General features: G+C 55.7%; 1 protein-coding gene, 1 long non-coding RNA gene and 2 other non-coding genes across 6 annotated transcripts; 2 read left to right on the top strand and 2 right to left on the bottom strand.

Moving 5' to 3' along the window:
- Nucleotides 1-13128: 13128 nt before the first annotated feature.
- On the bottom strand, nucleotides 13129-72828 carry ELOVL6 (ELOVL fatty acid elongase 6). 2 transcript variants are annotated; one of them, XM_055142515.1, is made up of 5 exons: nucleotides 72571-72828; nucleotides 72347-72467; nucleotides 19845-19976; nucleotides 16751-16902; nucleotides 13129-15261 (listed from the first exon to the last, which is right to left on the bottom strand). In XM_055142515.1, exons 2-5 carry the CDS (start codon nucleotides 72433-72435, stop codon nucleotides 14837-14839), a joined length of 798 nt encoding a protein of 265 aa, XP_054998490.1. In that variant the 5' UTR covers nucleotides 72436-72467; nucleotides 72571-72828; the 3' UTR covers nucleotides 13129-14836. The 2 variants fall into 2 exon arrangements, with proteins under 2 accessions (XP_054998490.1, XP_054998491.1); XM_055142516.1 differs by lacking the exon at nucleotides 72571-72828 and having other exon boundaries at nucleotides 72347-72555.
- Nucleotides 71635-76683, top strand: LOC129405652 (uncharacterized). 2 transcript variants are annotated; one of them, XR_008630722.1, is made up of 3 exons: nucleotides 71635-72068; nucleotides 73369-74013; nucleotides 76437-76683. It is a non-coding gene; the product is annotated as an uncharacterized LOC129405652 (long non-coding RNA). The 2 variants fall into 2 exon arrangements; XR_008630723.1 differs by having other exon boundaries at nucleotides 76490-76683.
- A 24788-nt stretch (nucleotides 76684-101471) lies between these two features.
- Nucleotides 101472-101575, top strand: LOC129406388 (small nucleolar RNA U13). The gene has a single exon (XR_008630983.1). It is a non-coding gene; the product is annotated as a small nucleolar RNA U13 (small nucleolar RNA).
- Nucleotides 101576-123144: 21569 nt separating this feature from the next.
- Nucleotides 123145-123251, bottom strand: LOC129406182 (U6 spliceosomal RNA). Its single transcript, XR_008630845.1, has one exon. It is a non-coding gene; the product is annotated as a U6 spliceosomal RNA (small nuclear RNA).
- Nucleotides 123252-140790: the final 17539 nt, after the last annotated feature.

Below are 140790 nucleotides of genomic sequence, written 5' to 3' on the forward strand. Positions count from 1 at the left end.
GCAGTGCTCGGGGGACCATATGGGGTGCCAGGGGTCGAACCCAGGTTGGCCCCATGCAAGGCAAATGCTCTCCCTGCTGTACTATGGTGTCAGCCCCTGATTTTTCAGTAATTAAAAAAATATGAGGGAACTGGCAGAAGAACCCAGGTGTGTGAGACTTGAGATCTCCAAGTCTGCTTGGATCAGGACTGGATCTCCTCCACCCAGACCCCCCATTTTCCGGTAGCTAGGCAGCCACACCCACAAACTGCCCCTGGTGCCCTGTAATCCCATCAAGGGCCAAGATCCAGAGACTGTGAAACAACGCTCCTCTTACAGCCTAGTTCTCCCTCTCAGAGAACCTAGCAAGGTACCGAGAGCATCCTGCCCGCACAGCAGAGCCTGGCAAGCTCTCCGTGGCGTATTTGATATGCCAAATACAGTAACAGTGATGGGTCTCATTCCCCTGACCCTGAAAGAGCCTCCAATGCAGCATTGCTGGGAAGGACGAGTAAAGAGAGGCTGCTAAAATCTCAGGGCTAGGACAAATGAGATGTTACTGGTGCCCACTCGCTCGAGAAAACTGATGATCAACAGGATAACAGTGACAGTGATAGTGAAAGACAAAAACAACTGATACACTGCATTCACTGGAGGAGAGGAAGGTGGGGGGGGCGGAGGAGAAGGGAGAGCGTGCTTTGCTTGCAGGAGGTCCGGGGTTGAGCCCTAGTCTCTGGAGCACTTGTGGGTGTGTTCCCAAGCCCACACACCCCAAAAGGGAGGGGAGGGGATGGGAGGGGAGGGGAGGGGATGGGAGGGGAGGGGAGAGGAGAGGACAGGAGGGGAGGGGAGGGGAGGGGAGAAGAGGGGAGAGGACAGGAGGGGAGGGGAGAGGAGAGGAGGGGAGGGGAGGGGAGGGGAGAGGACAGGAGAGGAGAGGAGGGGAGAGGAGAGGAGAGGAGAGGAGAGGAGAGGAGAGGAGAGGAGAGGAGAGGAGAGGAGAGGAGAGGAGAGGAGAGGAGAGGAGAGGAGAGGAGAGGAGAGGAGAGGAGAGGAGAGGAGAGGAGAGGAGAGGAGAGGAGAGGAGAGGAGAGGAGAGGAGAGGAGAGGAGAGGAGAGGAGAGGAGAGGAGAGGAGAGGAGAGGAGAGGAGAGGAGAGGAGGGGAGGGGAGGGGGCGAGGGGAGGGGAGGGGGCGAGGGGAGGGGAGGGGAGGGGAGGGGAGGAGAGGCACTTCCTGCCGTCTGTGTGGGGCATGGAACAGGGCTGGGGGTGGACGGCCCAGGGCAGAACCCTGAGCAAGAGGCTGGAATCCGTGTGGACCCGAGGGGTCAGGGCAGACTCCCCTGACCAGGAAACTCAGACAAGAGCAAGGAGGGGCGTCCAGGGTGAGGGGTGTGCAGAGAGGAAGGGCGTGGCTGCTGCCCCGGGCCTCACCCCCCTGGCACCAGGCAGGGAGGGAGCCAGCACAGAGGGCTCCTGTCTCGTGGATGAGCAGGTGGAGCACCCAGAAAACTGCAGGGGGGCCGCAGGGGTGCGGGGATGTGGGCGGAGCAGGGCAGGGGGCTCTGCCTCGGGAGTTGCCTGGTGCTTGGCGTGTGCAGGTTCTTTTGAATTTATTTTGTAGCTTTAATCTTTGTGGATACAAGTGGGGGCTGCGGGTGGACATGTGGCTCAGTGTGGGATTCAAAGTCGGCATGGGAGAGGCCCCGGGTTCGAGTCCCAGCACTAAGTCGGCATGGGAGAGGCCCCGGGTTCGAGTCCCAGCACTGCTTTTCAAAACAAAATGAAAGTGAGGCAGAGGAATTGACGAGGCAGAAAGTGAGAGATCAAGGGGCAGAGAACTGAAAAGGAACTGAGCTTTACTGGGTTCCATGATGGCATGGTAGGCGTGTTCTCTCTCTCTCTCTCTCTCTCTCCCCTCTCTCTCTCCCACAATTTACTCTTTGTTGGTTAAAAATGGGGGCTCTTTCAGTGTCAGGCGAATGAGGCCCATTGTTGTTACTGCTGTTGGCATATCGAATATGCCACGGGGAGCTTGCCAGGCTCTGCCTCAGAGAACTGGGCCCCCGCAAACAGGATGAGAACGTTATTCGTTATTTGGGTATCCCAAAGAGGAATCGAAAGAGCGATGCTTAGAGTATCATGTTTCACTCAAGTGAGAGAAGGAATCAGGAGTTCCAACCTCCATCGATGGTCAAGAATCAGGGACGCTGTCTCATTTGCCAAGGCGTCAAAAATCAGATGGGTTGGACACGTAATGCAATTCAGAGATGACCCCTGGACTAGAGCTGTTGCCGACTGTATTCCAAGGACGTCAAAAGACCGCGTGGCCGCCCACCAATGAGATGGTCAGAATTCTTCGTCAAGACCCTGAATGAACGACTTGAGGCTCTTCCTGTTCCTGGAGCGAGCAGATATCATTGGGCTACACTAGCACACGACAGGGACAAATAAAGACATTACTGGTGCCTGCTTGAGCAAATCGAGGATCAACAGGATGACAAGTGACAAGTGGTTAAAAATGAGAGAAACATGCAGGAAAATATAAAGTTCAACGAATAAAGGAGAAAAAAGTCAAAGTTTCCATCTTCCGTAATCTAGCATAAGCCGTGAGGAGGAATGTTCCTTTATCGGTACCCCGTGATTCTACTGTCCAGATTACTCCCCATGATCCTACTGTCAGGTTATTCAACAGCACCCGTTGGCTCTAGGATTTGGTTGAAAACTTAAGCAAAAACCCGACAAAGCTATCATTGATGTAGAAAGCCCGTGTTCCAAAGAGCGTGGCACGTGACCCTGTGCTAGATTGTCCCTCTCCCAGGCATGAGGGCCCTGAGCACCTGGGGACAGACGTCTGTCCTGAAGGGCCGCCCTGGAGGGGCCGGAGCTTCTCACCAGCTCACAGGCTGCCCACATGGGTCGTTTCTCTTTCTCACTTCATGGACCACTGTGCAATCTCTCTCTCTTGTTCGTATGTTTGTTCTGCTTTAATCAGACTTCCTCTTCCTCCTTCCCTCCCTCCCTCCCTCCCTCCCTCCCTCCCTCCTTTCCTCCTTCCTCTTCCTCCTTCTCTCTCTCCCTCCTTTCTTCCCTCCCTCCCTTCCTCCCTCCCTCCTTCTCTCCCTCCCTCCCTTCTTCCCTCCCTCCCTCCCTCCCTCCTTCCTCTTCCTCCTTCTCTCCCTCCCTCCTTTCTTCCCTCCCTCCCTCCCTCCTTCCCTCCCTCCTTCCCTCCTTCCTTCCCCTCCCTCCCTCCTTCTTCCTTCCTTCCTCTCCCTCCCTCCCTCCTTTCTTCTTCTCTCCTTTCTTTCTTCCTTTCCTCCCTCCCTTCCCCCTTCTTTCTTTCCTCCCTCCCTCCCTCCCTTCCTTCCTTCCTTCCTTCCTTCCTTCCTTCCTTCCTTCCTTCCTTCCTTTCTTCCTTCCTTCCTTTCTTCCCCTCCCTCCCTCCCTCCCTCCCTCCCTCCCTCCCTCCCTCCCTCCCTCCCTCCTTTCTTCTTCTCTTCTTTCTTCCTTTCCTCCCTTCCTTCCCTTCCTTCCTCCCTTCTTTCTTTCCTTCCTTCTTTCCTCCCTTCCTTCTTTCCTTCCCTCTTTACTCCTTCCCTCCCTCCCCACAAGTGTGAGTCAAGTCCTGGCTCTCTCAGTGGCATCTGAAGCCCCCGCTAAGCTGCGGCGGGAGGCAGGGAGCAGGGAGGTGGCGCAGGCTGCCCGGGTCACCTGCACCGTGTCCGAGCAGGCCCGGCCAGCCCCTTCCTGCTGCTTTGCTGAAGCACTGCCTCACTTTCCCTTCCACAAGAGGTGATGTTTCCCTTCCACTAGTCCCTGTGGAAAAGCCGTTTAATTTGCAAAGCAAAGAGCCGGGAACCTTCCCTGGGCAGAGGCTGACCGGGATCCAGGGGCTCTCTCTGCGCCCCAGACACACTCCCACACACTCCCACAAGGGCTCTGGGCCTCAGAGGAAAGAACCGTGTTTCCTTTTATTTTACTTTGTCGGGGAGGGGCGCGGGGCGGGGCGGGGGCGCCAGTGAGCAGTAACCCAGCCAAGGCTTCCAAATCAGGGAATTAATCCTCGGCCCCGTTTCCAGGCACCCGAGGGTGACGCGTCCCTCATAGCTCCAGGGCGGCAGGCGCCTGCCCTCGCCGGCCCTCTCCGTCTCCTGCGTCAAGGAAGCCTTTATTTATTAATTTTGTCTCCAGCATTTCATGCAGCACCTGAGAGATGATTTTCCTCCGGAAGCTGCCGGCATCTCCCGGAGACTTCTCTGGGGCCGCCGCGCGAATCTCTGTGTATTCTGCAAACAAGCCCGCGCAGACGACTCAGGAAGAACCGAGGCGGGGGGAGGCGGGGGCCCTGCCCGAGCCAACGGCCATGTCCACACTGCCCTTTGGGAACGCCGGCCCCCTGCGTCACGGGCAGCGAGTGTCTGGTCTTCGTGGCTTCTGAGCAGTGGCCGCCACTACAGTCGAGGCCCGGGGGGCACCGTGAGCGCGACTCCGGGTGGGGGGATGCGCCCCTCCGGCTTCCCGCTGGGCTGCCTCAAGGGGGCGCGTCGTGCCCGGGGCCCAGAGCCCCCTGGGCTGCGCTGGTCCCAGAGAGCGGTCAGGGTTCGATGGTCGGGTGGCCAGACAAGGACGCCTTCTAGAAGCTTCTCCGGGTGGGCTTTGCCTCAGGCGGGGGCTGCCTGGATAAAGCCGGGTGTCACGCGGGTGTCCTGGGTGAGGAGGGCGGGGCGGGTGAGGTGCTGGCAGGCCCCCGGTCTCCTGGGGGGTGCGGTGTGGAGGCTGGCGGCCTATGTGGACGGAGGGCGTGCCCCAGCCCTCCTCAGGCGGCAGGTGTCACCCCGCCCCGCTGCCTGCAGGGGGCGCCACGCAGCCACACGCAGCCACCAGGCACCCAGGCCCGGGGAGTGGCCTGTTCCCCTCCCAGCCAGGAGAGGCCCCTGCGAGCAGCTTCCTGAGGACCTGGCACTTGCGTGGATTTTTGTGTCGTGTGGGACAGGTCAGGTGGACCATGTGGCTTCGAAGGCCTCCGTGGCTGTGTTATAAGAAGCTTGGTTGGGGCTGGAGCGAGAGCACAGCGGGGAGGGCGTTTGCCTTGCACGCGGCCGACCCAGGTTCAATTCCCAGCATCCCATAGGGTCCCCTGAGCACCGCCAGGGGTGATTCCTGAGTGCAGAGCCAGGAGCATTGCCGGGTGTGACCCAAAACGCTTGGTTGTGTGTCTCTGGGGTCATGGCCGTTGGGCAGCTTGACCAGTAGCCAGAGGGACCGTTCCTGGGCGGCGACTCACAAGCGAGACTCGGAACCCAGCAGCTTTTGACAGAAACTGGCCCCGACTTTGCGTTAGGTTACCGGCGTGGGGCCACCCAGTGGGCAAAGGTGTCGTCCCTCCGCCTATCCCCCTGGCAGCTCGGTGGCCACATCTTTTTTTTTTCTCTTTTTTTTTTTTGCTTTTTGGGTCACACCTGGCGATGCACAGGGGTTACTCCTGGCTCTGCACTCAGGAATTGGCCGTGCTCAGGGGACCATATGGGATGCTGGGATTTGAACCCGGGTCGGCCGCGTGCAAGGCAAACGCCCTACCCGCTGTGCTATCTCTCCAGCCCCGGCCACATCTTCCAGAGGCCACTGGACAGCCAGGTACGGGCCAGCAGTGAGGAGACACGCGGGGCCTCACGGGATGAGGGTGGAGCCGGCCCTTATCCTCCCCCCCACAGCGGGACCCTGAGTCACTCCTTAAACGGTCCGCCCGGCTACTGCTCAAGCTGCTTAACGGCCGCGATCCCAGAGACACACAAGCGAGACTCGGAACCCAGCGGCTTTTGGCAGAAATCCCTCCAGATTTTATTATTAAAATTTTAGAATTCCAAAGTCACCTGCTATTCATCAGCAGCGGTAGGAAACAAATTGTCTAAAGTCGCCTTTTCGGCAGGTCTGAGTGTTGGGGGTGATGTAGGCAGGTAGATAGGGAAAGGCCCTTGGCAATGAAAATTGAGATTTAACAGAGTCTCTGGGAAGGGGACTCTTAAGATGTGCAGATTCAAGAAAACAAAAGACCCGGAAGAAACCATCAGCAGACCCTGAGGACAACAGACCCCTCCCCAGGGGGTTCCCCAAAGAAGGCCATCACCACTCCCAACCTCCCTAGTAACCTCCTTAGCAACGGACTTTTACCTGGGAAGAAGCCCCCACGTGGGGGCAGGTTGGAGAAACCCTATAAAGGCCACCTTGAACAAAGGAAGTGCGCGCATATGCTGCCTGAGCCCATGTGCTGCTTGTGCCATGTGGCCGAGCACATGTGTCGCCCGCATCTCCCCCTCTTGAGATGTGTACTTTCATGCTTTCGTGTCCAGTGCTAGGATGTGTGTAGAGCTTCCTCCACTCTTGGAGAAGCCCGTGTTCTCCTTTGAGCGCGTTATTCTTACTATCACTCTCTCACTTATCCCTTCCTCCCTCCCTCAGAAACCTCTGAATAAAATCTGTTACTTCACTGCTTGTCTACTCCTGAAATTCTTTTCCACGAGCGAGACAAGAACCCAGTAACCCTGGGTCCCGGGTGTTTGAGGCGGTTGGAGAGAAAGTGACCGTCTTTCTCCTCCCCGCTTCACGAAAGTCACCCGTGGGGCCCACCGACATCAGGGGGAAAGCCCAAATAATAATGGTGGGTCCGGTGTGGAAATATTGAATGTAGTCAAAGGAGAGAGAGAATAAGGTGGAAATCATCTGCCACACAGGTAGGGGGAGGGGTGGGATGGGGGTATACTGGGGTTTTTGGCGGTGGAAAGGTGCACTGGTGGAGGGACGGGTGTTTCATCATTGTATGACCCAGACTTAGACCCAAAAGCTTAGTAACTGTTCTCACGGTGATTCAATAAATAAATTTGTTTAAAAAAAAAAAAAGCTTGGGGCCAGAGAGATAGTACAATGGGTAGGGCACAGGCCTTGCCCACGGCCAACCCAGCTCTGACTCCCGGCACCCCCTGGGGGCCCCTGAACACCACCAGGAGAGATTCCTGAGTGCAGAGCCAGGAGTCAGCCCTGAGCACGGCCAGGTACCTCCCAACCCTCCACCCCCCAGAAGAAAAAAAAAGATTTAAAAAGAAATCCTCTGCCTTATCAGATTGTTCTGATTCAAAAGGCACCAGCCAAACAGAAGCAAAGGCCAGGGGGCCACCCGGACGGGGCAGCCTGGTGTGGGTGGCTGGTGGGGGTGTGGCGGAGTGGCCAGGAGCTGAAGCCGGCAGGCACCGGGGGCTGCTGACCGGAAGGGGCGTCTCCCTGCAGCCCCCCGGCCCCCCCCCCCCCCCCCCCCCCCGGCAGGCGCCGTCAGAGGACACCTCGAGGGACAGGAGGAGGAAGGGCTGTGACAGGGCGTCTGCTGACCAGCCGGCAGGGGCCTCGCGGGACAGACGCTGGCTCAGGTTCTGGGCGGGGGCGGGGCGCACGCAGGAGGCTGACAACGAGGTGTCAGGAGCTGGCCATGCTGCTGCGATGACAAGCTGGCAGCCAGAGGAGAGTCGCGCAGATTTATGGCTCGAAACCCTAATCCGAAACACAGCGAAGGAAGGAAAAATGAAACAAGGGACTAGCAGCTGCCAAGAGCCGGGACCTCGGGGGGAACCCGGCCAGTTTCTCCTGGCCCGGCCTCAGCTTCCGAAGAGACGGAGGGACCGTGATCGGGACCTGACAGTGGTCAGGGCAGTCGGCTGTGGTTAATGTATGTTCACTGGGGACAAAAAAAAAATCCTCCCATCTCCAGAAATTAATTGAAAACCTCATCGCTCTAAGGGTTAAGTAGTCGAGTCTCTGATTTCTAGGCACAATAAACACTTATTGGCTGGAACAGCAGTGGCGGTTTGCTCCGGCCAAGCCTGGCTGTTCGCAACCAGTGTCCAGTGTCTCCAAGGAATGAAGGCCTAGATGAAAGCACTTACCGGAGCTTCTGAAGCACAATCAGCGAGACCGTCGCCGGTATCATTTGCAGGATTCCTGCTGGACTGTTTGCATAGTTTCTGGAAGTCTCCGCGAGTTTCTTGTTACAAGCCAGAGAACACAATGGACGTCTGTAGATTTGGGCACTTCTGAATTTCCCTCCGCTGAAGTTTCTGCTTTTCTCTTCAGCTCTTCTCGTCAGTCAGGGATTAACTGTCTCGCACCAATTTTTTTTTTTTCTTTTTGGGTCACACCTGGCGACACTCAGGGGTTACTCCTAGCTCTGCACTCAGGAATTACTCCTGGCAGTGCTCAGGGGACCCTATGGGATGCTGGGAATCGAACCTGGGTCGGCCACATCTGCTGTGCTCTCGCTTCAGCCTTGTCTTGTGCCAATGTAATGGGGGCTACCGGGGCATGGGGCATGGGGGAGGGAAGCCCCAAAGTACTTGTGAGTAACTGTAGGGGAGTGTGTGTGTGTGTGTGTGTGTGTGTGCGCGCGCGCGCGCGCGCGTGCGTGATCAGATTACTAAAACGACTTGTCATAATGGGGTACAGCAGTACATAATGGGGCTTTTCATCTAGGACAAATTCAGATGAAAGTTCATATTTCGGAATAGGCAAACTGGGTCCTTGCCCCAAATGAGAGAAATGGAAACTTCCTGGGAGAAACGGTTGATTGTGGGTGCAGGTGACCTGGAGGCCGGAGTCGGGCCCCAGGGATGGAACCCGGGACCCAGAGCCCCACGGAGACCACGCCAGAGGCCCCCAGCCCCGCAAACGGGGCAGCCGTGGATGAGCCCGGGCTAGAATGTGTGGAGATGTGGAGTGGAGGGAAATAAATCCAAGAGTTCAGAGAAACCGAGAGAGCAGGAGAGAGCGAGGCCCCGAGTCTCCGTCCTCACTGGCCGCAAGTGGCCACAGAGCAGCACCTTGGGAGAGTCTGGGGTCCCGCTTGACTGACGTAGCTCCCTGGTGCCCGGCAGCCACCACTCTAAGGGCGGTTCCCTTAGTCAACGCCCCCGGGCTGGGGGCTTGGTCCATTAGAAACTGGGAGTCTGCTGGGAGCGCACGAGGGGTGGGGGGCAGAGTGGGCAGCCATGCCCGTGTCCTGCCAGCGGCACCTGGGCCCCCTGGGGCCTTGCAGGGTGGTCTGGGGTCTGGGGCGGAGCAGCCCCTCGGCCCCGGGCTCTCGTACCCTGCTACCAAGTAGCCCAACCCCCTAGGAGACCCGCCCCTCCCCCCGCAGACAGGGAAAAAAGCAAGAACAAAAGAAACAATGAACAGGGGTGCATGTGTGTGTGTCCTGGATTATTTGGACCGAGATTGTGTGTGTGTGTGTGTGTGTGTGTGTGTGTGTGTGTGTGTGTGTCCGGGCCACACCCGGCGATGCTCAGGGCTCACTCCTGGCTGGGCTCGGGGGCCATGTGGGATGCCGGAGAGCCAACCAGCGCTGGCCCGTGCTGCAGACGCCCCCCCTGCTGTGCTGCTGCTGGGGTCCCCGTGATGATTCTTTTTTTTTTTTTTTTTAATAAAAGCAGGGCCGCGTGTAGCCGTGTTTGCTCTGGGCTAGGAACGTGCATCAGGGGAGCCCAAAGGCGCCACGTTCCACGTGGGTGAACTCTGAGACGCGCAGAGAAGCTCACATCTCGGCAGCTCGGTGCGGAACCCCAGCAAGGAACCGGGCCTGGTTTTCAGCCCAGTGCGGCAGGGACGGCACCCAGGGAGAGACCCAACAGCCACAGAGCTGCCACCACTTATCCCGGAGGGACACGGCAGCGCGGAAGCCGGAGTCCAGATTGGAGGAGCAGGACGTGGGGACTTGGGCGGCTGTGGCCCGCCAGCAGAGGTGTGCACCCCTTCCCCTCCCAGTGTGTCCCCAAACAGATCATCTGCCCGAATCATTGTCCAGCCGTGGCAGGGCGCCCTCATGAGCGCTGAGCGCTGGGGCTTTACTCCTGCCTTGTCCACACCTCCTCACGTCTCCATGACTCGAGCTGAGGGCCGGAGAGATGGTGCAGTGGGCAGGGCGCTTGGGTTGGATCAAACTGGGTTTGATCCTCGGCATCCCACATGGTCCCCCAGCCCCACCAGGAGTAAACCCTGAGCATCGCCGGGTGTGACCCTGACCCTCAAGCCGAGACCGTCCAGACCTCACCCCTCCTGCTTCTCTAACGGGGTTCGGGGAGCAAAGTGTTGAGGTGAGGCTGGGATTCAACTGGCCCCGGGGCGGGGGGGGGGGGGGAGCTGAGATGGTGGCTGACAGGGTGTCACACCATGGCAACACAGGGACGTGTGTGTGACTCAGGACCGGGGCGCTGAAGGACCCGCTTATTGTCAGACTTGGTTCCCAAGCCACATTCCATGGCAGTGGGGTGTCCTGGGCACTGTGGCCAAGCGTGGGATGTCCCTGCCAAGGCCAGAGGGGTCCTCAGTGTCCCCGGCTGTCCTCTCTGCACTGATCATCAGAGATGGAAGAAGCCAGAGACAGGGTCAGAGTTCTACTTCAAAAATTAGGACTTTAGAAAGACTTTAATAGGCAAGAAAAAAAAATATTTCTCCTGGTGTCGTCAAACAAGCACTTGAAAAGAGCGAATTCCAACAGGGCCGTCCCTGGCTCAGCCGGCAGCTTCCTGTCCCCACAGGCGGGCCAGCAGGGCCGTTTCTGCTCAAGGCTGCCGCTGGCGGCTTCCTGACTCCTGTCCGCTGAGTCTCAGGGCCACCAAGTGTTGGGGGAAATGTTGGCGACAGCCGGTCTACGGACACTTGGTCAGGCAGGCAGTGGGGCTCGAGGCTGGCCGGTGACGCTCCTCTGAGTCCCCAGCACTGCTGGGGCTGACGGTGTCCTCCTGGTCTGCATTCCAGTGAGGCGTGACGGACCGTACAACACCCGGCCGCAACGCCACACCTGGGGCCTCTCCAGGGCAGCTCAATTCCAGCCCAGTGCTTTGGTTTGGGTTTGGGGGCACATCTGGCAGTGCTGAGGGGGGTTGTGTGGTGGTACTGGGTCTTGCACCCGAGTCTCCTGTGCGTAGAGTCAGTGCTAACAGCCTGCTCTCTCCACCCTGCATCATGCCTTTATTATTATTTTATTTTGGGCCGCCAGTGGTGAGGCTCAGGGTTACTTCTGAATCTGCCTCAGCAATCGCTCCTGCCAGTGCTTGGGGGGCCCTGTGGGAGGCCAGGGGTCGAACCTGAGCTGGCTGTGTGCCAAGGTGAGCACCCCACCCACTCTCCCCAGCCCCTGCTTCATGCTTGTATTACTTTTGGCATTTTGGGTCACACCCGGTGATGCTCAGGGGTCCCTCCTGTCTCTGCACCCAGGAATTAATCCTGGCGGTGCTCGGGGGACCGTATAGGGTGCCGGGGATGGAACCCAGGTCGGTCCCCGCTGTGCTATCGCTCCGGCTCCAGCTTCATCCTTCCAAGCGGGATCGCTCAGGAGGACATCAGGCATGACCTCCCGCCCCTTCCTCAGCCCTGCCTCTGCGGAGGATGCGGGAGGAGCTGTCTGCAGTGCCCAGCACGGCCCTACAGAGCTCTGGGCACCGCCACGCGGCCGAGGCGGGCTGGGACAGGGCTCCTGGGAAGGAGCCTCACTCGCACTTGCTTAAGGGCCAGTTCTCGGCAGGAGGCTGCCGCCCGGCAGGCCGCACCCATGGGGCCCTGGCCTCAGGGGAGGTCCCAGAGCCAGAGCAGACAGTGACCCCCGCACCCCCACATCAAAGGCTGGGGTTGCAGCAGGAAACGTGCAGGGGCGGCCGCAGCTCCTGCTGCTGCTTCTCATGCCCACTGCCGAGACACCGACTCCCGTTCTCGGAACATGAGCAGCAGCTTCGGCTGTGCAGGTACCACTGCCGGGAGGCTGTTTGCTTGGATCAAGGCGAGAGGAGGCTGAGCACAGGATCCCCCCGTCCCCCGGGGACTGGGACTGAGACCAGACTTCTGCAACATTCCAGCACACTGTCAGACTCCAGCCTCTTCGGTCCTCTGAGGCCGCAGGTGAAACGCCTTCCCTAGGAGCTTCCTGTCCTTGAGCACCCCCCGTCTTAAGACGCGTCTCCATCTCGGCCTCGAGCCGCCCTAGCTCAGAAAGGCCGAGGAACAGAGCAGTCTCCGGCCCCCGAAACATGTGTTTGCGTTTCTACTTCCCCCTCATCTCCGTGGCTGGACTGCGGACAAGAGGGCTGGAGGCCGGGGGCTTGACCCTCTGTTGCTCTGAGCTGCCTTGGTGCCTGAAGAGCACTGATGGGCCGTGCGGACCCCGACCCACCACCCCAGCTCTGGGAACCAAGACTCTCACCGGGACGTGTTCCTCCCGACTCAGGCGTGGGTTGGCGTGCAGCCCTTGTGGATCAGATTATTGGCTCTGCTCACGTGAGGGCCACACCCCACACCCCGCAAGGCGGGGAGCGTCTCTGCCATGCTACGACTGAAACGCAGTGGGGGACTTTGGGCAGAATGAGACTTGATTGTAGTATAGAGTGGCACAGCTATAAATGATTTTTTTTTCCCCTGAACTGTTGGCTGACGGCAGGAGGGCCCTGGCGGGTGGGCACCTGGAAAGATCTAGGGCTCAGCCTGACAGACTCAAACAAAGATGTTGAAAATGTGGTACGGAACCTGTCGAACCAGAATTCCTGTGTTCTCTCCATGTGAAATGCTCGTTTCCCCTCCCATGATACATATCAGAAATGCCTTTAGTTGGAGTTAGCTAGAATTGTTTATTAGACATTGGACCTACAAACAAAGCTTCTAAACTATCTCACAAGTGGACACGGGCAGGAACCTGCACCCAGGCCAAAGTGCTTGGCAGCATCATTTAGCTTCTTTAAGGTCTTCACTCATTCCTTAGTCTCACTTGTGTGAGAGACAGTGATCCATCGATGGATTGCATAATTAAAATCAACCCGATGCGCTTCTAATTGGCCCTTCAATTACACTTGAATGATACTTGCTTTTATGCTCACCTCAACGATCCTGTTCATTGTCTTAAGAAGGAAAAGAAAAAGGTGTATTGCACTGTGTCATGTGTTTTCAAAGCTCAAAAATCACGTGATTGGTGCTCGAGACTCCACCGGCCCGAGGAGGCCTAACTTCCCAGCCCACAAGCGCCTCTGCCCTCGTGACACTCCCCAGCACCCCCTCCTCCCCCCGCACCCCTGCCGGCATCAATCACGACGTGCAGGGCACGAGCCTCGGCTTGGTGTTCAGGCCATCCACACAGAATGGAATACAGCTTTATTCTCTCAGGTTCCACACATGGACGAGATGCAGACAAAGCCTGTGTCATCTCCGGCAGAGAGGCCGAGCGGCCCTGTCTCATGAATGACAGCATCTGAGTAAAGCTAAAATAATATAAAAATAATTTTGAAAAAATCCCTTTTCTGTACACTTTCAAATAAAGCAAATAAGATTTTTTTTTTTTAAACAACAGTATCTTTTTTTCTTTTTTTCTGCTAATCAGAAAATAGGTTTCTATTCACTTGGGCTTTGAAGGTCAGCGTGCCCCATCCACGTGCGTCTGCGGCTATGCATGGATAATCTAGGCGGTGTCGTGAAGCCCCTACAACTTTTCACCTAGTTTGTCTAATCATTAAGCTACGAAACCAATTAGAATACTAGTATATCACATTGAACAACTTGACGTAATTACCTTTTTTTTTTGAAATACTAGGAACATTTACACATTTGGCTTGTAAAGGATTGAAATATCACATGTAATATTATCTAGCTTTTTCTTTTTTTCCTTAAAGAATATGGCTCTTAATAAATTTATCTGAGTTCTAGAGCAAAACAAAATCCCTTTTGAAGCGAGAAGATATGTCTTCTGATTTGGCCCAAAAAAGGAGAAGAAAAAAAAAAAAAAAGGAGGACGAGTGTTTTCTACTGTGGAGAATAGTCGAGGAAGGGGCCCTTTGTCGCCAATTGTCGCAACCCAACTCGCCAAGAGGCGTTTGTCGGAGTATCTCCACTTGGCCAGTAGAGGGCACTTCAGCACCCCTGCCCGCGGCGGGCGCAGGGGGCAGGAAACACAGTGTTCACCCCAGACCAGGAGGGCCCTGCGGGTTTCTTTTGAGATTCACAAAAATATAGAAAATATGGACTGTGCCACAGGCTTCCGCCGGGGGGGGGAGGGGGTGGGTCTGAGCACGTGGGGCCGGGTGGCCTCCCTGCCCGCCTGGACCCAGGCCTGGTCCGCGCTGACCCAGGGCCCGGGCCGCGCGTCCTTCCTTCCCGTGGCCCCGGGACACCGAGAGCGATGCTCACGGGGTGGGGGACGCTCGGGGGGACGGGGCCCACGTGGCCGTGAGAAGGCTTGCGTTCCGGTGAGAGCGTGATCCGTCTACACCTGCACCCTGTCCCCACTTCCGTGTCGCATCTTGGCTCCTGGCTCCGGTTTCGTGTCGAAGAGCATCAGAAAGGACTGTGTGTGTGTGCGCGTGTGCATGTCTGTGTGTGAGTGTGTGTGTGTGCGTGCGGGCGTCTGCGTGTGCGTATGTGCTCGCAGTTTTAAGTAAACTTCTTTGATCCTCAGAGAAATAGAACACTTAGTAAATACATTTTTTTTTCCTTTCTTTTCTTTCCATAGAGTGTTCCCGGCTGGGGGGGCCTTCCGGCTCTCTCCGCGTCTGCTCGCTCTGTTCTCTGGTGTCCTAGCGCTGGCGGAGAGGGCGGGGCCCGCGGGGCCGCAGTCTCTGGGGGCGGAGGTGGTCTCCACAGCGAGTCCTCACCCGGACAGGGTCATCAACTTACTGGGCTCAGCCAACCTACCCCCCCTCCCCGCCCCCGCCCCCGGCCCCGGCCGCCTGGGGTTCCGCGTCCACCCCCCGGGCTTCCGTGGTGGGTTCCGTGTGCCGTGTCTCTCGTGCCGGTCGTGTTTCGGGGTGACCCTGAGCTGCGGCGGCGGCCTCGGCGGGGGCCCCCCGCCTACTCCGCCTTGCGGGCCGCCTTCACCTTGCCGATGTAGGCCTCGAAGAAGAAGTGGCAGAAGAGCAGCAGGTAGCTGAGGTACATGAGCGAGGACCAGAAGACGTTCTGGAAGTGCGAGTGGCACTGGTCGCTCTGCATCCAGTGGAAGACCAGGTAGTTGACCACGCAGCCCACGAGCATCTGCAGGATCTGGGAGACCGTGATGAACATGGCGAACTTGCGGGACACGCGGAAGCCCGCGGCGCGCAGCGCGTAGTAGGAGTACATCACGGCGTGCACGCTGTAGTTCATGGTCATGAACCAGCCGCCGCCCGCCACCATGTCCTTGTAGGAGTACCAGGAGTACAGGAGCACAGTGATGTGGTGGTACCAGTGCAGGAAGATCAGCTTCTGCTTCCGCAGGACGATGAAGATGGTGTCGCCTGCAAGACAGGGGCGGCCGGACGCCGTGAGCCCCGCGGCCACGAGCCCGGGGCCCGCCCGGGGCCCGCCGCGTCCAGGCGGGGAGGGGAGGTCGCTGGGACCCGCACCCGGGGGCACACGGGCGGGGCTGGACGGGGAAAGCTAATGTCCAGCTGGTGGTGGGGGGAACCCAGGGCAACTCGGGGACCGTGTAGCTGACCTGGACACGCGGGTCTGGGACCAGGGGGACCGGCTTTCCGCTCGACCGCACCCCCGAGGGCGTGCCGCCCGGAGAGGGGCCGAGCAGCTGGCACAGAGCAGAGGGTGGTCCCTGGCCTCCAGGAGATGGGGACGCCCAGACCCCTCGTGGCTGGCGGCCATGGCAGGCCTGACCCTGGCCCCGCGTGAGCACTGACTCTGGCTGCGCTGGGCCGCGCCGGCTGGGGACAGACACCCCAGGCTGCAGGCCTCTCTCGGCCTTTGGCGGGTCTGCACAGTGGCGTGCGGAGGAACCTGCTGCCACCGGGGGGGGAGGGGGAGAGCCCCCTCCACGGCCGGGAAGCTGCTCTCCCTGGCACACCTGCCCGACCTCGGGGCTCGAGGGGGAAGAACCTCGTCCTCCTGCGACCCCGTCGGCCCCTGGGGACAGGTCCACAGGCCCGAGAGAGCCCGGGGAAGCAGCCCCGGGTGACTGTCCTGCCCGGCGAAGGGGCGTCCTCTACGCCACCAACGCCCCGTAACCCAGGGTGTGACCTCACCCGCCCGCCCGCCACAGGAGACGCGCCGAGGGCCGGCGGGCTCTGCACGGGGAACCCAGGCCTGACCTGGGCACACACGGGCCTCAGGTACAGCCCAGCATCCCTCCCCCGATAGTATGAAGCTTAAAAACTCATCAGGAAAATATATCCGGCAAAACAGACTCCGCCCCTATAAATGAAAGAAATTAAAAAAAAAAAACAAACACCTCATAATTGTGCAACTTGCAGGTAAGTTTTGCACCGATCCCAGTGTAACCAAGAGCCTCCCAGGCCTGCTTCGAAACATTTGTGTCAGTGGGGCTGGAGCGGCAGCACAGCGGGGAGGGCGCTTGCCTTGCATGTGGCCAACCTGGGTTAGACCCCCGGCAACCCATCTGGTCCGCCAGGAGTGACCCCTGAGCATCGCTGGGTGTAACCCAGGAAGCACAGAAAAAAAAATATTCATTTTAGGAGTTTCTCTGCAGATGATGTGGCCGCAGCACGCCCGCCTGGCATGGCAGGGCTCCGCGCCAGGGAACCCGGACACCAGCACTGGGGCCGCGTCTCCACAGGGCAGAGGGAAGGCGGGCTCCTCGCCCCCCAGCCCCAAGGCTCAAGGGTGGGCTGTGAGCACAGGCCGTACCGGGAATGGTTCTTAGCAGGAAGACCCCGGGAAAGGGGCACAGTCGGGGCCGACACTCGCCTCCGCTTGCAGGGCCATGGGTGGGGGTCGCGGGGGAGAGAGGGTGGGCGCGGCCGGGGGCTTACTCACCGAGCTCGGGCGCCTTGCTCAGCACGAAGGCGTACGCCCAGAACTTGCTGACGGGCCCGTAGTAGAAGCTCTGGTCGCACACGGACTGCTTCAGGCCTTTGGTCATCAGGATGTAGAGCATGTAGGCACCAGTTCGAAGAGCACCGAAGATGCTGCGCGCCCAGAGGAGAGAGGAGAGAGCGTCAGGGCGGGCGGGCGCCCGCGGAGCCGAGAAGGGCTGCTCCCAGGGCCGAGCTACCAGGAAAATAAGCGGCCCGAGGGGCGGCGTCTCCGCACAGCTGGGGGCGTCCCCAGGCTTCTCCCGCAGGCCTGGCGGGCTGCGGCTAACCCTGGCCCCCCTGAGTGCCCTGAAGATGCCCCCATGACTCTGACGAGGGGGACGTTCACCTTGGGGCTGGACTGGCCGAGCAGGATGACCAGTGTGCCCCTGCCAAGGCGACTGTGCCCCTCTTAGTGACCCAGCAGGCTTCAGTCGCCCCCACCCCGGCCCCCCACATCCCGCCACCATCAAGGGACAGGCCGTCCCCGCAAGGTGCTGGACTGCGAAGGCGTCTGCCCGGGGCCCAGACACACACAGAGCTCCCGGCCTGCGCTGACCTTTGGGGCCCAGTGAACGCCTGGTGGCCGCCCCCTTCGGGTCCCTGAGCCCCGCCAGGAGGGAGCCCCGAGTGCAGAGCCGGGAGGAAGCCCGGAGCACCCTGGGCCTGGCCCCAGGCAAGGACGGACAGATGACTCCTGCGTCCCGGAGACGGGGGTGAGCAGAGCAGGGGGCCGGCGAGACGGGGGCTGCCGTGTCGGGAAGTCAGACGGTTCGGCCATGTTTGAAACTGCCCTTTTCAGAGCAGGAGCCCCATCTTCCCCCCCTCTCTCCTGCCTCACAGCAGCGCTCCGGACCCTCCCGCCTTGGCCGCCAGCTCCTCTCCCGAGTGCCCCCCGGAGCTCGCTCTGCAGACCCCCACCCCTGCTTCTAAACTGCCCATTTCTCAGCAGGGAACACAGAGGCCACCCTGTCCGCCACTGTGCCACAGGCATGGCAATGAGAGCCAAACGCCTCGCTGTGTCACATCTCGAAGTAAGTGCAGGGCGCACACCCAGCCCTAACCCTAAGCCCCAGGGCGGCCGGGCCAGCACGGCAGGAAAGGACTCCCAAAGGGGACCCGCCTCTCATGGTGCCCCGCGCCCAAGAACCGCTGGTCTCAGGGTAGAAACGGGCCCGCCAGAGATGCAGCTAAAGCAGCGGGGGTGGTTGGGGGATGTAGGGGAGGGGGAGGGGAGCGAAGGTGCAGTTGTCTGGAGTCTGGGTGGGATCGTGCAGAAGAAAGCTCAGTGCCCCCCCTAAAGGGCAGCGGGGGCCGGCATCTCCGTCTGGGGACTGGCCACAGCCTCCTGGCTGACCACCCCCGCCCAGTCTCTCCTGGTCCTGGGCTGCTCCCTTCTGTGTCGTCTCCAGTAAGCTACAACCTAGCCAGGACGCCCGGCACCAGCTGGTGCGCCTGGACGATGCGATCGAGCGAGCTCACAGCGAGCTCGGTCTGGAGACCCCGCTAAGCGCAGGGCTTGGCTTCTGACGCTGCTCAGACCCTGCGTGCTGGTCTCTCAGATGCCTCCGTGAGGGGCGCCCAGCGATTCCTAACTCAGTCTTGGTTCAAAATAACCCTATCAAGTACTCCGGGAGTTGCCAGATCTTAAATTAGCAGGCATCTCCGCAAGAATGCTCCTTACTTTGCTCACCAAGTTTCAGAAAAGCTACAGTGTTCCAGCTACGTACAATTCAGCACCAGGATACAAAGTGTCACATGCCAACAGTTTCAAGTTGTTAAAGGCTGTGATGAGGGCCAGAGTGACAGTAAGGCGGGGAGGGCACTGGACTTCTATCCCTGACGTCCCATATGTTCTCCGATACACCGCCAGGAATAATTCCTGAGTGCAGAGCCAGGAGTAACCCCTGTGCACTGCCGGGTGCGACCCAAAAATAAATAAATAAATAAATGAAAACTTATGAAACCCGAACATTTAAAAATAGGGGAACTATTACTGATTTAGGTGAGTTGATACTGTGGTCAGTTAAAAAAAAAAAAGGTTATTTGGGGGGTCGGGGTGTGCACTGGCAGAAGGAAGGGGACACTGGTGAAAGAATCCGTGTTGAAACATGGAGTGCCCGAAACCCAGTCGTGAATAACTGTGTCACTTCATGGTGACTTCATAAAGGTTATTTCAGAAATACGTTAGTTGATACTATTTCCAAGTAATCTGAAAAGGGACGTGAGTAGAGAGATGCAATGAGATTAACGCAGGGTTAATGATCATTTAAATAAGGCTCATGGGGCCCTGGCCATCAAAAACAAAGCTGACCACAAAGCTCAGGACTCAGGATATGGGAAAATCTGCGAACCGCCGCAAGGTGTCAGAGGACCCGGGTGTGTGCACTCGTCCCACTGCCTGGCTCTGAAGCCCTCTCAGACAGGGCACAGCCTTCTGAGAGGCTGAAACACGGATCCCGAGTCCCGGGGTGCTGCAGCGAGACCAGCAGGACAAAGACGGAGCAAACGGACACTCCAGGCTCAGGAAGTCGCCCAAACCCAACCCTGACCCGGGCGGCCAAGCCGTGCGTGAACCCCCTCCCACAGCCTGCTCACCCTAAATGAGCCATAAGGGGGTGCCAGGGCTTTCCAGCACGCCTTGAAGCCCCCGCGGGGGTCCCCTTAGTGCATGCCATCAAGAGACGCACGTGCTCTGGACACGGGGCACCGCGGTGGGGTCTGTGTCACAGACACACGGGCAGCCCCGGCAGCGGTGTGGATGCCAGCTGCGTGCTCGCCAGACGACACCAGGGACACTCCTGGCAGGTGTGGTCGGGCAGGCGGCCCCGTGGGGACCAGGTGCGAGTCTGCAGCGTGGAGGGGGAGGGGAGCTTCACCCGCATCCGGACAGGAAAGGACACAGCGTGGGGGTGACCGGGCTGATGGCTGCAGGGAACGCTGTCCCTCTCCACAGGGCTTTCTGTCCCCGAGAAACTCCATCATAAGGGAAAAAGGGGATTAAACTACGACCCTTAACTTCCGCTTTCCGCCGAGGGCGGGTCCCGCAGACCTACCTGAAGACCGCGAGGCTGAGTGACCAGAGGACCAAGGGCTTCCTCAGCTCAAACTTGTCCCGCTTGTTCATCAGGTGCCGACCGCCGAAGATGCAGGCAGCGTACAGGGCGGAAAACAGGAACGATTTCTTCCTAGGAACCACAAACGAGACGGGGTCAGGCAAACACCCGCAAGCAGCCGCTCTTTGGGTTGTTTCATGTTTGTGCTGCTGTTCTGTTTTCTGCTCACTGCGGGGGTGCCGGGGACGGTCCTCGGGGGCAGCCCCACCCGCAGAACGATCACTGGACCCCGAGCATCACTATTCAGTTTCCGCAGCGAGACCAGTTCCCTCTCGGGAAACGCTAAGAACAACAGAGGGGGCCTGAGAGACAGCACAGCGGGGAGGTCGTTTGCCCTGCATGCGCTGACCCGGGTTCGATCCCTGGCATCCCATATGGTCCCCTGAGCACCGCCAGGAGTAATTCCTCGGCTGGGGGCCCGGGATCTCGGGGCCGGGCCTTGGGCACCGGGACATAGCCACCGAGCATCCAGACTAACAGGAGGGGCCCAGGGCAGGGCAGGGGCAGAGCGAGCACATGCCCTGCGTGCGGCGGCCCAGGGTCACGTCCCTGAGCACAGCTGGGTGTGGCCCCCACACAAAACCAAGTTAGCCAAAGGGGGACGGGGGTCTTCCTCTCCTTCCCGCTCCACCCATTCCCTTCAGGTTTAGGGGGACTAGGCTGAACACGCATGAGCAATAAGAGAACGTAAAACAGAATCAATGAAACAGAACCACCGACATCACTGCCCCCCACGCCCCCCGCCAAAGGCCAACAGTGCTGATGAAGCTGAAAGAGCAAAATCAAACCCCTGTTTTAAAGACACGGACACCAAGGGTGCTGGACACCCGGGCATACAACGTCTCTCTTAGAATTCCAAACCCCACCCGCCTGACAAGGACCGAGAAAAGCGCCAACTGGGCAGCCGCTTGGGCAGGCCCCGGCACGCCGGCCAGCCTGGTGGCCGATAGGGGTCGTCTCGCTCACGCGGGTGGCAGAGACTTCCCGAGATGCACGTGGCCCACTTGGTGGGCGCCGACCCGGCCGTCGGGACCGAGGGCCACTGCACTGGCGCTGGCGAACTCTCCTCGTGGACACCCAGACCTGGCACGCGCCAATGACCAGACAGCGGCTATGAGCGACCAGTTGCGACCTCCCGGCTGAGAGTTAATAACTGAGAGCAAAATACTCAGGAGAACAGCAGGGCCTGGAGGGAGAGCGCAGCGGGGAGGGCGCCCATCCTGCACGGAGCGGAGCGGGGTGGCCCCGAGACCTCCAGGAGGGACGACCCTGAGCAGAGCCCGGGACAGCCCCCAAGTCCAGAAACAGAAAGGAAAGCAAAACCATTCTTCCTCCTGAAGGAAAGACGCGGACGTCCAAGGGACGGCCACCCCGAACCGCGAGACTGGCGGAGAGAAGCGCCACGCGGTCAGGCCGCACCTCCGAAGGGCCTCTGGGTGGGCAACGGCTGGGCCTGCCGCGGCGTGAGCAAACTAATTATATCCACCCTTGAGAATTTAGTCCCTGCGATTATTTATCAGCCCTTATCATTCGCTCTCAGTTAGACGTGGGTTAGGGCCATATTCCCTACAGTCACTAAGTAAGAGCAGGCTTCTCAAAGGCCTTCCTTGTCATTCCAGGGGGAAATAACGTCTGGCTGAGGGACGAAGGCCAATCCCTGCCGGGCGGGGAGAGAGTGCAGGGGGGAGGGCATTTGCCTTGCACACGCTGTCCCGGGTTAGATTCCCCAGCACCCCATACTCGAGCTCGCCAGGACTGATTCCCAAGCGCAGAGCCAGGAGTAACCCCTGAGCATCTCCAGGTGTGACCCCCAAGCAAGCAACATCGACCACAACAAACTCATCCCCCCTCGCTTCTACCTTCTGTAGTTCCAGGATGGGAATTGGTCCTGATGCTGTGTGAGCTTTGGGGAATGTTCCCCTTGTCCCTTTCCTAAGTATTTCTTTACACGCCTCGGACCAAGCGGATCAGGACGAATGCTCGTAGGGGCCGTCAGTGCAGGCTCGCCGGCTACTGCCAGGAGCTCAGTCGGCGGAGCTCTCGGCCCGTGCTCAGAAGCGGGACCAGGAGGAGCGAGGCTGGGGACAGTGGTGGCCCCAGTCAGGCTCCTCAGTACTTCGGGGCGGCGCCTAGACGGTCACAGGGGACAGAAACCGAGAGTGTCCGTGCCGCGCTACCCTGGCGGCTGCCCTGGGGTGGGCAGGCCCCGGTGCGCGGGGACAGCTGCGACTCCTCTGCGGCAGGGAGTCCTCTCTGACGCACGGACTCCTTGCCTCTTCCACTGAATCATCAAAACCGATCTTTTGGTTGATGACTTCTTCATTTCGCGTAGAAGAAAAGATTTTTTCTCCAGCCTACTGGGCAATTTTTGTGGATGAAAACTGCCTTTGCGTTCTGGCCTCTCCCTGACAAAGATTCTATTATAGTCGCGATGAATAATGGCTCCCTGCTAGCCCACTTACAACTTAATGTGGATAGATGGCGGCCCTGGCGCGGCAGCGATAATGCAGTAATACTTTACGTCCCGGCAGGCCTCCGTGGCTGGGGATTATGGTAACATTGTTTTATTACCAGATAACTAGCAATTTCCAGATGGCCTGGGCTCTTCCTGCTTAATAAATCTTAAGCATCCGTCACAGAGCAGACGCCTCAACTGGAGGTCGCCAGTACGGCTGAGGGTGGGGATCCCGCAGCTCCAATGACAGGGCAGCCAGGCCAAGCAGAAGACCACCCAGATGAGATCCTGGTCTGGTCGGAGCTGGCGTGCTTGCCGTTCTTCTCCTCTCTTCCTTTCCCGCCAGCGTGAACGACAGAACCCAGACCCATACGCATCCGCCCTAGAGATCTGCATCTCCCCAGCACTCCCCCTGTTCCACACGCTTCCCGGGAGACGGCTGCTCCGGCCTTGCCCGGCCGGCTACTCACGGCTTGCGCGTCTCAGAGAGCGCACATCCACCCAAACGCACCGACCCCGGAGCCAGTGCTCGGCTGGCCTCTCCTGGTGCTCTCAAGGCGTGCGCCGGCCGGCGGTACCGGAGCCCGAGTGTATTCGAGGCTGGAGCCACGTCCGTGCAGGCGGCGCGGCCCCCGGGCCTGCTGACACCGCCCAGGCAGTTGGCCCCCGCACGGCTCCCAGGCCTCGAATCCGTCCGGGCTGCGGTTCATCAGGGCTTTTGTCGCTTCTGAATAAGGCACAAGAGCTGCTGAAGAAGGTCACAGCCGGGGTACGGGGAAGGGGCTCGCCCGGCCCGTGGCTATCTGCGTGTGCCCGGGAAGAAAGCTGGTGTTCTGAAGGAGGAACGAAAATGCTCGCTGGTGGCAAAACAGCTTTCAGATTTTCCCTTTTTAGTTCAGATGCTGATTCAGTTTGAAAACAACAAAAGGATCGGAAAGGAACGCAAAGCCGCTTGCGGGCCAAGACCGGAAGGAAGCAGCAGCTGTCTCCACGATTTCACGCGACTCCGAGCGCTTTCCCCAGAGGAATCCTTACGCCGGGCCCCTGGGGCGCTCGCCGGGGATTCCGCCTGTCCTTGAGACAAGATCCCGAGACGCCACAGGTGCTCTTCCACGGCAAGAATAAAGGGGAGGTTCAGCGAGAGAGAGAGAGTGAGAGAGAGAGAGAGAGAGAGAGAGAGAGAGAGAGAGAGAGAGAGAGAGAAGAGGACGGGGGGAGAGAGAGAGGGAGAGAGAAAGGATGAGAGGGGGAGAAAGAACAGAGAAAGAGAGGGAGAGAGGGAGAGAGGGGAGAGAGTGCCTTGCCAGGCTGGAGGGAGGGAAACTGGGGACCCTGGCGTGGGGAGGGCGCACTGGTGGAGGGACGGGTGCTGGAACATTCTGTGCCTGAAACCCGACCATGAATGAAGCTTTGTAAGGGTCTATCTCACGGTGATTCAATAAGAAGAAGAATGGGAGGCCCCGAGCAACAGGAAGTGGCTGGGGCACTTGCCTTACACACAGCCTGCCCAGATTCCATCCCTGGCACCCCACAGGGTCCCCCAGCCCTGCCAGGAGTGATCCCCGGGAGCAGAGTCAGAGGTGAGAGCCCTGAGCAGGCGAGTGTGGCCTCCAAACTGCAAATAAACACAGATAGAGGGAAACTTCCGGCAGATTTTCTCCATGAGTAAATCGTGACAAAGGCTGATCTGTGACTAATGGAAAGTCTCTGTCCCTAAGGTGTCCAGAGTGAGAGAGGCAAGAAAAGGATGTTCTTCTAGCCCGCGGTGGCTGACCCCGGAAGCCAGACACTGAGCTGAGCTCCTGGCAGCTGCAGACACCTCGGATCACAGATTCTCCCTTATTTTTAGGAGAGGTGAGAAAAACCCGCCTTTCGTGCTTCTGCGTCTCTACTGCTGAGGCCAAGTGGAGTCACATTCGGTACAGTGGCTCCAGCCCGCACCCCCTTTCCTGGCCGCTTCCACCTTACAGCGGGATCTTGGGCTGAAAATACGTCCCCGAAGTTAACAGCACTATCCCCTCCCCCCCCAACCCACAAGCCCAGCGTGGGCCAAGGTCATCGTTCCTGACGGAAGCACTCACGAGGCAGCAGACGGCTGTCACACTCCTCTGCCTCCACAGCTCAAGTGCCACTGGATGAGAAAATAATAAATCCTGGGCCAGGGCGATAGCACAGCGGGGAGGGCATTTGCCTTGCGCGTGGCTGACCCGGGTTCAATCCCCGGCATCCAATACGGTCCCCAAGGCACCATCAGGAGTGATTCCTGAGTGCAGAGCCAGGAGTGACCCCTGAGCATCGCTGAGTGTGACCCAAAAAGCAAAAAATAAATAAATAAATAAAAAGTCCCTAATGACTGACTTTGAACTGGGGATTGGGGGTGGCAGGAAAGAAAGAGGGGGAGCGCTCCTAAGAGAGAGGGAAGATTCTCTCTCGGAACCCCGCACTGGGGTAGCTGAAGGCTCTGGTCCCTTCCCACGCGCACGGACACACGAACACTCACTCCCCTGCTCAGAGCACAGTCGGCTTAGTGACAGCATCAAACTGCCGCAGAGATGACGTTTGCCCCGGTGTTCTGGACAGTCGGAGAGTCCATGTGAATTTTAACGGTCAAGTGTTGTGTTTCTGGCAAGCGCGCGGATACAGCTTTTGCCTCAGAGGATAGGGGGTTTCGGGAAATGGGCACCTGCCCGGTTTGGGAATCCAGAGTTTGGGGGCATCCTAACACAGAGAGTCAAGGCCAAGTCTCTGCTGGAGCGAGTCCCTTATCTCCCCGGGAAAGCGTCCAGCTTGTCCAGCTTGTCCAGCGCCCACAACATTCGCCTCAAGGGAGCCGCTGCGGTGTCTGTCAGACAGCCGCCACGTGTGTTCTCTGTCTGTCCGGGGAACCGCGCTATGCTGGGGCTCTGCAACCACCACATCCGTGACTGAGGGTGGGCGCGGTCAAGCCCACGACCCTGGGCTCTTCCAGAAGGACAGTGAGACCTCGCAGGAGAGGCCGCGGGCAGAGGACAATCCCGACCGCGGTGGTGTCACGAGCTGGGCCGTCTCGCCGCGCTGACCCCCGCGGAGAAGCGCCCTTTGTTCCGGGAGACAGGCGCCGTCATCTGAACGGCCCGGGAAGAAACGCTCTCTTGTTCTGACTTACAGCCAGAGCACGGAGACCAGAGGGTCCCGTCACCAGGTTCTCCGGAGCCCCCCCGCCTAACGTCCTCACAAGTGACTCTCCGAGCGCAAGGGAGACGCAAGGGACCCCTCGCCCCACAGGGCAGCTTCTTGGGCTCAAAGCTGCGCGATGCAATTATTACCGTGGATCAAAAGCAAAAGCTTAAAGGGAAAAAGAATCCTGGGTCTGCGGGCGTGGCTTGCCGTGGGTGGGCCTGAGACTTAACCTCAGCACCGCAGAGTTCCCGGGCAGTGTTGGGTGCAAGCTCTGAGCACTGTGCTAAGAGTCTTGTCCCTGTAAACATGGACAGACAAGACAAGGGGGGGGTGGTGATCTCATAGTTCACTCAAAAAATGTCTCAATTCTAGGAGAGCGCTCCAGGCGGGGAGCACATGCCTGGCCCGTGAGACCCCGAGTCTGGCCCCGGCACTGAGCACTACTTGGGAGTCCCCCTGACCTCATTTCTTAGATATGAAAATGGAAGAGGGAAAATCAGAAACCTGGTCTTTCCTCCCAGAGAGGCGCAGGCCGTGTGCAGAGAAGCCCGCGGGCCGCAGAGCAGAGGCCAGAGACGCTACAGAGAGCCTGTGATCACGACGGGACGAAAGCGGGACTTGGGGTCCGAGATCGGGGCCAATTGTGGCCGAGAATCCCCCCGGATTCAAATCAGCATCTGACAGCTGGCGCGAGACGCCAGCACAGACGTACCCCGACCCGCGCGCCGGGGGCCGCCTTCTGAGGGCTCCCGGGGGCAGTCGCGGCCTCCGACGGCGGCGAAGACGTTGAAGACACAAGCCAGCTTCTGCGCGAGCCCTCGGGCGGCATCACCCACCGTGCCACGAGCTCCCCCCGGACAGAGGCGCTGGGAGTGGCAGCTGTCCCCAAACGCTCTCTCTGGGCGGGGCGGGAAGGGCTCCGAAGAGAATGCCACTGTCGGCTTTTCTTGGCTGCGACAGTCGGGCCCCCAGGAGCCGTGGAGGTGGAGGGGGCCTCAGGGAGGGGGATGGTAGGCGTCGGGGGGAGGGGGAGGCACCTCGGGCCCCCGAGGACGCGCTCCTTCCCTCTGCTCTTGAACACGACGACGCGTGTGCCCGCTCGACTCCCTCCTTCAAACTCACGCTCAGTTTGCTCCTTCGAACCCTGAATGCGCGAGTGGGCTCGGAGGCGCCTACACAGGACTGGGGGCCATGCTCGGGTTCCAGCTCGGTGGGCTGAGCCCTGGCGGGTGCTGGGAGCCAGAGGCCCAGGGCTCCTCCCGGAAGCTCCCGGAGACAGTCTATTTCCGGCCTCTCCGTCACCGGGGGCAGGGCGTCCCGCACCCACCGCAGACACACCGAGAACCCTCAGTACCTTCTCCAAGCCAGCCCACAGGAGCCCCCCAACCATGCCCCGACCTGCTGCCGCCCCCCTGGACGGTTCCTGACATGGGGCGGGGGGCGGGGCAGACCACCCACTCCGGGACCCGTCGCGCATTGCTCTGTTAGCGGCTGCCCGGCACGCTCAGCGGGCCTCCGGGCTCTGCACTCGGGAACAGACGCCTGCGGGTGTCCCGGGGACCATCTGGGATGCTGGGGACCAAACCTGGGTGGGTGGCGTGGCGAGGCACTCGCCCACCCCGGCCCGTCACACCCGTGCCCCCTCGGAGCCTCTTCCTGAGCTCTTCGGCTGCTGATCCCATCTGGTTCCAGAGACCAGCCCGCAGGGAAGGGGCTCCCACGTCAAGGACCCACTGCCAGCGAGATTAGAGTGGGCCCAGCCCACATTCCAGAATAATCTCATCTCAGATTCTTTCATCTAATCGGCCCTGCAAGACCTTTCTCTTCCCCTGAGGTTCCTTTTCCCTTGCCGCACACTCGCAAAGCCCGGGAACTAAGCAAGACCCAGACAGCCCGGGAAACAGTGCTCCCTTGACCACACAGACCACGCTGTAGTGCTCAGCTCTGCCTCAGGGCACCCAGCGGGGACACGGTGCGGGGGGATGCCGGCGGGGACCCTGCAGCCCCAGGCCCAGAGTCACATGGCTGGCTGGGTGCTGCGGCCGATGGGCAGGGGGACGCCACCTCAACACTGCTGCTCAGGGCTGGAGCTATGATAGCACAGCGGGGAGGGCGTTTGCCTTGCACGCAGCTGACATGGGTTCAAATCCCAGCATCCCATGTGGTTCCCTGAGCACCGCCAGGAGCCCAGAGGCTCCGAGCAGAGCGCCAGCTATTCCTGCCACCTGCCAGGCAGCCGCGGGCAGGAGGCCAGTCCACAGCGGCCGGAGCTGCCCCACGGGGCGAGGCTGTCGGGCCGGGCCGGCAGGTGCTAGCGCGTGCAAATCCCGGTCTCTTGCCCAACCGCCCCGAGTCACGGGAGCGCAGCCCCGCGATGCTGGGCCTTGCCGAGAGCGTCTCTGACTGGGGGCAGGAACAGCGGCTGCCGCGGGAGGCTCGAGCAGGCCGGGCGGGAGAAGGAACCGAGTCCCCCGGCGTGGCGCCGCTCCCCTGCCCTCTCTGGGCCTGGCCCGGGCGGGAGGCGCCAATGCGGCTGCTGATTGTGGCCGGGGCCGGACGGGTTGAGCAGGAAGCCGGTCCCTCCTGGGGTGTGCGCCGTTGGCCTCCCGGGGAATCAGGGCTGACCCCGCCGGCTCGGGAGGGCCGTATCTCCCATCTGACATTCCTGTTGCTTCCCGGCCCCGCCGCCCACCCCGCCGTCAGCCGCAGATTCAGAGCCTGGAGAAAAAAAAGAAATATGCAGGGGCCAGGCAGGAGGGGTGATGGGGCGGAGGGGTGGGGGGGGATGCACAGCGCTTCCTGGGAGCACCCCAAGCCGGCCGGGACGGAAGCTGGGCCTGGCAGGGGCTCTGCGGGGCGTCGGCAGGTGTCTGCCCGTCCCTCTCCCCCCACCCCACGCCCAGGGCGGCTGACCCCGGGCCTGTGACAGGCCGAGGTGCCCACGCGTGCGCCCCCTTGGGAAACACCCACAGGCAGCCCGGCTGCACGCTGCCCTCCTGCCTCCTCTCCGTCAGGCCTGAGTCAGGCCACCTGGGTGGGGAGGGGCCAGGACTCCTGACCTGGCTGCGTCCCCAGAGAGCTCAGCTCTGGGAGGGCCCGACAGGCACCTCGTCAAGATGCCCCCCGCAGCGACCCCCTTCCTAGTTCCGCTCGAGAGCGCTCGGGCGGGGTTCAGCCCCAGGCCCTGGAGCCCCTCCCCCACACTCCCGGGCAGGGCCCTGAAACACTAAGGCCGGTGGGGGGACACACTCATCCATCCCCGGGCCCGGCTGGCCGGCCCCGAGTGTCCACGCTGGGCCACTCCCGACAAGAGCGTGCTTCCCTTTCTGGCCGAGGAACAGAAGCTTTTATTACTTCATTTTTTAATGAGCTACTGCTACATTCCCAGCATTGCCCTTAGGGTCCCACACGCAGAGACTTCTGTCCTTGCTGGGAAGGAACCGAGGAACAGACCCGTGTGTCCGAGGACCCACAGCGCGGCAGTGAGCGGCCCGAGGGAGCCGGCTCAGCGCCAGGGCCGGGGCTTACTCAAGGTGCTCAGCGCCAACCCAGGGCCGGACACCCGCAGCCTCAGCCGCACCTGCCCCTCCCGAGACAGCACCTGCCTCTCGACGCCCCCGCCGCCTTCCCGACAGTCAGGCCGGGATCCCCCACCCACGGACCCCGTGGTCCCCGGCCGCCCGAGAAAGTGCTCCTTCCCTGCAGTCACAGCCACCCAGGCAGAGGCAGGCCCATCCCCAGCCTCGTCCTCGGCTCGAGAGCCACTCCCCTGCGCCCATTTCTGGGGTCCTGGGCGTGCTGGGTTACCCCGAGTCAGCGCCAATTCCCTGCCTATGCCTTCCCGCCTCGATTTCCTGCTCAGTTCTGGCGCCAACAACCTAGTACTAAAACCACTCGGGACGCCTGCACGAGGCCGCCCGGGGGAACGGCGGGGCCGGACAGAGCGCGAGGCCAGCTCTGGCCCCAGGGACGCCGGCCCAGAGGGGTCGGCTCCGGCGTGCTCTCTCAGGCGAGGTCTGGGAGCTGCGGCAGGCTTCCAGGGGCTTCTCCAGGCCTCGGGGGGTTCTGGCGGCGTCTGCGGAACTCCGTGTGCCCACAGCCCTCCGCCCACCCCACACACCACTTCCATGACCTTGAGTGACCTTCCCACCAGTGCTTCTGTGCGTCTCTGGGAGGACGCTCCCGGCCACCTCTGCAGCTGTCCCTGCACGCTCACAGGTGTCCACGGCCTGGACCCCTGAAGGGGACGGCATTGAGGCTGACGCTCCAAGCCTGGCCTTATCCACACCAGAGCCCGTGACTAACTCGGGCCGGGGAAGGACATACAGAGCTGTTTTTCAAACCGGACATTTTCGAGACACTCTGGGGGGAGGGGGGTGAAGAAACACATAGTACTAGACTAGGAAAACCAGTGCCTGACAGTCATTTACGGGGGCTCTGGAGGTAGTACAGGGGCAGTGCCTGCAGTTGCCCTGCACACAGCCAACCTGGGTTCGATCCCTGAGCACAGAACCAAGACCAAGACCTAAGCACCACCAGGTGCAACCCTGCAAAGTCATTTATAGACCTGCTCCAAACCCACGCAATTCAAAGTTTAACAGAGAGATTTAACTGAGGGAAGATAGCAGATCATTCACCCTCTCTCATGGGGGCGCAAAGACCCCTTCTATTCACTTCTACCACAGGCTGGTCTGCTATGCTGAGAAAATTTGCCAATTAACTGCTTAGTGACTTCTTTGGGGAAACAAATAGGAAAAGGCACTTCTCAGGTTTGCTCTAAATCACCAAAAATACTAGAGCTGACAGTACCTATCACACTGGAGGTGCTCAATACAGGGTGCCTAGTACCACTATGCATTATGTAAAAGGGACTAGTGTGCACCACAAAAGTGCCCTAGAGCCAGGAGCAGCCCGCAGGCACTGCTGGGTATAGCCCTAAAAGCAGAAAAAAAAAAGATATTCTCAGAACAGAGTCAAATGCGAAACTCCGGCCAGCCAAGCGAGGCCTGCTGGGGTTGGCCCGTGGACGTGCCCTGGGTCCCACCCAGACAGCAGTGAATAAAGACAATGACTAGGGGCCCACGGGCCGAGAACAGCTGTAAATTCCATGTTAGCCTTCTGAGTACTTTAACCAAAACAGCAGCATCTGAACTGAGAAGTAGCTAAGAGCTCTCGCTGCACACAGGCTGGGGACACCTCTGCAAACAGTGCTCCAAAGCGTCCATAACGTTCCTAGGCAGGATACAGGATGCAAGTTTCTTAGCGAACACCTGCAGGTCACCAAGCGGAACCCACCTAAAATAAAGCCACGATGTTCCGGTAAGTAACAAAAACATGGATCTGAACGAGCCTTGGATGTTAGCCAGCTCTTAGAGATAACTGAGGGGCCAGACGCCGTGCTTGCCTTTCCCTCGGCCAAGTTCAGCCCCTGGCACCCCGACAGGAGGACCCCGAGTATCACCAGGAGTCACTTCAGAGCGCAGAGCCGGGAGTGAGCCCCGAGCATGGCTGGGTTTGGCCCCAACGGCCTAAGTAAACAAAAGGCAACAAACAGAAGTGCAGGCGGCCAAGCTCCTGCTGGCCCGCTTTCCGTGGAGGAGGCCCAGGGCCCCTCGGAGGGACCTGCCTGCTCAGGGAGCAACAGCGCAAGGCACTGAGTTGCGGCTGACACGGGCTCCGGTAAAGGGCCGCACAACGAACGCCTGCGGCGTCCAGGGCCCGGCTGCCCACTCCAACCCCAAGTGCTGCCCCGACGATCAGGACAGCTGGCGGCAGCCCTGGGAGCCGAGCTGGAGGGCAGAGGCATCGCCGCTGGCCACGGGGTGCAGGCCTGGGCTGGCCGGTGTGCGCCGGCGTCATTTCTCTGACGACAGAGGCAGGTCCGGCGCCTTCTCACCCGCGTGGCTTGGCTCTGGGCAGCCCAGAGAGGCCCTGAGCCCATGTTTATCGGCCAGCGACCCCAGGGCAGCCTCTGCCGGGCAGTGCCCGCATGGACCCGGGGCGCAGCACGTGCCCTGCCCACGCGGGTCCCTCCTGCGGAGCTGGCCGGGTCATCTCAGGTCTACGTCCCACCCTTCGGCCCTGGCCCACTGCCCTTAGGGCTCTGTCCCACATGTGGACGGGAAAGGGACACCAGGGGCTGGAGCGACGGGCTGCTGCTGCCCCGGACGGCCAGAGCTCAGCCTGGTCCTCCAGCCCCCATGGGCGGTGGTCCCCGGACATGCCCAGCCCACGCCAACAGGTCCAGCCTTCTCCCCAGGTGGCCTGGAATGCCACAGATCTATCTGGAAGAGCTCAAGGCCATTTCCCAGCTAGGGCCCTGGCGAGGCGCGGCAGTCGAGAAATCCGCATTAAAGATGCAGAGGGCTGCTCTGGCGGCTCTCTCAGTCTCCGGACCACCCCGCCTCCAGTGGCCAGGACCGCTGGGCCCGGGACCTCTCACACGCAAGGCGTAAGCTCGACCGCTCCATCATACACTCCTGGCGCCTAGAACTCTCGCCCCCATAATAACCGCAACATGCCAGGAGGAAAGGAGGGGATTTATCTTAAGGATACGAATGGGACGTTCTTCCCCGCCCCCCGCTCTGAATGGACTGGGGACCTCAACGGAGTGAACTCGTAGTGTCACTCTACGTTTACGTGGCACACGCTGAAAGAGAAAACCAGCTGCCCGTGCCACCCTGCAGCAGGCATTTTCCACCCCCCGCCTCGCCCCAGCGGCAAGGCCTGCTTAGTCATTCAGGAAGTATCAATCCATCACCCAGCCGTGCGCCCGGCGCCCTTCCCAGGCTCTGAACACACACCAGGGGGCAGAACAGACGCCGGGCCGGGCCCTCGTGAAGCGGGAGAGGCAGCGACCTGGGAAGTCAGAGCGTCACACGCGGATCATGGGGAGGAGAAGCAAACCCACACCGCACACCCAACGCACACGGTCACGGAGGAACGGGCGGGAGGGAGGCCGTGTGAGGACTGACTGGGCCAGAGCTGCCGCGAGGCCCAGGTTAGGAGATTCTGCCCATGTCTCTGGAAAAGTCCATCCACCGGGCTCTGTCCCCTGAGCGTGGGTGACCAGCGTGTAGCTGAGTGATCCTCCAGCTTCCAGTGACGGCTCACCCGTGACCTGCTCTGCCTCGGCAGCTAAAGTCACACTGAGGACAACAAGCAAGCGTGGAAGTCACCCAGCTCTGGCCAAAGGCTTACTAAGGTCTGTGAGTAAACAGAATTCCTGAGGTCAGACGAGCCAGGGACCTTTGAGTGGTATGGCCGGAGACAAGGAAACAAAAGTTGCTTAGGGCTAGGATGATTACAATAATAAATCTGTGTTATCAAGAAATCCAGAACTTACAAATCTCTTACCCCACCTCCTGTGAAAGTGTTTTGTGCTCAGCAGACTGTGAGGCCATCCGGAGGAGGCCAGAATGACGACCGACTGAAGCAGTCTGACACCGGAGATCAATTTATTTAATCTGTCCTCCTAAAAACTGTGTTACCCATTCAGGACTTCCTCATGCAAATCCGAACCTGAGCAGATGACAGCCAAGACAGGTTTGACCAGAAACTGCCAGGACTGCTTCCTCGACCAGAGCCAGAGTTTGATTTTGTCCAAACACAGTAACGCGGCTACTTCTCAGGCGGACCGATGTTGGGAATGGCTTGGGAGGGGGGAAGGAGGAGCTGGGGGGCGGGTGCTGACTCGGCAAGGACAGGGAAGCTTCCAGAGCTCACCCTGAGTGTGAGGCAGGGTGAGGGCCAAGTGCTCCTTCAGTGCAGAATTCTCTAGACGCACATGTTGGGAAGAGTCCTAGCGGCACTGCAGACAGCAGGACATTGTGGGAAGCAAACGGGTAAGACGAAAACATGACTTTTAAGCTAAAAAAGGAACTAAGTGAATTTCTCTTTGCAACTATTTATTTCTACTTAAAGAACAAAAATTAAACCCATTTGTGGCATGTATAAAAACAAACACATGAGTTTGTAACACCCAAGGACAGTAGAAACAAGGGCCAGGCAGACGGGCCCGCAGGGGGAAGCCTGCCTCAAGGCTGGGGGGAGAGGCAGCTGGGACAGAGACCGTCAGAAATGGTCGCTCTGGGTAAGAGCGGAGTCTGGCAGTACGCAAAGGGACACACACGACAACCTCGCAGTACCTGTGTCGCACACCGCCGTGCCCAGAAGGAGAGAGAGAGAGAAGGAAGGAAAGTGCCCGCCGTGGGGGCAGCTGGGGGTGGCGGGAGGGAAGCCGGGGACACTGGCTGTAGGGACGGGTGTTGAACACCGCACGGCTGAAACTCAATCACGAGCAACTCTGCACCTGCGGATCTCACGGTGATCCGGCGAGTCAATAAAAAACAACAGTAACAAAACCCAGGCGAGCAGGAGTGTCACGGGCACGGGGGTTCCGGGCTGGGTCCCCCGCACAGCACCGCACTGCCGGGCGTCCCACTGGGCCAGTCCCCCCGGAGCCTCCATCCCTGCTGAGCGAGATCAGTGCCTCCCAGAGGACGCCCAGCTGTGGGGCACCCAATGACCCTGGGCTGTGACTGGGGCGGGCTTTGGCACCTGAACCTGACCGCCACCTGGGCATCTTCTTCCCGACGGCCGGGCCCCCTCTCTCGCCATCACCGCCCCCCCCCCCCGTCGTCCTTGGCTTCCTGCCACCACAGACAACACGGCAGAACCGGGCAGACCCTCCCGGCCAGAACCTCCCGTACCAAAGACACGCCCCGGCACGCAGCGGCCAGCGGGACCGCCGGAGAGAGGCCAGTCCCAGCCGGCAACGGGACAACCCAGGCAGACGTGTGTGTCCCCCCCCCCGGGGACCGGGCTGCCCCTCCTTCTCTGCGGTGAGACCTGAGCAAGGCCGAAGCCAGCCTGGCAGTGGCGGGCTGTTAGTTGCCAGGGTTCTGCGCGACGGCTCTCGTGTTGCTCCCGAATGCCGCGTTCTGCCCCAGGGTCCTGCTGTCATTCCTCCACGCAGCTTCCCGACGTCACCTTGCCCGGTGCTCACTGTGTGCGAGACGCTAAGGCGAGTCAACAAAACTCCCGTGTCTCCTGCCCCCGGAAGACGTTCAAGACTTTTGGGGGCTCGAGAGGCATCGCAGTGGGCCGGGGTTTGCCGTGTTTGCTGTGCACGTACTACATGGTCCGGAAATGACCCCTGAGCACTGAGCCATGAGTGGCCTCGACGAGTGTGCCATAAACATTCCCCTCTCCCTCCCCAACATGCGCCTTCTCGGGGAAGCTCTTTGGGGAGAACATACAAGGGAACAGAAAGGTCGAACCAGACTCTAAGGGAGCATCTCAGTAGTGATCAGGATGACGCCAGCCCCGAGTTCGTCAGAGAAAGACGGAGCGTGAGAGCAGCGCGGAGAGAGGGCAGAGCCTCGCAAGGACCATGAGGGGGTGGCGTGAGCTTCCGGCCGGGGCGGGGCCTGGAGCGGGCCCGGGGGGAGGCCCCTGGTGTCCCGGCAGCTCACACGGGCTCTGCCCACCGGGCGTTGGGCGAGTGAGGCCGGCGAGGTGCCCGGCGCCAAGGACCGGGTGCAGGACCTGCCAGGGCAGCACCAGGACCGGGCCGGCCCCTCCCACACGCGCCAGCCAGAGTGCAGGGCCGGGCCCGGGGCCGAGAGGCACGCGTCCCGCCCCCCAGAGGGACAGCCTGGAGCCGGAGCGGGCCCAGCGCGCGTGCGGGACGCTGCAGGCCTAGGGACGCTCCCACCGCAAGGAAGAGCCCGTGGCCGCGCGGCCGAGGTGTCTGCTCCGGCCTCCGAGGGAAACGAGCTGTTGAAACTGGTTTATCTTGCTCTGTGTGACAGGTTTATGCCAGGAAATAGTATGTGCAAGTGCAAACATACACACACACACACGCGCGCGCGCACACACACGCACACACACTATTTCAGAGACATGTGGGGAACTTTCCTACAGGTGGTTACTCATGGGGCCAGCCTAGGAACTGGACTACCCGCCGGCCCGTGCCTGCCCGGGGCTGCTTCCTCCCCGCCAGCCGAGGGGACAATGACGCCGTCCCAAGACCCGAGCTCAGACGGCTCCCAGACGACAAGGAGCCGAGAAGGGTGTCTGGTAGACAACGCCGGGCAGGCCGAAGGCTGCACGATGATAAGCCCGGCTCGCCCGGCCGGGGCTGGGGTGGCGCCCCGGAAGCTAACAGCGACGGGGGCGCGAGGTCACGGCGGCCACCCACCCGGCAGGCTCCGGGGCCTTTGCGCCAGCTTCGTGGGCCTCTGAGTGCTTTGACGGTGTCCAAGACAGTGAATTTACACCCGCGCCTGGGTGTGTGCCTCAGTGGGCGTTTAACACACACGGACGGAGCCGGGATTCCGACCTGGGAGACGGAGCCCTCTCCCCCAGGCAGCTCTCCGCTGCACCCCTGCTCTCTCCCCACCTCTGCCTGCTCGCGGGGCTACCCGGGGCCACTCCCGACAGCGCTCAGGGAAGGTGAGGTGCCGGAGGCAGACCCCAGACCCCGGCCCCAGCCCGGGGGCTGTGTCCTGTGCAGACGTGGGCTGCGTGGAGAGCGACGGAGCAACACAGACCATGCGCCCGGCACGCCCCAGCCCCCGTGCTCCGGGGGGCTCCCACAGACGCTCGCTGCCTGGCACCCTGCAGACGATCACTCCGCCCTGCAGGGCAGCGCCGGCCGCCCAGAGCACTGGACCCTTCCCAGAGTCCGAGTCTCTGACGCCGGACGGGGACCCTCGGGAGTAAATGATGGCCAGAGAGTCCGCCTAACCCCTAAGAAAGCCCCCTGAGCTCGGGGGCGGCAGGAAGTGGCCGAGCACCTGTCCCTGGGAGCGCGGGAGCCGGGCCCTACCCCAGAAGGCAGAGAGGAGGCACACAGCTCAGAAGGGACCGTGTCACCTCTGGACGTGTACGGCTTGGGATTATGGGATTAACGGTAGGTCAGGAATGCAAACCCATTTGCTTCCTTAAGAGGCAGGAAAATGAAAGAGTCCATGCGGACCTGACTTGCGTGAATGGCCTCCCGGCACCGGGAGCCAGTGGACTCGAGGCTGGGTCCATTCTCTCTGGCCGAGTCCCAGCGGGAGGAGCAGCTGCTGCCCTGGGTGTTCCCTCCCCGAGGGGGTCACGGCGTGACGACCACGGGCGGGCCGGGCAGGATGGCAACCAACACGCACTCGGGATAAAGGAGACTTCCCCTCGGCAGGGAGCATCAGCCGAGCGACCCCTGGCCCTGCTCCGGCTTCACGGCCAACATCACTTCATCCGTGCCAGTGACACTCCGGCTTCTGTGAAGTCACTCAGGATCAAGACGGCCCAAGCGGGGAGGTAGTACAGGATGGTCCGTCTTCACCCACACGACAGGAGGCCATAAACTCACGATGTCTTTCGTCAGCTACGCAGATGCCCTCTTGCAGCCACTTCAGCTCGCAGGCACACACTCACCTGGGCAATTACGCAGGGCTTAACTGCCTCTGTGTGCCAGGCCGTCACTCATCGGACGGGCAAAGACGGCCTTTCACAGATAAGGCGCGGAGGCCTCAGAGTTCTTAATTAGTCCAAGGACTCGCGGGCAGGATGACTCCCGAGCAGCAGGCCGGGATCAAAGAGTCTGGCTCTCCTCCCCGCCTCCGGCCTGTCTCGCCGGCGGAGGCCCGTAAAGGCCCTTTCTCCCGCAGGGCCCACAGGGGCCAGTGACCCATTTCAGCTTCTGTACGTTACAACCAGTGCAACCACTTCAGGCTTTACTAGAAACTTCAAATCTGGTAGAACGTGATGAGCCCAGACCAAGCGGCGGCTCCTCTTCCTCACCGCCCGGAGCTGTATGGCCGCGAGCCTCACCGAGGGCACCCCAAGGGCCTCTCAGAGCGGGCGCCGGCTGCAGGAGCAGGAGGGTCCCGGGCGGGCAGTGCGCAGGGGAGCACCAGACTTTGGTCTGTGTGAGAAGAGCGCGCCCAGGGCCTGCTCCGGGGGCCCGGCTGGTTCGGATCCCCGTCTGGAGACCGACCAGGGCGCCTGAAGCTGCAAACAGCAGATGCAGGTGCAGACGGGCTCCGCCACAAACACGGCCCTTTCCACGCCAACGTCCCTCACCCTGAATGCTGATGTCACACACCCCTGGTCGGAAGGGCACCTCGGACTGGAGGAAAAAGCAGTATCAAGGCGGGGAGGGTGGCCCCTGCTAAATCTGAAGGGAGAAAACTGAAACTACAGTCATTTTGGGTGGAAAACGTCTATTTTTTTTTTCTTTTTGGGTCACACCCGGCGATGCACAGGGGTTACTCCTGGTTCTACACTCAGGAATTACTCCTGGCGGTGCTCAGGGGACCATATGGGATGCTGGGATTCCAACCCGGGTCGGCCGCGTGCAAGGCAAACGCCCTACCCGCTGTGCTATCACTCCAGCCCCCGTCTATTTTTTTTTTTTTTTGCCTTATGGGTCACACCCGGTGATGCGCAGGGGACCATATCGGATGCTGGGACTCAAACCTGGGTCGCCTGCATGCAAGGCAAATGCCCTCCCCGCTGTGCTATGGCTCCAGCCCCAAGTATCTATTTTTAAATCAGGAGGGAAATGAAAAAAAATGAAGCAAAACCTATTTTTTTTTAACTAAAAAGTCTGGATTATATATTTTTCAGTTGGTTAAAATTTAAGGCGATGATGGGGCTGGAGCGATAGCACAGCAGGTAGGGGTGTCTGCCTTGCACGCGGCTGACCCGAGTTCGATTCCCAGCATCCCATATGGTCCTCTGAGCCCTGCCAGGGGGGATTCCTGAGTACAGAGCCAGGAGTGACTTCTGCATTGCCGGGTGTGACCCAAAAAGGAAAAAAAATAATCGGGCGCTGGAAAGAAATGGAGTCCAAGAACGCTGGCAGGAAGAAGCCCAGGCACCCGGGGTGGGGTGAGTGGGGTCCCTCGTGGGGCTGGGAGCCGGGTCAGCGCCAGCACAGCTGGCTGGTTCCAGGCCAGGCCCCAGCGGACGGCGGCGGCGGGGCCAGGGTGGTGCGAGAAGTCGCCCCGGGGGACACAGGGTGCTGGGACTGAACTGCGGGTCCTGCACTTGCAAAGCGAATGCCCGGGAGCCCCGAGCCGCCCCCAGGCCTCCAGCGCGGGCCAGCCACGGCCGTTGCCTTTGGCCAGACCGAGGACTGACCCTGGCCCTGCGAGCACTGGCACCAGGCCCCAGCACCGGCACGTTGGGAAGGGGCAGCGGACACTCGGGGACGCTGCCCTCGGGGCCGGGCAGGCAGGCTGACCGCCCCGCCCCCCCCCTTATCCCAGCCCCCTGCCCTGCAAGTGCCCCCCACCCCGCCCTCCGGCACCCGCCCCTCCTGGGTCCCACCCGAGGGACCGCGCCGGGCCCGGCCCTCACCTCCCCCGTGTCCTGACGACGTCAAAAGGCACGTGCAGGACTGAATTTTGCTTCAGATCCGAGAACTCTCCCCCAGTTCCCAAGTCCACTTGGCCCAGCATCTGTCCAGGTGAGCAGGTCATCGCTAATGTGACTCACAGGGTCTAAGTTCTCGGATGGCAAAATGTTCAAATCGGAGATCAAAATGTGCCATTTGGTAACAGACGCTGTTGTAACGCGTTTGAGGCAACGCTGTCCTTCCCTTCTGCCTTCCCCGCCTGCCCTTTGCTCCGGCCCTGGCGGGAGGGGGGGGGTGTGCGCTGGCGCCCTGCGTCCTTCTCCCCACCGCTCCGCTTCACAGGGCTTCAGGCTGGACCCGGCCTTCGCGGCACAGTGGACAGAGGCTCCCCCGCCCTTTCCACGAGAAGGAAACCAGTGCTGGGCGCCTGCAACCACAGTGTCAGTGACTCCCTGCACTGCTGGTTTTGTGCTCCAACCCCCAGCACAAATGAGACAGCGGCGGAGACAGAGTCAGAGACGGGAAGGACACACACAGGGGAAGGCCAGGGCCTTGCATGAGGCCGACCCCGGCTCAATCTCCGAACCCCTCAAGGCGTGACCCCGGAGCAGAGAGCCAGAGGTAGGCCCTGAGCACTGCCGGGTGTGACACGCACCAAGTAAATGAGTGATCAAATGCAGGTCAATCTTCATCGCTTACTCTGAGGAAGAGCCAACGTCCACCCGAGAGTCTAGTTCTTTTTACTGGCGTGGGGGGCGTGGATGGGGACGGTCTCTCGTGTGAGCGCTTCTGAAGTGTACAAGAGGAACCGTCTATGAATGTTTTTGGCCATACCCGGCGCTGCTCAGGGCTTACTCCTGCCTCTGTGCTCAGGGGGCCAGACGGGGCGGCCGGGGTGGAACCAGGGCCGGCCGTATGCAAGGCGCGTGGCCTCCCCACTGTGCTGCTGCTCAGGCCCTGTGGATTCTTACAGCAATACTCCAAGCTCTGGGCTGCCATTGTCCTCGTCCCTCGGATGTGACTTGCAATGAAACCTTCACGGCACAGACACAGTGGGTCTCCTTCCGCGCGCCACCCACTGAGCCATCTCTTGGGCCCACAGAGCAGAGCACGGGCAGGCTCCCTGCTGACCCCCACTGCCACACCCAGAGGGATGCCCGGCAAGCACCCTCTGAGCCGGCGGCCAGAGCACAGCGGGCAGGCGCTGGCCCTGCCTGGTGGCTGACCTGGACTCCACCCCCCGCCCCTAGATGTCCCCCCGGGCCCTGCCAGCAGAGATCTCTGAGTGCGGAGACAGGAGTCAGCCCTGTGCATGGCCAGGTGTGGCCAAAAACCAACACAAAGGGACAGAGAGAAAACCTGGGGTGCGAAGGGTGCCCCTGACGCCCTCTGTGGCCTCAGACAGCAAGCTGCCCTCCGCCCAAGTTCTCTGTGCTCCTCACAGAAGGACCAGGGGGCGGTGGTCTCCGCAGGCAGGAACTGCGCAGTGCTCTGGATCCCCGGCCGAAAGGAAGGGCCGGGATGGGCCCCGCACCCAGTGTCTGTGACCGGGGCACCGAGAGCCGTTTCCAGCCCAGGTGGGCACGGCGCAGGCTGAAGGCCACAGCACCGTGGGCGGGAAGGGCAGGGAGGGGCAGCTCGGTCGGCACAAGGGCCCGGTGGCCCCCTGGGCTGCTGCCACGGGCAGCCCGACAGCAGAAGGCTCGACACACCGGAGGAGAGCCGCGTTTCCCCGAGACCCCCCACTCAGGGGACCAGCAGGGCCTTTGCCCCCGCCCTCGGTCGTGAACGGACGGATGGGAACGAAGCGGCTCTCCCCAGCGCTGGGAGCCGCCGACTTGACAGCCGTGAGCCACTCTGGAACCCTGCAGACTGCCGCGGGCCCTCCGCTCGCGCTACTGGCTCTGCTTCGCTTTCCAACTCTGTAAGCTCTGAGCGGGTGGGGAGGCAGTGTCGGGGTCCCTCGGGTCCCAGAAGCGTCCCCGTCTGTCTGTGCCGACCTGCCCTGGGCTGCCCGAGCACTGGTGTGCGTCGCGGGAGTCCCCCGCCCTGCTCCCTTCCCACCCCCGTGTCCCGGCAGCACTGCTGGCGCTTCCGCGGTGGCCGGGGACCGGCTGCCACCCGACAGCAGTCTACCCGCCAGCGTGCGGACCAAGGCCAGTGCCGGGGACCCGGGCAGTCTGCGGGCCCAACGGGAAGGAGGCCGCTCACGCGCGGACCCGCTGCCAGCTGGGGACCCGCAGCTCTGCCCTCGCCTCCCTTGGCGGGGAGAGCGGCCGGGGCGCCTTCGCCCCTGCCACCAGCCAGCGCACGCAGACCCGGGCCCCGGCAGAGGCGTCCACGCCGCAGGGCCGGCTTCTGAAGCCGCCACCAGCGGGACCGAGGAGCAATCATTCAGTTCCTCGTCCCGACTGCTGAGTCCCCGACCCTCGGACCAGACCGGCCGGCCCATTCGTCGAGCGCCTCAGACCCGCCAACGGAAAGCCTACAGCCAGATCTCCGGCCTGTCACCTGTCGCGTCCCGGCCTCTGTGCCAGCGGTTACTGCATCGGCGCACCGCACGTGAGCAAGGATCCCGGGTCTGACGGGGACGGATCCTTCAGAAACAAAAGCCGGCAGGGGGCCGGGGGGCCGGGGGGGCAGGGGAAGGGGCCCAGGGACCAGGCTTCCTCGCTTCCGCCGCTGAAACCCGAAACATCAAACACTCTGTGTGGTAGGATGTGACGCGCCTCGTATGGCAGAAGGGGAATTTCCACACAAAACCGTTGTCCCCAGAGCTGCTTTCAACTATCTTTACAGTAAATCTCGTCTGTGAGTAAGATAGAGTGCGCTATTCTGAATTACTGTGTATTGCACATACACGACTGTCTCTTTGGCGCTACTGTTCGAGGGGGGGGGTGGCAGGGGCGGGGGGCAAGGTGGAGGTTCCCTAAGCAGGGGCCTGGGGGCCTGGGGGCCACTTCCGGTGATACCTGGTCAGTCGGGCCGGTGGGACAGAGGCCAGCACCCGCACGGTGGGGCTGCTGGGGCCTCGGGAATACACCCATGGGTCGGGAGGCCGGGTGTGCGGAAGGTCAGTCTCCAGACCCCGGGGCCACGTCCCCTGATGGGCTCAGTCCCCGTGGGGCGTTCCCCCGTGCCAGGAGGCAATAAGGCAGCGATACTCTCGGGAGTAAACGCAAAGCAGGCTCAGGAGGAAACCGCAAGGGTTAAAGGAGCTAAACCGTCCCAAAGTGCCAGTCGCTTCCCTCGGGGCTGGCGAGAGCGCTCGGACTCCAGGAGAGGCAGGTAGGAACGATGCGACCGGCAAGCTTAGCCCCTCGGAAACAGCCGAGACGCGCTTCCAGAAGGAAGAGCCTGGCCACAGAGTAAGTCCAAGAACTGATCCGGCAGTTTCAAAACAGGACTCCGAGGAAGGCGCGAAGCCGGGTCCCCGGGAGGGCGGGGCGCTGGGCGGGAACGCCCTGTCCACCGCTGTCCTGGCTGAAAGAAGCCGGGAAATTGGGTGAACACCGGGATTCTGATTCTGCCCCACTCCGTGATCCTGCTGTAGGCACCTTTGCGAGAAAGCATCGCCGGGCAGCGGTCTGGATGTTGTAGACGCTGGAAAGGCTTTGTTCCAGTGTAAATCAATACCTGGCACCCTGCCGGCGGCGCGCTTCGGTAATGCAACACCGCGCTGGCTCAGGCGCATTCCCGATTTTCTGCCGGGCGTCTGTAAGAGCAATTCCCAAGCCCCCTCCCCCCACAGATGGGGCCTCCCAAGGGCGTCCAGGGTGCAGGGCGTCAACCGCCCCTCCTCCACCTCGGCACCGCTGCCCGGGCTCCCGGTGCCACCCAGGCTGCAGACGGGGCTCGGCCCAGCGCCAGGGGGACCCCAGCCCACGAGCACACATCCCGCGCGCTCCGGGGACGGTCAGGAAACATCGGATCTTCCTCTTCCCGCACGCTCCCCCGGGCAGCCCCCTGCGACAGCACAGGAGCTGAGGGGGGCTGGCGGAGGGGGGACGGGACTCGGGTGCAGGGCAGGGGGGAGGAGGGCGGGCACAGCCAGGCGGGAACGCTACACCGTGCCATGGGGCCTCTGCCACGCTCGGGCTTCTGGGCGGGCTCCAAGAAGAGCTGAGTCACGGCCCCGGTAGGTGCGCAGGGCCCACTGCCAACAGAAAGGGGACGGGGATGGCACAGGAGGCCGGACCCCACCCAGCTGCGTGCCTCCCTCGCCCCTTCCTTTCTCTCCTGTCCCTCCTGGGGTGTCCCAGACCCAGGGCTGCGCACACACCTCCAGGGCGGGCAGTGCCCCCAGGGCTACACCCTCCGCCCCAGACCCCCAGACCTCGCACTGGCTGGAAACCCCGCCCCCAAAGGCATGTGGGGCGCTTCCAGGCTCGGCCCAGGTAGGTCCCCGGCACCCCGGAGGGGCCCCCCCCCAGCCCCCTCAGGAGTGAGCCTTGAGCACTGCTGGTTATGGCCCCCGAGACCAATGATGATCAAACGATAATTATAGGTGAAAATATGTGGCAAGCACAGGTGTGAAAGTTGCAGCAATTTATAGATGACTGGTGTCACTTTCGAGGCCTTTCTACTCACTTTACACAAAACCTCTGTCTTTAAACCGGAAGGCGCAGAGAGCGCACGCGGCGTATGGGGTTCGCCTTGCACACGGCCAGCCCCGGGGCGGGGCCAGCACCACAGAAGCTCTCCCGAGCATGGTCAGGATCCGAGTGCAGGGCCAGGAGTAAGCCCTGAGCACGGCCAGGCACGGCCCCCTCCACCCCGCCCGCCTGGAGAGCTGCACAGATGGTCAGGTGAAAAGCAGCGGGCCCAGAGCACACGCTACAGCCAACTGTCCCTTAGGATCCCCCGAGTCCTGACACAGTCTGTCCTCCGTGCGAATTTCACGCCGGGAGCAGACACTTTCCGGTGTCTCAGAAAAAACTGAACACTCTTGGACGTGTGCTTCCGTGTCAACAGGGAAGCAAAAAGAATCATTTTACATTTTCAAAGGCGGTTTTACATATTCGAGCAACGCAAACAGATCTCTGCTTAGGCCGGGACCCGCTGCGCTTCCCCGTGCCATTCCTGAAATAACTCGGGACACGGAATAATGGGCTGTTTCTTGCCCGGCTGTTCCTTAATGCAAAGTAAGCAGCTTTGCAGGCTTAGCTCTCGCTGACCCGACAGCATTCTTCACCTCGTTCGCAATGAAGCAGAAATAGTTTTTTCTCTTTCTCCAACCACAATTTCGTGCTAAGCCACTGGCCTTGTCTATTAAAAATGACCAACTCTTCTACTTAGAAGAGTGAAGAAATATGCAAACTACTCAAGCAGCCGTGCCGTCAAAAGATTAATGTCAAGATTAATGTCAAGTTTCACTTCTGACCCACCTTCTTCTCCCCACCATCTCTGCGGCTATCTCTGCCATCAAGCCCCTTCTCCGGGTTCTTATCAGTCGCCGGCTCCTGCCTTCCCACGGCCACTGGACGGAGGACACGGCTGTAGTGCCCGGGTCCCGCAAGCCATTCGGGGGTGGCCGCGACAGAGCACTCTGTTCCGTCAGCCTTGAAGCTCTATCTCTTCGTGACGAACTTGGCAGGGGGCCAGAGAGACAGGACCGCGGGTAGGGTGCTTGCCATGCATAAGGCCCGTCCAGGTTCGATTTCCGGGGTCCCATCCCATACGGTCCCCCGAGCACTGTCAGAGTTAAGCCGTGCACACACAGGAAAAAGCCCTGAGCACAGCCAAGTGTGGCCCAATCACCAAGAATAATAAAAGTGTGATGAACTCGGAGGAGAGCAATGTCATATTAGCGGCTGGAAGGCTTCGAGTGTGCTAGGAAAATGCTGGCGGGAAGAAGAAAACCAAGGCCTGTGGGGGCCTAATCCTAAATCTATTCCTTTGGAAACTGCCCATTTTGGGAAAGCTGGGGTCCTTCCTAATCCGAACCCTGCCCCTTTGAAAACTGCACCTTTTGGGACCTGGGCAGAACTTCCTCACTTGTGAAATGGACCTTGCAGCATCATTAATAAGTCCAATGACTAACACCACAGAGGCGGTTGAGAGTGATGCAATATCTACTGTATTACCCCAATCGTTTTGGGGAACTTTAGGGCATCGCTGATAACTACTTTATAGACGTATAAAATAAGAGCTCGGGGCTCACTCCTGGCTCTGATATCACTGCCGGTGCAGTTCCGGGGAACAGAAGGAGTGCGGGGGACTGAACCCAGGTCAGCCTCAAGCAAGCCAAGTGCCTTCCGCGGACCTGATAAATACTGTCGACTCCATCAAGTTGAGAATTTAGTGTTACTCCTGTCATGAATGACTTCACCGATGAAATCACTGTGGCCTTCTAGTTCACCAGTGTAAAGTGCTTACGAGTGTTACCAGATCATTAGCCGGTTATCTGAAAATACAGGCACCAGAACTGATTTTCTCTGGGGCTAGAGAGTGGAGGAAATAGTCACATAAAACTTGGTCTGAAATAGATAAGGGGTTAAAAAAAAAAAAGACTGCCCCAAATGGTAGCTCTGCAGCCCACCACAGTAGCCAGGGAGATGGCTTAGGGGGGCTCAGACTCGGCACCCGGGAGGCCCCAGGTGTGACTCCTGGCACTGCTCAGTTCCCCGACAAGAAGTGATTTGGTGCATGGTTACAAACTGGACATTTAAAATCAAAGTTTAGAATAGTGCCAGGACTCCATGACGTGGCTGAGTCTACTGTTGGAATGACCCCTTCACTCTGTGCCAGGGTCAACAGCCGCCCAGGGACATCTGCAATAGAAAGCTGCTTGTTCGGGGAACTCAGAGATCACCACGGCCCTGGGTTCCCACAGAACTCTCGTCTCCCGTCTCCCTGTCACCGGGTGGGGCCCGGAGAGCTCCTGTCCCACTGTCACTTGGCTGGGTCCGTAGAACCCTTGTTCACTGTCATGTGGCTGGATCCTGTGGCACGCTGGTTTCTAGCACCTTCCTAAGCTGTGGCTTCTCCTCTGTCTCCTGGCCCCACCCCAAGCATGGGTGGGCGAAACTCCCCAGGTGAGCACGGGAAATGCACTGATGCGAAGGACCACCCTCGACAGCGAGAACCGCTCGCTCTAGGGCAACAGAGGGGCAACAGATAACACAGGCCTGGAGGAAGCCGCGGGGCACTGCCAGGGGAGAGGGCGGGGGGGGGGGGGGCGCTCGGGGTCCCAGCCAGGGTGAGCCGGATGCAAGGAAAGTGCCTCAAACCCTGGACTCTGTCTCCAGCCCATTCTCATTATTTTCTTAAATATTTTAAAAAAGGAACTTGAAACAGGGACTGGGGAAGTACTTCAAGGCTTTGCCATAGAGGAGGTCCAGGTCCAATCCCAGGCACACTCGGCCCCCGAGCACTGCTGGCTAAGGCCCCCCAAGCCCGTGCATGCGTGTGTGTGTGTGTGTGTGTGTGTGTGTGTGTGTGTGTGTGTGTGCACACACATATAGCATGTGTATGTGTGTTTTAAAGGAAGGAAGAGAATCCAGGAGCTAAGACAACTGGAGTTAGTACTAATATTTGGCATCTTACAGCAAATCCCTGTCTGGGAACAGGAAGGATGAAATAAATAGTAATTACTCGATTACTTTATGTATAAACAAAAAGGTAAAACCAAAGTTCAAGGATGTAGCACCAGGAACACGTGTTTCCTAAAGCAGTAAATTAACTCCCACATAGGTTAAGAAATTCCTACTATTTTCTTATACTTAGTTACAATGTGGCCCATCTTGCAACACACGTTACTTCTAAACTCACATTAGCAGTCATTCTTACTTTCCTGCCAGTCACGTATGGGTGGATCTTCCCCTATCACAGAACTAGAAGGAGGGGTTCAGAGAGGACCAAGGTCCACCGTGGGCAGAGATGGGTGGTGACCCTGTTCTGTCAAGGTAGTTATTTTAAACCCAACATGGACGTGAGTTCTTTCGTGCTCCCTATAGGATCATCCTGTGCCTTTCCTTGAACTGTAACTTGCTTGCCGGGACGGGAGAACAGCTCAGACGAACAGCTACAGTCGCCACAGCCTGTCCAGCACCCCGGGAGCACCACCTCGTCCAGAACGAAGACAGACTCGACCAACCGGGGACAGAGAGAGAGTTCAGCACTTGCCTGGGATGCGGCTGACGCAAAACAAGTCAATCCCTGGCACCACAGAGGGTCCTGAGCCCACCAAGAGTGAAAGCTAGGACTTAGCCCAAAGGACCACCAGCAACAAAATCCAACACACACACACACACACACACACACACACACACACACACACACACACACCCAGCTTCCTCTCTGCAGGTAATCCATTCTGAACACTCGCTTTAATCCATTCTGAACTCTCGCTTTACCGAATCTATTCCAAGTACTTCAGATTATGCTGCGGTTTGCACAGATTTACCCTTTTTACCTATAAAATGGAGGAAACAACTGAGGTGGAACAAAGAAGACGGAAATATTGGGCACTTAGAAAAATTACCTTCCTGGGCTGGATCAGCAGTACAGTGGGGAAGGTGCTTGCTTCCCGCATGGCTGGCCCAGGCTCCATCCCTGGGACCCAGGTGGTCCCCCAAGCCCAAAAGGAGCGACCCCTGAGTGCAGAGTGGGGAGTAAGCCCTGAGCTCCGCAGGGCATGGCCCTCCGAGACAAAAGAACCAAGGAAGCAGTGAGGGGCCAGAGAGGTAGCCCAGTGGGGAGGGCCCTGGCCTTGCCCCCGGCTGACCTGGATTCAATCCCCAGCACAGCGTCAGGTCCCTGGGCCCCCTCAGGAGTGATCCCCGGGCACAGCTGGGTGCTCCCGCCCCTCGCCCCCCACACAGGAAACCTGTGAAAGGGTTTGGAGAGGGTGGCGCGCAGTGGGGCTCAACCTCGTGGCTAAGGTCGGGCTTCTAGCGCTTGGCCCGCAGGTGGTGACGCACGGTGACGCCCGGCCTCGTGCCATGGGTCACTCCTGGCAGCGCTCAGGGAACCGCTTGGCGCTGAGGATGGATCCAGGACCCCTGCACGCGCTCTGCGCCTCTGCGCTTTCTCCCGCGCCCCTGGACGCGTCCGCCCGAAGCAGGGAGTGAGGCTAGGAGCCGAGACTGTGACCCCCCCCCAGCAGGGAGCGGGCCGGGGCCACGGGAGGGAGCACGGAGACGAGAGTCCACTGGCAGCTCCGTGACGTGGGAAGCCAAGAGACGGCTCGCCGTCCTAGACTGAAAACGAGCCTTTCTGGACAGCTGGCGGAGGGCTGAGCCCCTGGGGAGTGACCTCACGCCCACCCCGTCTGCAGCGGACTCTGACGGCAGCCCGGCTGGACGGTGCCAGTCTCAGACGTACTAATGGGAGCCCAGGGAGGCCGATGAGGTGCCCAGAGGGCCTCGAGCCCTCAGGAGGCGAAGGGGCCACGTGGGCGCCAGGACCCAGGGCGTGCCAGCCCGTGCTCCTCGGGCGAATCCGGGCAAAAGGTGGCCTGAGCTTCACCGTCACCTGGTCCAGCGCAACAGCTGCCCACAGCGAGGCCGGGAAGACTCAGTCAGAGCGAGAGAACGGAGTGGGGGTGGGGTGGGGGAGGCGGGCACACTACCCGGAGCCCGCGTGTTCCCCTCCCCTGCGGCCACACTCAGGTAAGGGCAGCAGCACGGGGCCCGGAAGCAGGGGGGCATCCTCCCGCCTGCCTGCAAACAGGAGCCTCGCTCCAGACCCCGGCGCCCCCCACCCCTGGGGCCGGCGGGGCCAGCGCTGAGGGCAGGCCAAGAATCCGTGCTAATTCCTCGGTCTTCTAGAACGTTCCGGTTGGCGATGGCTTCAGGTGCACCCTGGACACGGGGCTAAGGAGCCGTCACAGCACGCCGCCACGCGACGGGGAGATTTCCTTCCTGTCTGCCCGCACGTCTCCGGTTGGCTCCCCAGCTGCCAACTGCCCGGGGCTCTCCAGCCCCGAGTGCCAGGACAAGCTGTGCCCGGCAGAGTCAGGCTGGGCCGAGTGCCCACTCAGCCACAAACACGCCCGGGGGAGCAAGCAGGAAAAAAAAACGACCACCAGACACCGCCCCCTCCCGTTAGGGAGGGACCTGGGGGGGGGGAGGGGCGTGGCCAGCGGCCAGTCCCTTCCCACCCAAAAGCACTGGACGGGTCCCTGCTAGGGGGTCAGGAAACAAAAGCATGTGGTGGTTCCCAGGTAACACCTGCTCTGAGCCACCAAACATTCGCGCTGGCGCCCAGGAGAATCCCGGATCAACTGACCAGGACGAAGCCGGCCCCACCGGGCCTGCAGACAGGGCCTCTCCACTAGCCCAACGGCCATAGCAGGGAAAGGGCCATCGGCGCCCACTGCCCGGGACCCTCCGCCGGAAGCAGTGTGGTCCCCGCTGCCAGCCCTCAGATGCTCCCCGCCAGCCCGGCCCCAGCACCCCTCGAGGCCGGGCTGTGTTCGACCGGGGACCTTCATCTCGATGCTTCTCAGCAAAGCAGATGATAAGATTCTTTCCCTTCTCTCTCCCTCTTTTTGGTTTTTAGCACACACCTGGGAGTGTTCAGGGTTTACTCCTGGCTCTGTGCTCATGGTCACTCCTGGTGGGGCTAGGGGCACCACAGGTGGTGGTAGGGATCAAACCCAAGTCATCTGCAGGCAAGGCAAATGCTCAGGATTCGGAGTGGATGTACGTGTGTGTGTGTGTACATGTGCACGCGCACGTGCATGTGCGTAAGAACAAACATTTTGACTAAATTCTTATGGTCTTTGATTTTCTTTAAAAATGTCTTAGTATTACTGGGGCTGGAGCGATAGCACAGCGGGGAGGGCATTTGCCTTGCATGCGGCCGACCAGGGTTCGATTCCCAGCATCCCATATGGTCCCCCAAGTACCACCAGGAGTAATTCCTGAGTGCAGAGCCAGGAGTAACCCCTGAGCATTGCCAGGTGTGACCCAAAAACCAAAAAAAAAAAAAAAAAAAAAAGTCTTAGTATTACAGGGATGGTTCATAGCAGGAATTTGAAAAGACAAGGGGTGTGTCTACAGAGACTCGCCCGCCAGTGCTCCACAAGGGAGAGCTGCCGTGGCCTGCGGCACCGTGAGCAGCTCCTCGCTATCAGGGCAGCCTCCAACGGCCATCGAGGCACGGCCGTGTCTGCTGAGGCTCAACAGGTTGGTGTCTTGCTTTCCTGTTTCAAGCTGGTTTTGTTCTTTTCTTCCCCATGCCCCTTTACCCCCCACTTTTTTTGGTCACACCCGGTGATGCTCAGGGGTTGCTCCTGGCTCTGCACCCAGGAATTACTCCTGGCGGTGCTCGGGGGGCCGTGTGGGATGCCGGGAATTGAATATGGGTCGGCCACGTGCAAGGCAAATGCCCTCCGGGCTGTGCTATCGCTCCGGCCCCACAACCAATGTCCTTTCCCCAGTCCGCTTCGTGCCACCGTTTCTGTGTTCTATGCTGGTCACTGCAATGCTGAAAGGGGTCCCTCCCCCTTTGCCAAAATGCCAGCCTGATACATCTACACGATGGAATACTCTGCAGCTGTTAGGAGAGATGAACTTACAAAATTTGCTTATGGGCATGGAGAGTATCATGCTAAGTGAAATGAGTCGGAAAGAGAGGGACAGACATAAAGAGACTGCATTCATTTATGGAGGATAAAATAACATCACGAGGCTGACACCCAAGGACAGTAGATACAAGGGTCAGGGGTATTGCCCCATAGCTGGAAGACTGCTTCATGAGCGGAGGGGAGAAGGCAGATGGAATAGAGAAGGGATCACTGAGAAAACGATGGTTGGAGGAACCAGTCGGGCTGGGAGATGTGAGCCAAAAGTAGATAATGGACCAAACATGATGGCCTTTCAGTGTCTGTGTTGCAAGCCATGATGCCCGAAAGTAGAGAGTATGGGGAATAATGTCTGCCATGGAGGCAGGGGCAGGGTGGGAAATGGGGGGTATACCTGGATATCGGTGGTGGGGAATATGCACTGGTGGAGGGATGGGTGTTTGATCATTGCGAGATTGTAACCCAAACATGAAAGCTTGTAACTACCTCACGGTGATTCAATAAAATTTGAAAAAAAAAAAAAAAGGCTAGCCCGAGTTTCTATGCTGTGAAGAGTGGCAGGTGTTTGTGGAAACGCCTTCAGTCAGGCAGGGCTGGCTCGGGGGGGAGGCTGAGGCCCGGCCAATGATGTGTGAAAGGACACCTCTGCCTTGTCAGGGTCGACCCCAGGTCTCGGTTACCCGGTGGACCCGACACCTGAGCCTGCAGTAAGGGGTTCAAAGCAGAAGGCCGCAGGAAAGAGCACTGCAGACTGAGTATGGGACAGAGGCAGGGAGCCTGCAGCACACGGCAGCTGACTGAGAACTGGAGCAAGGGTTAGGGCGTGAGCGCCTTCCAGATCAAGGTCCAGGCTGGAGGCAGGCGGCGGGTGGGGCAGGGCCCCTGGGTGGGGCGTCTTCAGGGGAAAGGTCGTCTGGCCTTGACATCAACACTCAAGGCCGTAGAGGCGGCCGCACAGGCCGAAGTACACAGGCCGGGTGGGCAGGGCCTGGCCGAGTTTCTCTCCCAGCTCTCGCACTATTAACAGCCAAGACCCCTGAGCACTGCCTCTGAGTACTGCCCCCAAGCACTGCCAGGGCTAGCCCACAAAACCCAACCCTGAACAGAGTAAACACTCGGAAAAGTAAACACTAAGAAGGAACTGAAAGACAGGACGGGGGTGGGGGTGGGGGTGGGGGTGGGGGTGGGGGTGGGGACTTGCAGGCAGCTACCCAGGTTCGACTGGTCGGCTGGGCCCCGCCAGGAGGGCTCGCTGAGCAGAGCCAGGAGGAAGCCCTGAGCGCAGAGGGCTGCGACTCCCCATCCAGTTAGATGCCCAAATGCACGCAGAGCCGGGCCTCGCCCACGCCAGTCTCCTGCCCGCGCCAGTCTCCTCACTGGGGGTCGCGCCGTGCCCACTCCCTCAGGCTCGCCTCTAGTTCTGTTTTTTAAACCAGAGACGCTGCAAAGGGCCTTTAGTTCTATTAAATGAATAAAAAAGGGCCCTGGAACAGGGAAAGTTTCCACCTAACACAGGCTATGCAGCACAGGAAACACCTGACACACACATCCCCCCACCACACACACACGGTCTACTTCTCACACTCACTCACATGTGTGCACACACACCCATGTGCACATGTACCGTTTCTCACACGTTGCATGCACACTCACTCCCTCTCAGATACACATGCATACACACACGTGTACAGTCTCTCACGTGCACACACACTCCCTGACTCACACGTGTGCACTCTCACATGCGTGCGTGCACATTCACACATACGTGTATATACACACACACACAACCTCAGCCTCTCTCTCAGACGCACGTACACATACACACACACACACACACACACACCTGTCCTCAGCCTCTCACACGCACACGCGTACACACACACACACACACACACACACACACACCTGTCTTCCTTTAGCTCCTAAGGAGCAAAGGCAGAACTCAGAGCCGTGAGCACTGGCGTGCGGGCTCACCTGTGCCCGGGCAGCGGCTCCTGGTCACCTGGGCTGGGAAGGTGCCGCCGAGCCGCAGTGGACGACCCCACCGCCTTCCTTGGCTTATCTGGGCGTCCGGCGGCGCCTCTCCACCAGGACAGCGCAAACTGCTGGGCAGAACTTCTCCGTCAAGAGTGAGAAGAACACCAACAGGAAACGTGCGCTTGGGGCCGGGGGCTGTTCCTGATCAGTGATGTGACCCCGAGAGGCTGAGAGGGAATCTGGGGGCTGAGGCAGGACACGACTAGCTGCCCCGAATCCCACTCATATTCCCAAAGGCACCAGCGCAGCCCCACACTGCCAAAGCCGGCATCGTCTCCCAGAGCTCCTCTCCGCTCAGTCGAGACTCTGACAGTGTCTGTCTACACCTCAGCTCTGCACACATCCCGGCCGAGGGCTGCGGGGCCCTCCCTGGAGGTGACGGCAGCGCAGTATGCCCTGGCACTGTCTGCGTGACGCTCTGCCGAGCCAGCTCCCTCGACTCTAAGGAAGGAAAAGCCTGGTGTAAACGGTCTGCCCTTTGCAAAGTGCTCCTGGTCGAAAACCAAGGTGAAATATTTACCTTTGGTGCAGGCCTCAAAAAACATTTGAGATACCAGGATCTAAAGCTATTCGGCCATTCTAAAATATTTTCACTGAGAGCAGGTAATGGGATGTACATGATAACCTTTCGGTATCTGTGTCGCAAAGCACAATGCCCAGAAGGAGAGGAGAGGAGGGAGGGGGGGAGGGAGGGAGGGAGAGAGGGAGAGAGAGAGAGAGAGAGAAAGGAGAGGGAGGGAGACAGAGAAAAACATCTCTGTAATAATAGAGGCAGGGGTGGAGGGGGGGGACCGGGGACACTGGTGGTGAGAAACGCACGCGGGTGACGGAGCCGGAACACTGTATGACTGAAACCCAATCACAAACAACCTTGTCAATGTGGATCTCACTGTGGTTCAATTTTTTTTTTTCTTTTTGGGTCACACCTGTCAATGCACAAGGGTTACTCCTGGCTCTGCACTCAGGAATCACTCCTGGCGGTGCTTAGGGGACCATATGGGATGCTGGGAATTGAACCCGGGTCGGCCGCGTGCAAGGCAAACGCCCTCCCCGCTGTCCTATTGCTCCAGCCCCTCACTGTGGTTCAATTTTAAAAATAAAAGTTAAAAGGAAAATTATGTTCACAATCAGGAACACTATTAACCTTTGAACATGACCCAAAAGAAAGTATGAAAAACCGCTTGGTTTCTCGAGCCGCGCTGGACTTCCTGAATTTTCTCTGGGCCTGGGCGTCCCTCGGCTGAGTGTGAGAGCCCCTGTACCAACACCCACTCAGACCTGGCCTGCGGTCACCCGAGACACCCGGCACTGGTGCAGAATCCGCAGCGCAGAGCAAGTCCCCGGGGCCCGTGGTGTGCCGTCTCACGTCTCACGCACCGACCTTTCCTCTTTCCCTTCCTGCTCGGGGCTTCCTCCTGGCTCTGAGCTCGGGACCACCCCTGGGGTGCCGGGGGGCTCTCCAGCCCCAACCCGCCCACCCTGGCGCCTGCCCCGAGACCCACTTGGCCGTCTGTGTTCCTTCTCACACCTGACTGACATGGCTTCTCTCGCCTGGACCCGCCGGGAAGCAGCGCAGTGAATGAACATGACTGCTGCTTCGAGTGCGATTAATTGCTCGGGGACCAGCTTCATCCAGTCAGTCCTTCCTTCCTCGCTTTACGCTCTCTACTGTGCGCTCAGTGACCATGAGCTGAAGACAAGTGTGGAGTCCACTGTGCTACGATTTCTGCTTCCCTCTCAAAGGCAACACTCAGGACTGAAGAACCAGAGGAGACAAACAGCGGGAGACACACGGCCGACCCAAGTGTGATCCCTGGCCCCCCCACAGGGTCCCGTGAGCGCACCAGGAGTGACCCCTAAGCATAGTGCCAGGAGGAAGCCCTGAGCACCGCCCAGTGTGGCCCCCCAACAAATGACAAGACAACGAAAACCAATGTTCGACTTATAGTTATGAAACACCTTATACCTAAGACACCTGACTTGCGGAGTCTTGGGAAAATGACCCTTACGGCGGCCTCGAGTCTCTCCCTTCCTCTCAGACCCCAGGCCCCTGCACAAGGCTAGCGGGAGGCGACCGGCCAGCCAACGCACTTTTGTTGACAATGAACGCACCCGCCACACTCAGAGGCAGACCGAGCTCCAGCCAGCTGCCTGCTACGGGTCATGCTGCTGCCTAAGGACAGGCCAATCAGCACAGGCACTCTCGGGCGAGAGGGTGACCCAGCTCGGGCCAATGGGACGGCGCAATCACGGAGACAGATGCAGAGCCTGGACACACAGGCCAAAGGCAGCCGGCGTGCAGCGCCGTCCCTGACCCAGCTCTGGGCTGGACGGACAGTCCAGCAGGCAGGGTGCTGGCCACGTAGCCGGTATGGTTCTCCCGAGCCCACCCCCCTGGAGTGACCCCTGAGTGCAGAGCCAGGGGTGGGCCCCGAGCACCAAGTGTGGGCCCCAAACTAACAAACAAACATAAAGGGACAAACCTGACTCCTCCTCCACATATGGCTTACAGTCTGGGGAAGGAATTATTTGGCCACGTGGAGAGATGTCTGCTCTCCCTTTATTTATAGGAAAGGGGTTAGATCACAGGAACGCACGGTGTGAACACGACTACCTCTGTGCCAACAGCACGGACCTTGCAGGCTGAGCCCTGGGCCTGCGTGGCCCCTGGCACAGAGCAGGGACCAGGGACCCCCTCCCCCCCACACACACACACCCGTGATGGAGAGAAGGAGAATTTTAAAAGATCTGCACATGGCTGAAGCCGCAAGAGAGCAGACAGCCTGTTTATTTACCTTGTATGCGGCCAACCCTGTTCAATCCTCGGCATCCCCTACGGCCCCCTGAGCACTGCCAGGAATAATTCTGGAGCCAGGAGTAACCTCTGAGCTGTCCCTGGGTGTAGCCCCCAAACAAACAAAATAAATAAAAGATTTGCACCCAAACATCAAGGTTGCCGGAGTCACCCAGAGATGCTCAGAGCTCACTGCTGGTGGGAACCAGGGCAGGAGCCGTCACCTGTCCCATCTCTCTGGCCCCACAAGGTTTAAGCAAATGTGTTTTGTTTCTTGAATCTTTTAACTTGCTCCAGGCGTATCCAATGAAAGCAGAAAACTACAAATGACATATCGTGTCCCTATTCAAATGCTTTGTGACAGGGCACGTCTCTGCTTTAGCAGGATGATTTCTAACCCTCCTCTCTGTTCTGTACAATCCGAAGGAGGAAGACCAAGGTTTCCCGTGTCTGCACACTGCTGGGCCTCCCAGCCCTCAGGCCGATGCTCCCGCAAGGCAGGCGGGAATCCGTGCACGCGCACATTCTCCTTCCACCGCCGAAACAGCTTCGGAAACAGAAGCCAGCCAAGCTTTTCAGTTTCACGTGGGGGAAACATTTTTTTTAAGCAACTGGCGGAAGAGAACTCACAAGCTATTGCTGAATGAAAGCGTGATCGTACAGCCACACTGTGACAAAAGGCTACATTCTGCACGTCCGAGACTTCGCACAAAAACAAGCCCAGGGTGAGAGCGATGGCAGATGGGACAGGCCGAGTGTGCGCTGGGCTGCGGGCGGGGACGCCCACGCCCGAGCCTGGCCCTGCGCTGGGCCCCGAGACCCCCGGGCAGGGCGGGAAGACTCAGACCATGCGAAGCAAACGTGTCTCCGGGTCTCCGCCTACCAGCGGGCGAGGGACCTACCTCTCCAGCACAGACCACCCTAGTCCTGGACGGACAGAGACCCCTGCCTGACACCTCCCCGTCTCTTTCCCTCAAGGGCGAGCTCTGGGCAGGTGCCAAGGAACCTCTCCTGAAAAGGAGGTGACAGGCCAGAGAAGCTCAGGATCGTTCACTCTAGACTAGAAAGCACAAATAATTCCTTAGGCTTCCATTTGGGGTAGTGGAGAGGGAAAGAAAGGAAGGGGGAGGGGGAGGGGGAGGGGGAGGAGAGGAGGGGGGAGGAGGGGGAGGAGGAGGAGGACCAAGGAGTAAGGGTGCTCAGCGGGCTAGAGCGAGTTTTCCCCTGAGACCCAGCCCAAGCCCAGCCCTGGCGAGGCCCACCCCCGCCCCAGCAATAGAAATGAGTCTGAAACTCGAACAGTTTCTGGGCAAATGCAGCGGGTGCGACAGCGCCTCTGTCCTGCATGCTTGAGACTGCTCTCTGCTGCGGGACCGGCTAGTACCCTGACACCTCTGAGCACTGAATCAGGGGTGTCCCCTGAGGGCTGCCCAGAGTTGACCCGAACCCTAATAAACATGCTAATAATCGTCAAAACAATGAGAGACCAATGATTTTCGGCAGGGGAGGACTGGGCCCACGCCTGGCACCGCTCAGGGGACCCTCTGCAGAGGCGGCGATCAAACAGGGGTCGGCCACATGCAAGGCAAGTGCTTCCTCCAGACTCTCTCTCCCCTGGACTGAGCGTTCATAAAAAGTAAAATTCTATGACAGGAAAGTGTCCTTTCAGTTATAATTACCTGAGATAAAGTGTCTTTTCTCTAGAACAGAACAAAGTCATAAGTACTGAGATCATATTCCTTCCTTTAAAATTTATCATTTGAGGGGCCGGAGCGATAGCACAGCGGGTAGGGCGTTTGCCTTGCATGCGGCCGACCCGGGTTCGATCCCCGGCATCCCATATGGTCCCCCAAGCACCGCCAGGAGTAATTCCTGAGTGCAAAGCCAGGAGTAACCCCTGAGCATCGCTGGGTGTGACCCAAAAAGAAAAAAAAAATTATCATTTGAGGGAAACTGTCACTGTATCACTGTCATCCCACTGATCGTCAATTTGCTTGAGCCCAATTTGCTTGGGCCCAGTAACGTCTCCATTCGTCCTAGCCCTGATGTTAGCAGCCTCTCTTTACTCGACCTCCCCAACGGTGCTGTATTAGAGGCTCTTTCAGGGTGAGGGGAATGAGACCCATCATTGTTATTGTTTTCGGCATATGAATACGCCACGGGGAACTTGCCAGGCTCTCCCATGCAGGCAGTAAACTCTTGGTAGCTTGCCAGTTTCTCCCAGAGGGAGAACTAGGCTATAAGAGGTCTTGTGGCCGCATTTGCTTCTGGGAGCTTGGTTTTATAGTCTCTGATGTTGGCCGTTGATGGGATTACACGGTGCCAGGGGATGTTTTTGGGTGTGACCGCCTAGCTACTAAAAAATGGGGGAGGGGCTGGAGCGATAGCACAGCGGGTAGGGCATTTGCCTTGCACGCGGCCGACCCGGGTTCGATTCCCAGCATCCCATATGGTCCCCTGAGCACCGCCAGGGGTAATTCCTGAGTGCAAAGCCAGGAGTAACCCCTGTGCATCTCCGGGTGTGACCCAAAAAGCAAAAAAAATAAAAATAAAAAATGGGGGATCTGGGTGGAAGAGGTCCAGGCCTGATCTGAGCAGGCTTGGAGATGTCAGCCCCGGGTTCTGCACACCTGGGTTCCTCTGCCAGTTCCTTCATGCGTGAGACTCATCTGAGCGTGTGGAGAGCGGCCTTGAGCATGGCTGTGGCTGGGTTCCGGAGGTCTTCGGCTGCCAGGGTTCTGCTTGGGGCGGGGAGGGAAACTCAACCCGCCCCCTCGAGTGAAGACAGCCAAGTGAAGACAGCCAGCAGCAGGGTCAAGGGAGGGAGGGGAGGATAAAGGTCTCTTACCCCAGGGCAGAGTCTCAGATTATCAGCAACAGGACCTCAACCCAGAAATTCTCAAAAAAAGAGCAAATGAAAAAGCTTCCCCCAAAATCAGGTACAACAATGAAATAGTAAGCTATGGCTTAAGAAGTAACACAAGGGGCTGGAGTGAGTACAGTGGGAAGGGTGTTTGCCTCGCATGCGTCCAATCTGGGTTTGATTCCCAGCATCCCATATGGTCCCGACCACCGCCAGGAATTAATTCCTGAAGGCAAAGCCAGGAGTAACCCCTGTGCATTGCTGGGTATGACCCAAAAAGGAAAAAAAAAAAAAAACACACCTTGGGGGCTGGAGCAATAGCACAACGGGTAGGGTGTTTGCCTTGCACGTGGCCAACCTGGGTTCCATTTGAAGCATCCCATATGGTCCCCTGAGCACCACCAGGAGTAATTCCTGAGTGCAGAGTCAGGAGGAACCTCTGTGCATTGCCAGGTGTGACCCAAAAAGAAAAACAAAAGTAAGTCCCAATCACATAGATAATTACTTAGAAAAAGAAAATAAACTTTATAGTTATCAGCTTAAGCCTACTCAGCTCTGTAACTTCCGAGATCTATGACAGAGAGCAAGTCTAGAACTGAGGGCAACATTAGAGCAAGTCTGACATATCAAACCACATTCAAGTGCAAATCCAGGACTATCTTCTTTCTTCTGTTTCTTTTCGACTTTCTCAGAGCCAGAAGGAAGAGGTGTCTGCATTGCCCGTGACCTCAGAGCAGAACTGGCTCCAGCCCGAATCCTGAGGGACTGCAGGCCCACCCGGGGTGCTGTGTGGCCCCCAGACCCATCTCCTGGCGCTGGCTCCAGGGGGCTGACGCTCTGGCCTGGCTGCAGCGCCACGTCCTACCTGGGGACACCTGCTGGCTGCAGCGCTACGTCCTACCTGGGGACACCTGCGCAGAGCCACCAGGGCCCGAGGCAATTAGCCTATTCATTTCTCTCTCCAAGGACAGGTTTGTGTTAATCTTTTATCTCTATTAGATTAGATGACTCTGGTACCCAGGGGAACCCTTGCCCTATTAGACACATTCCTGCAGCCAGAGGCAGAGGAAGTCGTGTTCAAGGCAAAGGGACGCCTGTGTCTGCCCTCCTGTGATGGAAGGTAAAGTCACAAGAAAGGGAACCCAACTGTTCCTATTATTGAAAAACAGACGGAAGAAAATTCACAGTGACATCAATCTCCTTTCAGCTGAGGTTATTTATTTTGCTTAAGAATCTGAAGTTCAATGTCCTTACTAAATGGCTTCATGACCCTATTGTTTGTGTCTAGGTTTACTTTAAAATAGTTCGTAATGGGACAGAGAGACAGTTCAAAGTTCCAAGTGCATGTGTGTGCGTGTGAGTTCAACAGCCCGGCAGTCAGCCTACGCCAACTGGGAGGAACCCCTGAGCACTGCAAGGTGAGGTCCAAAAGACAAAACTAGGAGAAAAAAAAAAAACAAAACAGAATTTTCTCATACCAGAAAATTCACCACTGTCCATTGAAACCCTTACCATAGAGACAGCTACGGTACAGTTAAATCTCACCATCTAATCATACCCCGACTGTAATATAATAGTATAAAACAGCAGTGCGGGACCCGGGAGGTGATTTCAGGGGCTGGTGCGCACGTGGGGGGCACAAGGCGCGGGTCCTGTCGTGCAGGCGGGCTTGAGTCACAGAAGCAGCACTGAGACAAGGGGACACACCCAAGAACCGCCAGGCGTGGTTCTCCCCTCCCCCCACACTGGCGTAGAGTAAGCTGGATTACTTTACTGCCTTCTCATCACTGAGCCTTTTTTTTGGGGTGGGGGGGCACACCCGGTGATGCTCAGGGGTCCCTCCTGGCTCTGCACTCAGGAATCACTCCTGGCGGTGCTCCGGGGACCCTACAGGATGCGGTACCACTGTTTCTTCACAGTCACTTGGTATGTCCCTCTCGTGCACGCAAAGGACGTCCACTCCCCCACTCAGTCACGGGGGCACCCTGACAGCTTCCTGACAGCACCGAGGCTCGGAGTGCCTCAGAGAGAAGAACTAACGATCCCAATATCTGCCACGGCTTCAGGAAGAAGATTCAGCCACGCTGCACGGAGCCCTTGGCCTCCTCAAAACAAAATCAGCTGAAGGAAACCATGTGGGTTTTGCCCTGTGCCTGTGGATCCCCTGGGACAAGGGCAAGTCTCGGGAGTAGGGAACCCGGACGCAGCTCTCCAAATCAGGAGAAAAGACGCTGCTACCAAACCAGAAAGGAGCACCCAGGAGGGGGGAGGCGGGAGGGGGGAGGGGGGAGGCGGAGGGAAAGGATTCGGAGATCTGCATGTGAATGGAGGCAGGGCAGCGGCTCGGCAGGTAACCGGAGGAAGGCAATTTCCAGCCAGATTTCTGAATGGCTCCGTGAGGCAAAAGCACTTGGATTTGTCCCTAGACAAAGGGCGCACACCCCTGGGTTTGGCGGATTGGGACAAGATTGGAGGCTGAGAATTCAGGGAGAACAAGAGGGTGGGACAAAGGGCTGGGAGACAGGAACCAGCACTAGGAACCTGCCGCTCTTGGGGGAGGGGAGAGCTGAGGGAGGGGGGGCAGCTGCAAGGGTGAGAAACGGAAGTGGGGGTCCTCAGCCGAGATCTGGTCACAGGGGGTGCTGGGCAGAGACCTGTCCTGGTGCCACTGGACAGGAAGGAGGGAGGCAAGCGACCCCGTGCGCTCTGGCCCGTGCGTGGGGTCCGATGCAGGTCTGGGAAGCGGGGTTCCTGGCACTGCACGTCACTGCCCTCACAGGAACGCGGGGACAGGGGCCGGGAGGTGAGGCGGGCAGCCCGCAGAGCAGGGACAGGCTAGCGACATCCGTGACCTCAGGCCACAGACCGGGCCGGGTGCCAGCGGGGCACTGCCAACCACCCGGAGGGCCGAGCTTCCTCCACCAGCTCCTCACGGCTGCTGCCAGCGGAGAGTGGACTCACTGGGACGAGCCCGAGCACCTTCACCTTCACGACTGTCACAGCGGCCCACAGATACTACCCGTCTCTTCCCAAAGGCGAATGGGAGGACGTCAAGGCAGCACGGGTGGCTCCCGCTAACAGTGCTCCCAATCGCCAGCTTGCGGGGACGCAGCCTTTGGGTGGAATACCCCCTCCTCCTCACAGCCGGTCCAGGGGTGGATGCTTTTGGGGGCCTGTTGTGCTCTAAGACCATGCCCCGAGGCACCTGCAGCCAATCCCTGGGCTGGGTGCTTGGGGGGTCACTCCCAGTAAGGGGGGGGTGATATTTGGACAACTGGTGCAAGACAAGCCCCTTAGCCACTGTGCTATCCCCCCCCCACATCCCAGCAGTGGGGACACTTACTGGGCCACCAACACATTACAACCATCTGCGACTTGCTCAACATTCCTCAATAAGCGATGAGCTCCTGTCCCATCGTGAAATGCTTATTTTAACTCGCCAGAGCTTCGTGTTTCACCTTGGGGTGAAAATGTTTCAAATGAGCAAGAACAGGACACACAGTTTTTTTCACACCTCTTTTAGGAAGAGAGAAGCAAAAAAAAAAGTCCCAACAGCCCTTGACATCCAGACGATGCCCCAGTTCTGACCTGAGCCTCCGGGTGCCCTGCCCCCTCCGCGTGCTCCCAACTCCCGGACACCCAGTGCTCTGCTCCTTTCGGGCCCTTCTCTCAAACGTGTCCATCAGGTCTTGACCTTGTCACGCGAGGTCCCTTCCCACCCGCCGGGGCTGCTCCTGGCTTCTGGTGCTCATCCACCGTGACCTCGGCAATGAGGAGCATTCTCCAACCCAGGCCAGCCAAAGCGGGTAGCAACCCCGGGGTCCCGCCCCTAACTCACCATCACCCCCCGAGTACTGTCTGGTGGGGGCAAAAGGCCCAACGCGGTCAAACCATAAACTCGAGTCATTCACAGTAACAGTCACGCCAGGAGTAAAAGGCCCGAGGCAGAGCCCGAGCCACGCCCAGCGGGCCAAGAGGCCTCGTGCTCAGTACCCGTGTCCGCCACAAAGAGAACAGCTCACGCCGCTCTGCCATGCCAACTCGGACCCAGACCAGAAGTCTGCCCGGGGGCAGGAAGGATAAACACGCGGCCTGGGCCCCTCGTCCCTCGTGATCTCCTCAGGGGCTTCTGTGTTTCAAGCCCTTCCTGACTAACCAGACAGCTCAGTGGGTAGAGCACGAGCCTGATGGTTGGCACGCGACCAGCTCTGGTCTAATCCCCAGGCCCCCCTGAGCACAGAGCTGGGAGTCCCACTGGGTGTGGCCCCAAGACAAAAACAAAACAAAATGTTTCCTCCCCACCAGGCTTACAACTCTGGCCTCGCGGGGAATTCTGCCACGGGATACCTCTCGCTTTAAGCAAGGAACAGCCAGGACTCAGGGACATGAAACACCCTTGAACGAGGACCAAAGGCTTCCTTCCGTGAGGCTGGGCTGCGAGTCCCTGACTTGAAACCCCGTGTCAGGTGCCGTCACGCCCGCATCACACGGGCGCGTCCCCTTCCCGGGCACACTTGGGCTGGATGAATTATTGAGCGTGATAATCTCAGGTGTTTCACTGGCAATGAATTAGTAATCGGTATCAGTTTCCGGGGCCACTGCACCCCACACCTGCCGAGGGCGGTGGGGCTCGCCGGCTGTGCTCGGGCCAGCAGGGGCCGCCTTAGCCCTCTCCTCGCCGGCCGCCAGCCTTTCGCCATCCAGGCCACGCCAGGACCCCCAAAGCCCACCCGAGACGTCTCCACAGTAGAGGCGACACGGCCCGGTTTCTCCCCTCAGCGACTCCACGCGGGCGGGAGCTTCCCTGTCGTCTTCGAGCACGGGCTACGCGGCCACTTGGGGGTACCGGAACGTCAAGACTCCATCAGCTCACACCTCCCCTGCGGACCCCAAAAAGCCTCTGGTGCAGACAACCCCAAAAGCGCAACGGAAACACACGTGCCGACAGGAAGGGCTTCGCCGGCAGCAGCTGCCACGGCACGTGCCGCCCTCCCGACCCCAATGCCACGGTCAGCAGCAACCAGGGTGCAGGGACGGCGAACGGAGGCAGAGTGGCGACCTGCCTGCAAGGTCACTCTGCTCCCCGGGGGAGGAAGAAGAAACCGGGGCTTGAACCCCGTCAGATGGCTCGGGCACACAGGACCCGCAACACGAGCCCAGTCTCCACGCCCCACTCCCCGGGGAGGCTGAGGTCCCAGAGACCCCCCACCTGAACTAAGCGCCCCTCTTCTTCCTCCCCAGGGGCCTTGGTGAGGCGGCAGCGCGTGCGGGGAGGGGCCCCTTTGATGGGGGAGGAGAGACAGAGCACGAGAAGCCGGACAGTTCCCCTGGGTCTCGGGAAAATGGAAACCGCACTCCAGCGCGAGCCTGAGATAGAGCCCACCCCACCAACTCCGTAAGAGCACGGGGGCGGTATATGGATCGCTCTGTCTGTTTCTGTCTGGGGGCCTCACCGGGCACCGCGCAGGGCTGGCTCCTGGCGGGGCTCCCGGGGCCATGCGGGGTGCCGGATGCAAGGCCAGCGTCCTCCCCCTCGCGCCCCCCATAGAGGCCGCTTCTGAAAGGCAGTGCTCAGAAGGAGCCAGGTGTAATGCCTTTAATAAACCACAGGTGTGAGCCAAGCGCTAATGAGACGACTCTGGGGACAGGGGACGACGGGGACAGCTCACTCACGAGGAAATGGGAAAGAAGCACAGATTCATGTTCTGAATTTCGCCAGAAATCAAATAAACTCAAATGAAAGCAACGGGATATCACTTTTTCCATTAACTTATCAAAGATTTTTTTCCCCAACGTGATCGTCGCCAGTGCTCAGAGGTGTGAGAACCTTCCCTCTCTGCGGGAGTGAAAATTGAGTCGCTTCTGCTGGTCTTCAGCTGCCTGTCTGATCCCGAAAAGGTCATTTCCCCACACCTTTCAGTGTCTATGCCCAGAGGAAATGAAGTAGAGCGACGACAGACATACTAAGCTGTCCTGGAGGATTGTTCCTAATACAAAACATTCCAACCTTCCCATTTTCAACAGGAAGAGAATGATTACCTAAGTTAGAGCTCAAGTCAAAAAAAAAAAATTTTTTTTTTTTGCTTTTTTGGGGTCACACCCGGCGATGCTCAGGGGTTACTCCTGGCTCTGCACTCAGGAATTACTTCTGGCGGTGCTCAGGGGACCCTATGGGATGCTGGGAATCGAACCCAGGTCGGCCGCGTGCAAGGCAAACGCCCTACCCGCTGTGCTATCGCTCCAGCCCCTGAAGTTAAAAATTTTAAAAAATGGCAACTGATGGCTAAAATGCAGACTCATGGATGTTCTGGCGACACAAGAAGTATTTCAATGCCGAAAAGGAAGAAAGCAACAGAACAGAGGGAATTCTGCAGCCGAGCAAGGCAGGGCCTCAGGCTGACAGGTGCTGAGGGGTTTCCAACCACGAAACGCTGGGAACCTCACACGACGGTTCCCTCTGGGTACTGGCTAGCGGCATTTCCTCTCTTCAATGTTCATTTTTAGCACTTTTATTTCTCCTTCCCTTAAGTGTGTGCTGGAGTGATAGCACAGCAGGTAGGGCATTTGCCTTGCACGCAGCCAACCCAGGTTCGATTCCTCCGTTCCTCTTGCCAAGCTACCTGTGACGTATTCAATATGCCAAAAACAGTACCAACAAGTCTCACAATGGAGACGTTACTAGTGCCCACTCGAGCACATCGATGAGCAACAGGATGACAGTGATACAGTGACACAGTGACAGTGATTCCCTTAAGAAAAACTCCTAAAATGCAAAAGGACAAACTCTGAAAGGAATAAACGGTGGGGGAGACAGCTCAGGGGGCGAGGGCAGGCTCCAAGCCCCTCGCTGCCTGGTCTGGGCGCCCAAAGCACCCCCCTCCCACCCGGCATGCACCTTAAACTCACACCAAAGCCAAGAATTCTCCGGAGAGCTGTGTGGGCCGAGGCCGGCCCCAGCCCCCCATGGCTTCCGGCCTGCAGGAAGGGGCCACTGGACTCCCCAGCGACCCCTCAGATGTGCGTGGAGGGCCTGGCCGCCCGCGTGCCCCGGCCTCTTACGACAGACACACCAGGACACTCTCGCCAGTGACTCTCTCCAAGCCCACGCGGCCAGAAGGAGCACTGGCAGGAGAGGACCGTCCTTCACGGGCGAGATGATTTCAGCTACCGAGCTGCCAATTCCGCATACCCGGGAAGGACAAGCAACATCTTTCTTTGCAGTTGCTCTGACCCGGTTTCGGGATCTACTTGGTGAAAAACTTATGAGATACTGGAGGCTGCAAGGGGGCGCCTTAAATGTTCGCAGTGTCCCCGGGACTGAATATTTAATCCTATGCAAATCAGGAGATGATTGGCGCCAGCTGGCCGGCCTAGGGGGCCGGCTTTCTCCCCTTTGTAGCCCTCCACGCAATTCCGACTTGTCCAACCTCAGGGGGCCTATTAGTTAAGATCTGAGGAAAGATACTACCTATCAAAGGGCTGGGGAGGCTGTAACAATTAGCACAGGCGACACTCCGAGAGGCCTGCAAATCAGTTAACCTAAGGGCTGGGGAACTTTCCAGATCCCAGCTTTAAAAGGAAGAAAAATGACTCTGCTTTCTAAGTCTTTATCTTCAAAGAGGAGGAAACCTCGGGCCTTCCTACTTCACCCTGCGTCCTGCCCTACCCTTAGGGGAATGAAAGCCTCTGCCACATCAGAGTCAAAGCTTTAAGTCTCACTTCAAAAATAAAGTGGGGCGCGGAGAGACAGCTCAAAGGGCTGAGAGCTGGCTAGGCATGTGGGAGCCCCTTGAGCACTGGGGGGGGGGGAAGAATGAACCCATACACCCCCCACCCCCACCCCCACCCCTCAGCAGAACTGGGAGTAGCCCCTGGGCATGGCCAGACTGGGCCCAAAAACAAATTAATGAAATTAAAATAAAGTATGTCCTGAGAGCACAAACGTTGCACACAGGAGGCCCAGGTAGAATCCTGCGAATAAACCTCTTAACACAAATATTTTAAAAAATTTAAGTGTGCGGCTGGAGCAATAGCACAGCGGGTAGGGCGTTTGACTTGCACGAGGCCGACTCGGGTTCGATTCCCAGCATCCCATAGGGTCCCCTGAGCACCACCAGGAGTGATTCCTGAGTGCCAAGCCAGGAAGAAACCCCTGTGCATCGCCAGGTGTGACCCAAAAAGAAAAAAAAATTAAAATAATAATAATAAAAATCAAGAAAAAAAAAGTTAAACTTAAAAAAAAAATTATTAAGTGAACCTAATTACGCTGCCCCCCCCACCCCCACCCTCCATTCCAGGGGAGAGTGATGGTGGCCCGCAGCACGCTTGCATTACTACACGGGGACTGATCCCCGTCATCCCTTCTGATCTCCCAGCTGGCCAAGAGTGATTTCTGGGCTCAGAGCCAGGAGTAAGCCCTGAGTAGTACCTGCCGGGTGTGGCCCCAAGACAACAACAACAATTACACCACCAATACTCTCCTCACATTACATTGAGAAACTCTCCGATAAACGCTTGAGAAAGAACTGAATTATGAAATCCGAAAAGAACGAACTGGCGAAGTCCGGCGAGGTGGCTTCCCGGCAGCCTTCGCACAGCCTCAGCCCAGAGGCGCCCGCACCTCTCCGTCGGACTTTCTTTTTTTCCTTTTTTTTTATTTTTTGGCAGACAGGCTTAAAGCTACATTTTTGAACGTTCACAGCAGGGGAAATAATGAAATCTGAGCGGGAGCTCGCATGCATCTCTATCTAATCAAGTATCGTGTGTCTTGTGCTTTTAGGAACTACAAAAGGGTTCCTGAAGAGAAAGCGTCCTTTGCGGCCACAGGCTGAAGATGAGCGTTACCGTTCCAGAACCGTGAGAACCGTGCGGCTCCCGCTCAAGCCATTCCTAGGTCCTGTGCTCTCTCTGCCACGGATTTCTTCAGCGCCTTCAACTTATCTTTAACCCAAGGGCATTTGTTTTTACAAAAGGTCAAATGTATCTCTAAACAATCCCTGTAAGTTAAATATAATTCGGAATGCTGTTTTGGGTCCGTGGGTAACTCTGGAGAAACTCGCCAGGGTTGCACGCTTGTCCCTGCCCACAGGCACAGAGTCAGGATTCTGATCAAGGATGACAGTGTAAGGCAAACACTTCGGGAAGATTACTGGGTATTTCCAGATTTCCTAGGGGTACAAATAACTTTCCTAGGGAAATGGGAAAAGGCGGTTTGAGGCAGAAGGTTGGGCAGCAGTGGCAAAGACTGAGTAGATGATAACCACAATCTGCTGAGAGCCGGCCTCAGAAAACACTTGGCTCTGAGATGACCAGAGCACTGTGTCGGATGAACTGTTCCTCTCCTCCACTGGACTCCGCTGGGTGAAGATTAGGGTATTTTATGCCCACCGGGGTCTTCTGCATCTCTAAGCCTTCCCAGTACTGTCCCAACACTGTCCCCACCGACTCCAAAAGAGGCCTTCTTTCAAGAAGTGTATCAAGCAAAGCTAGATCTGAAAGAGTTATTTAACTTTGGAGCTAAGTGCTCACGCTAGTTCGAGATCTTTAGGCTTATTCATGGCTAACAGTAAAAGCAACCTTACCTGGGCCACACAATTTAGCTTTCTATTTAAGGAAACACCTTGTGCAAAAATTCCACCAGCACATTCTTTTGATAACTAATGCAAGTGTAGAGATGAACGATTTAACCTGTGTTTGATTTGTGTCCAGCCTGTTTTCTTATCGGGGAATACTAAAAAATAGGACAAGGGGCCCGGAAGGTGACTGAGGGCTACGGCTCATGCTCTGCACTGGGATACAGGCCGGGGCTCCCCTCTCCCCGCCCCCCACGCCCCAGCAACACCCAGGGGGATTTCCCGGGAAGCCCGAGCTGTGAAGGGTACACCCCAAAACAACAACAAAAATAACCCAGAACTGCATGAACATACACCCTGGCTTTGTTGTGTGGTCTGGGTTTGGGGGGCCACACTCAGCTGTGCTCAGGGGCCACCCTGGTGCGGCTTAGAGGCCCCAAGTGGTACCGAGGATCAAACCCATCCCAGGCGGTCCTGGCTCTGTGATACTTTTTAAAAAGGTCGTGAAACTTTGGACCACATTTCCCGCGGAGCATGCATTTCCGGCTCTCCCACTCCCCACGTGTCGGCCACACCCAGTGGTATTCAGGGCTGCTACTCCTGGCTGAGTGCTCAAGGGACCGAGCACTTCAGGAAGTCACAGGGGCAAGTGCTCCCTCAAGCCACAGCCCGCCCAGTCCCTCTCACTCTTAACCGGGGATACACTAAGCCCCAATCCCAGCATTTTGAATGTTTACTGAATACTAACATGCTATGCGGACTTCAATAAGCTGCAATTCTCTAAACTAAGGGGCAAGCACGGTCACGTGTACAATGGGGAGAAGATATTTTCCTAGAGGTACTAACCACATTCGCATCTGCTGTAGCAACATGGATTAAAGGCCACTCTGACCTTTTCTGTTTCATCTCCTCAGACCACATGACTCTTATATTTTTCTTACAAACACAGGGTTACAAGGAGGATATCAGGAATCAGTGAAAAATAACTGCCACTACAGGGAAAAAACCTGAATTGAACACAGCATTTAGAAAGTCTGAGAGACACCACATGAGTACAGTATATGACCATACTTTGCTGCTTTGGTGAGTATTTAATACTGAAAAACTGGATATGGTGTTACTTTCTAAACCCCACGCAAAACCGTTTAAACGTACAATTCCCTGGAAGGGGCTGGAGTGATAGCATAGCGGGTAGGGCGTTTGCCTTGCACGCTGCGACATGGGTTCGGTTCCCAGCATCCCACATGGTCCCCCGAGCACCGCCAGGAATTATTCCTGAGTGCAGAGCCAGGAGTTAACCCCTATGCATCGCCGGGTGTGACCCAAAATGACAAAAAAAGCAAAAACAACTCCTTGGAAATAGTTTCTTTTCATTTTCCTTAAGGAAAAAACTCAATTTGGGATAAAAGGTTTACTTGGCTAGACGCACTGAGTCTGGAAATCCCTACGCTATCTTACTGACCTCAAGACACAAGTTTCAAAGCAGTCAAATCCCAAAAACTCATCCCAGAGGGAAGCCAGGGGGGAAAGCCTGAACATCCCAAGCCCGGGAAAGCAGGAGAGGCGGGCGCCGGGCGGGGGCGGGGCCCCGGGCGCCGGGCAAGCCCTTCGGTGACGTCACCGCCCATACATAATGTTACAGCAGTCAGCACAGGCCTCCCGCCTTCCGATTGGCGAGCGCCGAGTCAGCAGACATCAGAAGATGATCACCATTGGCCACAGGATTACAACTGGAGCAAGGAGCCTCCACCAGTTTGCAGAGCCCTGGCGGGCAGCTGAGAGGCAGGGCAGAGCCCAGCTGGCCCCACTCAATGGGCTTTCTATGGCCTTACCAACCGGTTGGGGAGGGGGGCAGCTCTGCTCTCTGGCCGGCCTGGTTTGTAAGTGACGCCGGGCCTCAGTGAGAATAACAGGTAAAGGTCAGACATCTCATAAAAGAGCAAAATGCCTCTTTTCCATGTAGTCAAATCACAGGGGCTTTTCAGAGCAAAGCTGGTACCCAAACACGGTACTGTAATAGAAGCAGGCGTTTTCCTTTACCTCATGTCATAAACTCTCTAGTTTACAGGTATCATGTCCCAAAATATTTTTAACTTGGCCTGTATATCTTGAAAATGCAGTTCGAGATGATCAAGGGACGATCTTTACGACTCTGCATTCCGATTGTTTTCCTGATCTATTTATGTGAAACTATTTGCAAGGAAAGTTTAAAAGGTCTGGAGTATTTACCCTGTGTCTACAATGAGTATAAGGTTAATCATTCCTTAAAACAGCAATAAACGTGATAAACTCGCTCAAGTCAAACCCTTCCGTGCTTACACAAACTCCACTGCAAAAATGAGTCTCTGCGACTTAATGTGTTAATTATAGCAAACATGAAGTTTAGAACATGTTGAATCGAATATTCCTACATAAGGTCCTCGGAGATGAAACTAGGCCTTTGGCTGACCACCCTACTGGCCTCTCAATTCTTCAAAAGACAGTAGCTCATTTTGCAGAGAGAAGTTACAATGCTCAAACTCTGCGCTGTTTTTAGTTGGAAAGATTTTTAAGCACAACAGTCAATGGCTTCTCCAAACACAAAGCAGAGACTTCACAGCACGCCTTTCCTCCAGAAGCTACTTCAGATCATGTGAGGTCTGGGAGCTTGCCGGGCAACGCAAGCTCAGTGTGGGGTGACGCAGGCAGCCTTGGTTCCAGACCCACCACACACGGAAAGGGTGGTTTCCTCTCGGTTTCCTAAACTCCATCTAAGCCTCAGTTATCGAGCGCCCTTCTAATAACAAAGAGAAATGAAAAGAAAATGCATGGGGGGGGGGAGAGCAGGGGTGGGTGGGTGGGCTTTGGGGCTTCACCCATCATCTGTGCTAAGGGGACCAGGTGCAAGCAAGACAAGTGACTGAACTTAATCCCTGAACAACCCAGCCCCAAGAAAATGTTTTCTTATACACCTAACTGGAAAAAACAACAACAAAAACTGACCTGTAAGGCTGCAGAACTGGGGCCCGGGGTACCGGGAGCACAAGCACTTAACCCAGCCGTGTCATGGCTCTGGTGGGCAGAGAGCGCCGGCAGGAAAATGGGCACCCATCACCAGGAAAGGCTGCCCGTGCCACCCAAGGTAATCAAGAGGAAGCCAGCAAGAACCGTGCCCTGCGGTGCTCCTGGACGGACGGGCAGGACGCACACACCTGGACGGGAGCTCCCGAGACAAAAGCCTGGCCAGCCGGAGTGTCCCCAGTAGCCAGCCAGGCAGAAACCGTGGGCAGCGGGGAGCCCGAGCCTGGGCCCGTGTTTACTTGTGGAGTGAACGGAGGAAACGGGCGGGAAAAGATACAGACGGGCGAAGAGGCGCTGGCTGGGTGCCCTGCTGGGTGCCCTCCGAGACCAGGCGACAGCCACAAACACGGGGGCGCGCGGCGAGGCCGCGGGGAGGAGCCGGGCGGGCGCTGCGGACCCAGACAGGCAGGTTGGGCGGCAGCGGCAGGGTGGGGGCGGCGGCGCGCCCGGGCAGGGTCGGACAATGGGGGGGCGACCCCCTTGGGCAGCCCCCGCCCCACGTGCTCGGCCGACACCGAGCCTGCCCGCGGGCACACGGTCCCCGCCCTTCGCGGCCCCCGGAGAGTGCCGGGGGGGCTCGGCCACGCGCCGTGCTGGGGGCGGCTCCGCCCCGCCGCTGCAAAAGGCCAGCGGGCCGGGCGCGCCGGGGGCGCGGCGCAGCGCGGGGAGCCGGGGCCCCGGCAAGCCCCGCTCCAAACCCCGCTCTGGGACCCCGGCGGCGCCGCCCCGGCCCGCCCGCGTCTGGGGCCCCGGGTGATGGGAAGGGCGCGGGGCGGGCAGCACAGCCCGGGCCCCCGGCTGGGCGCCCCCCGCCTCGGGGCTGGCACCTGAACGCGAGGGGACCCGGGGCGAGCAGTCTCCCGCGCGCCACCACGCAAGGTGACACGGGGTCGCCTCGCACCCGCGGGCTCGGGGAAGGGAGGGTGGGTAGGAAGATGCTCTACACCCCCCACCCCGTGAGAAGTTTGTCCGCAAAGGGCTCTGCGGCCGAGTTTGGGGGGGCTTTTGTCTGTCTCCGCGGGTCCCCACTCCAACGCGCAGGCTTCCGGGGTCTGGGAGCCGCGGGGGTGCCCAAGAGGCGTTTCCCGGCCGCCGCCGCCGGAGCCGGAGCAGCTCGCTCGGCTTCATTCATTCCCCGTCGCCGGACCTCGGGGTCCCCTCCTGGCTCCCGAAACCGGAAGGGGATCCGCGCCGGGGGGGAAGGGGGTGCAGGCGAGGCGGGATCCGGCCGTGCCGCCGGCGCGCTCGCAAGGAGAAAGGAAGGACACGCGGCGGGCTGGGGCGCGGGAGGCCCGGCCAGTAGCCTCGCGGGGGATGGACGCCGGGAGTCGGCCCAGGTAGGGAGCACCGCGCGCGCGCACACACGCGCACACACACACACAGGCGCGCGCGCACACTCACACACACGCGCACACACACACACAGGAGCGCACACACACACGCGCGCTCACATCCACACACGCGCGCGCGCGCAGCACACACGCGCGTCCGTGCCCCCCGCGTTATATAATCGCCGTGGCAAATACATATAGCCACCAAGTGCACGCGGGGCGGCGGGGTGTCCCCGGCCCCGGCGCCCCCCGCCCCCCGCCCCCCGGCCGCCGCTCCCCCCTACCAGTTCTCCTGCATCCACTGGATGGCTTCATGCTCGTTGAACTGCTTCTCGAACTCGTACTCCTGCAGCGCCAGCACTGACATGTTCATCGGGGCCGCGCTTCGGAGTCGCCGCGTGCGCTCTGCACAAGACACAAGAGGGAGTGAGGGCCGGCCCGCCGCCCGCCCGCGGCCGCCCGCCCCCCGGCCTGCCCCGGCCCCGCCGCGCCCCGGGCCCGCGCCTGCCTGTGCGTGCTGCGCGCGCTCGCCTGCCTGCACCGCGCGGGGCCGAGCCTGGCGGTCTTAGTGCCCGCACGCCGGGCCATCGCCCGCTTTTCACTCGGCTGCGGGGAATCTCCTCCCCCTCGTGCGATCGGGACGCGTTAACCCTTCGCGAGAGCCCGCGAGACCTCCCCGGGCCCCGGGGGGCGGGCTCGGCCCGGGCGGTTATTTATTTATTAATTTGCTCGCTTTGCGACCGCGAGGTGCCCCGGGCGGCGGGGGCGGGGCGCCGGGGCGCGGGGAGGGGCCTGGAGGTCACCCCCCACCCCCACCTCGTGGGCCGAGCCGCCCCGGCCTTTGAATGAAGCGCCGGCCAGATCTCGGCCTGCAGGAGTCCCGGCCCCAGGCCTCGGCCGCCCCCACCCCGGGCCCGGGCTCTCCCTGCACGCCCACCGCCCGCTTCCCTGCTGGCCCGGGATGCTCCGGGAGGAAACCGGTGGAGAGCTGGGGATGACCACCCCCACCCCCCCTAACCCCAGGAGCCCGGAAGAGGGAGCCGGCCGGCTGGGTGGAGGGTTTGGGTGGCAGGAGGGGTCGGGTTAATAAAGTGACACAAAGGTCGCAGGGAGGAGGGGGGGAGGGGGCAGGAAGTCAGGGCACTGGAGAACTGGACCGACGGGTCCAAGGCAAAAAAAAAGGAATTGGTTTAGCATGAGAATTTTCACTTTATTTACTGTGAGAGCTTGTGAAGGGGAATGTTCGCGGGCAGGGCTGAGGCGGCCTGTTGACCCTCACAGGCACCCCTCTTTCTTTTCTCTGCAGAAAAGTATGTTCTACTCTACACCTCCCAAGTCAGGATGAACCGTGAGACGCGGAGGTATCTAGTCATCTGATCCATGGGTACATTTGTGAACTCCGAGAAGAACCACAAGGAAACTACTTCAAACTCGGATGGCCACTAAGGAAGGAAGGATGGAACCTTCCTTCTCTGCCGAGGGTCCCTCCCCTCCCAGCCCAGTCCAGAGGGATTTCATCCACCAAGTGCCGGCAAGGCCACCATGAAGGAAGATATAAACCGAGAACAGATACTGCCAATTTTTTTTTTAATCCAGTGCAAGTTTTTAAAATCCAGTACAATATTCTAGAAATCAAGCCTAGCCTGGTTATTAGCAAATTAGTTCAGAAGGTGGAATCTTCAGAATCCCAAACATTTCCAGAATCCATGTGTCTGCACAGCAGAGTCTTTCCAGAGAATTCTGCTGTCCAGCTCCGAGGAAGGAAAAGGCCAGGCCCGGGAGTTGGCAGCTGGCGCTGGGAGGCGGGAGTGCCTGCTGAGCGTGGCCCTCTCTCTGGACTAAGGGCCATCGGTCAGTCTCTGCACAGGCCAAAGGGAACTGACGAGATGCATGAAAGCTGGACGGGCAGTGAGAAAAGTTCTGGAAAGAAAGCCTAGCAAATGTTTCCCCTGTAGGTATCGAGAATAAGTCTTCATGGCACGTAGGGCATTTGCCCTGCCCTTGGCCAAGCGGGCTCAGTCGCTGGCACCCCACAGGGTTGCCCAAGCACCGCCAGGAGTTTCCCTCTTCCCCCCAGAAGTCCTGCTCTGGAGGGGTTTGGTTTCGGGTGGGCCTGCTGGAGGCACAGGCAGTACCGGGCCTGTACAGAGGACAGTGCGAGCGCCTCGCCCCCTACGCTGTCTGCATCGGCGAAGAACCAGGTTTAAACTCAGTATTCCAGTAGGGCAGGGCGCTTGCCTTGTACATCGTCAACCTGAGTTTGATCTCAGCCCTCCGAAGGGTACCTGAGCCCCACCAGGAGTGATCCCTGAGCAGAGTCAGGAGTCAGCCATGAGCACCACCAGACATGCCCAAAAACCAAAAGGACAAGAATGACTGGCCTTTCATAGTCAGCATTTTTTTAATTGGGCAAAACTTTACTACAAAGATGACACAGTTAATAGAAATATAGATTTGTTCTTAATTATATTGCCATAGACCTTGGTATCCAACGTGAGGTATGAACAGGAACCCTCTCGTCGTCTTCTCTGTGTATGGGGGATGGGGGAATCAGCGTGGCATCAGCTGAAGGTCTCTGGCGGAATGCGTTAAAACAGGCAGAGTCTCCAATCTCCTTGACGCTGATCTGCCTTTCCGTGTCTTCTTTTTTTTTTTTTTTTTTTTTTTTTTTTTTTTTGCTTTTTGGGTCACACCTGGCGATGCACAGGGGTTACTCCTGGCTATGCACTCAGGAATCACCCCTGGCCGTGCTCAGGGGACCATATGGGATGCTGGGATTTGAACCCGGGTCGGCCGCGTGCAAGGCAAACGCCCTACCCGCTGTGCTATCTCTCCAGCCCCTTTTCCGTGTCTTCTTAAACCTTCCCCACTCAGCACCCCTTTTCACCTGAGAAATGTAGCATGGGTAGCCATGGCCAGAAACATCTCGGATTCACGACGCTGTTGATTTTGAATTGATTTGCCATTCTTAAATTCATTTCACGACCCAGTTTAAGAAGTCAGAGTCCAGATCTTGATTTCCTAGGAGAGTCTAGCCAAGATATATCATCTGACATCCTCTGCTCACCTTCAGTCTGCCCATCTTCAAGCCACACAGCACGGCTTCTTGCTCTCATACACGTTTCTCCCCTTTCCTCCCCTTCCCCACTTTTTTTTTTGTTGTTGTTGTTGTTTGCTTTTTGGGTCACACCTGGTGATGCCCAGGGGTTACTCCTGGCTCATGCACTCAGGAATCAGTCCTGGCGGTGCTTGGGGCCGGCATGCTAGGCAGACGCCCTACCCGCTGTGCGATCATTCCAGCCCTCTGCCCCCACTTGTATCTGTCAAACTCGGTCCCTCTTTGGCTTCTCGTAACCTGCTCTCTCCTCGAGACCTTCCATGTTCACAAAGATCACAGCTCTTACCCCCAGTTGGGTTTTTGTGGTGAACAGAACTAGGGCCTCACATACTACATACACATGTGCTCTACTGCCAAAGCACATGGTAGGCCACGCTCATACATTCTTTCTTGTTCGTTTGGTTGGTTCTGGGGCCACGTCCAGTGGTGCTCAGGCTTCACTCCTGACTCAGCTGGGGACCACATGGGATGTCGGGGATCACCCAGGTTGACTCAGGTAAGGTGAGTGCCTTGCCCCCTGTCTTATCGCTCCGGCCCACCTCATACATTCTTAAACCTTTTGTTATCAGATTCTGGCTCTGGGGCCCCAGGAGGAGAGCACAGATGTTCTTAAGGGTAGGAACAATGACTTACTGATTGCATCGGTTTTGGGGCTGATGTAACAATCGAGCACAAACGTGGTGACTTAAAAAACAGAAGGGGGCCTGGATTGGACTTGACAGGACAGAGCAGGCCCTAAATCTAACCCCCAGCAGGGCCAGAAAACAACAATCGTGTGTGTGTGTGTGTGTGTGTGTGTGTGTGTGGTGTGTGTCTGGGGGAGGGGGTGATGCTGGGATGTGTCAGCATGAAACCCAACCGCGAACTGTATTATAAGCCACGGTGCCTAAAATACTCTTTAAAATAAGTCACACATACTCCCCTCCTCATTTGGGAGGCAAGAGCTCAGAAATTAAGATCAGCAGCCCTGACGCCGTCTGGAGTTTCTGAGGGAGAAGTGGCACCTCACCTTTTGTCGAGCTCTGGGCGTTTCCATCTGTGCCGTCTCTGCCACCTCTGACCGCCTATAAAGGCCCTCTCAGGGCCTGGGCCCACAGTAACGCCCTACGGCCCCTCTCAACCCTGACCGTAGTTATGTTTGCAAGGCCCCTGTACTCTAAATACGGTCATGCACGAAGGTCAGGGGGCTCGAGGGGAACAGTCATGAGTTAAGGGGCACCTTGGAACTCACGACGTGGCTTGTGTTTCCCCGGCAGTCGCCGATGTACAGGAAGCTGCTTGCGATCTGGTCTGTCGTTCCCGCTTCCAGGTGAGAAGCTGAAACGCGGAGATGTCCATCTGCCCGCTCAGTCCTTTCGTTCAAGAGTCTGGAGGCAGAGAGAAAGTATAGCAGTTCAACCCAGGCACCTCATTTGGTTTCTCAGCGCCCCTCTCCCCCGGGGTCCCTGAGCACTGCCAGTGTGGCCCCCAAACAAGACAAATAAGGTAGACTCTGAACTCAGACACTCTGGCCCTATACTCTTCATCTTCGCATTTGACAACCTAGCGTAATCTCCCCTCTCCTGGCGCCCGCCTCACCCCTCCAGCCCCGGGGGCAGGGGAAAAGGCTGGTCTGAAGACCACCGAAGCGCATGACCCCAACTGATATAATCTACCCTCTTCCTCCCCTTCTCCTCTTGCCCCAGGAAACATTAACCAACTGCATACTTGTAAACTTATTTTAAAAATCAATTTACAAGGAGGTAGAAAAGAAGTGGCCTTACCCTGACATAGTTTCAACATCTGATTCTAACTCTGGAAACCTGAAGCTCCGAGAAGGCTTAGCAGGTTATGAGAGCTTGCGAGAGCGGGGCCAGCGTGGCAGTCCAGCGACAGTCCAGTGACAGTCGTGCTGGCCTCGCACGCGGCCCACCTGGGCTGGACCCCTGGCGCCCAGCAGGGCCCCCTGAGGCACTCTAAACTTCTTTAGCTTTTGTGTTTGTTCGTTTTGTTTGGGGGCAACACCCAGCTATGCACAGAGGTTACTCCTGGCTCTCAACTCACTCCTGGCAGTGCTCAGGGGATGCCAGGGATTGAACCTGGGTCAGCCACGTGCAGTCAAGTGCTCTCTCTGCTGCTCCGGCCCCGTCTCATGTAATCCTAAACAGCTCGAGGAGAGACACCTGCGACCTTCAGTTTGTGACAGAAACAGACCTTGAGAAGTCTGAGAGGTCCTTTCCTGGCTCGCTAAGTATCCAGGATACACGCGCCCTCCCGCCCCTCCAGCCTCTCCCCTGCAGCCTAAGTTCCAGGACCCTATCTGCAGCGGGTCACACGCCTCAGACAGGCAGAAGGCGAGCGTGCAGACATGTCCATCCATTGCAGAGGACCGAGTCCCTCACAAACCTCGAGAGACCCCTTTACTAAGCCCAAGGGCTCTGGGTACACCAACCCTAGCCTGGGAAGTCAGCATTCCGGGGGGCGCTGGCCTTGCACGCAGCTGGCCTGGGTGGGATCTCTGCCACGTCCTATGATGGTCCCCCAAGCACCCCCAGGAGTGATCCCTGAGAGCAGAACCGAGATTGAGCCCTGAGGAGGGCCAAGAGTGGCCCCCAAACAAATAAGCAAGCAAACACACAGGGCACTGCTGGTTGAGGTGACCAGAGACATGTGTGATCTTTCTTCAGACACCGGAGTTTAAAACCTGTTCTACGTGGTGGCCAAATGGCCAGAGGTGACTTTGACATGGATTCACTTCTCACCTGAGGCTCAGCGGTTTTGTCACGCCTGGAGATTTCTACACCGCATATAATCTCCTTCGCTTCCAGTAGTTTACCAGGTCAGGGAGCCGTCTCACGGGGCTGGAGGACATCCTTCATCTGGAGGAACCCTGGGTCTCTCCCCGGTCCACGTGGCCCCCAAACAAATTCAAACTCACTCAATCTGTATCAGCTCTCTGGGAAACACCAGGAGCCAACTCCGAGTTCCCTCCTGACCCTTCCAGATGGGGCGCTGCGGGAGCAGGAGCCCCCTGTGGAAAGCAGTGCTCGCTCGGTGTGAGCTTGCCGGGAAGCCCACCAGGACCCCCGGTGAGCTGTCCCCCAGCTGTGCGCCCGCGGACAGAGCTCGTTTCCAGAAGCGGGACACACTGTTTCGCAGGAGGACAGCTTCTGAGTCCTCGTGCTGCGGGCGGACACCGCACCTAGCACCGCTCTCGGCTTCTGACCATTGCCTCGCTGGACATACTGAAAACGGAATCGGGGCAATTGTCCTCCCCTCAAAGTTCATGGGCCAGAGGAGCGAGATGGGCTGGAGCACGTGCTCTGCCGGCGGGAGCCGAGATGGAGCCCCAGCCCCCGCCAGGAGGAGCCCCTGAGCACTGGCGTGGCCAGGAGCAAAGGGAGAGAAGCGACGACATGGGAGTCTCCAGCTAGCCAGGCCTCCCCTGAGCAGAGCAAGAGGCCGGCCTCCCCCTCGGACGGCTCCTGCCAGGACAAAGGGCGAGCTGGGCCCGGGTCCTCGGAAGGGCAGGAGCAGGGCGGAGGTGGGGCAATCAGGCGAGTGAGCCTTCACCCCTGCTCGGGCCACGCAGCCACGTTCTGAGGCTCTCGTGGCACTGGGCCCATCTGCTCCACAGTGCGGCCAGCCAGAGGCCTTCCCGAGAGCCCCAGCTGGGGGTGGGGGCAGGGACACTCAGACCCCGCCCCGAGGGATCTCTTCAAACTGATAAACATCCCTTTGGAATCATTAGTTTGGGGTTTTGTTGTTGTTGCTGTTATTTGGGCCACACCTGGCAGTGCTCAGGGCTAACTCCCGGCTCTGTGCTCGGGGATTACTCCGGGCAGGGCTCGGGGGGCCCCTCTGGGGTGTCGGGGTCACCCAGGTCTGTCGAGTGCAACGCCAAGGGCGCTGCGTGCTGTGCCAGTCTCTGACTCGCCCTCATGGTCTTGGAGAAGACGAAGTGAAGTACTGGAGAGTCGGGCACTGTATGTCGAGCAGGAAGAGCGACTCGTGGTGTCGACATAAGTGCAATGCTCCAAAACGGACACCTCGAAGATTTTAATTACAAGAGCCGTGAACACGATGGTTCAGAGAAGTCAACGGGTCAAAAACAACAAACATACGCAGCAGACAGCCCTGAGGGCCAGTGCTCAGGCTCTGCGTGAGGAAGGCCACGCGGTGCCCCCAAGAACTCCCAGGAGCCTCCCCTGTACTGCACCTGGAATATTAAAAAAATAAAACAGCATGTCCCCCTCGGCTAAGGATCACTAGGACCACAGCGCCCCTGGTGGACAGCAGGCAGCCCGCAAGCTTCTGGGACACAGGACAGGCGTAAACTGGCCTAGAGCCCACTTCCTCTCCGAGTCTGTGGGGCGGGGGGGGGGGGGGGGGGGGGCCTGGTGGGGAACATCTGGTGAAGCAGAAGTTCCTTGAATTTCGGAGACAAGCTCAGGTCGTCTACTCTGATCCCTTCGCCGCACTAGCCTCGCGAAACAAAGGATGCTTCGAGAGGGGGTGTGGGCGGGGGGCTGGAGAGAGTCTGGGGGAGAAGCGGTGCGTGGCTGACCCTGGTTTGCCCCCTGGAGGCACATCTCCGCAGTCCCCTGGGCACCGCCGGGAATGGAGCTCCGAGCACTGCTGAGTGCGGCCTCGGGGAAGCCAGAAATGATCCCACTGAAAGGGGAGAAAGGGGGTGGCGTGGGCGGAGCCGGTCGGGCAGGCCATGGCCCACCAGGAGTAGCCCCGGAGCACTGCTGAGTGAGGCCCCAAATCCCACGCCTAAGGGAGAAGAAAGGCCTGGTCTGAGTGTCGCACAGGGCAGGAGCCAGCAGGGAGGACACCTGCCTTGAATGTGGCTCGCCTGGGTCCACCCCCCCGGCACCTCACACAGTCTTCCGGGACCACCTGAGCTCCCCAAGGGCCCTGACTTGCCTTAATTTAACCCTTAGACCGACCCCTGAGCACTGGTCACCCCCGCCCCCTCCCTGCCCAAGGGCTCTTCCGGCCGGGCTGAGCCAGAGGTGCTCCAAGGGTTAAGGCGCCTGCCTTCCACGCGTGGCACCGCATGTGGTCTCCTGAGCCCCGCCGGGAATGACCCTGGACACGGGCCCGGGGGACCGCCAGAGCCCACCCCAAGCCCGGGCCAGAAAACACACCCGAAGCAAAGAACCCGTGCGCTTCTGTCGGGCCTCAGCCCGACGACTAGTAAGATGGGTCATCTTTGTTTATTTATCCGGGCGGCGGGCCAGCCCTGGAGAAGCGCAGGGCTTACTCCTGGCCGTGTCCAAGGGGCCATACAGGGATCCGGAGAGCGAACCCAGGTCGGCCGCACGCAAGGCAAGCGCCTGCCCTCTGTGCTCTCTCTCTGGCCTCTAAACATGTCACCTTGAGTCTCTGTCGCCTTGCAAAGAAGACTGTGGGCCCCTCTGCATTGTTGCTCATTCGAGACAAATCTCGAATGTGCCGGATTTGGCTCTGTAGAACAAACCTTCTTAATATCCTTCCCTTTCCCTTGTTTTTCCTTCTTTTACTCTTTTTTTTTCTTCCGCTCTTGAGGAACTTCGTGCACCTTTCTGCTGTCTCCGGACAGGGGCAGCGCCAATGTCATGAGCTTTCCCTCCGTCCCGCCGAGGGCTGGGGAGGCGTCCAAACCCACCCGCACTCCAGAAGTGAGCACGCCGTGAGATCCAGGGTGGCTGAGGCCTTCTGCAAAGCATCTTATTCAGTTCTTCAGGGGGCGCAGGGCGGGGGGGAGCTGGTGCTCAGGGCCATATGCCATGGGGGGGGATTGAGCCTGGGTTGGCCATGAGCAAACCAAGCCCAGTTTTCTCTCTCCAGCCCTTACCTACTTAGAGGCACCGGGAACCTGAGAACCGAAACCGCCGGCTTTGGAGAATTAGTCTCGATCCCATGAAGAGGAGGATCAATCTGTGGAGAACAAGCCACACTGCAGGGGGCTGGAGCCATAGCACAGCGGGTAGGGCGTTTGCCTTGCACGCAGCCGACTCGGGTTCGATTCCCAGCATCCCATATGGTCCCCTGAGTGCCACCAGGAGTAGTGCAGAGCCAGGAGTAACCCCTGTGCATCGCCAGGTGTGACCCAAAAGGCAAAAAATAAAATAAAATAAACCAGTCTGCTGTTTTCCTGCTGCTGGCAAGCACTTTAAACCGTGGGACTCAAGTCTTTAAAAAAGAATTTTTTAAAACAATGTAACATAATTGGAGACAATGTAGAAACAGAAACAACTTTGTATCAGCTAACAGACTGTATCTGCCACCTACTAACCCAGGGAGTCGATACTGTATCAACTGTCTCATTCAAAACAAAAAAACCAAAAAGGGGGCTTAGAGAAAGCTCAAATGACTCCAAACTATGCTTTGCCTAAAGGAACCCCAGGTTCAACCCGAGCACCTCACGGTCCCCTGAGCATGACAGAGAGAACCCCCGAGCACTTCAGAGTGTGGCCCAAAAGGCAAAAGCACTAGCTACCTCACAGGGCCATGAGGAGTAAGCAAGCTAATGTTTGTGAATGTGCTCAGAGACCAGGAACACGGCACGCATCAGAACTGTGCTCGATAAATAAAGAAAAGGACAAAGAGCCAAGTCTCTGGTGTCGGACAGGCGACAACTGAGCTGAGACGTGAAGGACTTCATTTCACGGGAAAGGCCAGAAGGCACCCCAGTTTTTTTTTGCTTTTTGGGTCACACCTGGCGATGCACAGGGGTTACTCCTGGCTCTGCACTCAGGAATTACCCCTGGCCGTGCTCAGGGGACCATATGGGATGCTGGGATTTGAACCCGGGTCGGCCGCGTGCAAGGCAAACGCCCTACCCGCTGTGCTATCGCTCCAGCCCCCGGCACCCCAGTTTTTAACAGAGGGGTGGGGGGAACCCCTGCAGAGATGAGCAGCAGCCGGCTACTGGACATAGATAACTGACCACCCTCTCATACTGGACCTCACTTGGCCTCATCAAGGCCTCGTATTGGTTCTCTTCTAATGCTGGTAGTCGGAGTGGTTGCCAGACCGGAAAGGTGGCCCAGGGTTTCTGTGGGCGCATGCGCCCTGCCAGACACTCGATCCAGGGCCTCCTCCTTCACGGAAGGCGCCACTGAGCTACATCCCTAACCCCCAGGAGTCTGATCTTAAAGGATACTCTGGGTTATTTTGACTTTTAAAAATCTGGACTCCAAGGGGCCAGACGGATAGTACAGCAGACAAGGTGCTTGCCTTGCAGAAAGCTGACCTGGTTTTTGATCCTGGGCACCCTCTAGGGTCCCCTGAACCCCACTTGAGCACAGAGGCAGGAGTGAGCTCTGAGCACTGCTGGGTGTACCTGCCCTTTTTTTTTTTTGCTTTTTTTTTGGGGGGGGGTCACACCCAGCGATGCTCAGGGGTTACTCCTGGCTTTGCACTCAGGAATTACTCCTGGCGGTGCTTGGGGGACCATATGGGATGCCAGGGATCGAACCCGGGTCGGCCGAGTGCAAGGCAAACGCCCTACCCGCTGTGCTATCGCTCCGGCCCTGTACCTGCCCTTTAGACCAAAAATAAAATTTTTAAATGAAAAGAGGGGCTGGATAGTACAGTGGGGAGGGGTCTTGCCATACACACAGCTGAACCCGATTCAATTCCCAGCACCCCATATGGTTCCCAGAGCACTGCCAGGAGTGACTCCTGAGTGCAGAGCCAGGAGTAGGCCCTGAGTACAGTCAGATGTGGCCCCTAAACCAAATAAACAAAAATCTTCAGTTGGACTGAGGCGATGGTACAGAGGACAGGGCACTGTCCTTGCTTGTGGTAGTTTGGTTCCTGAGCACAGAGCCAGGAGGAAGCCCCAAGCACCGGTAGATGTGACGCCCACCAAGAAAGTCTCAACTTACAAAAGTGCAAGTCTAGATCCGTTCATCGTGACTTTCACCACTTTTGGAATCTACCCAAGGCGGGTTATTTACTCTGTTCTGGGACCTTCCCATTAGTATTTTTTCTTGGTCTAATGGTACGTGTTTCAACCAACTCAAAAAAGTGGACACCCTTTTCTAGGGCAAAGACCCATTCAAAGGATTTAGCATTCACTCAGATCTTAGGATTCAAATCTAGACAACTGAGAGTTTACCAAAATGAGTTTGGGTTCGGTTAGAATAATTTTCTGTTGTCAAGTATAGGAATAGGTCCAGCATTCTTTTATCACATTTCTTCCAGATTATGAGTGCCATCAGTGAGAAATTAATTCCAAATAATTAGAATGCAGTGTAAATGAGATACAGGGGTTCGGAGAGTTTGCTTCTCCATTTACTCATGCTGGGCACTTCAGTTTATGAATATTATCTCGGAAATCAATGAATGTTTGTAGAATGAGTCTTGTATTTGAAGACTAGGAGGGGCTGGAGAGGGTGATTCAGGCGTGATTCTAGCAGCTGAGAATGGAGGAGCTCAGGTACCGAAGACTGGTAAAAGTTTAATGTCAATAAAATGCATTGTAGATCCAGGAACACCTTTCGGTGGGGCCCGAGATCTGCGATCCTTGGAGCGATAAGCCCGGGCTCCGTCCGCCTGCACGGCTGAGGAAGCATGCAAGCTCAAGGGGAACTGGAGGGCGGGCACCCGCCGTGGGACGCTGCGACTGAGGGCTCGAGGGCGAGTCCAGGTTGCTTTCCCGAATCATGACTTTTACAGCAAAGACAAGCCTTTCCACTGACTGCTGGGGGGTGCCGGGCTGGGCCCGGAGGAAGGCAAAACCGGGAGAGCAGACCCCAAAAAGAGACGTCGGAGGGCTCCACGTTGCCCTTCCCCTGCTCGCGTTTCCCCCTTCCCAGGGCAGAGGGTCCTCGGGACACTGGGGGCGGCTGAAAAAATGCACAAAACGCACAGCGGGGCTGGAGAGCGCGTACCTGGGGGGCCCCCCCGCAAAGGCCCCGACCCCGGCAGAAGCGAGTCCTGGACACGGAGCAGAAGCCCACCCGGGCCCCGCCAACGCCACAGGCCCCGGCCCGGCCCGTCGGGGCAACCCCGCGCCCAACTCACCTCGTGCCCACTACAGCGGTTCCGGGCCCAGCAGCTGCGGCCCAGACCACGCGGCCGCAAAACACGCGGGGGCTGTAAAGCGCGGCTGCTGTAAAGCCCACGCGCAGCCCACCCGCAGGCAGAGCGCACGTGGCCGTAAAGCGCACATGGCCGTAAAGCGCACGCTGGCCGTGAAGCCCGGCTGCCGTAAACCCCCCACACAGCCCACATGGCCACAAGGCGCACGTGGCCGTAAAGCGCACACGGCCGTAAAGCGCGCGTGTGGCTGTGACGCCCGGCTGCTGTAAAGCCCACGCACAGCCCCCACGCGGTCGAAGCGCGCACGTGGCCGTAAGGCGCATGGCCGTAAAGTGCGCATGTGCCGTGAAGCGTGCTCTGGCGTCCTCCCGGGGTCTGGACGCCCCCCGAACGAGCGCTGCGCCCAGGGAGCTGATTGACTTATGTTTCTTTGGTTTGGAGTTTGGGTGCGGTGGTCCCTGGGGCATGGGTTGGAAGTGACCCCAGCAGTGCTCGGGAGTCTGGAGATCCCGGGGATGGAGCTTGGGCCTCCCAGGTGCAGAACAGGCGCTCAGCACCCAGCGCTTTCTCTGGCCCCTTTGGTTTGGTTTGGGGGGTGTCATGGAGATGAGGCCTGGTGAGCCCCACGCGCCACGTGGCAGCTGAAGGAGGGACCTACTCCAGGTCAGGTAGGGCCTTGCCTGCAGGCCACCCCAGTTTGGTCCCGGGCGCTGCATATGATCTCCCCCCCATCCCACCAGATGAAGTCTGGGAGCGCCTCAGGGTGTGCACCCCCCCCCCACTAGCCCCTCCACATAAATAAACAAGGAAGGGGGCAGAGGAGATTCCCCACTGCCTTTCAAACGGTCCACGTTTCATCCATGTCTGAAGACCCAGATCCTTTCCTTGTGACTGTAAAGCAAAATAAATGGGCACCATTGAGGGGGGCGGAAGTAAGTTAGACCACACCTAGGGGTGCTCCCCATATGTGGTGCCGGCCAATATACAAGGCAAGTGTACTGTGTGAATCCCTGTACTATCCGTCAGATCCAAAATAAAGTCACTAGAAAAACCCAGGTGTGCGTGACTTGTGACTGACATCTCTAGGCTCACATGAAGTTGGGAACGGGCAACTTCCCCCATGTCCCCGTGTTTCAGTAACTTGGCAGTCACGTTCACGGATGACATACAACCTCATTAACGGCCATGATCCAGGGGCTCGGAAATAAAGCTCTCAGAACAGAACAACATAGAACAACATACCGCAGAGATGCCTCCAGACCCCCATGCCAGGCTGTCATATCCGGGGCAACCCGAGGGGGCAGGTGAGTTCTCCTCCTCGCCCCAGTAAAACCTCAGCAGCTGTAAACCTCCAGAACTCAATTGCTGCCATGCTCACGGCCACTCTCCACAGACTCAGATGAGCCTCACCCATCAGTGAATTTGCTGTATGACCATATTTTAAATTTCAAAATTCCTGGAGTGTGCAGTTGCATTGCTTGACATCTCACATGCTACACCACTGAGGTATCAAGAGTAGCACACCGCCTTTGATGGGGTATAAAGTAAAAGGCAACCAGTCTAGGGGAGGAAAAAAATACAAGCACACAAGGCTGAACCTTTAACAGCTTGTTACTAATCTCTTACAGAAGGGCTTAATGGCTCCAGGGTGAAATACAACAGTCTTCACACACTTTCCTCTAAGGAAACTGTTTTGGATCATTTTCAGCAGATTTTCATAACTAGCGATACAAAATACATTATTTCAGTTCTGCTTTGGGGGCAGGGTTTGGGGTTCGGGGTGGAAACATTTGAAATAAGGTGGTGGGAAGGTGTGATGGTGGTGGGATTGGTGTTCAGAATTTAAATGTCTTTATAAACAAAAACAAAACAAAAATAAAGTCACTTTGGTATAAATAAGAGTAGATTAACGAGGTGCCAGGGACCTCAGCTGGGGCAGACCCGGGAACTCTCACTGTTGTGATCTTAAGCTGAGCAGCTCGCTTACGGTCTTTTAATTCTCACAACCATCTTGCCCTACCAAGTTTATTGTACAGATGGAAACAGATGGTGTGTGTGTGCGTTTGTTTCTTTGGCCACACCTGGCCATGCTCTGGGCTGACTCGTGGCAGGACCCAGTAGTATATGGACTATCTGGAATTGAACTACATAGACTTTTTTTTTTTTTTTGCAAGACAAGCTCGCTAACCTCTGTTCTATTTCTCCAGCCCAAAAAGATGATGTTTAACTTCTTCCATGCCTATTTGCTAAGAATGAATTTCTCATTTAGTTATTCACACATTTAGCAGTAGCAGTGTCTGCCAAGTGTGATTTTTTTTTTCCTTTCAGAAATAGTTTCATCCACTGCATCTGGGTGGTTTATTATTAAATCCCTCCAACAGGCAAGACCAATGTTTGGCAAGCATCCACTGCATATACAAAAACCTTCAGACATACTAGGACACAGTGTGTTCATTTTATAGAATAGTAAACCTGGGGCCAGAGAGATAGCACAGCAGGTAGGGCATTTGCCTTGCAAGTGCCTGACCCAGGTTTAATCACCAGCATCCCACCGGGTCCCCTGAGCCCTGCCAGGAGTGATCCCTGAGTATAGAGTCAGGAGTAAGTCCTGAGCACTGTTGGATGTGGCCCCCAAATCAAAATAAAAACTCCCTCCCCCCACAGGAAAACGGTGATAATACAGTGGGTATTACCATGTGGCCTTGCATGTGGCTGACCTAGATTCAATTCTGGGCTCAGGCAGGCGTGCCCCCCCCCCAACGAACAAAAACCCCAAAACTGAAACATTAAAACCACCACTTTTAAAACAGTGGGAAGGATACAGACATACATGTAAAAATTTAAAACGTAAATATTTACTTCCTGCACGTTTGGCAGGCACGATCCGTCCCACGAGGAGGGTGGTCCGCGCTGCACGGGGGTGCAGGAGGTCAGAGCCCACGCGTCGCTGTAGGAGACCCAGAGATGATCCCCAGCGTCGGTGTGTGTCCCCTGTCCCCTCCCAGCACGCTCCAGCCCGTGGGCACTGTCGAGCCACTGGGGCCCCGCCCTAGTACCGCTCAGCTGAGCCGGCAGAGAAGGAAGCCGCGGGCTGCCCGGGGCCAGCAAGTGCTTTCCTGAAACAGCTGATATTTGCTCTGACTCTCCAACGCCTGAGAGTGATGTCAAGTGGGCAGGAGGCTGTTCTCTTCACAGCAAGCACGAAAGCACGTGTCCCGGAGGCCTTGCGAGCCGGAAACGTGCTGGAAAGAGGGATTGGGAGTAGCTCGAAGAGCTTGTTAGGGCGGGGGTCAGGTGGTGAAAGGGCTCTAGCCAACTTCGAACTCTTTTTTTTTTCTTCTTTTTTTGGGGGGTCACACAGTGCTGCTCAGGGCTTCCTCTCGGCTCTGTGCTCAGGGGTCACTCCTGGCAGGACTCAGGGGACCCTTTGGGATGCCGGAGATCAAACCCAAGGCAGGCGCCCTACCCACTGTACTATCTCTCTGGCCCCCAGTGGGGAATCGTTGGAAGTTTCTGGAAAGCGTTGGGCAGGGGGATGTCCTGACCTGGTCTGAGCCCGGCTGTGCGGGGGGGAGAAGGAGGAAGCGGGTTGGCACCGGAAAGGCTGGCGTGCCAGAGACGCTTGGCTCTGGGGGAGAGGACAACTGAGGGAAGCTTCCAAGAAAGCGGCGTGGGAGGAAGCCCTGACCGCCACAGGCGCGTCCGCCCGCCCTTGCCGTGTTTCTCGTGTTTCCGGCGCTCTGTGGCCACAGAGTGAAGAAAGTCTGTGCTGACTAACGGAGCCTCACCTCAGCCCAGCGGGGCTGAACTCGCAGCCCAGCCCAGTGTCACAGAGTTTCCCCTCGGGCCCAGCCGCCTGGAGACCCCAGCAGCATCTCTGGGCCGCGCCCAGGGGCCGGCAGAGCCGTGCTCCTGCCTTAGGTGGTTTGTTGCTTTGCTGGGGCCACACTGGGCAGTGCTCAGGAAACGCTCCTCGCTCTGTGCTCAGGCTTATTCCTGCATTCGAGGACCCCGTGAGGTGTTGGGGCTGGCAGTGTGCATAACCAGTTCCCCCCACCCCCAAACACACACACACACACACACACACACATACACACACACACACACACACACACACACACACACACACACACACGCTGTCACTCCAGCTCCTCCTTGGAGCTCCAGACGGCTGTGACAGGGACACTCCCGTGCTCAGGCCCACATGTGGAGGCCTTCAGGGAGGGGGTGGCGTACCTGGCCATGTTCAGGGGCTGCTTCTGGTGGTCCTGGGGGAAGCAAGTGATGCGGGGGGAGTCAAGTGAGCCCCCCGCCTTTGGACCTCCCTAGTAGTTGAGGTCCAGGGAGGGGGTCCTTCCAGTGACTCTGGGCCCGCTGGACTGGCAGGTCGGTGGCCTTCACAGTTCCAGGTCACCATGGGGTGCTGGGAACCAGACCCGGGTCAGGCGTGGGCCCCGCCCCCACCCAACCACTGCTCTCTCCCGCCCCCAATCTTCAGAGCTTTCCCCCTGGCCCACCTATCTGGACTTGTCCCATGCGCCAGCTCTGTGCCATTGTCTCCCTGTAGCTGGGATTTTTGTTGGTTGGGGCCATTCCCGTCAGTTCAGGGCTTACTTCTGTCTCTGTGCCCAGAGATCTTCCTAGCAGGGCTTAGGGGACCAGCCAGGTGCCGGGAGCAGCCCTGCATGCAAGGCCAGTGCCCGCCCTTCTGTCCTGTCGCTCGGCCACTGACCCACCATCTGTAAACAGTTTCCCAGTGCAAGAGCGGCTCAGTCACTCGCTTATGAAAGATACACCTGCCGTGGGTGGGTGGGTGGGGGGCAACAGGGCAGAGGAGCCTGCCTGTACGCAGCGACCCCACTTTCATCTCTCTCCCCCATACGTTCCCCTCAGCACAAATGCTGTGGGAGCAATACCCAGACAGCTGGGCGTAGCTGCTGAGCACACTGCGTGTGGCCCGAGACAAAGGAATGAAGGAACCAGCTCAGAATGCAGGAACCCAGCTCAGAACGCAGGAACCCAGCTCAGGAACACAGGAACCAGCTCAGGAACACAGGAACCAGCTCAGGAATACAGGAACCAGCTCAGGAACACAGGGGCCCAGCTCAGAACGCAGGAACCCAGCTCAGAACGCAGGAACCCAGCTCAGGAACACAGGAACCAGCTCAGGAACACAGGAACCAGCTCAGGAACCCAGGGGCCCAGCTCAGAACGCAGGAACCCAGCTCAGAACGCAGGAACCCAGCTCAGAACGCAGGAACCCAGCTCAGGAACACAGGAACCAGCTCAGGAATACAGGAACCAGCTCAGAACGCAGGAACCCAGCTCAGAATGCAGGAACCCAGCTCAGAACGCAGGAACCCAGCTCAGAACACAGGAACCCAGCTCAGGAACACAGGAACCAGCTCAGGAACACAGGAACCAGCTCAGAACGCAGGAACCCAGCTCAGAACACAAGAACCCAGCTCAGAACGCAGGAACCCAGCTCAGAACACAGGAACCAGCTCAGGAACACAGGAACCCAGCTCAGGAACACAGGAACCAGCTCAGGAATGCAGGAACCAGCTCAGGAACGCAGGAACCAGCTCAGGAATGCAGGAACCAGCTCAGGAACGCAGGAACCAGCTCAGGAACGCAGGAACCAGCTCAGGAACACAGGAATCCAGCTCAGAACACAGGAGCCAGCTCAGGACACAGGGGCCCAGCTAAGGAACAGGATAATCTAGTAGAGGAACCCAGGAACCCAGCCGAGGAGCCCAGGGAGCAGCTCAGGACTGAGGGCAGCTGTATGGGGACATCCCGGCGTCGAGAGGGTAGCACTGAGTGCCCGTGCCCCCATGGGCTCCCGGCAGCTGCAGCCCCCAGCCCCCGTCCTGCGGGGCTTTAAGGGGGCCTCGTGACATTGTGGGAGTGATGGAGCCACCCACGGGCCCTTGCGCGTTATTCCGTCCCAGCCTCGTCATGTGTTTGGGCGCCCCCAAGCCAGCTCCATGCTCGGGCTTCTGCGTCTCCCCACTAGCTCCGCATTCGGGGCGGTGGCCGGGGCTCCGGGGGCGCAGAGGGTTTGTCAGGAATTACAGGTTTGGCTTTCTCTGGCCACACCCAGCGTGCTCAGGGCTTGCTCCGGCTCTGCCCTCGGGGACGGCTCCTGGCCGGGCTCCTGGGCCTGTGTGTGGCCGAGGAGGGCGCCTGCCCCCACCCCCAGCACCTCTGGCATCTTCTCGCTGGGGCGCTGTAAGCGAAATAAGGGGCAGGGATGGGAGGTACTGAGGGTTTCGAAGAAACAGCAGCTTGTTTGCTGAGCCCTGAGCTGGGGGCAATCCTTGAAAGGGGGCTGACCACAGGGACCTGAGTGACCCCCCCCCCCCGCCCCCGCCCCAGCTGCTGCCTCTGAGTGACTGGGCCAGTGGGAACAGGGTCCCCTGGGCAGGGCCTGACAGCACCCCTCTCCCCTGCAGAGGAAAAGAGAACAAAAAAGAAACTGAGGTTAGCCCTGCCCTGGAGGACGCAGACCCCCAGCCCCACCCCCCACCCCCACCAGTTGGCCCTCCTCCGCTGCTTCCCTCTTTCTCCGTTCTGACTGTTGCTGTTCAGGTCCACCCCCAGCGCTGCCCAGGGATCGACCCCGAGGCTCCAGGCATCTCCTGGCCCAGACTCTGACGGTTCTTTGTCCTGGACCCAGCCCGGAGAATACTTTCCTCTGGACCTTCTGTTTAGTGAGAAAATCCATCACAGGGCCTGCCAGGAGGCGTCACAATGGAGCATGTGCCTTGTATGTGCGACGCTCTGCATACACGCACACAGACAACGCATACACATGCATATGCACACATGGACACACAGACGGACACACACAGACATGCAACAGACATCCGCACACACATGCATGCTCACACACATGCACACACACGTACAGACACACACACACACAGACGGACACACAGACATGCAACAGACATCCGCACACACATGCGTACTCACACACATGCACACACGCGTACAGACACACACACGCACACACACAAGACGCAAAATGACTGATCGATGACAGGCCAGAGAGGTAGTACGGTGGGTAGGGCACGTAGCCGACCCGGGTTCCGTCCCCGAGCACTGCCAGGAGTAACCCCCAAATGCAGAGCCAGGAGCAACGTCACCAGGTGTGGCCCAGACACCAAAAAGAAAAAGAAAAGATTCATTTTTATGAATGTAAGTTTAGTAGTCTGGTGTTTGGTAATACAGATGGGTTTATGATGGAGAAAGATTTCTGTAGCTGGAGAATCGCTGTCTCGGGCAGCAGGCGCTGCCCTGACTTTTATTTCGGTGCATTAATGAAGCATTTGTTTAGCATAAGCCGGTGCTCTCGCTCCCTTCCCCGGCTCCTTCCTGCCTGCAGACCAGGTTTGCCCCAGGAGTGGGTGCGTGGTGGTCTGACTTTCTACGCCATTCTAAAGCAGGATGCTTGGCTTTCACACCTGGTCTGTTGACCGCCCTAGCTCAGCAGGACTCTAAGCAGAAGTTCCAGACTACTAACGCGTTGCCCGAGCAGGTAGTAGCCATAAAACAGAAATAGAGATCTTTTTATTGCTCGCCCTGGCTCGTCTGGAAAGTCTTTTTAGTGGTGGTGATGTAACAAGACTAATGAGCCATTGTATAATGTAGGTGATCTGGGTTCTCAGCATCAGAGTCCACTAATAATTCTACTCAAGTGTCCAGCGACTTGGATGCACATGAGTCATTTCCCCCTTAAACTAGGGATCACCTTTGTCACTAAATATAGATTTGTAAACCTACTCTTGGAAAATAGGAATAGGATCTCTCCTAGGGATTTGATGAGAATAAAATAGATATAAGTACACATACATGCACACATATATTTATTGCTGAATATTTTTGAAAATCTGAAGTTGGTCACAGCCTTGTTCTTCTGCCTGCGTCTCACTTGTGGGATGGGGACAGGAACTGGTCCCTTCATAGGCGCCAGGCTGTGGCGTTGGAGGCCCTGACTCCAGGAACAGACCTGAACTAAGGGCCAGAGATTACCACAGGAAGGGTGCTGGCTCTGAGTGCGGGTTTGTTCCCTGGCACCCCCTAGGGTCCCCTGAGCCCCACCAGGAGGGATTCCTGGGCGCAGAGCCAGGACTCAGCCCTCAGCACCACGGGGCTTGGCAGTGAAGCAAAGAGCGGAGGAAGAGGCAGAGATGGACGGTATCGCCACCGAGTCTGTGGTTGGAGCTTCTCGGGGCATCTGTGCTACTTGTGGATTTTCCATGCTGAACCCCCACGTTCAGTGCTCATGTCTCCTGGACCAGGAGACTACTCAGAGGGCTGAGGCGGACACCCAGCACCGCAGGGTCCTCTGAGCTCAGCCAGACTGACTCCCAGTACCACTGGCTGTGGCTCCAAACCCGAGGAGCAGTTTGCTTATCCACAATTTTTGTTTTGTCTCTGGGTTGGGAATCAGTGTTTCCTTTTTATTTTTGTATTTTTTTTAAGGCAGTTTTTTTTTTCTTTTTGGGTCACACCCGGCAATGCACAGGGGTCATTCCTGGCTCTGCACTCAGGAATTACCCCTGGTGGTGCTCAGGGGACCATATGGGATGCTGGGAATCGAACCCGGGTCGGCCCCATGCAAGGCAAACGCCCTACCCGCTGTGCTATTGCTCCAGCCCCAGTGTTTCCTTTTTATAAACCACTTTGCATATACTTTCTTCTCCTTTCCTGTGTTTTGGACCTCACTCAGGGCTTAGCCCTGGCACTCCGCTCAGGGATCACTCCAGGCAGACTTAGGGAACCATACCGGGATACTGGGGCTCAAACCCAGGTTGGCTGTGTGCAAGGTAAACACCCTACCTGTTATACCGTTGTTATACCGTTATATTGCTTTCGTGTGTGTGTGTGTGTGTGTGTGTGTGTGGTTTTGAGGCCACACTGAGAGGTGCTCAAGGTGCTCAGGGGTTACTCTTGGCTCTGCACTCAGGAATTACTCCTGGAGGTGCCTGGGGGGTCACATGCCATGCCAGGGATCAAGCCTGGGTTGGCCGTGTGCAAGGCAAGTGCCCTACGCACTGTGCTCTCTCTCTGCCACACCCCTCCCCCACGTGCTTTCTCAAGTACATGAATTTTTCTTATTGATTTCAAGGTCTGTGTGTATTTTTTCCTCTATTGTTGAATTTTAATTTTTGAATCCTTTATAACATTTTTTTACTTTTTTTTGGGGGGTCACACCCGGGACAATGCACAGGGGTTACTCCTGGTTCTACACTCAGGAATTACTCCTGGCGGTGCTCAGGGGACCATATGGGATGCTGGGATTCGAACCCGGGTCGGCTGTGTGCAAGGCAAACGCCCTACCCGCTGTGCTATCACTCCAGCCCCCTATAACATTTTTTTAGTTCAAAATTTTTATATTGACATTTCCCTTCTTGTTCTGATTGTGTTTTGCTCATGCCTTCACGTTTAAGGTGGGGTTTGCGGCTGTGCAGACAGCTCAGAGGACAGGACAGCACCCGGACAAACAGGAGGGCCCAGGTCAGTCCTGCTCCTCATGGTCCCCGGAGCACGGCCAGGCGTCACCACTGAGCACTGAAAGGGAGTAGATCCAGCACACCCTGGGGGCTTCCCACGGTAAAGCAAGCCTGGGGCTGGCCCAGAGGGTCAAGCACCGGCCTTGGCAGCCGGAGGCTGCGATTTCTGGCATTGGAGCCACCACCCAGGCACGAAGCCGGGTCCCAGCACTGCACGGCAGCCCTCTCCCCTACCCCACAGCCTGGGGTGTGCGGGCACCTGGGGTGCGGCCACACCCCTACCTACGGGCACTGTGCGGGCACTGACGGGGGTGTCGGGCACTGACAGAAGAGTGTCCGGCACTCACAGGAGAGTGTCGAGCACTGAACAGGAGTGTCCGGCACTGACAGGGTGTGCGGGCACTGATGGGATTATAAAGGCCAGAGAGGAGGAAGAGCAGGAGCATGACCCCCCAAGTCATGAGACCAGCTTATGTTGTTGTGGGATTGGTTGTTAGAACACAGTGACAATGTTCAGGGCTACTCCTGGCTCAGTGCTCGTGATGGGTCCAAGCAGTGCTCAGGGAACCATCCAGTGGCTGGCAGTCAGACGTGGCCTCTCCCCGCTGTCCTGGCTCTCTGGCCCCCGCCCTAGCTACTGGGACTTGGGTATCATTCGGGCCAGGACAGTCGCAGGTTTGATCCTCTCACACTGCAGGCAGTACCCCGCCTCCGGGAGTGATGCCCGAACACAGCCAGGCATGCCCCGACCCCTGACCCTCCCTGTCACCCCCCAAAACCCAGAGCCACATAGTGTGTGTGTGTCGGGGGGTAATACAATTTTGTTTTAAAATAAGCGTATGGTTTACCACGCCACATTTGGTCTGTATCCCCAGTCATTTATTTTCATAACCCTGATTTATGTACAGAAGCTCAGGCCAGAATTTCTTTTTTTTAATTTAAATTTATTTATTTTTTAATTAGTGAGTCACAGTGAGGGTACAGTTACAGATTCACACATTTTTGTGCTTGGTTTTTCCCTCATGCAATGTTCGAGAGCCCATCCCTCCACCAGTGTCCATTCTCCACCACCCATGAACCCAGTATCCCTCCGACCCCCCCAATCGCACCCCCGCACCCCACCCCGCCTCTGTGGCAGGGCATTCCAATTTGCTCTCTCTCCTTCTGGGTGTTGTGGTTTGCAATAGGGGTATTGAGTGGCCATCATGTTCAGTCTCTAGTCTACTTCCAGCACACATCACCCTTCCCGAGCGGGATCTCCAATCACACTTTACTTGGTGTTCCCCTCTCTATCTGGGATGACTTTCCCCCAGCGTGTGAGGCCCGATTCCAAGCTATGGAGCCAACCTCCCAGGCCAGAATTTCTTGTGTCCCGAAATTTCTTGAGTGAAAAAAAAAAAAGTCCAAAGAAAAGCCCCGAATAGGCAAATTTTACTTTCTCTTCCTAAGTTGTTAGTGTTGTACAATACAACAGAATGAGAATCTCCTCCCCACCTCCCCACCCGCCCGCACCCCCCACCCCCACCTGCCCAGAGTTTCTCCCCGCTCGAATCGCCTTTCCCCCTCAGTGCTCCTCGGAGGGCAGGTGCTGTGCCAGGTCACGGCCGCTCACAGACCTGCACCTGGTCTCCTCTGGGGCCCAGGGGACACTCTTGCATTGTTTTTGTTTGTTTGGGTCACACCTGGCTGGCGATGCTCAGGGGTTACTCCTGGCTCTGCACTCAGGAATTAACTTCTGGCAGTGCTCAGGGGACCATATGGGATGCTGGGAATCGACCCCGGGTTGGCCACGTGCAAACGCCCTACCCACTATGCTATCTCTCCAGCCCCGTTTTATTCTTTTCAAAAAATATTATTTTAATGAATAACAGTAATCATTATTATTATTGTTTTAATGAATCAAGCAGTTACAGACTTACAAACTTTCACGGTTGTGTCCCAGTCAAACAGTGTTCAAGTATCCACCCCTCCACCAGTGCATTCCCCACCCCCAATGTTCCCGGTGTCCCTCCCCGACCCCTGTCCCTTCCCACCCCCCACCTCTGGGCCAGGCACATTCCTTCTCACCCTCTCTGTCCTTTTGTGTGTTACGGTTTGCAATACAGGCACCGAGCAGCCGTCATGTTGGTCCACAGTCTACTCTCAGCACCATCTCCCCTCCCGAGCCCTCCAACCCTCGCTGATTAGTGCTCCTCTCTCCGTCCCAACTGCCTTTCCCCCAGCACGAGAGATCGGCTTCCATGGGGGCGATCCTCCTGGCCCTTGTCTCTACTGTCCTTTGGTGTCAGTCTCCTGTTAGGTTACTTTATATTCCACACCCCCTGCTCATGGGTTGGGAAATTAACATTGTCAAGATCGCCGGAATTGGAAGGCTGAGCCTGGAGCTTGCGAGCTTGTCTTCAGGCACTTAACAGAGCGATCGTGTCATCGGGCCTGACCCTTCCACCAGGCTGTCAGCCTCACTTGCCTGCCTTGTCCCCTGGATTTGAATCCGACCCCTCCCCCTCTCTTCTGCACACAGCGGGCTGACTGATGGTAGCAAACCACACACAGCCCCCTAGACCCTCTCTCTCCTGTGCGGCTCTGCTTGTGGTGTGACTCTCTTTTTTCTGCTCCAGATGCCAGGGCTCGCCAGATATTCTGTGTGTGTGGTCAGCACGAGAGCCACCACAGGGCCTTTGCACCTGCTGTTTTCTGCCATGGAATGTCTCCTGGAGCTGGATCCTGGGACACTCCCCCCGCTCAGTGAGACCTTTACTTCTGCTTCTCGGGGCCGGAGCGCCCTCCCTGTCATCTCTTTCTACAATGATGCCTCTGCTTCCTCCACTGTACTTGTCACCCTGGGGTGTTAGCTGAGGATAAAGGGGTGAGGGAGGAGGGGAAAGGCCTCCGTGGAAAGGCACGCAACAAGTAGGGCTGGTTGTACATTCTTGGGGTGCCTGGTGCCAAGTGGCGCTTCCCGTCCTGTTGGAGACGGTGGCGCAATGGCCCCTGCCTCTTCAGGAAGGCAGGCCTCGCCAGACACGGGCGCTGGAGGGGCAGGCGTGTGCCACGGGGCTTCCCGCTGTTCTTAGTGTCGCGTGCACACGGCCGCCAGGACGCCCTGCCGCCATCGGGCTTGCACGGGCAGGAAAGCAAGCGAGTTGGGTTTCTTCCGTGTTCTCTCACCTCGCCGGCAGCTCAGTTGGGTGAGCTGGCCAGCGCGGGGAGCCCGCGGGGTGAGTGGGCGCTGCGGTTGGGTGAGCGCCAGCCATGGGGAAAGCGGCTGTCAGGAGCTGAAGCCAGGCCCGGCTAGAAGGGAGCGCAGCGCCGAGGGCTGGGGGAGAGACTATCCGTGTTTCTGGCCCTCGGCCGGCTCCTCTGGAAGCTCCCGGTTTGAGGACCCCTCAGGGTGGCCTCCTTGTGCTCACCCGGACCCAGCCTGGCATGTCTGAGGCGCGAGCAGGCAGACCTTTATCGCTGAATGTTTTGGTTCTGAATTGGTTGGGGGTTTCGCTCTCGGCGGTGCTCAGGCGCTATTCCTGGCTCTGGGCTTAGGAATGACCCTCGGCAGTGCTTGGTGGGCCATCCGCAGTGCTGGAGATTGGATCTCGGTCCTTCGTGTGCAGGATAAGTGCCTGAAAGCTTGCACTATGTGGCCCCAAACATCTAACTTTTTTTTTTCTCAATCGAATCACCATGAGATATACAATTTCAAAGCTGTTCATGGTCGGGTTTCAGTCATACAGTGTTCCAACACACGTCCCTTCACCAGGGCACTCTTCCTACCACCAGTGCCCAGTTTGAGTCTCTCTCTCTCTCTCTCTCTCTCTCTCTCTCTCTCTCTCTCCCCCCCCCTCCCTCCCTCTTTGGGCATTATGGTTTGCAATACAGACACTGAGAGGTTATCCTGTTTGTTCTTTTACCTACTTTCAGCACACAACTCTTATCCGGAGTGATCATTCCCAACTCTCTTTGTGATAGGGTCCCTTCTCTGTCCCAACCGCCTTCTCCCCCACACCCGAGGCAGGCTTCCGACCATGGACCAATCCTCATGGCCTTTGTTTCTACTGTCCTTGGGTATTAGCCCAGACATTTAATGGCAGAGGTAATAATGGCTTGCGAAATGTCCCAAGGGTCACATGCTCACTGTCTTCTAAACGCTTTGATCTAAAACTCTGGCACTTGCTGCAGACTTGCAGATGAACTCCCCAGGTTGTAGGCAAGAGGATTTTTTTCAGTCTTTTTTCTGTCATTTGGAGAATTTGGTGTGCGTCATGTTGACTGAGCAATACTCAGTCTGTAATTGAGTCAAGAAGGTACTTATTGATGAACAGAGTTCATGGTCAGGCTCCATGACCAATGCTCTGTCCCAAATGTCCCATTAAGAACAGGGCATGGAGATGTGGTGGGGGGTGGCTTAGACACAGAGAATTTTAATTAAATGCCTAGCTCTGGCCAACAAGATAAAGGGAACTGTGCCACCGGCTTATTTATGCCTTTGGCACCACTAGGCTAAGAAATTGGAAACATTTGCATTTTCCTGCTCTAGGAGACAGTGAAGGGATTTCCTCAATAGTTAGATGTCTTAATATAACTAGTCATAGAAATCTAAAGCTAACTGATCCACTAAAAGTTCTAAGATGGCATTCACCGTCTCCGACAAGGTGAACATATGAGTCAACAAACTGACTCATATCTTATTTTTTTTGGCCATACTCGACAGTGCTCAGGAGAGCATGTGAGGTGTTGGGGATGAATCTAGGTTTGAGTTAGTCAACATAGACTGGATTTCGTTCTTTTATGCTGAATTTAATTGAACTGCGTTGACTTTAGTTTATCTGGCTTGGGTTATGTTGAGCTGGATTGAGTTGAGTTGAGCTGAGTTGTGTTGAGTTGAACTGAGCTGAGTTTGGTTGACCTGGGTTTGGTTGAGTTGTGCTGGGTTGGGTTGAGTTGAGGTGGGTTGGATTGAGTTGAGGTGGGATGGGTTGTACTGGGTTGGATTGAGCTGGGTTGGGTTGTGCTGGGTTGGGTTGAGTTGAGGTGGGTTGGGTTGAGTTGTGCCAGGTTGGGTTGAGTTGAGGTGGGTTGGGTTGTTCTGGGTTCGGTTGAGTTGTGCTGGGTTGGGTTGAGTTGAGGTAGGTTGGGTTGAGTTGTGCTGGGTTGGGTTGAGATCAGGTGGGTTGGGTTGAGCTGGCTTGGGTTGACTTGAGCTGAGCTGGGTTGGGTCTAATAGCTCTCTAGTGCTCTTGCTCAAGTGCCTGCTGGTTGTCTCTGTTCCTTACCTGTCTCTGATTTCCTTCCCTGGGACACACTGGGAGTCTGCCAAACCCTTTCCATGGCAGCCATGTTGATTGCCAAGTGCGCGAGAGAGAATGTACCAGTGCCAAGCAGCGAGTTGACTCATGCCCCATTAGCTAGGGGGCAAGTCTCCCGGCAAGGTCCCTGGTCAGAGTTGGGCTGGCCACTGCCCATGGAGGCCCTGCAGGTCACATTAGGGGCAGCAGGACTCATACAGTGAGGGTGGAGGAGAGTCCCCTGTGCAGCCTCACGCCGGGGCTGAAGGAGGGACGGCAGGATGTTTGGCTTAGAAGGAAGCATTTGCTCTCAACTAAACACTGTAACATGCAGAGAAAAATTCTGTCCTTGATCGCTACCCCTAAGAATGTAGGGACTATTGCCTGTTGCACCTGAGGAGGAAAGTACTCTCAGGATCTGATAGGTATAGATTTGGGCTCATCAGGGAAGAAGTATACTTTATTTATTTATTTATTTATTTTGCTTTTTGGGCCACACCCGGCAATGCACAGGGGTTACTTCTGGCTCTGCACTCAGGAATTACTCCTGGCGGTGCTCAGGGGACCATATGGGATGCTGGGAATCAAACCTGGGTTGGCCGCGACAAAGGCAAATGCCCTACCTGCTGTGCTATTGCTCCAGTCCCTGTTTTATTTTTATTTTGGGGCCACACATGGTGGTGGTCAGGGATTACTCCTGGCTCTATACTCAGAAATGACTCCTGGCAGTGCTCAGTGGACCACATGGGATGCTGGGGATCAAACCTAGGTTGGCCATATGCAAGGCAAGCAAGTGCCTTATCTACTGTACGATCATTCCGGTCCGAGAAATATCCACTTCTCAAACGAGCTTTATTATAGTGATGAAAACCATCTGTTGACTTGTGTTATGACTACATGTGAGTGGACAGACCATTTGTTTGGATTAGAATTAATTACCTCAGTAGTTTTGTCTGTATGAATACTTGATTAACATGTGATTGTGTGAATGTACTTTGCAAACTTCTAATTTGCGTGTTTACAGGTTAAGCTTCGCTAAAAAGTCACTTCTGAAAATGTGTGTAAGGGTATGGGCTGTTTTTTTGTAGATTATTAATTTACTCTTTTTTCTTTCTTTTTGGGTCACACCCTGTGATGCACAGGGGTTGCTGTACATTTCCTCATGCACTCAGGAATTATTCCTGGCAGTGCTCAGGGGTCCATATAGGATGCTGGGAATCGAACCCAGGTCGGCTGTGTGCAAGGCAAACACCCTACTCACTGTGCTATCGCTCCAGTGCCTATTCATTTACTCTTTATTCACACCCACCCCCTCCACAGGCAGTGCTTCGGGGTCCCTGAGCCCCATGTCTCTCAGGCTGGCGCCCTGGACGGTTGAAAGCTGGGGCTGAAGGTGTGCTGCTCAGGCACTGGAGACCATGAGGGCCAATCGGATGGCAGTCAGGGGCCTCTGAGGCCACAGCCAGTGATGCTCTGGGGACATGTGGCACCAGGGTGAGTCCAGTAGGGTGATGCAAGGTACGTACCCCAGCCTCATACTCCTTCCGCAGCCCGTGATATGTTTTATTAACCCAACTCAGACATTTTCTCTCTTCTTAACTGTGGGAATGTGTTTGCGACCTTTGGTCTGTGTATGTGTTTGGGCCACAGCTGGTGTCTGGTATGTATGTTTGTGTGTGTGTGTGGGGGGTGTAACACACCAGGAGATGTTTGGACGTGACTTCCAGCGTGCTTGGGAACTATGTGGTGCCAGGGATCCATTGGCTGCTGTAACGACTCAGTTTTGCTTTTTTTCATTAGGTCTCAAGTCATGTTCATGGTTCCGAATAAAATAATTATTTATGTCACTTATGAGGACTATATTTGTGCTTAGTTATCATTTGTGATAACTACTGTGACTTTAGTTATCATGTTTTTTAATTTGATTATTTCTAGAAATGCTCAGTGGAGCAATATCACAGTGGGTAGGGCATTTGCCTTGCATGCAGCCGACCCAGGTTCGATTCCTCCACCCCTCTCGAAGAGCCTGGTAAACTACCGAGAGTATTGCACCCACACGGCAGAACCTGACAAGCTACTCGTGGTGTATTGGATATGCCAAAAACAGTAACAACAAATCTCACAATGGAGACATTACTGGTGCTTGTTTGAGCAAATTGATGAATAATGGGAGGACAGTGCTACAGTACCCATTTTAAGGTGACTTTGTACAAGAAAAAAGATAAGGTTTGTTTTTAACTTTTTTTGCTGTGTTTTTGGGCCACACTTGGAAATACTCAGGAGTCACTCCTGGCTCTGTTCTAAGCACCCAGCTTACTTACACAGAGTTTAGAACTTACTCCTGGTGTTGCTTTGGGGACCAATGGGATGCCGGGAATCGAAACCAAGTTGGCTACATGAGATGCAAGTGCTGTACCCACTGGACTATCTCCCCAGCCCTTAATTTTTTTTAAGAGAAGATTTTTCTATTCCTTTGTGGCTCGTAAGTGTGGTGATTGGATGCCCCAGCACCCGTATGACATGTACCTTACTCAAACTTTGCTATAACATTAGTACATTATCTGTATGATGACAAAGAAAATAGGTGCTCACATTTCTGACTTTGTCATTCAATGTTTTATAGCATTTCTGGTGTTTAAAATGATGTTAACCCTGCACCGTTTATGTCTGTGTGATATTGAGGAAAGACTGTCACTGTCACTGTCATCCCGTTGCTCATCGATTTGCTTGAGCGGGCACCAGTAACATCTCCATTGTGAGACTTATTGTTACTGATTTTGGCATATCGAATACACCATGGGGAGCTTGCCAGGCTCTGCCGTTCGGGCTAGATACTCTCAGTAGCTTGCCGGGCTCTCCAAGAGGGGTGGAGGAATCGAACACAGGTCGGCCACGTGAAAGGCGAACGTCCTACCGCTGTGCTATCGCTCCAGCCCAAGAAAAGACAGTTGTTCTTTTATTTTTAATTTTTATTAGTGAATCACTGTGAGGTGCAGTTACAAACTTATGAACTTTCATGTTTGCATTTCATTTACATCCCTCCACCAGTGCCCATTCTCCACCACCAATGTTCCCAGTATCCCTCCCACCATCCCTACCCTAACCCCCACCACCCCACCCTGCCTCTGTGGCAGGGCATTCCCTTTTGTTCTCTCTCCTTTTGGGTGTTGTGGTTTGCAATAGAGGTATTGAGTGGCCATCATGTCCAGTCTATAGTCTACTTTTGGCACACAGATGTTTCAACCCGAGTGGGTCCTCCCAACATTCTCTACTAGGTGTTCCCTTCTCTGTCTCTGCTGCCTTTTCCTCCAGCATGTGAAGCCTCATGCTGTTTCCAAGCTGTGGGGCAGACCTCCTGATTCTTATCTCTACTACTCTTGGGTGTTAGTCTCCCACTCTGCTACTTTATATTCCACAGATGAGTGTAATCTTTCTATGTCTCTTTCTTTCTGACTCATTTCACTCAACATGATACTTTCCACGTTGATCCACTTATATGCAAATTTCATGACTTCATCTTTTCTAACAGTTGCATAGTATTCCATTGTGTAGATGTACCAAAGTTTCTTTAACCATTCATCTGGTTTTGGTCACTCTGGTTTTTTCCAGATTCTGGCTATTGTAAACAGTGCTGCAATGAACTACAAGTGCAGATGTCATTTCTACTATACCTTTTTGCCTCTTCGGGATATATTCCCAGTAGTGGTATTGCTGGGTCAAATGGGAGCTCAATTTCTAATTTTTTGAGAATCGTCCATATTGTTCTCCAATAGCGCTGAACCAGTCGGCATTCCCACCAGCAGTGTAGGAGGGTTCCTTTCTCTCCACATCCACGCCAACACCGGTTGCTTTTGTTTTTTGGGATGTGGGCCAGTCTCTGTGGTGTGAGATGATATCTCATTGTTGTTTTGATCTGCATCTCCCTGACAATTAGTGATGTAGAACATTTTCTCATGTGCCTCTGAGCCATTCAGATTTCTTCTTTGAGAAAGTTTCTGTTCATTTCATCACCCCATTTTTTGATCGGGTTGGCAGTTTTCTTGTGCAGTTCAACCAGTGCCTTGTATACCCTTGATATCAACCCCTTATTGGATGGGTATTGGGTGAATATCCTTTCCCATTCTGTAGATTGTCTTTGTACTTTGGTCACTGTTTCTTTTGAGGTGCAGAAGAAGCTTCTTAGTTTAAGATAGTCCTATTTATTTATCTCTGTTTTCACTTGCTTGGCCAGTGGCATGCCATCTTTGAGGGTACCATTGGCTTCAATGTCGTGGAGGGTTTTGCCGGCCTTGTCTTCAATGTATCTTATGGATTCTGATCTGATGTTTAATACATTTTGATCTGACTTTTGTACATGGTGATAGGTGGAAATCTAAGCCAATTTTTTTTGCATGTAGCTGTCCAGTTTTGCCAGCACAATTTGTTAAAAATGCTTTCCTTGCTCCACTTCACATCTCTTGCTCCCTTATCAAAGATTAGATGATCATATATTTGGGGTGGTGTGTCAGAATATTCAACCCCGTTCCATTGGTCTGCGGTTCTGCCTTTGTTCCAGTACCATGCAGTTTTGATTACTACCACTTTGTAGTAAAGTTTGAAGTTGGGGAGGTTGATTCCTCCCATTTTCTTTTTCCCAAGAATTGCTTTAGCTATTCGTGAGGGCTTATTGTTCCATATGAATTTCAGGAGTGTTTGCTCCATTTCTTTGAAGAATGTCCTGGGTATCTGTTGGAATATTTCCCCTTTTCCAGCTGCCTTCTGGAGTTTTGTCACAGAAACCTTTTGTCACAGAAACCTAGCTGATCTTTGACCTGCAGATCTAAGGTGCTAGCCAGGCTTGATTTGACATTGTAGATTCCAGGCTGCAGCCCAGCCTGGTCTTTGGGATGTAAATCCGAGGGCTATCTTCTTCTTTGGGGGGGGGGGGGCCTAGATTAAGGGCCTGCAGATACAAGAGAATTATGTTGCCTCAATGTTCTTCCTGTAAGATCTTTTGGTGCCTTTGGTGACATCAATGTATTGCGCCCTTTGGAAGGGCCATGATCAATAAAAGGGGTTCGGAGAGAAGGTGAGGGGGTGGAAAGTGTATAGAGGCGGGAAAGTGTATAGAGGTGGAAAGTGTATAGGGGGGAAAGGTGTAGAGAGGACGGAGAGTGTATAGAGGGAAGACTGGAATAAACTGCAAGTGAGACCAACCATCTTGGCTCCGTTCCTTCCTTCGCCTGCCACATCTTCGCCGTCAACCTCCCCGGGGTGGGGGAAGCGGCTGGAGGCTACTGAACTTGAGTGGCGGGAGAGACAGCTGCTGCCCTAGGCCCTGTGCCTGGCTCGGTGCGGTGAGGCGTCCCTTCCCTCGCCCGCGCCTTTTCTTTTTATTTTTATACAGGTATCCTTATAGGGATTGCATTGAATTTGTACAATGCTTTGGGGAGTATTGCCATTTTGACAATATTAATTCTTCCAATCCATGAGAAGGGGATATCTTTCCATTTTCTCGTGTCCTCTTTTATTTCCTGAAATAGTGTTTTGTAGTTTTCTTTATACAAGTCCTTTTACCTCCTTAGTTAAGCTGATTCCGAGGTACTTGATATTTTGAGGTACAATTGTGAATGGGATTGCTTTTATCATGTTGCTTTCTTCTCTTTCATTATTTGCATATAGGAAAGCCATGGACTTTTGGGTATTGACTTTATAGCCTGAAACTTTGCTATACGAGTCTATTGTTTCCAGGAGTTTCTTGGTAGAGGCTTAAGGGTTCTCTAAGTATAGTATCATATCATCTGCAAATAGTGAGAGCTTGATTTCTTCCTTTCTTATCTGAATGCCCTTAATATCTTTTTCTTGCCTAATTGCTATTGCACGTACTTCCAATACTATATTGAACAGAAGTGGAGAGAGTGGGCATCCTTGTCTCATCCCTGATCTTAGAGGGAGGGCTTTTAATTTTTCCCCATTGAAGATGATGCTTGCCATAGGCTTGTGATGAATGGTCTTGACTATATTGAGAAAAGTCCCTTCTCTACCCCTCTTGGTGAGAGTTTTCAACATAAATGGGTGCTGGATCTTATCAAATGCTTTCTCTGCATCTACTGATATGATTACATGATTTTATCTTTTATTTTGTTGATATGATGGATTATGTTGATTGATTTCTAGATGTTAAACCATCCTTGCATCCCAGGGATGAATCCCATTTGGTCGTGGTGTATGATCTTTTTGATGAGTTGTTGAATTCTATTTGCTAATATTTTGTTGAAAATCTTTGCATCTGTGTTTATCAGAGATATTGGCCTGTAGTTTTCTTTTTTGGTGGTGTCATTGTTTGCTTTTGGTATTAGGGAGATATGAACCTTATAGAAACTGTGTGGGAGGGTTTCTGTTTCTTCAGTTTCCTGGAAAAGCTTGATAAGGACTGGCAGTAGGTCCTCTTTGAATGTTTGGAAGAATTTGCTAGTGAGTCCATCTGGACCCGGGCTTTTGTTTTTGGGAAGATTTTTGATTACAGTTTCAATTTACTGGATAGTAATAGGACTATTCAAGTATTCCAGGTCTTCTTGATTCAGTTTTGGGAGATTATAGGAATCCAGGAATTTATCCATTTCTTCTAGGTTCTCTTGTTTTGTCATATACAGATTTTCAAAGTAGTCTCTGATAATCTTTTGAATTTCTTTGGTTTCTGTTGTGATATCCCCTTTTTCATTTCTGATTCGGTTTATTAGGGTTCTTTCTCTCTCTTTGTGAGTCTTGCTAGTGGTTCATCAATCTTGTTTATTTTCTCAAAGAACCAGCTCTTGGTTTCATTGATCTTTCGGATTGTCTTTTGTGTTTCCATGTCACTGATTTCTGGTCTAAGTTTTATTATCTCTTTCCTTCTGCCTGATTTGGGCTCCTTTTGTTGGTCCTTTTCTAAAATATTGAGCTGTGAAGTCAATTTATTTATGTGGGCCCTTTCTTCCTTCCTGAGAAATGCTTCAAGGGCTATAAATTTTCCCCTTAACATGGTTTTAGCTGCGTGCCACAGGTTCTGGTAGCTCGTGTCCTCATTCTCATTTGTTTCCAGGTACCTTTTGATTTCTTCCTTGATTTCCTTCCTGACCCATCTATTGTTCAACATTGAGTTGTTTAATTTCCAGTTGTTTGGTTTTGTTTTCTGCTTCTGTACATGATTAACTTCTATCTTCAGTGCATCATGGTCTGAAAAGATAGCTGCTACAATGTCTATCTTCCTTATTCTGTTGAGTATGTAGGATAACTTAGCCTCAGTAGTTTAGGTTTATTGGGTTACTCCCATTACAGTGCTCCTATTCCTCTTTGTTTATTTGTAGCTTCTTTCTTAGTGTTCTGTTGACTTGTAAATAATGTTTTTCTCTTCTCCTTGAGTCCTTTGCATAGTTTATTCAGAGCAAGTCCTTTTTGTATGGACACAGGAAGACTTAACAAATGTTATGCTTTTGTAACCTGGGAGTCATTTGACTCTACATGATATTTTCCTCCAGGTCATCTGTTCTCTTGACCTAAGCCTCAGCTGCCCTTACTTCCTAGCATCCCCAAAGCAGGGTCCCGACAATGTGGGATGAGAAGGACCCAGGGCAAGCGGTGAGTTGTGTGCTACCCTGGCACACATGGGCCTGGCCAAAGTGCCTAATGCTTAACTATAAGTTAAGAGCTTGATCATGGACAAATGTTGTCATGATCCAAACAGTGATAACTAGATTCGGACCCTGCTAGGGTGAGGAATGATTAATCTGGCCTGAGTGCTGTGGTCTGAGCCTGTGGCAAGATGTTGCCAGGAGAGCTGCCTTGCAAACCTCAATGTATCTCTTGCTATGTCCATGCAAAAATAACTAGTATTAAGATGTTAATGAGTGTTTGGAATGGGGAGAGGAGAAAAAACCCTTAAGAGGTATTTTGCCTACTGGCAATCAGGAAGGGCTTTGGAATGCCCTGCCCTCAGGAAGGGCTTTCTTATGTTGATTTTGCTACCTGGCTGGGTGTAGCCTAGAAGGCAAGGTGGGAGAGAGAAGTAGGAGAGATGAGAGAAGCAAGAAAGAAGCAGCAGTTGATCCAGAGAGAGGCCGGAGCTGCGAGTGCGGGAGATGAGAAAGATGGAAGATTGAATAAACGGTAACTAATCAGCAACCAGCTTGGTCCTCGTTCTTCCTTCGCCTGTCCTTGACCACCGGCCGTCCCGATCCAGTCCACACACAGCGGTTCCAGGGCACCGAATGCGGGTGGTGAGACAGAGCCACCCGGAGAGCCCTCGAGTGCACTCGCCCCTCGGCGAGCCTTAGTTTTTTACAGTTGAGGTGTGTTTTGTGGCCCATCACATGGTCTATTCTGGAAAATGTTTCATGTGCACTGGAGAAGGATGTATATTCTTTATCTTGGGGATATAAAGTCCTGTATAGATCCATTAGCCCTCTCTCTTCTATTTCTTCGTTCAAAGCCAATATTTCCTTGCTGAGTTTTAAACTCCTTGATCTATCCAGAGGTGATAGGGTGGTTTGAAGTCTCCAACTACTATTGTGTGTCTTGCAATGCTGAGGAAAGACAGTTGTTCTTAAATAGCACTGTAGCGCTACCATCCTGTTGTTCATCGATTTGCTCGAGCGGGCACCAGTAATGTCTCCACTGTGAGACTTGTTACTGTTTTTGGCATATTGAATAGACCACGGGTAGCTTTCCAGGCTCTGCCATGCAGGTGGGATACTCTCGGTAGCTTGCTGGGCTCGCTGAGAGGTATGGAGTGCAAGGCAAATGCCCTACCCGCTGTGCTATCGCTCCATTCTTATTAAATAGAATTTATTTGTATTTAATTTAGTAGTGGGGCCTCTCCCAGTGTTGAAGTACAGGGCCTTGAACATTTAAGGTATGTGTTCTACCACTTGAATCACATACCTGGGCCCTTAACTAGAGTTTAAATATTATTTTCCATGGAATGTTTGTTTCTTTGAGTTTTCTCTCTCTTTTTATTTATTTTTTTATTTGGGTTCTTGGTCCACACCTGGTGGTGTTCAGTGCTACTCCTGGCTCTGTGCTCAGGGGCACTCTTGGCGGACTCAGGGGGTGGTGTGTGGTGCAGGGTATTGGACTGGGACTGGCCGCATGCAGGCAAACGCCCCACTCACCGTCCCATCTCTCTGTCTCTTTGTGAGCGTTCTTTGTCACAGTTCACAAGCTCTTTTTCCAAAACAGGTTGCTATTTTACCAAAAAGGGTAGAGTGCAATATCAGATCTTATTACTAAACTCAAGTGATATGTTCCTTGGACTGATTATATTTATCTGTAGAGCACTGTGAATAGCACTGTCGTCCCGTTGTTCATCGATTTGCTTGAGTGGGCACTAGTAATGTCTCCATGGCGAGACTTGTTGTTACTGTGTTTGGCATACTGAATACGACATGGGGAGCTGGCCAGGCTCTGCTGTGCAGGCGGGGTACTCTCGGTAGCTTGCCGGGCTCTCCAAGAGGGAGAGAGGAATCAAACCCGGTTCAGCCATGTGCAAGGCAAATGCCCTACCTGCTGTGCTATGGCTCCACTCCTTTATCTGTAATTTAAGTTTTTTTTTTCTTTTTGAGTCACACCTGGCGATGCACAGGGGTCACTCCTGGCTCTTGCACTCAGGAATTACTCCTGGTGGTGCTCGGGAGACCATAGGGACCATATGGGATGCTGGGGTTCGAACCCAGGTCGGCCGCGTGCAAGGCAAACGCCCTACCCGCTGTGCTATCACTCCAGCCCCTGTAATTTAAGTTTTATTACTTTTGCTCTAAATATGTAGGTAGGTGAAGGGACTGGAGTGGTAGTTCAGTCGGAAAGGGTCTGGCCTCGCACACGTCCCACCCAGGTTTGATCCCCGGCACCCCACATGTGCCCTGAACCTCGCTAGGAGTGACCCCTGAGCACAGCCGGGTGTGCCCCCCATATAAAACAAAACACAACCCCCTAAACCAAAATAGATTAAATATATTTCCTACCATATAAAAAATAGTTTGCCATCATATTAACATAGTCACAAAAGGAGAATGAAGGCAAAATTGAGTTCTTGTATTTCTAGGACAAATTCAGTAACTTAGAGGCGACTCGCATTCTACAAACCACTCATTATTCTGTTTGCTTTTTTATTCGAAATTCCTTGTGGGTATTCCTCACCAGTCTGAAGACTATTAATGTCCTGTCATTCCACTCCACTGTCACATTCTGTTTTATATGACATCGCTGAATATTCATATCCTGACACTTTGCGGTTTTTAACAGAATGTCTTGAAGGCTTGTCAGTGTCAGAAAGTTTTGTTCTTCCTTTTTTTAGTTGTGGGTTTTTGGGCCACAGAGGCTCAGAGCTTGCTCCTAGCTCTGTGCCCAGGGCAGCGGGTGGTGCTTGGGCTTCTCCCGGGCCCGTTGTGGGCACGGCAGGTGCTTGCCCGGTGCTCTCTGTCCGCCCCCGGGCCAGAGAAACCGCATAGGATAACATTGGTTTGTCCTTTCCCTCTTGCCACAGGGAGCTTGGGCTTATTCGGTTACTCCCAGCGCAGTGCTCCCATTTCTCTGTGTTTACTTGTAAATATGGTTTTTCTCTTCTCCTTAAGTCTTTTGCATAGTCAATTCAGAGCAATGTCCTCTTTGTATGGACACAAGAAGACATTTAATGCTATGCTTTCATAACTTGGGAGTTAATTGACTCTGAATGATACTTACCTCTGGGACAGCTGTTCTCTTGCCTTAAGCCTCAGCTGCCCTTATTTCCTTGCACCCCAAAAGCAGGGTCCTGATGAGGGACTGAAAGGACTGAGGGCAAGCTGTGAGCTATGTGCTACCCTGGCATCAAGATGGGCCTGGCCAAAGTGCCATAATGCTTAACTGTAAGTTAAGAGCATGGTCATGGACAAATGCTGTCATGATCCAAAAACCAATAACTAGATTCGGACCCTGCTAGGGTTAGGAAGGATTAATCTGGCCTGAGCACCGTAGTCTGAGTCTGTGGCGAGATGTCCCAGGAGAGCCATCCTACAAACTCAATCTATCTCTTACTGTGTCTAAATTAAGATGTTAAGTAAGTTATTGGACGGAGGGAAGGAGAAAAAAAACCTTAAGTGCATTTTGCCCGTGAGCGAAGGAAGGGCTTTCTTGGGTTGATTTTGCTACCCGACTGGATATCGTGTCTACCCCCAGTGCTGGGGGGCTGGGGGGAGACGAGAGGGTTGGAGAGATGAGAGGGAGAGCAGGGCAGCAAGATGGAGCGCGGAGAGACTAGCAGGGGGGACAGAGGGACAAGAGTGTAGGGGAAGGATACAGGAGCAGGCGCGTGGGGAGAGAGCCCAGGCTGCGAGATGGGCGCGGAGAGAGGGGCGGGGGAGAAGGAGGAGACGGGAACGAGGGGCCGGGTGAGGCTAGGGTGGGGGGCTCAGAGAGACTGGAACAGGCGAGTGGGGGGAATGGAATACACGGCGACTGATCATCCCCCGGCTTGGCCCTCGCTTCCTCCTTCCCCCGCCCACGACATGGGCCGCCCCGGGCTGGGGAGTGACCCGAGACCACCCAACCGGGGCGGCGAGGGGGAGAGCCGCTGGGGCCTTCTCAAGCCGCCCCAGGGATTACACAGACCCTTACTGGGGAAAAAGTCTTCGCAGGATGTGAGCAGACGGGGATACGAAACGAGAAGATCCCGGTGCATGGATCTACTGCCGCCTTCGTGCTGGGCATGAGCAATAGTCAAGGGGTGACTGCAGGAGCTGGGGGTGCCTCGGGGTGCAGGGCCGGCCTGCGTGATGGGCGCTGGGGAAGCCCTGAGCACAGGCAGCAGGAGAGTCAGGTGATCAGAGTAGGGCTGCAGACAGGGCTGCGGGGAGGGCGTTTGCCTTGCACCCAGCCAGCCCCAGCTGACCCCCAGCACCCACGGGTCCCTGAGCACTGCCAGGAGTAATTCCTGAGTGAAGAGCCAGGAGGAACCTCTGAGCATCACCAAGTGTGGCCCCCAAACAAAACTAAAGTAAATCATAAGGCTCCATTTTCTAAGTTCCAGGTTGTTTGTGCGGGGAGGAGAGTGTTGGGGTGTTGGTCCGTGCCCGTCAGTGCTCAGGAGCTACTCCGGGCTCTGTGCTCAGAGTGACTCCACTCAGCAGACCCTAGTTTGATGCCAGGGATGTGAACCAGCCGGGCAAATGTCTTCTCTCTTCCTGCGTCATCTCCCCAGCCCTCACAGTTCTAGGTTTTCCTTCGATAAGGTTTTAAGGAAAAAATATGAAGGATATATGTGGGAGGTGTGGGGTTAGGTCAGGTGACAGGCAGGGGTTAGGGGATAGTCAGGTGACAGGTGGGGGTTAGGGGACAGTCAGGTGACAGGTGGGGGCTAAGGGGCAGCGGGGGTTTGATCAGAGGGGCAGGAACGAGGATACTGTAAAATAAACGTGTGTGTATGTGTCCCTTGCGTGTGTGTGTCTGGATCTTGATGTGTTTGTGCAGGCCTATGTGTGTGCATGTATGTGTGCATGTATGTGGATCTATGTTGGGGCTTTTGCCGGACCCTGGTAGAGTTGGGGGCTTGTCAGTGACCGCATGCGCATGGCAGGCAGTTGGGGGGGGCTGGGCCCCGTCTCCGCATGCTGGGGCCTGAGTTTGATCCCAGCACTGCGCGGTCCCCAGCACCCTCTGATCCCCAGCCCCCCCCACCCGAAAAAATACACAGAAAAAAAAAGCAACAAAAACTGGAAACGTCTCAAGTCCTGACAGAAGCTGGAGCCCCGCTTGGCATTAAGGACACGTGTGGCTGGCCCGGGCTCGGGGCGGTCGGCAGCCAGGCACGCAGGGGACTTGCCGCCTTCGTCGCCCAGGGCCCTGAGTTAGGAGTCTGTCCCCAGGGCCCCCTCACTGCTGCACGCGCCCTCCCAGCGCCTCCTGCTCTCACAAAGGCACCAGGCTTGGCAGTCGGGGCGCCCAGCCCCGGGTAAGGGGATCTGCCAGGCCCTTGGGCTCATCTCCCTGGAGACCCTCGGCCGCCTGCACCCCCGAGGCTGCTGGGAGTGCCCGCCTGGGTCAGGGCAGCTGCTGGGAGTGCCCACCTGGGTCAGGGCAGGGCCTGGGCACCACCCCTGGCCTTCTGTGAAGACCACGCTTCGTTCCTTTCCTTTTTCTCTGATTTCTATTTGATCCGGTGACTTCCTAAGTGGTGTGCAGTGGGGATTCAGACACGCAGTGTCCTCACCTCTGCCCCACGCCCCCGAGACCCCATGTCCACGCTAATGACCCCACATTCCCCCTCCCCCCCGCCCGGCTCCTCCACAGATGCACTTTTTTTTTTTTTTTTTTTGCTTTTTGGGTCACACCCGGCAATGCACAGGGGTCACTCCTGGCTCTGCACTCAGGATTTATCCCTGGCCATGCTCAGGGGACCATATGGGATGCTGGGAATCGAACCCGGGTCGGCCGCGTGCAAGGCAAACACCCTACCCACTGTGCTATCGCTCCAGCCCCTCCACAGACGCACTTTTACCCTCAGTGTGGTTGGTGCCGTGGTGCCAGGGTCTTGGCGAGTGGCGTGGCCCGTCCCCGGGCCTGCGTCAGTCCCAGACCTCCTCCTCTTGCTCCCCCGCCCCTCTCAGCTCCTTTCTTGGCGTTTTGGTGTCTGCCTGTCTTGAGCCCTTTCTGACTCCTTCCGTTCCCTTGGTGTGTTACTCGGTGTTGGGGCTGGACTGAGCTATCAGGGCGAGCCCATGTATACTGTACCGTACTACGGACAGGAACATAGGGACCATGAAAATGGGCGAGATTTCTCGTGTGTCCTGACTGGTTTGGATGAAGCTGAACATTTTCTCCCTTTTCAAGCTGTCTTGGAAAAATAATTTCAGTATATTGAAAGAGCAGTTTTCCTTCTCTCACAGAAGCCTGGCTGGTCTTTGACATGCAAATAATGTTAGCAAGGCCTGACCTTTGAGATTGCAAATGCAGGCTTGGGCTCAGCCTAGTCTTTGGGATGCAGATTTCAGGTGCCTGCCCATTTTGTATTCGAAGTGGCAAGCTTAGCCGAGTCTTTGGGATGTAAATCCAGGTGTCTGAAGAAGGCTTCAGTTTTGTTTTTGTATCTTTTCCTTCTCAGTTCTGTATCCTTTTCCCGGGGCTACAGGCCTACCATACAAGGAAACAATATGTTTCCATTGTCTCAATGTTCTCCCTGTAACATCTTTTGATGCCTTTGGTGACGTCACTATATTGCGTCCTTTAGAGCTACTGTGATCAATAAAAGGAGGTCCACGAGGCCCTCTGCCTTTGCTAAGAGCCAGAGCGAGCCTTAGTCCCCCAATCAATGCATTTCTTCCGCGTTCCTATCTCAGCGCCTCCGACTGCACGAACGTTCACGCAACAACTCGGGAGACATGGGTGAGTGAGAACATCTGGCAACGTCTCTGTCCTTCTGACTTCACTGCGGACGAGATCCCCCAGTCCCAGCCAAGCCTCCGAGAGCCGCTGAACTCCCATCCTTCCCTGCAGCCGCACAGTGCTCTGGGGGTACATGCGTGCAGGACAAGGCCAGCGTCGGCACTCCTGTTTCCATATCCTGGCTATTTTTAAAAAATTTAATTTAGTTTAAATATTTTTTTACAAGGCTGTTCATGATTGGGTTTCAGTCATGCACTGTTCCGACACCCGTCCCTCCACCAGTGTACATTTCCCAGCACCAGCGTCCCACTTTCCCTCCCACCACCCCCACCCCTGCCTGCCCCTACGGCAGGCGCTTTTCTTTTCTCTCTCTCCCACTCTCTCTCTATCTCTGTCTCTGTCTGTCTGTCTGTCTGTCTCTCTCTCTCTCTCTCTCTCTCACCCCTCCCTCTCTCCTTTTGGGCACTGTGGTTTGCACTATTGATACTGAAAAGTTACCCAGAATTTCCCTTACCTACTTTTAACCCTCAGTTCTTGTTCAGCATGATCGTTCCCAGCTATTATTGTCGTGGTGGTCATATCCTGGCCATTGCGCCGAGGGCTGCCATGAACAGAGCGTGCACATATATATTTCTGAATCAACATTTTTGTGTCTTAGGGGGTTGATACCAGCCAGTGGGGTCACTGGACCACATATGCGGGGGGTGCTCTGCTTCTGTTCTGAATAGTCTTCCTTCCTTCCTTCCTTCCTCTTCCTTCCTTCCTTCCTTCCTTCCTTCCTTCCTTCCTTCCTTCCTTCCTCTTCCTTCCTTCCCTTCCTTCCTTCCTTCCTTCCTTCCTTCCTTCCTTCCTTCCTTCCTTCCTTCCTTCCTTCCTTCCTTCCTTCCTTCTTCCTTCCTTCCTTCCTTCCTTCCTTCCTTCCTTCCTTCCTTCCTTCCTTCCTTCCTTCCTTCCTTCCTTCCTTCCTTCTTCCTTCCTTCCTTCCTTCCTTCCTTCCTTCCTTCCTTCCTTCCTTCCTTCCTTCCTTCCTTCCTTCCTTCCTTCCTTCCTTCCTTCCTTCCTTCTTCCTTCCTTCCTTCCTTCCTTCCTTCCTTCCTTCCTTCCTTCCTTCCTTCCTTCCTTCCTTCCTTCCTTCCTTCCTTCTTCCTTCCTTCCTTCCTTCCTTCCTTCCTTCCTTCCTTCCTTCCTTCCTTCCTTCCTTCCTTCCTTCCTTCCTTCCTTCCTTCCTTCCTTCCTTCCTTCCTTCCTTCCTTCCTTCCTTCCTTCCTTCCTTCCTTCCTTCCTTCCTTCCTTCCTTCCTTCCTTCCTTCCTTCCTTCCTTCCTTCCTTCCTTCTTCCTTCCTTCCTTCCTTCCTTCCTTCCTTCCTTCCTTCCTTCCTTCCTTCCTTCCTTCCTTCCTTCCTTCCTTCCTTCCTTCCTTCCTTCCTTCCTTCCTTCCTTCCTTCCTTCCTTCCTTCCTTCCTTCCTTCCTTCCTTCCTTCCTTCCTTCCTTCCTTCCTTCCTTCCTCCTTCCTTCCTTCCTTCCTTCCTTCCTTCCTTCCTTCCTTCCTTCCTTCCTTCCTTCCTTCCTCCTTCCTTCCTTCCTTCCTTCCTTCCTTCCTTCCTTCCTCTCCTTCCTTCCTTTATTTTTGGACCACACCTGGCGATGCACATGGGCTACTCCTGACTCTGCACTCAGGAATTACTCCTTGCGGTGCTCAGGGACCATATGGATGCTGGGGCTCGAACCTGGGTGAACTGTGTGCAAGGCAAATGCCCTCCCCGCTGTGCTATCGCTCCAGCCCCTCTGAATGGTCTTTCGAGGGCATGCCATCTGTTTTCTACAGAGGTGGAACCAGACAGCAGGGCCCTTTCCCGACAGACAATCACGATGATGAGCACTTTGCCGGGTGCCTACCCATCTTCCACCCTTGTTCCTGGGAGAAGTCCCTGTTTGCTGCCTCTTCGCCTTTCTGTGGGGCCTTCAGGTTTCCTGATGCTGAGCCTCGTGTCTCTTGGCTATTGACCCTTTATCTGCCATAGTGTGTGCAGAGAGCTTCCCCCATCCAGTAGGGCTCCCTTGAACGTCAGCCCTTGTTTCTTTGGCCATGTAGCAACTTTTTAACCTGCTTTCGTCCCATCTGTTATTTTGGTGTCCCTGTCCTTGCCAGTGAAGTTCTGACGCTGAAATGCCTTGAGTGCCAGAGCCTGAAAGTGTCTTGCCTACTTGTATTACTTGTCATCCCGTTGATCTTAGATTGCTTGAGCGGGGCGCCAGTAATATCTCCATTCGTCCCTGTCACCTGCTAGTGTAGCCCAATGGTATCTGCTCTCTCCAGGAACAGAAAGAGCCTCAAACTATTCATTCAGGTTTTTGATGAAGAATTCTGACCTTCTCATAGGTGGGGCGGCCACGCTGTCTTTTGGCGTCCTGTGGAATCCAGTCAGTAACAGCTCTAGTCCAGCGGTCATCTCTGAATCGCATTACGTGTCTGACCCATTTGATTCGACATCTTGGCAAATGACACAGCATCCCTGATTCTTGATCTTCGAAGGAGGTGGGAACTCCGGATTCCTTCTCTCACTTGAGTGAAACGTGATACTCCAAGCATAACTCTTTCAATTCCTCTTTGGGATACCCTAATAGTGTTCTCATCCTGTTTTCATAGGGCCCAGGTCTCTGACTCGTATGTTAGTGCAGGAAGAACGGTGGAGTCGAAAAGATGTGCCTGGAGCCGGAGGTTCTTTGTTCTCTTAACCACTTCTTTGACGCTCTTGAAGGCATTCCACGCCTTCCTCCTGCACAGTTCTGGTGCCAAGTTGTTCCTCATGTTGAGTTCTCGACCCAGCTACACATAGCTGCTGTATTCGGAGACTTCGTTCCATTGAGAGCAAATGGAACGTCAGGGACATTCATTTTTCATGAACATTGTTTTGCTGAGATTCAGCTGCAGTCTGACCTTTCCATACTCGCGGTCGAAGTCGGCCAGCATTTGTGCCGCTTGGCTAATGTTTGGTGTTATGAGAATGATGTCATCAGCAAAGTGGAGGTGGTGTAGCTGCCGACCATCTATCTTCACTCCCATCCTTCTCATTCCAGTCGTCACATGACTTTCTTGAGGGTGGCACTCAAGAGTTTCAGTGAAATGGTATCACTGGGCCGAACCCCTCTCTTTACGTCAATGATCACTTCCTTGTAGGATGGTGAGATCCTGGTGATGAATTCGTAATACAGCTCGCAGAAGATCTTGATGTACTGAGTCTGAACACCTTGTTTGGCTAGGGTTTCGATGACTGCTTCAGTCTCAACAGAATCAAAGGCCTTTAAATTGATGAACGTTAGATAGAGCGGCATCTTGAACTCTCGCAAAACTTCAGTGAGCTTGGTCACTGTGTGGATATGGTCAATTGTGCTGAATCCTTTTCAGAACCCGGCTTGCTCACATGGTTGTCCTTCGTCTAGTGTTCTGCCTATTCTATTCAGGATGACTTGAGTGAACAACTTACAGATGACGGACAACAGGAGATTGGGCGATAGTTGCTGATGTCGTGGACAACAGAACTCTTGCACAACAGAACAACCAGAACTGGTTTTCCATTGAGACAGAACCTTGCATACGGACAGGTAGCATGTGAAGAGCCAAGCCAGTGTATGGACGAGTACTGGCGGCAGATTCTTCAGGTGTTCGGGTCTGACCTTGTCTGGACTGGGTACTGTACGCATCTTTACTGATGAAATGGCATGTTGGATTTTGGAAGGGAGAACGCTGGGAACGACATATCCATCCTGCGGAATTTGGTATGTGGCAGGTGGACGTGGCTGTGGAAGAGATCTGAGTAGAAGTCATGAATAATCCTCTCCATTGCCCTTCTGGAAGATGTGATAGATCCATCAGGACATCGGAGGGCAGTCATCTTGGTCTTGTAGTTGGCGAAGGACAGGCGAGCATTGTGAATACTTTTCCCGGCTTCTCGGCCAAAACTGCTGCTCTTCTCTCTTTGAGGTTTTCCTTTATCACTTCTCTGCACAGTTTTGCGAGCTTGGAAGTTAGCTTGTGGTTGGTTAGCTTGAGGCTCCTGCCAAACCACGTTGGTGAATAAGCTCGAGAGTTTCCGAAGACAGGTGTCTGTTTGTGGCTTTCTCACTCTTGACATTCTTCCAGCAGTCGTGGAGGTGTGAACCAGTCGATCATATTTCTCTTTGATGTTGTCAATGACGGCATCTTCCCATGTTGCTGCAATAGTGCCAAAGAGCTCCCAGTTGGTGGTCATTCTGGGAGTTCTCTTCTTAAACTTCAACTTTGCAGTCTTTTCTCCCCGCTCTGTGAAGTAGAATTTTGCACGAAGGAGATGGTGGTCTGATCCCATTTGGAATTTTGGGACAACATCGACATTGGTCAGGCAAAACCTTTTTTTATTTTTCTTTTTGGGTCACACCCGGCAATGCACAGGGGTTACTCTTGGTTCTGCACTCAGGAATTACTCCTGGTGGTGCTCGGGAGACCATATGGGATGCAGGGAATCGAACCCGGGGCTGCCGCGTGCAAGGCAAATGCCCTACTTGCTGTGCTATCACTCCAGCCCCAGTCAGGCAAAACCTTTGATTGAATATGATATGGTCAATTTTGTTGTGGAACTGTCCACCGGGAGACTCCCATATCCAACGTTTAGATTCAGCATCCTGGAATTGTGAGTTACCATGGATGATCTTGGTCGACATGATGAACTCTGACAGTCTCTCACCCTGTTCGTTCCATTCTAGGCCATGGGTCCCAGTGTGGAGTTCTTCGGGTGACCTTGTCAGTCCTATCTTGGCATTAAATGCAAACTAAAAGTAGACTATAGACCCAACATGAAGGCCACTCAATACCTCTATTGCAAACTACAACACCCAAAAGGAGAGAGAACAAAAGGGAATGCCCTGCCACAGAGGCAGGGTGGGGTGGCGGGGGATGGGGGTGGGGGTGGTGAGAGGGATACTGGGATCATTGGTGGAGGTGAATGGGCACTGGTGGAGGGATGGGTAAACGATCAGTGTATGACTGAAATGCAAACACCAAAGTTCATAAATTTGTAACTGTACATCACAGTGATTCTCTAATAAAAATTTTAATAAAATAAAATAAAATAAAATCACCGACAATGATCTTGTAGACGGTGTGGTCTTCTTTAAAGAACTTCTCCAGCTCCGTGTAGAACTTCTCAATTTCTTCTTTATCGTAGATGGATGTTGGTGTGTAAACAATGAAGATAGAAACGGCCGGCAGTGAGCCACATCTATTCAAGTGTAATCATCTGATTCGGGCTTTTAGGCATTCGAATGAATCAATGCTCATGGCCAAGTTTGTGTTGACAAGGACACTGACGCCACCGACACCTGTGTTGTTACATGTTCCAAGGAACAGTTCTTCTCCAGTGTCAAAAATGGTGTGATATGATCAATGCTTTCTTGTTTTTTTTTTTTTTCTTTTTGGGTCACACCCGGCGATGCTCAGGGATTATTGGCATGCAAGGCAAACACCCTACCCGCTGTGCTATCACTCAAGCTCAATGCTTTTTTGTTTAGGTCACACCAATGATGTTGTACTTGATCTTCTGTGCTTGCATCATCAGGTCCTCGATGGATGCTTCCAATGCCAGCATACGTGCATTGAAAGTACAGACAGTCATTTTAGTCTTGCTTCATTTTGGCAGTCTAGTTCATCCGTGAGATTTATCATTCTCTCCTTGCCCATCCTTCTTAACGCTGCCATATTGGGGGCTCTTTCAGTGTCAGGCGAATGAGGCCCATTGTTGTTACTGTTTTTGGCATATTGAATATGCCACGGGTAGCTTGCCAGGCTCTGCTGTGCTGGCGGGGTACTCTCGGTAGCTTGCCGGGCTCTCCAAGAGGGATGGAGGCTTTTAGGATGACCTTCAGTCGCCCTTACAGGTGTTCCCATGGTTCACACCATATTTGAACCCCATCAGATATGGTGCGAAAATTAAGGAAGATGGGTATTAAGTGTCTTATGGTGTCCGGAAAGCGGCCTGGAGCGTGGTGGTGGCTGGGTACTAGAGGTAGTGGAGGTCAGCGTGAGGTATTTATCTGGCTCCGGTATGGTGGGGTGTCTGGGTTTGATCCCTGGAGTGCCGGAGATTGGAGGAGGCAGACAGAGGATCTTATTTCCGGGTCTCATTGAGCCTGGAGTCCAAGATCACAAAGTTCTGTTTTACCTGGTTCTGTGGGGTTTCACTCATGCGTGAGGTTCGGCCCAAGTGTCCGAAAAGTCCTGCCTACATTTTCAGTCCTGCCTACATTTTCCTTAGTGCATTTTTTTCTGATTTATAACTGGGGGTGGGGGCACACCCAGCTGTGTTCAGGGCTTATTCCTGGCTCTGTGCTCAGTGAGATACATAAAGGGGACCATAAAGAAGAGATCAAACCTGGGCCAGCCACATGCAAGACAAGTGCCTTACCTGCTGGATACCCTCTGCTGCTGCTGCTCCTCCTCCTCCTCCATCTCCTCCTCCTCCTCCTTCTCCTTTTCCTCCATCTCCTCCTCCATCTCCTCCTCCTCCTCCATCTCCTCCTCCTCTTCCTCCTCCTCCTTTTCCTCCATCTCCTCCTCCTCCTCCATCTCCTCCTCCTCTTCCTCCTCCTCCTTTTCCTCCATCTCCTCCTCCATCTCCTCCTCCTCCTCCTCCTTCTCCTCCATCTCCTCCTCCATGACCTCCTCCTCCTCCTCCTCCTCCTCCTCCTCCACCTCCTCCTCCTCCTCCTCCTCCTCCTCCTCCTCCTCCCCCCCCCTTTCCCTTGTGCAGTTAGCTATCCAGTTTCCCCAGCACCGTTTGTTGAAGAGGCTGTCTTTACTCCATTTCATGTCTTTACCTGGTTCTTTTATTGTAAATCAGCTGCCCATAGATATGAGGGTTTATCATTGGATTCTTGGTTCTCAGTGCTCCAACATTCTGTCCTTACTCCAGTACCATGTTGTTTAGTTTGCTGTAACTTTATAGCATAGTTTCAAATTTTATTAGTGGCCATTCTAATTCCTGGAAGAATACCATCAGGATTTTGATGGGGATTGGATGAAATCTCTACGGTAATTTACACAGGGTGGTGCTTTCAGTGGGATTGCGTCTGCCCGTCCAGAGCCTGGGCTAGATGTCTGTTCCCTCGGACCCTCCTTCGGAGACTATTTCAACTCAGAGTCAGGGACCGGTGCGGGCAGGTGAGCATGAGACAGAGTCATCCTGTGCTGCAGGAGAGCCGCGGACTGTGCCAACGATGTCAGCTGCTGCTGAACAGGGCAGAAAGGAGAAAGGTTATTCCGTGCAGCTGATCTTCCGATGTGTGGAGCAAGCCAGGAGATTGAAGTGGAGGCGAGGGTGAGATAGCATCTTTTGATCTTCTCCACCTGGCAAGACCTCACCGACAAGGCTCCCATCTGGAAGGCTCTTACGAGATGCCTGACACAAGTTCCCGTTGCGGAAGCCCTGGGGGCGGCTGAGTGACCTGGAGGGCACAAAGGGAAGGGTCAGGCGGCCCTTTGTCCTCTCAGATTCCCCACTGGACAGCCAGTGCTCCAAAAGCAAGAGAGGGTGTGAGGAGTTGAGGCTGAGATTTGTTGTCGGGGGCTGAAGTGACAGTCCAGCAGGGAGGGGACTGGTCTTGCTGCTGCCCACCCCGGTTCGATACCCAGAGCCCTGCCAGGAGTGATCTTGGAGCACAAAGAAAGGAGTAAACCGGGAGTACCACTGGGTGTGGCCCAACACCAAAAGAATAAAGAGAGTTGTTTTATTTATTTATTTATCTATTTATTTATCTATTTGTTTATTTTCATCAGTGAATCACCGTGAGGTATAGTTACAAACTTACGAACTTGCATTGCGTTTACATCCCTCCACCAGTGCCCATTCTCCACGACCAATGTTCCCAGTATCCCTCCCACCACCCCAACCCCAACCCCCACCACCCCACCCTGCCTCTGCCAGCAGGCCATTCCCTTTTGTTCTCTCTCCTGTTGGATGTTGTAGTTTGCAATAGAGGTATTGAGTGGCCATCATGTTCAGTCTACAGTCTACTTTCAGCACACAGATGTTTCAACCCGAGTGGGTCCTCCCAACATCCTCTACTAGGTGTTCCCTTCTCTGTCTCAGCTGCCTTTTCCCCCAGCATGTGAGGCCAGTTTCCAAGCTGTGGGGCAGACTCCTGGTTCTTATCTCTACTACTCTTGGGTGTTAGTCTCCCACTCTGCTACTTTATATTCCACAGATGAGTGCGATCTTTCTGTGTCTGTCTCTTTCTTTCTTTTTTCTTTTTGCTTTTTCGGTCACACCTGGCTCTTCACAGGGGTTACTCCTGGCTCTGCACTCAGGAATCACTCCTGGCAGTACTCAGGGGACCATATGGGATGCTGGGAATTGAACCCGGGTTGGCCGCGTGCAAAGCAAATGCCCTACCCGCTGTGCTATTGCTCCAGCCCCTGTCTCTTTCTTTCTCACTCATTTCACTCAACATGATACTTTCCACGTTCATCCATTTATATGCAAATTTCATGACTTCATCTTTTCTAACAGCTGCATAGTATTCCATTGTGTAGATGTATCAAAGTTTCTGCCTGGTTTGGGCTTCTTCTGTTGGTCCTTTTCTAAAGTCTTGAGCTGTGAAGTCAATTTATTTATGTGGGCCCTTTCTTCCTTCCTGAGAAATGCTTCAAGGGCTATAAAATTTCCCCTAACACAGCTTTAGCTGCGTCCCACAGGTTCTGGTAGCTCGTGTCCTCATTCTCATTTGTTTCCAGGTACCTTTTGATTTCTTCCTTGATTTCCTTCCTGGCCCATTTATTGTTCAACATTGAGTTGTTTAATTTTCAGTTGTTTGATTTGGTTTTCTGCTTCTGTACATGATTAACTTCTATCTTCAGTGCATCATGGTCTGAAAAGATAGCTGGTACAATATCTATCTTCCTGATTCTGTTGAGGTGTGTTTTGTGGCCCAGCACATGGTCTATTCTGGAAAATGTTCCATGTACACTGGAGAGGAATGTGTATTCTTTTTTGGGGGGATATAAATTCCTGTATAGATCCATTAGCCCTCTCTCTTCTATTTCTTCGTTCAAAGCCAATATTTCCTTGCTGAGTTTTAAACTTCTTGATCTATCCAGAGGTGATAGGGTGGTGTTGAAGTCTCTAACTACTATTGTGTTGCTCACAATGTCCTTCTTAAGGTCTGTTAAGGTATAAGTTGTTGTAGGTATTTAGCTGGTCCCTCATTGGGTACATACACATTTACGAGTGTGATTTCTTCCTGTACATATCCAGTGATTAATAAAAATGGCCTTCAGTGTCCCTTCTAATCTTTTTCAACCTGAAATCTATGTTGCCCGATACTAGTAAGGCCATCCCAGCTTTTTTGAGGGAGTTGTTTGCTTGCAGGATTGTTTTCCATCCTTTGACTTTGAGTCTGTGTTTGTTCTGGCTGTTCAGATGTGTTTCTTATAGGCAGAAGAATGTTGAGTTCAGTCTCTGAATCCACTTTGCCACACTATGTCTCTTAATTGGTGAATTTAGACCATTGATATTGAGAGAGATTATTGTTATGGGGTTTGTGCCACCTTTCTGTAAGGGTTTGTTATGCTTATAGGGGTTTTTCTTGTCTTACAATAACTCCTTTAGTCCTTCTTTTAGATTTGGTTTTGAGTCTATGAAGTTCCTAAGCTGTTGCTTATCCACAAAATAGTGTATAGTTCCTTCGATTTGAATGAGAATTTAGCTGAATAAAGTATTCTTGGTGAAGCGTGCACTTCAAAAATATGGAACGCTTCACGAACTTGCGTGTCATCCTTGCTCAGGGGCCTTGCTAATCTTCTCTGTATCGTTCCAATTTTAATATATGTGCTGCCGAGGCGAGCACAACAAACAGAGTTGTTGACCTCGTTCGATGTGGTTAATATTTGTGGGTCACTGCAAAGGATAGTTGGGACAGCCTAACCCACGGCCATTGTGAGCTTTTCTAGGAACAAAGGGAACCTTGCCAGATGCCAGGGTTTGAAGGGTGCTATGAAGGGGCAAATCACCAGCAGAGGGTGGAATGTTTGGCGAAAGGTGAGGAAAATGACGAAATCTCCCATTATTGCTGGGAAGTGCTGCCCAGTTCAACAGTGCAGAAAAGTGAGTAGGAGTCCCAGGGAGATGCCAACGAACTGGACTCTGGACTCCAGAACTGTGACATTCTTTTCCAAGATTGAATAAGATAGTTAAGTTTTACAACTAAAACATTTTTTAAAATTTTATAAGTTCACTGTATCACTGTCATTCCATTGTTTGTTGATTTACTTGAGTGGGCACCAGTAACGTCTCTATTCCTCCCAGCCCTGAGATTTTAGCAGCCTCTCCTTACTCATCTTTCCCAACGATTGGAGGCTCTTTCAGGGTCAAGGGAATGAGACCTATTGTTACTGTTTTTGGCATTTTCTAATATGCCACAGGTAGCTTGCCAGACTCTGTGCAAGCGGGATACAATTGGTAGCTTGCTGGGCTCTCCAAGATATATATGTATATATATAATATGCGTATATAATATATATGTGTGTGTATATATATATATATATTACTCTATGATTTGATTTGCTGCCTACTGTCTGAACTCCATCAAATATGGTGTGGTAATTATGGAAAATGGGTAGAAGTGTCTTATAATGTGTCTGGAAAGTGTGGCTGCGGTTGGGTAGTGGAGGTCGGCTGCCGGGGCTGGGTCCCTTGGGGCAGGGAGGATTCTCACCCACCCCCCTCTGGGGTGCCCCAAGTGAAAACAACCTGGTGTGGAGTCCCATTTTATAACTTAGTTCACAATATTTGATTACATGTAATATTCAAACACCAATCCCATCACTGTTACACCTTCCCACCAGCAAATTCGGGATGTTTCCATCCCAAACTCCAATCTCTGTCCCAAAACACAGCCTAAAGAATATATTTTGCATTGTCTGCTATGCATTGTTCAGAACTGCTGAACACGCTTACACAAAAATGTTCCTATAGGAAACAGTGTGAAAATTGTTCTGTTTTGGCAGGAACCATTAAGACATTCTATAGGATATCACTAGCATGTTGTTAAAGTTTGGGTGGTGTGCGCTTTGGTATATATGTCTGAAAATATGTGTATATGCATATACATGTATATTTCCCTCTGTGATTTGTTGCCTACTGTCTGAACCCCATCAAACTCAAACATGGTGTGGTGGGTGTGGTAGTTATGGAGAATGGGTAGGGAGTGTCGTATGAGGTGTCCAGGAACATGTTCGTTCATATGTGAGGCTCGGCCTGAGCAGGTGGGGGAGTGGCCCGGAGCATGGCGGAGGTTGGGTAGTGGAGGTTGATTGCCGGAGCTGGGTCCCTTGGGGTGGGGAGGGCTCTCACCCGCCCCACTCTGGGGTGCCCCGAGTGAAACAGCCTGGCGTGGAGTCCGGTGGCCTGGCTATGGGGGCCTCATTCTATGCTCCCTTCCCGGAGAAGCAGCCATGTGATCTGGATGGTGGCTGATGATGAGATTGTCTGGCGCCAGCAGGAGGTGGCTTATGGGAGTGACCCCTGGGTTGCCAGAGACTGGGTTGGGGGAAATGGACAGAGGATCTCCGCTCCTGGTCCCGTTGCGCCCAGAGTCCAAGGTCACAAAGTTCCACTTACCTGGGTTCCATAGGACTTCATTCATGCGGGAGGCTCGGCCCGAGTGGGTGGGGAGTGGCCCTAAGTGTGGTAGCAATTGGGTTGTGGAGGTTTTTGGCTGCCAGGGCTGGGCCCCTTGGGGCAGGGAGGGCTCTCACCCGCCCCCCTCTGGGGCACCCCAAGTGCAAACAGCCTGGCGTGGAGTCCGGTGGCCTGGCTATGGGAGCCTCATTCTATGCTCCCTTCTGGGAGAAGCTGTCGTGGGTTCTGATAGAGTTAAGTTTTAAAGTATTTATCTCTATTTAAATTACATTTTGAAGTTTTAAAATTCAGTATTAACTCAAGATACATTTGTATCTTTTTAATTTAAAAATTCTCTTAAAATTAATCGGGAGGCCCAGACGAGATCCAGAGCGAAACGGCCCCTCTGCTCCTTAAAGACTCTGATCCTGGAGGGCTTCTAATCACTTTGGACACCCAGCGGCTCCTTATAGAAGTGCATCTAGACTGTGAACTGAGCCACAACCCCATGCCGCCCCGGGAGGGGAAAGGCTTTTCTCTCTCGACCGTTTCTTTCGTCGGGGGTGATGGCAGCGGCAGGGGCAGCACCCACGTGGCGACCGCCCTCTTCTAGAACCCACTACCCAGATGTACGAGCTTGCAGAGACCTGGCGTGCAGGAGACCTTGGGATGGGGGTGTTACCGGCATGCTCTCTGCCCAGACGAGATCCGGAGCAGCCGCAGACGAAACTGCGAACTGAGCTAAAATATCAGAAACCCAAAACTCTCTGGCTGCAACAGGTCATATACTCTTCATTCTCAGCAATGGAAAACAAATTATCAAATGATGCCTTTTCAGCAGGTTTGATTGTTGGGGGAATTTCTAAAAATAATAGTATTCTGTTGTAATATTGAATGTATTCAAAGTATAGAGAGAATAAAGTGAATATCATCAGCCACACAGGTGAGGGGGTGGGAGGGGGGTATACTGGGGTTCTTGGTGGTGGAACATGTGCACTGGTGAAGGGATGGGGGTCTGATCATTGAGTGACTGAGACTTCAACCTGAAAGCGTTGTAACTTTTTTGACGGTGATTTAAAAAAAAATTAAAAAATTAAAAAAAAATTAATTGGGAGCTTCTCCGGCTCATCAGTGTCCAGGGGATACTCCTGACTCTTATTTCTGGCCTGCGCTCAGGGGTCATGCCTGAGGTGCTGGGGGTCCCGTGTGTTTGGGGTACTGTGTGCTGTGCTAGGGAGCAAGCCGGGGTCCCCTCCTGTACCTCCTTCCCGGCTCCCAGACTGTTTGAAGCAAGGACGGTGGGTCCAACCTAGGATGGGTCCTGATGCTTTTAACCCCAGAGCGGTGCAGACTCCGAGTCTTGGCCTCGTGACAGGGTACCTGCGTCTCACGTGTCCTCTGTCCCCACACGCAGCCAGTCCCTCTATCGAAAGCTGCTGGGGATGTCAGATTTACCCCCCCCACGCACGTCCTTGTCTCTCCCTCGTGCGTTACTGATCGTGCCCTCCCCGAATCAAGGATGCTTCACAACCTCTTCAGCCCCGTTTTTATTGAAATGAACATCGACGCGGTGCCTTTACTTTACCAGGTGGGACGGGGAGAAGTGGCCAGCGGCCCTGAAACTGGCTGGCCTGTGGTCCCAGGGATCGAACCTGGGCCAGTTACATGCCAGGCTCCCTCCCCTGTACCCAGTGAAATTCTCTGTATCTTCTCAGCCGGGTTGCTGACAGTCAGAGGTTAGTCATTTGTTGTCTTTAGTTTTGTGGGTCACAGCTGGTGGTGTTCAAGGGCCACTCCTGGCTCGTCCGGGGGTCACTCGCAGAGGTACTCGGGGGGTCGCCAGGGGATCAAAGATGAGTAAAAAGGACCAAAGATGAATAAGACAAATAAATTAACGTGCACAGGCTCATTCGAATGGCTTTGAACAGTGGTGCCATGGCAGTCTGCAGTGATTTCTGTCGGCAGAGGAGCGAGCATTTCAGTAACTGATTTATTTTCTCTCCTGTGCAACAGCCGAGATTAGGAGGTAAGACTCTACCTGGCGTTAGTCCAGGTAGAGCAGGGGAGGCTGTTAGAGCTGTTGTGTGCTCCTGGCAGTGCGTGGGGCCCTCCGGAGGAAGCATCTGTGACCGTGTCATGTTGCATACCTGTCGATATGTAATATGTCGGTATACGTCACTATTCATTGTGGCTGTGGCATCTGATGGATAATTCCATTAGCCGCTTAGTCGTAAGAACGTAAAACGATTCTGTAACGAGCTGGTTTGGGCAGTGTGTTCCCTCTGGAAGGACGTTCACTGCTGGCACAGTGCCGGGAGTGACCCCTGAGCACCTGGAACCAGGTGTGACGGGAACCAACACAAACCAGGTGTGACCTGAAACCAACACGAAGCAAGGTGAAATATGCATAGAGCGACTGTTGAGGGCCTGCTGAGACTATTTCGGATCTATGAGGTCAAGTTGTCTATGTACACTGACTTCTAACTCGGCCTTTCCTTCAGACAGGCATATGTGACTCCTGTTCGTCAACATGGCTGTAGAGAATTCTAGAAGGAAAGTGGAAGAAGTACCAGGATATTTGTCTACAGCAGGACACAAGAAAAGCGAGAGGAAAAAAAAATTAAAGAAAATACAAAGCGCAGATTAGCAGAAATCAGAAAAAAAGGTAATTAAAAAAATAATAATTTAAAGTCACTGTCACTGTCATCCCATTGCTCATCGATTTGTTCGAGTGGGGAACCAGTAACATCTCTCATTGTGAGACTTATTGTTACTGCTTTTGGCATATCCAATACGCCACGGGGAGCTTGCCAGGCTCTGCCGTGCGGGAGAGATACTCTCGGTAGCTTGCCGGGCTCTCTGAGAGGGGCGGAGGAATCGAACACGGGTTGGCCACGTGAAAGGCAAACGCCCTACCGCATTAAAAATAAATATATAAATAGTCACACTGTCCATAGGGGTCTCCTGACCTCAGCAGTTTGAACATTGAGGTGAGAGAAATGTGCTCAGGAAAGGAGAAAGTATCTTTACCTATCTTAATTTCACATTCTTATTAGCTTTTATTGAATCACGATAAATTACAAAGTTACTCATTATTGAGCTGCAGGTATATAATTTTTAGTTATATTATTATTACTATTGTTGTTTAAAAAGCTTGAATCACCATGAATTACAAAGTTATTCATGATTGAGTTTCAAGTGTACTATTTATTATTCTTATTAGATGGTCAAAAATTAAGGATGCTGTCTCGTTTGCCAAGGCATCAAAAATCAGATGGGCCGGTCATGTAATGCGATTCAGAGATGACCGCTGGACCAGAGCTGTTACCTACTGGATTCCACGGGACGTCAGAAGACCTCGTGGCCGCCCACCAACTAGATGGTCAGACTTCTTCATCAAATCCCTGAATGAACGATTTGAGGCTCTTCCTGTTCCTGGAGCAGGCAGATATCATTGGGCTGCACTAGCTCTTGACAGGGACAAATGGAGACGTTACTGGAGCCCGCTCGAGCAAATCGAAGATCTACGGGACAACAAGTGATACTTGTGATACAAGTTAGATTGGGGGTATCACGTCCAGCTGTGCTCAGGGCTTACTCCAGGGGCCCCGTCTGGCCATGGGTAGGCTGGAAGCTGGCTCGGAGGGTCAAAATGTCCACTCTGCATGCGGCTGACACGGCTTCTGCCTCAAGCACTGCATGACCGCTGGGAGCAGCTCCCCCCGCACCCCCCCCACTTCTGGCTCCTCCCCACTCACCGCCCTCCCTTACTGTGGCTGTACTACGGGTGCAGTTTCTTCCCGGCTGTCCGGAGAGCGAGCCCCGGGGGTCTGCCCAGCCAACCTTAGCAACAAGTGAACAGCCAACCGCTGAAATGTGAATTCTCTGGATTCAGGGCTTCATCGGTTTGGGCGTCTGTCGAAACCCACTGTGGATCCTGGAGCCGGCACACGGCCAGGCACTCGGGAGACAGCTGTCGGGTGGACGGCTGCTCCTGAAGGCCGGAGCCCGGGCCCGCTGGATGGTGCGGCCACTTGGTTGAGGGAGCCAGGCCGCCTGCACTTCTGCACGTCAGGGCTCGGAGAAGGAAGGAAGGGTCGTCCTCGGTGGGACAGAAAGCATTCTTTTTTTTTTTTTTTCTTTTTGGGTCACACCCAGCGATGCTCAGGGGTTACTCCTGGCAGTGCTTGGGGGACCATATGGGATGCCAGGGATTGAACCCAGGTCGGCTGTGTGCAAGGCAAACGCCCTACCCGCTGTGCTATTGCTCCGGCCCCCAGAAAGCATTCTTGACTCATGACTGTGAATCTTGGCATGGAATGACTGAACACATCAGGATCCGGAAGCTTAACATGGTAACACTTTCCCCCGTCTTCCAGAGAAGTCTGAGGCTCTGCATTTCCGCAAATGAATCATTTTCTTGTGTACTCTACATTTGTCGTGTAGCATGAGACAGACGACCCCCCCAAAATAAATAAATAAATAAATAAATAAATAAATAAATAAATAAAAACCAACCTTTTTTCCCACAGGAAAGATTCCGAGGGATAAAAGACTTGGTCAGATAAAAGACTTGGTCAGATAAAAAGTTCTCTGTGGCAATCTGAGCGCGTACAAGCGGGCAGAGCTGCAAAATGCATCCTGGTGTGGAGTGGCCCGGTATCCCGGTGCCCGCCAGCAGGTGGCACTGCTCGGCTCCCTGTTTCCCTATTCACCCCAATGCTCACTGACCTCCTCGAGGCAAAAAACGCTTTTCAGGGAAACCCGTTTCCCCCTTCTTATGTTTGTGAAAACGGCCTAAGCCCGAGTTTTCTACCAAGCGTATGGGGTGGCTGAGGTCGGAGGCAGAGCTGGGGACACGCAGGGGGGCTTCTTCCTGACTGGCGGGGCCGGCCGAGGGCTGTACCCAGCCTCTGTGCCCGGAGGGACCCCCGTGGTGTCCAGCTGTCCAGGGGACTGCATGTGTCGCCGGGGATCAAACTGGGGTCAGCGGCCCGTGAGGCAGCTGCCTGAGCTGCCCGGCTGTCTCTGGGGCTCCTGAAGGGCCATCTGAGATGAGATGGGGGGCCCCGACCCCGGGGGGATTTCGCAACTGTGGCAGGACCAGCCCGCCCTGCTGGTGGCGGCAGGGCGCTGAATTCAGGACACTTGTTCTGACACTCGTGCTGACTTTCTTTCTTTCCCTTCCTTTTCTTTTTGAAATTTTTTTATCCGTGAATCACCGTGAGGCACAGTTACAGACTTACAAACTTTCGTGCCTGTGTCTCAGGCATGCAGTGCTCGAGTACCCATCCCCCCACCAGTGCCCATTCTCCACCCCCGACGAGCCCAGTATCCCTCCTAGCGCTGACTTTCTTTGTCAGTTTTGAGCCACACTCTGTGCTCTGGGGTTCCCCCCGGCCGTGTTGGGGAGACTCTCCCGGGGGTTGGACCTGGCTCGGCACGTGCAGGGCAAGTGCTCGACCCGCTGTGCTGTCTCTGAGCTCTCTGCACGACTAGCCCCTCTCCCTCCTCTGATGGGCCGCATGTCAGGGTGGGAATCAGAGCGTCAACGGAAACGTTAAGGTTTCCCTGTTAACGGGAGTCACGGGGAAGACTGTGGAAGGAAGAAAGATGTTTGCTTCAGACATAGCTCCATAAACATTACTTGGGGTCGCAAACTGAAGTTGCTGGTGTGGAAATATTTGCCGTCACTGAAAGAGCTCCGGGAGGAGGGAGTGTGGCAGAGAGTGTGTAAGCACAAAAGGAGCACCGGGGCTCTATCTCTCCCGCCGCCAGTGTTCTGTGGTCTCGAGCCGCTTCCCCCACCCTGGGGAGGTCGACGGCGATGGGCAGGCGAAGGAAGGAACGAGGGCCAGGCCAGTTGGTGTCAGTTGCAGTTTATTCCATTCCCATCTCCATTGTCCTCTGACTCTCCTCCTATTTCCCTCCCCCTGCTACTTAATTCTTCTTCTCCATCTCTCCTCAATCTCCTTCTGCCTCTCTCATTCTCCTTTTCCTCTGCCCCTCGATCTGGAACCCCCAGCCCCCCCTTGTAGGATAACAGCCACAAGGAGCTTAGATTTATCAGGTCACACCCATCAAAGTGCTCCCGAGTCACTCCCATTTCTTTGTTTATCTGTAACCACTTTTCTAGGCTCTCTTCTCCAACCAGTTAGTCAGCTTTTCCCCCTAATCAGACTCTGTTAACTTGTAAGGTCAGATCTTTCTAGGACTATGAACTTGTATTGTAAGTTAATATTGCCTTTCTCCTCTCCATATATCTTTTGAATAGTTTACTTTAAAGCAATGTTCCTTTTGTATGGACACAAGAAGACAATATTATCTTTTGTAACTTGAGATTTAATTGGCTTTGAATATTATTTATTCCCGGGCATCTGCTTTCTCAACTTAAGCCTCAGTTGCCCTTAGTTCCTAGCACCCCAAAAGCAGGGTCCCGATGAGGGACTGAAGGGACCCAGGGCAAGCTCTGAGCTACCCTACCATTAATATGGGCCAGGCCAAAGTGCCACGATTCTTAACTACAAATTAAGAGTTTGATCATGGACAAATGCTGTCACGATCCAAAAGTAATGATGAGACTAGGACCCTGCTAGGGATCATCATCATCATCATCATCATCATCATCATCATCATCATCATCATCATCATCCCGTTGATCATCGAATTTCTCGAGTGGTCTCAGTAACGTCTCCATTCGTCCTAGCCCTGAGATTTTAGCAGCCTCTCTTTACTTGTCCTTCCCAACAGTGCCGCATTGGAGGCTCTTTCAGGGGCAGGGGAATGAGACCCAGTATTATTACTGGTTTTGGCATATGAATATACCATGGGGAGTTTGCCAGGCTCTCCCATATGGGCAGGAAACTCTCGGTAGATTGCCAGGTTCCCCGAGAGGGAGAACTAGGCTATAAGCTTCCAGGAGCTTGGTTTTATAGTCTCTGGATGTTGGCCGTTGGTGGGATTACACGGTGCCGGGGGCAGTCCCTGGGTGTGACCACCTAGCTACTGGAAAATAGGGAATTTGGGCGGAAGAGGCCCAATCCCGATCCAAGCAGACTTGGAGATCTCAGCCCCAGGTCCCACACACCTGGGTTCCTCTGCTGGTTCCTTCATGCATGAGGCTCATCTGAACATGTGGAGAGGGGCCTTGAACATGGCTGTGACTAGGCTCCGGAGGTCTTCGGCCACAGGAGCTCTGCTCAGGGTGGGGAGGGAAACTGAAGCCCCCCAGGGAAGACAGCTGGGGGGTGGATAAGAAACTCTGCTAGGGATAGGAAGGACTAATCTGGCCTGAGCACTATAGTCTGAGGTCGAGATGACCCCTGAAGAGCAATTCTATAAGCTAAATGCATCTCTTACTGTGTCCATACAAAATGATTGATATTATGAATGCTTATATGTTTGTTGGACAAGGAGAGGAGAAACACACCCATGGGATTCCACTCTTGGGTGGGTGTCCTGCTGAAAGAGAATCTGTCCTAGAAGCAGCGTCCCCTGAGGGAAAGAACTTTACCCCTATTGATGGTGACCACACCTATGTGTACGCCCCAACCCCCCATGCTGGGGGATTTAACTGGGCAGGGGGCTCCAGATCGAGAGCTGGGAGAGAAGCAGAGAGAGAGAGGGACAGGAGTGAATGGGGATGAGAATGGAATAAACGGCAACTGAGAAATCAGTGGCTTGGCCCTGGCTTCCTCCTCCATCTGTCCCATGGCCCGGGCCTCTTGGGCCGGGCGAGTGTCCTGGGACCACCCCCTGAACCCAGAGGCGGCCGACAGGGAGAGCTGCCCCTGGCAGGTGTTACTTACAGCCCCTTACAGCCTAGTTAAATCTCCCAGCTCTGTTGAAGCAGAGGGCCCGTCGGCGGCCACTGAGGCGAGACCTCGGCACCAAGCCCCGCCTCCCCGGCTGCGGGAAGAGCGTCATCTGCTCCGGCCGCTGCTCAGCCGTGTCTGGGTCGGGGGTGTTCCCGCTGGCTTTTCCGAAGCGCTCTCGTGGTGGGTACGGACGAGAAGCAGTCCAAGGGCTAGGTGAGAATTCGGGGCTGAACACATGCGCCTGGCACAGAGGAGGCCCTGGGGGGTCAAATCCCAGGACTGCTTATGGCCTCCTGACACCACCAGGACTGGTCCCTGAGCACAGCGTGAGGAGTAAGCCCTGAGCACAGAGCGAGGAGTAAGCCCTGAGCACAGCGCGAGGAGTGATCCCTGAGCACAGAGTGAGGAGTGAGCCCTGAGCACAGCGTGAGGAGTGAGCCCTGAGCACAGCGTGAGGAGTGAGCCCTGAGCACAGAGTGAGGAGTAAGCCCTGAGCACAGAGTGAGGAGTAAGCCCTGAGCACAGAGTGAGGAGTAAGCCCTGAGCACAGAGTGAGGAGTGAGCCCTGAGCACAGCGTGAGGAGTGAGCCCTGAGCACAGAGCAAGGAGTGAGCCCTGAGCACAGCGTGAGGAGTGAGCCCCGAGCACAGAGCGAGGAGTAAGCCCTGAGCACAGAGCGAGGAGTAAGCCCTGAGCACAGAGAGGAGTGAGCCCCGAGCACAGAGTGAGGAGTAAGCCCTGAGCACAGAGCGAGGAGTAAGCCCTGAGCACAGAGAGGAGTGAGCCCCGAGCACAGAGCGAGGAGTAAGCCCTGAGCACAGAGCGAGGAGTAAGCCCTGAGCACAGAGAGGAGTGAGCCCTGAGCACAGAGAGGAGTGAGCCCTGAGCACAGAGAGGAGTGAGCCCTGAGCACAGAGCGAGGAGTAAGCCCTGAGCACAGCGTGAGGAGTGAGCCCTGAGCACAGAGCGAGGAGTAAGCCCTGCGCCCCACCGGTGTGGCCTGGGAATAACCACACCCCCCACCCCTGCTGTCGCCCCGCACCAGGTCTGAGTCTGCTCCCAGTAAACGGAAGACGTGAAGTCCCCGCTCTCGCTGAGCTCGGACTCTTTACTGGGGTACGGGGGGGGGGCTGCCCGGCTGTGCTCAGGGCCATTCCGGGGGGTACCCCAGGGGCCGTGTGGGGTACTGGGGATCCAACTCAGGCCGGCCGCGTGCCAGGCGGGCGCCCTCCCTGCGGTACTTTCTCTTCAGTCCCACCCCGCTGTGATTTTCTTTGACGCGGTTGTTTTTGTTTTGTTTTGTTTTTGCTTTCTTGTGGTCACACCTGGCTATGCACAGGGGTCACTCCTGGCTCTGCACTCAGGAATCACCCCTGGCGGTGCTCAGGGGACCATATGGGATGCTGGGATTCGAACCCGGGTCAGCCACGTGCAAGGCAAACGCCCTCCCGCTGTGCTATCACTCCAGTCCCCGACGCGGTTGTTTTAACAGAGAAAATGACCATCCGAGGCTGATGACCTGGTGTTCAGGCCGTAGCTGGCCACTGCCAGGGCGGGTCTCACCTGACGCCGGGCGGCCAGGGGCCCCATCTTAGGGGTTTCCCGGGTGACGCCCGCGAGCCTCGCTGGAACCCGGCTCTGCTTCCCCTTCTGAGCGTCAGCAAACATGGCGGTGACGTTCCTGTAGCTCCTGGTCCCCTACCTCGGGCTGTCACCCTTTCTGAGGAGCAGGAGAAGTGTCGCCTCCAGGGCCGAGTAGAACCGGGTGGGCGTGACTCTCAGTGGCCCTCAGGCCCTTCCTGCCAGAGGCCACCTCCGGGACCTCCTCGGGGCCCTAAGCAGAGCAGCTTCCTGCTGCTGATGCTGCGCTGGTTCTGGCCCAGCTGACCCGGACCTGCAGTTTCCTCTCCTGACTCTAGACTGCCCTCTGCACCTGCGGCTGGGTGGCATCTCAATAAGACTTGTCGGATCTGAACTTGACAAACCGTCCCCGTTTCTTTGTTGTCGCAGTGACCAGGGGCCACGCACTCGGCCACGGTGCTCCTGCCCCTTTGGCCGTGGTGCCCTGGAGGTTGCTCACCTATCGAGGTGCCAGCGACCCCGATGGTGGTGCCGGCCAGTGGACTCACAGCTGGCCCGGGGGCTGGTGTGGGGATCTGACTCGAGGCCTCACCCCTGCAACGCAGACTCGCAACCACTGAGTATTTACCCCAGAGCAAGCTGGCAGGCAGGGGTGTGTTCCAGGAACTTAAATGTGTAGAGGAAATGGGTCCCGCAGGGTGGCTCAGTGGTTGAGTCTGCGTGGCAGGGGTGAGGCCTCACTTCCCCTTGCCCTGCCATTCCCAGGAAATCCCGTGACTGATAAATCTCAACCCAAAGCAGTCCCCGCCCCCCGCCCCCCTCCTGCCCGGGGTCATGGCGCTGTCTGGAGACCCTCTGTCCATGTTCTTCTCCCAAAGGCACCCAGGGGTGCTCCTGAGTTTCCTGCCGTGCACAGACACTCCTGCCCACCCCCGTCCCTCCTAGACCCTCAACAGAGCCAGGCCGAGCCGCTCTGCCGTCGGGTCCGAGGAGCGCCAACAGCCTGTGAAGACATCGCTGGTTGACAGTCGCCAAAGGTTACCCAGGCGCAAGACGCAAAGCCGTATTCTCAGAGGCAGTGGAGAACCCCGGGCCGTGCCCAGGAAGGATAAAAGTTAATCATTGACGCCTCCGTGCTCTGCGCTCGGTGCCGATGACATCGCTGTGGAGAAAGTCCTGGTCTTTCCCGGCCTCGGGGAGACCAGCGCAGTTCAGGGGGGGTCAAGGAACACCCGGCAGGGCAGATGGACAGGAAAGGGCAGAGCCGGGCTTGGACGCGGGAGTGACCGATGCGACTCCAAGGTCCACGTGGCCGCAGCTGCAGCTTCTGGTGGGGGCGGGGAGGATGCTTAGGAACGCTTCCCGATGCTCCACCGGCCGTTCCCGTCCTTCTCGAGGATGCTTCCTTCCCCCGACCTGCCGCTTCTGAGGGAGAACGCCCCTCCCGTGTGATCCTGGGGCTGTGGACGAGCCCCGCCCGCAGTGATGCCATGAGCATGTCCCCTCTGGAGCCCCTGGGGAGCCTCGGTTTCTCCACGCAGTCCTTCTAGTGGCCCCTGAAATAGGCCGTTTCCGCGTCTCTCTCGGGGATCAGCACACGCAGGGGAGGGGAGGGAGGTGACGAGGGGCCGTGCCATCGGAAGGAGCGTGGCGAGAATCAGAACCAATGGCCCCGGCCCATCCCAGGACCCTCCCAGCACAGCTGCTCTTGGCCACCCCGGGACCCGGCAGCTGCCGAGTTTCTGGTTTGTGTCAGTGTCGTGCCGTGGGGATGATTTTGTTCGGTTCTGTTGGCCGTGTGCTTCCCTGCCCGCTCAGAGCTCCCGTGGCTGCACTGGCGCATGTCAGTCCCACTCTGAGTGGCTTTCTTTTATATATATATTTTTTATCATTCTGTTTTTAGCTTCCTTCTCCCCGCTGGTCTTTCTTTAGGTTCACAAAGTCATTCTTTTTTTTTTTTTTCTTTTTGGGTCACACCTGGCGATGCACAGGGGTTGCTCCTGGCTCTGCACTCAGGAATTACCCCTGGCGATGCTCAGGGGACCATATGGGATGCTGGGAATCGAACCTGGGTCGGCCAGGTGCAAGGCAAATGCCCTCCCCGCTGTGCTATTGCTCCAGCCCCCACAAAGTCATTCTTGACACTTGTCTCGGGCGTTCGGTGTCCCAGCACCAACCCACGCCCAGTGTGACCTTCCCTGTACCCAAGTCCCCAGTCTCACACCCGCTGCCCACACCTGCCCCCTTGGCAGGGGCAGAATACTGCATTTTATATTGCTCGTTACAACAAAACGGTGGATGGAACCATTAAAAAAAAAGAATAGTTCAGTAAAAGAAAATCTGTGAAAATGCTGATATCTCTTGTTGGTTTTTTCTTCTCTTTTTTTGCCTTTTTGGGTCACACCCAGTGATGCTCAGGGGTCACTCCTGGCTCTGTACAGTAATCACTCCTGGCGGTGCTCGGGAGACCATATGGGCTGCTGGGGATTGAACCCAAGTCAACTGCGTGGAAGGCAAATGCCCTACCGGCTGTGATAGCACAGCGAGTTTGCCTTCCATGCGGCCAACCCGGGTTCGATTCCTCCGTCCCTCCCGGAGAGCCCGCAAGCTACAGAGAGTATCTCGCCCCCACGGCAGAGCCTGGCAGGCTCCCCGTGGCGTATTCGATATGCCAAAAACAATAACAAGTCTCACAATGGAGAGGAGACGTTACTGGTGCCCGCTCGAGCAAATCGATGAACAACGGGGCGACAGTACGGCAGTGTGACAGTTGATGTCTCACAGTGGTGACACTAACACCCCTGCTGGAGCCTGGCTGAGCTGGTGCCACTAGCCGAGCCTTCTGGGCTGTGGCTTTCATTTCTTGAGCTCGGGGGGCTTCCGTGTGCTTCTCCCCCTCCCCCGCTGAGCTCCCCCGACTGGGCTGTCGGCACCGTTGGGGTTGGAGGTGTCCCGGGGCCCCGTATGCATTCCGGGGGCTCGAAGAGGACGGGGGCGAGTCTTGCGCTCGGCCCCCAAAAGGGACAGACCAGAAGGATGACTTTCAGTGGAGAAGAAAAGAAAACGTTACAGAAACAAGACATGAAAACACCCCATACTTGTACTATTTATTTGGTCTCAGGTAAATATCACGAATAATAGTATTTCATAATTGAATATTAAAAAGTATCTATTTGGTCTCAGAACAAAAAATTGTATTTGTAGGCACGAAGGCAGCGCAGGAGTTCTCAAGGCAGAGAGCACTGAGTTTGAGAAACTTGCTTTGAGAAAAGTAGGGGAAACTTCTTTGTCAAGACACGTAGGCGCTGGGGAGGCAGTACAGGGGGCTGGGCCCCGCCTTGCGTGCAGCTGTGCTGGATTTGGTCCCCAGCATCCTGTGTGGCCCCCGAGCCCTGCCAGGAGAGATCCCTGAGCACAGAGCCAGGAGCGAGCCCTGAGCGCAGCCAAGCATGGTCCCGAAGCAAAACTAAACCAAAAACAGAAGTGAAGGCCAGGGTGGCATTTCTGGGCTGGAGGGCGTGCCCTGCACACGGCCCTGGCACTGCTTGGGAACCAAGGGGACGACCCCTGAGCACTGGACAGGGAGCAGCCTCCGGCACGTCAGGGCTGCCAGATATCACAGAACAAGAAAGAAGCGTGAGCTGGGAAAGTGAGCACGGGGCAGAGACGGGAGGGTAAGAGGGCGTCTGGGAGCTGCTAGCGAAGACACGTACTTCATTTGTTTGGTCGGGGGCGGGGGGTGCTTGGGGCCGTGCCCACTGGTGTTCAGGGATATCCCTGGCTCCAGGCTCAGGAATCCCCCCGGCTGGGCTCTGAGGACCAGATGTGGTGCCTCACCTGCTGTGCTATCCCCCCACTGGATTATTTTTACGTACTTCATATTCAAATGCGTATGGGCACATATCAATGAAGGTCAAAGGCAAACTCATACTTTATGACCCTTAAGAGATAATGCTATCTCGTGGCAATGGGTGATACCAAAGTTAATTGGAAAAGTAAAGTGACTAATTAATGCGGAAACACATTTAAAATATTTTTAATGTATATATATATGAATATTTTAAATATTTTAGAATATTTTTAATGTATAAAAACCCGTCCTGGGTTTGATTCCTCCGTCCCTCTCAGAGAGCCCGGCAAGCTACCGAGAATATCCTGCCCACATGGCAGAGCCTGGCAAGCTCCCCGTGGCGTATTCGATACGCCAAAAACAGTAAAAACAAGTCTCACAATGGAGATGTTATTGGTGCCCGCTTGAGCAAATCAATGAACAATGGGATGACAGTGCTATATACACATATACATGTATGTACCATCTTAGCCCTTTTCTTCACACTATGGAATGACATGGATGAAACCCAGGCCTCCTGCATGCACTCAGCCCAATGAGTGACCCCTTGGCCCTATGCAGTCACGTTTCAAGAAGTGATTTGGGGCCAAACAAACCCGAGAGGGAAGACAGAGACCGACCTCACATCACCTTCCTCTCCACAGTCATAGCCTTGTTATTAACATCAGTGCCAGAACGGTACATTTTAGTTTTAATCAAGAATGGGCCTGCACTGATGCACCATAACCCAAAGATTATTCCTTAACTCTAAAAAAAAAACCCAAACCCCCCTGTACCATGATAGGAGGTGTTTGGGGGCCGTTCCTAGCTCAGGCGTGACCCCTGGTGATGCCTGGGGGACCATGTCACGTGGTGCTGGGGTCTAACCTCAACCCTGATATTATTTCCATAGTCCCCATAAAGTCATTCTTTTTATTTACTTTTTTCTTTTTTTGGCTTTGGGGCCACACCCGGCAGTGCTCAGGAGTTACTCCTGGCTCTGTCCTCAAGAATTACTCCTGGCCCTGTACTCAGGGGTTACTCCTGTCCATATGGGATGCTGGGGATCGAACTCCGGTCGGCCGCGTGCAAGGCAGACACCCTGCCCGCTGTACTATGGCTCTGGCCCTATGCAAAGTCACTCCTTACCTCAGGGTTGACTCTTGGTGCTGAACTCTTGGTTTCGTGCGTCTGGACCAATGTATAACGGCACGTAGCTACAGTTATGGGCTGGAGTGATAGCACAGCTGGTAGGGCGTTTGTCTTGCACGCGGCAGACCCGGGTTCGATTCCTCCGCCCTTCTCGGAGAGCCCGGCAAGCTACCGAGAGTATTTCAGCGGCAGGACAGAGCCTGGCAAGCTCCCCGTGGCATATCTGATATGCCAAAAACAGTAACATCAAGTCTCACAATGGAGACGGTACTGGTGCCCGCTCGAGCAAATCGATGAGCAACGGGACGACAGTGCGACAGTGACCTACAGTTATAATATCATATTTTCACTGCCGTGAAAATGCTCTGTCCTGGGCCGTGGAGAGAGCCTGGAGCAGAGGTTGTTCACGGGCGGCAGGGTTTGGTTCCAGGCCTGCAGGGTTCTCCGGGCGCCGTCAGCAGTGACAACAGGCCCCGAGCCAAGCGTACCTCGGAGCACCGCCAGGCGTGGCCCCTAAACGTCCCCTAAACGTCCGCTCTTCTATTTGTCGCTCCCTCCCCCGACTCCGCCCTTGGCAGCCACTGGCCATTTTGTTGTCTTCGTGGATTTGTTTTCTCTGAACGTCACGTATATGGGAATCATGGAATATGGAGCCTTTTCCGGGGCCGGAGTGATAGCACAGTGGGTAGGGCGTTTGCCTTGCACGCGACCGACCTGGGTTCGATTCCCAGCATCCCATATGGTCCCCTGAGCACGGCCAGGAGTAATTCCTGAGTGCAAAGCCAGGAGTAACCCCTGTGCATCGCCGGGTGTGACCCAAAAAGCAAAAAAAAATATATGTAGCCTTTTCGGTTCATCTTCCTCCACTCAGTAATCTACATTTTAACTTCTACCCGGCTTTGCAGTCGGTCTCTAGACAGCATGCTGTGTCCTCACAGTGTGAAATTGCTCTCTGAATGGGTTTCATCCTTTGATTTCGTTGATCCATGTCTTTTGGATTGTTTTTTATTAATTCCTATTGATTGCGTCATATTTTATTACACGCCCACCTGCGTGTTTTCGCCGTAGTGGTTTACCGGTGCCGTTGGCCTTCGTAGGCGCCTTGCACCCTCCGAGCCTGCCGCCACCCCTGACGGTTTCAGGAGGCGCCTTTGTCCTCTTCGACACGGACTCACGAAGACAGTTCCCACCTGCCCACCTTCTCTTTCCGCTGTCGACCTTCCTGCCGGAGCTGGGCTTCCAGGGCTGCACAGCCACGCCCGGTGGTGCCTCCGCGCTCTGTCTCCGAGGCAGGGAGGGCCATTTCTGTTTCTCCCCGGGGAGGATGGCAGCGATTACTTCAGCAATTTGAGGGAAACGGCTCCATTTCTGGTTTGAAGAGATTCTTC

Source organism: Sorex araneus, chromosome 6, assembly GCF_027595985.1.
Source record: "Sorex araneus isolate mSorAra2 chromosome 6, mSorAra2.pri, whole genome shotgun sequence".
Lineage (NCBI taxonomy): Eukaryota > Metazoa > Chordata > Mammalia > Eulipotyphla > Soricidae > Sorex > Sorex araneus.

Coding starts and splice junctions, on each gene's coding strand:
- ELOVL6 (XM_055142515.1), bottom strand. CDS start 72,435: ATGAACATGTCAGTGCTGGCGCTGCAGGAGTACGAGTTCGAGAAGCAG. Junction 19,977..72,346: donor CAGTGGATGCAGGAGAACTG/GTAGGGGGGAGC, acceptor TGTGGTTCCTAG/GAAGAAATCGTTCCTGTTTT. Junction 15,262..16,750: donor GAGCAAGGCGCCCGAGCTCG/GTGAGTAAGCCC, acceptor CCTGTCTTGCAG/GCGACACCATCTTCATCGTC.